This window comes from Felis catus, chromosome B3, assembly GCF_018350175.1.
Source record: "Felis catus isolate Fca126 chromosome B3, F.catus_Fca126_mat1.0, whole genome shotgun sequence".
Classification (NCBI taxonomy): Eukaryota; Metazoa; Chordata; class Mammalia; order Carnivora; family Felidae; genus Felis; species Felis catus.
In genome coordinates this window covers 73,938,805-74,075,998 of record NC_058373.1, presented here as the reverse complement: position 1 = coordinate 74,075,998, position 137,194 = coordinate 73,938,805, and the positions used below count along the sequence as shown (strand labels likewise).

General features: G+C 50.4%; 5 protein-coding genes and 5 long non-coding RNA genes across 49 annotated transcripts; 4 read left to right on the top strand and 6 right to left on the bottom strand.

The window, feature by feature from the left end:
* Positions 1–30,247: 30,247 nt before the first annotated feature.
* Positions 30,248–39,839, bottom strand: DHRS2 (dehydrogenase/reductase 2). 3 transcript variants are annotated; one of them, XM_023255595.2, is made up of 7 exons: positions 39,560–39,839; positions 36,937–37,116; positions 36,591–36,768; positions 35,956–36,057; positions 31,261–31,395; positions 30,953–31,008; positions 30,248–30,706 (listed from the first exon to the last, which is right to left on the bottom strand). In XM_023255595.2, the coding sequence occupies exons 2-7, from the start codon at positions 37,074–37,076 to the stop codon at positions 30,595–30,597; spliced, it is 723 nt and encodes a 240-aa protein (XP_023111363.2). In that variant the 5' UTR covers positions 37,077–37,116; positions 39,560–39,839; the 3' UTR covers positions 30,248–30,594. The 3 variants fall into 3 exon arrangements, with proteins under 3 accessions (XP_023111363.2, XP_044915635.1, XP_044915636.1); XM_045059700.1 differs by lacking the exon at positions 39,560–39,839 and adding an exon at positions 37,329–38,064; XM_045059701.1 differs by lacking the exons at positions 30,248–30,706; positions 30,953–31,008; positions 39,560–39,839 and having other exon boundaries at positions 31,266–33,082; positions 36,937–38,064.
* A 10,173-nt stretch (positions 39,840–50,012) lies between these two features.
* LOC102900058 lies at positions 50,013–67,211 on the bottom strand. 3 transcript variants are annotated; one of them, XR_006599418.1, is made up of 5 exons: positions 66,777–67,211; positions 64,227–64,294; positions 62,203–62,448; positions 61,714–61,879; positions 50,013–50,682 (listed from the first exon to the last, which is right to left on the bottom strand). It is a non-coding gene; the product is annotated as an uncharacterized LOC102900058 (long non-coding RNA). The 3 variants fall into 3 exon arrangements; XR_006599416.1 differs by lacking the exon at positions 64,227–64,294 and having other exon boundaries at positions 66,777–67,208; XR_006599417.1 differs by lacking the exon at positions 66,777–67,211 and having other exon boundaries at positions 64,227–64,364.
* LOC102900091 lies at positions 51,740–66,227 on the top strand. 4 transcript variants are annotated; one of them, XR_006599419.1, is made up of 8 exons: positions 51,740–52,615; positions 57,819–57,871; positions 59,163–59,264; positions 60,146–61,906; positions 62,016–62,221; positions 62,339–62,523; positions 64,217–64,441; positions 66,169–66,227. It is a non-coding gene; the product is annotated as an uncharacterized LOC102900091 (long non-coding RNA). The 4 variants fall into 4 exon arrangements; XR_006599422.1 differs by lacking the exon at positions 66,169–66,227 and having other exon boundaries at positions 62,021–62,221; positions 64,217–64,355; XR_006599420.1 differs by lacking the exon at positions 66,169–66,227 and having other exon boundaries at positions 62,339–62,535; positions 64,217–64,342.
* Positions 67,212–67,429: 218 nt separating the features above from the next.
* On the top strand, positions 67,430–78,828 carry JPH4 (junctophilin 4). 2 transcript variants are annotated; one of them, XM_019833789.3, is made up of 6 exons: positions 67,464–69,566; positions 70,112–70,661; positions 71,440–72,211; positions 75,239–75,357; positions 75,682–76,214; positions 77,149–78,828. In XM_019833789.3, the coding sequence occupies exons 2-6, from the start codon at positions 70,283–70,285 to the stop codon at positions 77,230–77,232; spliced, it is 1,887 nt and encodes a 628-aa protein (XP_019689348.2). In that variant the 5' UTR covers positions 67,464–69,566; positions 70,112–70,282; the 3' UTR covers positions 77,233–78,828. The 2 variants fall into 2 exon arrangements, 1 of the variants encoding a protein (XP_019689348.2); XR_002743010.2 differs by lacking the exon at positions 77,149–78,828 and having other exon boundaries at positions 67,430–69,566; positions 71,440–72,255; positions 75,682–75,823.
* A 147-nt stretch (positions 78,829–78,975) lies between these two features.
* AP1G2 (adaptor related protein complex 1 subunit gamma 2) lies at positions 78,976–87,407 on the top strand. Of its 3 annotated transcripts, XM_045059698.1 has the most exons (22): positions 78,976–79,243; positions 79,600–79,804; positions 80,265–80,389; positions 80,531–80,672; positions 80,794–80,890; positions 81,065–81,141; positions 81,260–81,355; positions 81,751–81,831; positions 82,131–82,229; positions 82,405–82,460; positions 82,632–82,745; positions 82,942–83,082; positions 83,181–83,235; positions 83,319–83,441; positions 84,126–84,215; positions 84,303–84,430; positions 84,688–84,792; positions 85,125–85,245; positions 85,329–85,464; positions 86,541–86,704; positions 86,920–87,018; positions 87,121–87,407. In XM_045059698.1, the coding sequence occupies exons 2-22, from the start codon at positions 79,601–79,603 to the stop codon at positions 87,220–87,222; spliced, it is 2,355 nt and encodes a 784-aa protein (XP_044915633.1). In that variant the 5' UTR covers positions 78,976–79,243; position 79,600; the 3' UTR covers positions 87,223–87,407. The 3 variants fall into 3 exon arrangements, with proteins under 3 accessions (XP_044915633.1, XP_044915634.1, XP_019688395.2); XM_045059699.1 differs by lacking the exons at positions 85,329–85,464; positions 86,920–87,018; positions 87,121–87,407 and having other exon boundaries at positions 86,541–86,675; XM_019832836.3 differs by lacking the exons at positions 78,976–79,243; positions 79,600–79,804; positions 80,265–80,389; positions 81,065–81,141.
* THTPA (thiamine triphosphatase) lies at positions 86,299–90,611 on the bottom strand. Of its 2 annotated transcripts, none has more exons than XM_006932754.5 (3): positions 90,388–90,611; positions 89,349–89,900; positions 86,299–88,251 (listed from the first exon to the last, which is right to left on the bottom strand). In XM_006932754.5, the coding sequence occupies exons 1-3, from the start codon at positions 90,446–90,448 to the stop codon at positions 88,106–88,108; spliced, it is 759 nt and encodes a 252-aa protein (XP_006932816.1). In that variant the 5' UTR covers positions 90,449–90,611; the 3' UTR covers positions 86,299–88,105. The 2 variants fall into 2 exon arrangements, with proteins under 2 accessions (XP_006932816.1, XP_003987538.1); XM_003987489.4 differs by having other exon boundaries at positions 90,300–90,436.
* A 97-nt stretch (positions 90,612–90,708) lies between these two features.
* ZFHX2 (zinc finger homeobox 2) lies at positions 90,709–122,448 on the top strand. Of its 17 annotated transcripts, XM_019832825.3 has the most exons (12): positions 96,357–96,732; positions 99,010–99,101; positions 100,384–101,017; positions 108,638–110,727; positions 110,908–111,425; positions 111,969–112,209; positions 113,480–113,554; positions 113,962–114,032; positions 115,698–115,898; positions 116,263–116,389; positions 116,529–119,999; positions 120,250–122,448. In XM_019832825.3, the coding sequence occupies exons 4-12, from the start codon at positions 108,687–108,689 to the stop codon at positions 121,224–121,226; spliced, it is 7,722 nt and encodes a 2,573-aa protein (XP_019688384.3). In that variant the 5' UTR covers positions 96,357–96,732; positions 99,010–99,101; positions 100,384–101,017; positions 108,638–108,686; the 3' UTR covers positions 121,227–122,448. The 17 variants fall into 17 exon arrangements, with proteins under 17 accessions (XP_019688385.3, XP_044915630.1, XP_044915632.1 ...); XM_045059695.1 differs by lacking the exons at positions 96,357–96,732; positions 99,010–99,101; positions 100,384–101,017 and adding an exon at positions 92,995–93,323 and having other exon boundaries at positions 110,908–111,220; positions 111,362–111,425; XM_045059697.1 differs by lacking the exons at positions 96,357–96,732; positions 99,010–99,101; positions 100,384–101,017 and adding an exon at positions 92,995–93,323 and having other exon boundaries at positions 116,529–117,158; positions 118,041–119,999.
* On the bottom strand, positions 94,951–96,193 carry LOC109500769. The gene is made up of 2 exons (XR_002158502.3): positions 96,114–96,193; positions 94,951–95,264 (listed from the first exon to the last, which is right to left on the bottom strand). It is a non-coding gene; the product is annotated as an uncharacterized LOC109500769 (long non-coding RNA).
* On the bottom strand, positions 102,489–105,144 carry LOC111560860. The gene is made up of 2 exons (XR_002743015.2): positions 105,007–105,144; positions 102,489–104,393 (listed from the first exon to the last, which is right to left on the bottom strand). It is a non-coding gene; the product is annotated as an uncharacterized LOC111560860 (long non-coding RNA).
* Positions 106,341–134,593, bottom strand: LOC102899889. 13 transcript variants are annotated; one of them, XR_006599414.1, is made up of 5 exons: positions 131,389–134,593; positions 128,793–128,955; positions 118,846–119,482; positions 107,092–107,195; positions 106,341–106,648 (listed from the first exon to the last, which is right to left on the bottom strand). It is a non-coding gene; the product is annotated as an uncharacterized LOC102899889 (long non-coding RNA). The 13 variants fall into 13 exon arrangements; XR_006599413.1 differs by lacking the exon at positions 131,389–134,593 and adding an exon at positions 130,405–131,382 and having other exon boundaries at positions 128,793–128,979; XR_006599411.1 differs by lacking the exon at positions 131,389–134,593 and adding an exon at positions 130,405–131,382.
* Between the last annotated feature and the right edge of the window lie 2,601 nt (positions 134,594–137,194).

Here is a 137,194-nt window from a genome sequence, read left to right as displayed (position 1 = left end):
AGATGACTGCCCTCTGAGATTTAAACCAGTGAAAAGAAATCTTTAATGGATGAGAGTAGCTATCTAAAGAATTCACCTTAAGGAACAGATCAAAGTCGGAAGAGACAAGTCAATGCCAAACTTCAATCAAGATGTCTAGAGTGAAGTCACATGAAGGCATAATTGATGAGAGCGATTTGGATTTTAAAATGTTTATATTCTTTGATGTGGTGATTCTACTTTTTGGAATCTATACTAGGGGCATAATACCACATAACTAAAGAGTTTTATCCATAAATATATTCAGCAGAAAATGAATTTTAATAGTAAAAATGAAAATCAATCTAAATATCCAACACTAGTGAAATAGCGAAAAGGAATCCCATACAATGGAAATTGTGAGACATACACACACACACACACACACACACACACACACACACAGAATTTGTGATTGTTTACTAATTTTATACGTACAAAGACAAATTGCATGAGGAAATCCAGTCAGTGTGCTATATAGAGACAGGGTTACCTTCCTGCTACAAATACAAAGAGATACTGAATAGTGTATAACATTATTAGTTGAGGAATAAAACAAAGGAAATAATAAAAGGAAATTTTATTATAAAATAATAAGAAATTCTCAAGTCCCAGAAAAAAATAAGGAACCCAAAGCGAGTGTGGTAAGAAAGATGAAGAAACTAGGGCAGTCAGTGGAGCATAGACCTGGAGATAGACCCTTAGGGTCTACGGCCTGGGGTTTTATTTTTTTTTTTTTTAATTAAAAATTTTTTTTCAACGTTTATTTATTTTTGGGACAGAGAGAGACAGAGCATGAACGGGGGAGGGGCAGAGAGAGAGGGAGACACAGAATCGGAAACAGGCTCCAGGCTCCGAGCCATCAGCCCAGAGCCTGACGCGGGGCTCGAACTCACAGACTGCGAGATCGTGACCTGGCTGTAATCGGACGTTTAACCGACTGCGCCACCCAGGCGCCCCTGGGGTTTTAATATTCACATGGGGATGGAGATGAAGTCTCAGGTCCATGAAAGGTAGGGACCTTGTCTTGGCTGGATTGATTCCCTCTAAAACATAGGCTAGGGGCGCCTGGGTGGCTCAGTCGGTTGAGCGTCCGACTTCGGCTCAAGTCATGATCTCACTGTCCGTGAGTTTGAGCCCCACGTCAGGCTCTGTGCTGACAGCTCAGAGCCTGGAGCCTGCTTCGGATTCTGTGTCTCCCTCTCTCCTGACCCTCCCCCATTCATGCTGTCTCTCTCTGTCTCAAAAATAAATAAACAGGGCGCCTGGGTGGCGCAGTCGGTTAAGCGTCCGACTTCAGCCAGGTCACGATCTCGCGGTCCGTGAGTTCGAGCCCCGCGTCAGGCTCTGGGCTGACGGCTGGGAGCCTGGAGCCTGTTTCCGATGCTGTGTCTCCCCCTCTCTCTGCCCCTCCCCCGTTCATGCTCTGTCTCTCTCTGTCCCAAAAATAAACGTTGAAAAAAAAATTTTTTTTAAATAAAAAATAAATAAACATTAAAAAAAATTTTTTTAAACATAGGCTAAAGCAAAGATGAAACAGCTAGAGCCTTACTTGGTGTTATTAGTCAGGGTTCTGAGAACAACCAGTAGGATGTATATTTATATAGGAAGTGACTTATTTTAAGGAACTGGCTCATGCAGGGTGCCTGAGTGGCTCAGTGAGTTGGGCGTCTGACTCTTGATTTCAGTTCGGGTCATGATTCCAAGCTCTGCATCAGGCTCCATGCTGAGCATGTAGACTGCTTGAGATTCTCTCTCTCTTCCTGTGTCCCTCTCCCCTGCTCACACACTCTCTCTCTAAAATAAACTGACTGGGGCTCCAGGGTGGCTCAGTCAGTTGAGCGACCAACTTCGGCTCAGGTCATGATCTCGCGGTCCATGGGTTCGAGCCCCGTGTCGGGCTCTGTGCTGACAGCTCAGAGCCTGGAGCCTGTTTCCGATTCTGTGTCTCCCTCTCTTTCTGCCCCTTCCCCACTCATACTCTGTCTCTCTCTGTCTCAGAAATAAATAAACATTAAAAAAAATTAAAAAATAAAAAATAAAATAACTAAATACATAAATACGTAAGTAAATAAAAAGGAATTGGCTCATGCAATTGTGGGGCTAACAAGTCCAAAATCTGCAGGGTGGGCCAGCAGGCTGGAGGCCAGGGACATCTTGATATTACATTTGACATTCGAAAGCTATCTGCTATAGAATTTTCTTTTGCTTAGAGGAAGTCATCTTTTTGTCCTCATCAGGCCTATAGTTGTTTAGACAAAACCCACCCACATATGATGTGCTTTACCCAAAGTCCACTCGGTCAAATGTTCATTTCATCCAAAAATCACCCTCACAGAAACATTCAGAAAAATGTGTGACCACATATCTGGGCACCATGGCCCAGACAAATTGACACATAAAATTAACCATTCCACTTGGGAAGTACAAGGAAGGCAGCAAAGATGAGGAAAGGGGAAGTGAAGCAAAAAAGACATGAGGAAGTGTGAAATGGTACGTTGTCATTCTGGCTGACACTTCATGAGAAGCCTCCAAGATCACAGCAGGTTACTCAGCAAGCGTGTCTGGTTGGCAGATGGTTCTGCTCCAAACAGGCTGCAGAGAGAAATGGCACTTTGGAATAGGCCACGGGAGGGAGGAGGACGGGGAATTTATCTGCCAATCTCTCATCTCCTGTGTTCCATTAGTAGACTCAGTCCACAGGAAGTTAACTTCCCAGCACTTCCACGGGTTGCCAAGTGGCCTTTTCTGTAGCAAGAATTAATGTGGCATTTCACCTAAGTCTAGAAGTTGTGGGAGGAGCCAGAAACTCTGGGTTCATGGATGTTTGGCCTAGCTGCATGATGGAGGTCAAGGTGAAGGACTTAGTGTTCCCAGAGAGAGTGATGATCAACCTCTGGTAGTGTCAACAGAGTCATGGAGGCTATTAGTGCTGAGGAAATCTAAGGACGAACATAGATTTGCATCAGATACAACCCACTTCTCCTACCACTCCAATCTACTCATTCTCCATTGTATTGACTCCTATACTATATTATTGTAGGGATTTCATTTCTCATGAGTACAAGATATCCTATTCCTTGCCCTAGAGGGAGGTCTGGGTCTGAATCAGAGTCCCTCAAAGTGGTTCCTAGTTGCAAACTCCTGGAAAAATTCAGAAACAAGAGTACTTGTTATTGTAAGCTGGTCCCTGGTCGTATCTGATTTTCATCATCTCTCTCTTCCACACCCATTCTAAATTTCCCTCCTCCCCTGACAGCATTTAGGCTGGTGCAAGTTGATTGAGACCTTTTGGCCCTTTATTTTCCCTGCCTTTGGTGGGTTGTGGTTTCTGCATTCCCATGATTATTACAGGACATAGAAGTACTAAGAGACACCCAAATAAAGGCTCTGAGTTCTGGAAATTCTCTTTACTATCCCCTTGTGTAGCAATAACCCTAGTTCCTCATGCTAATCAGGATTGATTACCCAACCAGTGCAATAAGTCTTTCCTTTGCTTCCTGGTTCACTGTGGCCAGATAGAAAACTGGCCAGATGATATCTACCACTCCTAATTTGGGGGACCCAGTTCTCTACCAAAGGTCACATTCTAGTCACATGACTTCACACAGCTACACCTTCTGGGTTCTAGTAACTGTTTCATGTCTGCCCCTTTATTGTTGGCAGAATAATGGCTCCCAAGGATGTCCCCATCCTAATTCCCAGAACCTGTGAATATGTTAGGTTGTATGGCAAGGGGAGAATTAAGTTTGAAGATGGAATTAAGGTTGTCAACCACCTGACTTTCAAATAAGGGGAATTATTCTGAATTATCCAGTTTGGCCCTATGTAATCACAAGTGTCCTTTAAATGTGGAGGAAGGACTCATAAGAGTCAGAAGTGGAGAGATGGCATCATTAGAAACACTTGACCAGCCACTGCTGGTTTTGAAGATGGAAGGGGGCTATGAACCAAAGAATACAGATAGCTTCTAGAAGAAGCTGCTACAAAAGGCAAGGAAACTACCCTTCCCTAGAATCTCCAGAAAGAAACATGGCCCTGGAGTTTGATCCAGTGAGACCCATTTTAGACTTCTGACCCTCTAGAACTGTAAGAGAATAAATTTGTGCTGTTTCCAGCTACCAGATTTGTGGTAATTTGTTACAGCACTGATGGGAAATCAATAAACCCCTTCAGACTTACAGGAGACAATCGTTTCCACCATCACAGTACCCAGGGCACTGCACCATCCTACTTGGTTTCTTAAACCCCACCATACCTTTGAAGGGAGTTTAATAAAAGGAGTATTTACAATTACCCAGTTTGAGTTGTTACTCATTTCCTGCTAAGGCTCTAAACTGATACAGAGCCCAAAGCGTCATTTCGGGATGTAAGTGTCCTCAGCCATGGGGAGGGAGAATAGACTTGTCTAAAGAATTCAAGACGCAGCTAATTAAAGTTCTTGCCGAGGTGTCCTAAAGCACCAGTGAAGAGCGCAGCCCTAGGTGACCAATGAATCTAAATGCGGACTCATTCACCTCTCTCCTCCAACTCTCCCCATCTCCCTTCCTGCTGTCCCCAGAACAGTACCTGGACTAGAAACTGGGAGTTCTGGTTTATAATCTGATCTTTGCCATTGAGTGTCTTTGGGCAGAGCAGCTAATTTCTCTTGGTCGTGATTGCTTCTTGTGTTGAAGAGCACTACCCCCTCAGCAAGCTGTTCTGTCTCAGCAAGGCACTATTAGTCTGTAAAATCTAATACTATCCTAAACATTCAAGCCTTCCCTCATGTGATCCACAGGACTTCAGGTTTCTTTGCCAAGGTCCTCTGGGTTGCCTTCAACTCAAACCCCCATAAAGAGCTCAGGAACCCTTACACAGCAGGCTCCTGCCTCCCTCTGATCTAACCTAACCTCCGGCCACATACCACACGCCTCACTCCCCACACCTCAGTCTCAGGGGCCTTCCTTCAATTCCCAAATCCCGCCAAGCCCTTGACTTTGCTCTTCCTTCTGTCTGGAACACTCTTCTCACCAGGGCTGGCTCTTTCTCATCATTTAGATCTCCGTTCCCACATCACCTCCTCAGAGACATTTCCTTGGCCATCCCATGTCATGTTGTCTCCACTTCCTGATACTTCTACGACATTGCCCGGTTGAGAAATAATGGCTGAGGGTTTCCAGAATTAACAGAATACACCAAACATTAAGGAACATAATTAAAGACAATCCTCACCTTGGCTGGAGACATCAGAGTTTTATCACAAAACATCAAAGAAAAAGAATAACTTGAAAGAACTTCAGAAGTATTACTTCAGCAGAAAAGAAAATGAGCCAGAAAGGAAGAATGGGCTGTGAGAAGCAGTAGTGGCCAAGAGTGATAAAACATGTTGGCAAATCTAATCCTTGATTGATGGTAAATCATAACTATTGAGACTAATCCTTGATTGATGGTAAATCATAACTATTGAGACTAAAACCTAACTATTGAGAGGTTAAAAGCATAGGGGTATTAAAATACCAGAGGCCTACAATAAGGAAGTTAGAAAAAATTGCAGAGGGAAAATAAGGTATTCTATGTCTTTAGTTGAGGAGCAGGATCACCCCTTTAATGAACTTTTGACTTATATAGAAAAATAGAATTAAGTATGGGTGTTAAAAAAAAAAGTTTCAGGGTGCCTGGGTGGCTCAGTTGGTTAAGTGTTTGACTTCGGCTCAGGTCATGATCTCACAGCTCATTAGTTTGAGCCCCACATTGGGCTCTGTGCTGACAGCTCAGAGCCTGGAGTCTGCTTCGGATTCTGTGTCTCCCCCTCTCTCTGTCTGCCCCTCCCCTGCTTGTGCTCTGTCTCTCTGTCTCTTAAAAATAAATAAAAACAATTAAAAAAATTTCACCGAGTCCCAAAAATAGATGTAGAAATACCATGTAGTACTTATAACCAACGAAAGAACCAAAGAAACTTCATTAATCCAACAAAAGGCAAGATAGGAGAAAAGAAATGGGGAGGAAAACCTTGGTAAAGGAGAAATATGTCCAAATACATACAACAGGAATTGCAAAAAAAAAAAAAAATGTGCAAACTAAACTTATTTTTTTAAAAAAATGGGGTGCCTCAGGTCGACTTTTTAATCCAAATAAATACTGTTTGAAAAGGCACACCATTTATTCTTTTGGCTTCACTGTGACCTCTCTGGGAATGGCTCCTGTGGAAACTACACCTTGGCCAGCACCTGCAGCAACAGTTAATGGCAGTAAGCCCAATGCTAGTGGAGGTCAGGACAGGAAATGAGAATGACCCACAAAGTGGGTGCATCAGTTCAGATTGCTCTTTCTTCATAGTAACTTGAAAGGTATTGCTGAGAAGGGACAATTGATAATGGTTTGTAAAGAAAGTGAAAAACACTGGTGAAAATCATGGGAGCTTTGTCTGGATACGAACCTCCTCTCGAGTTTTAAGAGCAACTTAGCAAGTTATTTCTCTTCCACAGGACTGTTTCTTCACCTATGGAATAAAAAGAGCAATGCTGTCTCTCCAAGTTTGGGGGCTGGCTAAACTAGATTCCACAGTCTGGACATGGCGAGCCTTTGGTAACTAAGACGAAGACCCGTCATCACACAGTACTGCCCCTCTCCACAGGCAGTACCATCTCAGCCCATGGCCTACTTCTCAGTTCTCATTTTTACCCCCAGGGAAATGAATTTGCACAAACCAAAACTGTAAGAAATTGATATGCAAACACAAATGTAATTTCTTTTTTTTAAGTTAGTGTAAGTGCCAAGCAGACAGTTTCTCTCTAGACTCAAAAAGAAATTTTCTTTGGGGTGCCTGGCTGGCTCAGTCAATAGAGTGTGTGACTCTTGATCTGAGGGATGTAGGTTCAAGCCCCATGTAGGGTATAGAGATTACTTAAGAATAAAATCTTTAAGGGGCGCCTGGGTGGCTCAGTCGGTTAGGTGGCCGACTTCGGCTCAGGTCATGATCTTGCGGTCCGTGAGTTCTAGCCCCACATCAGGCTCTGTGCTGACAGCTCAGAGCCTGGAGCCTGCTTCATATTCTGTGTCTCCCTCTCTCTGACCCTCCCCTGTTCATGCTCTGCCTCTCCCTGTCTCAAAAAGAAATAAACGTTAAAAAAAAATTTTTTTTTAAGAATAAAATCTTTAAAACAAAGAAAAAAAGAAAGTTTCCTTTCTCTTACCCCTTTCTTCTCCTGATGTCGCAGGACCACTGAATTCATAGATTCCTTGAAGGTACTCTGTAGGGAGTATCGTGTGTACTCTGTGCCTTTGCTTTTGGTGCCTTCTCTTCTCATCCACTGAAGACTTCCTGTGTTAGGATTCACTTCTGTGACAGGAAGATAGACACCCTCTTCCCCAACTAGAATGCCACTCCCCTCCTTGCTCTGTCTCATTTCTCACACTGATCACTGCAGATAAGTCTCCTTATCCCAGGGTACTTCAGGGTTGGGAGGGAGCAGTTAGGAATACCCTGATTTGAGGCTAATCTCTGCTAGGATTCAGTCATGTTTGCATGCTGGGCCCCCCAGGGCCTTCTTTTTTTTAAAAAATTTTTTTACATTTATTTACTTATTTTTGAGAGACAGAGAGAGACAGAGCACAAGTGGCGGATGGGCAGAGAGAGAAGGAGACACAGAATCCGAAGCAGGCTCCAGGCTCCGAGCTGTCAGCACAGAACCCAACGCGGGGGCCTGAACTCACAAACTCTGAGATCATGACCTGAGCCGAAGTCAGATGCTCAACCGACTGAGCCCCCCAGGCACAATCCCCACCCCCCCCCACCCCCCGCCAGGGCCTTCTTTTATAAGAGATTCGATGGTAAGGGCACAAGAGAGCACGGGGCACTATGACAGGAGATTAGAAGCACAGAACAGGATCTGCCTGGAAAATGTATCCTCTGGCCCAGACTCACCACAGAGAGTGATGGTGCTGTTTTCACTATGATCTCTGAGAGACACAGACTTTACTTGGTATTGGTATGCAGTGACCAAGTGCCACACTCAAAACCTTGTAGGAATTTCCCCCCGCCATGGAATACGACTCTGTGGGGAATGGATCCATGTGTCACAACTTACACTGACAGCTCTGAGGACACGCAGGATGATGTCAGTAGGCAAGGTGACCAGCCTCCAAGATGGCCCCAGTGGTCCCTGCCTCCTGGTATTCACATTCTTGTCTCCTCCCACGTGCACCATGGTTGATCCATGTGACCAATAGCAGGAGCATGGCATGTCATTTCTGGGGCTAGGTCATAAGAGATATCATGCCTTCTCCCTTGTTCCCTCAGATCTCTTGCTCAGGGGAAAGCTGGCTGCCATATTTTGAACAGTCCTATGGAGAAGACTACTTGGTGAGAAATGGAGGTCTCCAAATAAGCTGAGAGAAACTGAGGTTCAGCCATGTGAGTGAGCCCTCTTAGAAGTGGATCCTCCAGCCTCTGTCAAGCCTTCAGATGACTACTGTCCTGGCCAACATCTTGATTGCAACCTCATGGGAGATCCTGAGCCAGAAACACCCAAATAAACCAGTCCTGGATTCCTGATTCTCAGAAGCTGTTTGAGATAATAAATGTTTGTTGTCTTAAGCCACTGTAGCAATAGATAATAAAATAACGTTCTCTAGCACAATTACGAACAAATGGAGTTTAATGTCATAAACCCTACTGTGTAAATATGGACAAATCTCTAAACACATGTGATGGAAAGTAAAATATTAATTATACTAAGATATATTCAATATCATAGGTGGGGAGGGAACATTGTGGTGGGGGAAGTTATCTTATCCAAGAGATATATTGGGAGGGTTTATATGATTTCTTTGGGGAACGCTGATACTTTCTCACTCCCCCATCTCCAGGGAGAGGACAGGAAGCTACTTTCCAACATAAACCACAAATACTGAGAAGGGGCTCTCAGGGCACACTGAAAGCTTGGTGTGTGTTCTCTGCAGTTGAAGATGGGGGTGGTCCTTGACACCCGCCTAATTCAGGCATGGGGAAGCTCTAGCTGTGGCATGTGGGACAGGACACGGAGCCTACATTTTGTTGGAGAGTTGAGGCCTTTCCGTGCAACAAGTGTTTGCCACTCAGCAGAGGGGAACCCAGGCTGGAGCCACTTTGTACTCTCCTCCAAGAAGACCGTGTGGGGAGTGAATAGTGTCTGTTTGCTGGTGTGCTGTGGACCACAAGAACAGGGCTGGAGCAACCTGGGTGCAGCAGCCAGAGGAACGGAAGCTAGAGGAAGAGGGGGAAGAAGCAAAGGAGAAGGACAAGAAGTCTTACCTTTGGATAAAGGGTGAAATGCTGATTATTATCTTGGTTGGACATTTTGTTAAGTTTTTCTGTTACAAGGGTTTCTGAGCATGTGGGAAGGTGTCTGTCATTAGATTTAATGATAGTTAATGTTTGTGTATCTGCTCCATCTTTTTTTTCCAAAGGTTTTTTGGGGTAAATTGCAGAACATCTGTCATTTCACATTCCTGGGGACTCCACACCGTCTTTTCAGAGAACAGGAACATTTTCTTTTCTTTTTTTTTTTTAATTTTTTTTTAATGTTTATTCATTTTTTGATAGAGACAGAGCATGAGTGGGGGAGGGGCAGAGAGAGAGGGAGACACAGAATCTGAAGCAGGCTCCAGGCTCAGAACTGACAGCACAGAGCCTGACACGGGGCTCAAACTCACAGACTGTGAGATCATGACCTGAGCTGAAATCGGACGCCTAACCAACTGAGTCACAGGCGTCCCCAGGAACATATTCTTGTATGCTCCAGCAACACCGTCGCCCACAGTGGGATTAATGGTGATTTTTTTGGAGTCCCCTGATACCCAAGACATATATGGTTTTCTTAACTGTCTCCAAGATGTCTTCTTTAAAAAATACAGTTGAGGGGCGCCTGGGTGGCTCAGTCGGTTGAGCGTCCGACTTCGGCTCAGGTCATGATCTCACGGTCCGTGAGTTCAAGCCCCGCGTTGGGCTCTGTGCTGACAGCTCAGAGCCTCGAGCCCGTTTCAGATTCTGTGTCTCCCTCTCTCTCTGCCCCTCCCCTGTTCATGCTCTGTCTCTCTCTGTCTCAAAAATAAATAAACATTAAAAAAAATTTTTTTTAATGCAGTTGCGGGGGGGAGGGTGTGCGCCTGGGTGGCTCAGTTGGTTGAGCGTCCAACGTCGGCTCAGGTCATGATCTCATGGTTCCTGGGTTCAAGCCCCATGTCGGGCTCTGTGACAACAGCTCGGAGCCTGGAGCCTGCTTTGGATTCTGTGTCTCCCTCTCTCTCTGTGCCCCTTCCCCACTCGTGCTCTGTCTCTCTTTCTCAAAAATAATATAAAAACATTTTTTAAAATTTAAAAATAAATAAATACAAAATACAGTTGATGGGGGCACCTGGGTGGCTCAGTCAGTTAAGCATCCAACTTCAGCTTAGGTCATGATCTCACGGTTAGTTCAAGCCCTGAGTCGGGCTCTGTGCTGACAGCTCGGACCCTGGAGCCTACTTTGTATTCTGTCTCGGTCTCCCTCTGCCCCTTCCCCACTGGCGCACTCGCACGCTCTCTCTCTTGCTCTCTCTCTCTCAAATATAAACATTTTTTAAAACATTTTAATAAAAATAAAAATACAGTTGATGTGTTTGTGCCTAGGAAGATAAACTGGAAACTTTTAACTTTTAAATTGAGGCTGTTATTTATAACTTAAATTGACACAAGACTGTTCCCGAAGAGTGAGCAGCACTCCATTCAAGAATGGAGAAATTTTATCCCTGTTGAATCATTCTGAAAGAAATGACAGAAACACAGGGGAAATGTAGATTTTCATAATCCACCCCCCCCCCCACAAAAGAGGAATTTATACTTTGTGAAGGTGACAGACACTGCTGGAGAGATGCTCTAATAAGTTTACCCATGTCTTCATAACCCAGATGTTTAAACACCGTACAGGAATGTCATCCGTTGCTGATGCACATGTAAATTTGTACCAACTCAATGCAGGGCATGTGGCAGTGTCTATCAAAATTTTAAAAGCATACACTCTTTGATCCAGCCATCTCTTCCCCAGAAATTTATTCTGTACATATCCTGGCCATGTGAAATGACTAAGTAAAAGGATATGCCTTGCAGCACTGTTTGTAATAGCAGAAGATTGGAAACAATCATAAAAGTCCATCAGTGAGGGATTCGTTTTCTATATATATGAACATATATATGCAGTTTGTATTATTATATATTATATACATATAAATGTTACACATACTATATATGTGATCGAGTATTCCACAGCAGAAGTACTGCAGAATGCTCTAGGCCAGCAGAAGAATGAGGCTATAGGCACAGGCAGACTACTAAGTGGAAAACAATGAAATGTGTAACAAGGTGCTGAGCACGTGTGTGGGTATCATGCCACCGCTTGCTCTCCTCACTCACCCCCTCTCTCCTGTCTGAGAGTGACCTCTGTAAACGACAGCAACAGACTGTCTTGTTCTCTGGCTCATGTTGGGTTCAGCCTTTGCAGTACAGCAGCAGGAGGGCAGACAGAGGGAGGAGAGGAAGAGTGGGTATATGCCCCTGGCCTCCTCCCTGTGACGCCCTGCTGGCTGTGCTGCTCACAGGAGTCACTGTGCTGTCTCCCTCCACCGTTGCTGGCCCTGGGTATTGCACTATCTCTTGTGCTTTTCCTGTGGCTGGCCCACGCTTCTGTAAACAGTCCATTCATTATGTTTGACTCAAATGACTCACTTTATGTGGGCCATCTGTTTTCTGTCAGGACTCTGACTGATACGGTATATTAGCACTGAGGTAAAAATATAATAATAATAATAATAATAATAATAATAATAATAATAATAAGGGCGCCTGGGTGGCTCAGTCGGTTAAGCGTTGGATTTTGGCTCGGATCATGATGTTATGGTTTGTGGGTTCAAGCCCCACATGGAGCTCTGTGCTGACAGCTCAGAGCCTGGAGCCTGCTTTGGATTCTGTCTCCCTCTCTCTGTGTCTCTACCCCGCTCGTGCTCTGTCTCTCAAAAATGAATAAACATTTAAAAAAATTTTAGATCATAATAATAAAAGTGTATGTCTTTTGAGGAGGGGGACACATGCACTTAATGTGTGCTTAGTGTCTCTAGGAAACTGCACAAGAAGCTGCTCACAGTGGTTGCTTCTAGGAAGGAAGCGGTGGCTGGGGGTGGAGAGCAGCAGGAAGGAATATCTAGTTTTACTGTTAGCCTTTTTGTTCCTTTTGAATTATGTACTTTATGCATGTATTGCTTATTCAGAAATCATTTTTTTGAATTTTTATTTTGCCCCCGCCCTTCCTCAAAAATAATTTTTAATTGAATTTTTTAGAAAATAATGAAAAATAAAGACCGCAGAGGGACTCCGTGCCAGAAGGCTTCCCAGACAGCTGTCCCTGCAGCACCCAAATCCCTCCTTCCCCGGGCATGGCCACCTTTCCTGGCAGATACACCAAACTGCCAATTGAACAAAACCATAACTGACAAGCTTCTCCCACTATACACTGCAGACATGAGATGCAATATTTTGAAAGAAATCTGGCACATTAACTCTTAGACCATTTCCTGACACTCACCGGTGGGTAAGGGATTCATGCTAAAGGCCACAACTTCACTACCGCCATCAGCAGGCCACACGTCCCTCCCCCACAGGGAGCGGGATAGAGTCTGCTGTGCTTTTCATCTAGGCCCACTTTTTAATCCCTCTCTGACATCCTTGCCACTGCGGAGTCCAAACCGGCCTCTGCCTGGTTGAGTCTCAGCCACACTCAGCGGAGTCTGGCTAGGAGACCACACAGGGAGGGTCCTGTCTTCCTCCTCCCGCTCCTCAACCATGGCCGACCCATTACTTAGCAATGTCTCTATTTTTGTCGTGCTCATTATACTGCAGTGCTCTTCATTTTCATCTCATTATTGTTGGCGGGGTCATCTGGAGGCTTCGTTGCCCAGGAGACAGTGGGGGAGCTGCGCACTCAGCTGTCTTCCGTAGGCGTGGCTCATCCATCATCTGACAATACACTCTCGGGTCTCTCTCTTCTTGTTGTAGGGTCACCACCAGAGCCCATCGGTTGCTCTGGCTCTTCCTATTCCCAGATGTGTGATCCTTCCCTTCTTAAGCAGAGAAGGAGAAACATATCTATATTTTATAGACAGATACATAATTGACAGAGAAAACAGAGCATCCACACAAATCCCGTGTGTGAATCTTTTGGGGGAGAAAAATGTCTCTGGGCACTGACTGCAGTATTAGAAGCGTGTGGGATAGAAACACTCCTGCCCTAAAGAACACAGGTCACTGGGTTACTTCCCCAGCTAACGTGAGATGGGGGCTGTGGCTAGAAAAGAAGTCCCCAAAGCACATTTGCATAAAGGCCCCCAGTACTTTTGCCCTAGATTCCACTGCAGCAACATGAAACAGGTTAGGGTCTCAAGGAGATAACCACAGGCAAAAGGGGAACAAGGTACTGCTTTTGAGAGGAACTGATGCCCTTTGCCTCTATCCCCAACACTGAGGTTCTGCCCCTCCCTCCACACCCTCTGCTAGGGACAGAGCGCCCCGAGCCCCAAGCCTTCCCACCTGTGCCTTTTTTCATGTGAGGTCTGTCTGCTGGAGCTGTTCCTTCTCATCCTGTGAAATCAGATCTCAGGTGTTACTTCTTTAGTGAACACTTCCTGGACTCCTAGCCTATATCCCTCTGGCATTGTTAGACATGCTTTCCTCTGAAGTCCTATAGCACTTTGTTCCTGGATGGTTATTGTTGGTTGTCCACTGTCCAACTCTCCTGTTGCTTTTGTATCGGCAGATTTTGCTGGGTGCTGATGCACAGCACATAGCTTAGTTGAATGCACTGAACCTGGAGTGATAATTAGAGATGATTATGTGAACCGCCTCACGACTGATGGTTTGCTTTGGGCCAGGCACTGTGCTGAGAACTTGACAGGCACTATCCCCCTTAATCCTCACCATAGCCCAAGAGGTAGGTGCCATTACTCCCCTCCTGCAGAGGAGGAGACTGGAAATGGGTAACTGATTCACTCAAGGCCATGTGCATATTCCTTTCTATAGAGTTGCTTTCACTATACATGCAGTAGCATACTCTACATACTGTCCTACACCTTGCTTTTCTTCCCTTTATTTCCTGGAGATTGTTCCATTATCACTAGTTACAGACCTATAACCATTCTTCTTAACAGATTTAGAGTATTCCATAAATGGATCTACTCTACCTTATTTAATCACCCCCTGTTGGTGGGCATTTAGGTGGTTTCCTGTCTTTTGCTATTATGCATGGGGCTGAAAAGTGTATGCTTCCCACAAATCTCAACATAAGTTATATTACATTCCATGCAAATCCTTGGTCCTTCTGGAATTTTGGTTACAAATGAGGTAGAAATTCAGTAAAAATGTTGGCCACTATACTCTACCATGGCCAAATATCTTACCCGGCACATAGTTGGTGCTTATAAACATTACCAGTGACAGTGGTGATGGTGACGATCAACAGCATTCACTGTGGCACACCATCAGGTGTGTTTATGAGCATGCAGTCTACCGCATTAAGGGTGGCTCCCTGGATGTCTTAACTCTCAGTGTCTAAGTCCTAAAAGTCACGCATCTGAATGACGTTCTGACCTGGGGAGGGGAGAAAGATATCACATGATTACGGTCATGGGATGAACCAAATGGGGATGACCCAGAATGGAGGAGCTTCTGAAGGCAAACTGTGGGTGATGTATGTGAGGCGTTCCCTGTGGGCTGGTTTGGAAGATGTGCCATTAGTGGATGCAGGCTAATTGGGTTGGCCTTGGGCTGAGGGAATGGAGGCATGTTCTAGTGTTAGGCGGGGTAATGTCCGAGGAGGCAAGGCCAGCCGGGGTCAGACCAGAGCTCTGAATGCAGAACCAACCTTTGGTTATATGAGAATATAAAGGGCCTATGGTGTACAGTTGGAAGCTTCTGTCCATGTCTGGTAGAGAGCAGATAGAGGATGCCACAGAGAAAAATGTGAGCTGGGAACCTCGTCAAGTTTAAGGATCATCTGAGGAAGATGCTCTCTTATCCAGATGGGTTGAAGTGTAAGCCCTACTAGCTGGAGATCCCTGGGAGATGAGGAGAAATAGTTCTGGGGTGGGATGGCCAATCCCCAAGTAATCGGTGTGCATAGCAGAAGAGGGCAAAAGCTTCTCCTTAGTGCTGGAGTTGCTGGGAACAAGTAAATCTCTTGCTGGGCAAGGGTGGGGGCATCTACAGGGAAAAACTGAACAGTAAGTCATGTTTCCAAGCTCTGCATAAGGACTTGGGAATAAGACGTCATAATAACAGCTAATATCTACCATAACCACGTCAGGCATTAATTCATTTGATTCCCCTCACAGCCCTGCAAATTTATCCCCATTTTATACAAGAGAAAACTGACTCACAGAGAGGTTAACCCTCCAGAATTGAAGTCACGTAACTTGCATCTATTATCAAAATTTGATCATCCATTTAACCCTAAGGGATGCTTTTACAGATCACCTGCTGTCCCCTAAGATGTGGTCTTCACAAGGATAACCCCCAGCAGGATGATGGCCATGTCTGGGACTTTCCTAAACCCCTCTAGGAATGGGCAGATCTCAGTACCATGCTGCTCCACCCTGGCCCTCCAGAGTGAGGGCTGGACTGCAGTAGAGATATAAGCCGCTTCTCTGAATACCCAACCATGGAATAGTGGGAGTAAGAGCACTGACCTAGGAGTCAGGAAGCTCAGGGCTGAGGCAGACGGAATGCAAAGACAGCTGAGAAGGAAGGAAGGAGATGGGCTCTCCAGAGTAACCAGCTATGGGCTGAACACAGAGGTCACTGGATCCCCCTATGTCGGGCAGGTTCCAGCAGGAGTCAGGCAAACACTGGGGACAAATGGAGAGGGTGTGGCAGGTGTCCGGCCTCATACTACAAACAAACCTCCCCCATTGGAGAAGCTGGGATGTCCCAACATGGGAATGGGGTTTGCTTCATTTCAACTCGACAGCAAGCCCTTTGCTTCCACCAGCTTGGGAGGGGTGGCGTAATTTCTGCAGAAAAGCACTGCTTTTGCTGTGGGTCATCTCCTAAGAATGTACTACTCTGTCCTCCCCAGCCCCTCTCCCCACCCGGGGCTAGACAGATCTGCCCTTCTCTGGCTTTGACATGTCTCCAGGCACGAATCTGCTGGCCTGGCCTGGACAAGCAAAACATGCAGTCAGAAAAAGAATGAAGCTGACTGCCTTTGGCAGCACAAGACCTCAGTGCTGCCAGCCCCGGGCCCATCCACCATGCCCATCCCTCCCTCACTGCTCACTGAGAAGAAGGAGGTCAAAAATCAAGCTGTCCTGGGGTGCCTGGGTGGCTCAGTCAGTTAAGCGTCCAACTTCGGCTCAGGTCGTGATCTCACAGTTGGTGAGTTCAAGCCCCACTTCAGGCTCTATGCTGACAGCTTGGAGCCCGGAGCCTGCTTCATATTCTGTGTCTCCCTCTCTCTCTGCCCCTCCCCCACCCATGCTCGCTCGCTCTCTCTCTCTCTCTCTCTCTCTCTCTCAAAAATAAATAAACATTAAAAAAAATAGAGCTGTCCACCTTTCATCAGCTGCACCTGTGACAATCATAATGTCCCAGGCCCTCTGTCCTTGCTCTGGTCTGCGAGGTGCTTTTGAGCTGTCCTTCCAACCCCCACAGGTTGTCATGGTGTCTGCTGCTCAGACTCCTCACTGGACAGAGCAGCAGACTGTCTCCATGGCAATGAAAAGAATCTGTGGAGGAAGGACGTTGGCCTTGGAAATGAACTCACAAGAACCCTCCTGGGAAATTAGCTCTTCCTGAGAGGTCAGGAGAGATGCCCCTCGTGGAGACAAAGTTCTTTAGCCGTTCCAGCAGCCTTGGGAAGCTCAGGTTTCCAACAGCGATGCCACCATCTCTGTCTACCCTCCAGCCATAGAGGAAGCCCAACCCAGATCCCTGGCTGAACCCATAAAAACTGCTGGTCTGGACAGCACGGTTGGTGTGGAGAATGCCTGACCCGGTTGTGCCGCACAGCCAGCTTCCCTGCCCGCTCTGCTTCTTCTCGAAGTCTCTCTCCCATCTGACAGGACCCTGGGCCCACTCCTCCTTGCTAAGGTGTGAGCAGATACAGATGAAACAGTGCCTCCCCTGCCCCCAGATGCTTGTGTGTTATCATAGGATCTTCCATAATAAGAACAACAGATCTCAACTAGCCCACTGCAGTCCTTGGGAGACATTTCTGCCCTGCATGTGTGCCTTTCGTCCTGCTTTTCACACCACGAATCTCAGCTTTGGCATGGTTCCCACAGGGAGGGCACTAGGGTTCTCTGAAACTCCTAATCCCTTTATTTTTTTTAATTTTTTAAATGTTTTTATTTATTTTTGAGAGGGAGAGAAACAGAGTACAAGCAGAGGAAGGGCAGAGAGAGAGGGAGACACAGAATCCATAGATGAAGGGTCCAGGCTCTGAGCTGTTAACACAGAGCCTGACACAGGGCTCGAACTCGTGAACTGTGAGATCATGACCTGAGCCGAAGTTGGACACTTAACCAACTGAGCCACCCAGGCACCCTGCTCCTAATCCCTTTCTAACCCGACACCTGCACAACTGGAATCAGGCTGGGCTGGGTTAGAAGATATGGCCTTTTCTACCTCAGCCTCCCAGGCAGGAATCTGTCTCCCCTACCTACCTCAGGTACCCAGTGACCCCTTCCCTCTCCCCATCAATCCTTGTTCTCACAGAGGAATCACAAATGCATTCACACTTGAATGTGAGCAATGACAGATAAAAGCGGATTCTCTCAGGGAGGTCAGAAGTTAAATTGTAAGGAATGAGCTCCTAAGTGGACTTTCAGCCACCAGTTCAAAGGACAAGTGCCATAAGAGTAGAGTTTGGACTTTGCTCTTAGAAAAAGAAAGAAGTGATGTGGATCTTCTTTCTTCCAAAGCGTTTCTTTGCACTTGCTGACTCCCTTGGACAATAAAGGGTCTGTTTTGCTTTAACTTCTAGTTCTTAAGCCAAGGAGTGTGATTTCATAAAATTCTGCTACACTGAAGCTAGGCGTGGTGTCACCACAGAGGACTTTATGTTCACTGCCTGATATCACTGCTTCCTCATTAGCAACCCAAGAGCACAGCCTCATAGCCACCACCACACCTACAGAGCAGCCTGCAGGGGGGAAGGCACCCCACCCTTCCTCCCCTCCCCTCCTCTGCTCAGTAATCCTGGGTTCCTTCTGGGACTTCTCACTTCCTGAAAACAAATCAGAAAGGACTTCATCAAGTACACTTCAGTTCAGGTACCAGCTGTGCCACTTATTTCACTACGTGACTGTCTTTACTTGAATCCTTCCAAAAGCAAAGTCTAAGTAAATCCTTTGTGATGTGGTCATGGGGCACAGAAGTGAGGGGGCGGGAAGAGAGACAGGGCAGCCTCTGGGCCATGGGAATGGACTCCATCCACACAGACTCACTGAGAAAGTAGGATGCCTTCCTGTTCCTCCTCCCACAGGGTTCCCCACTGGCCGAGGCTGCCCCTGCCCCTGGCAGTCACCCCCCCCCCAACATACAGGACTCCCTGTGTACTCCCCTGGGCAGAAAAGCAGATGATTCATGGTAGGTGTTGTGGGGCGAGTACTGTCCATCTATGCTGTGGCTGACATCTGAGGTGGACCGAGGGGATGTGGCCACACTTTGGCACGTTACTGAATTTTTCTAGAATCTCAGGTTCTCCACAGGTAAAATGGGGCTAAGATCTGCCCTGCCTCACAGAGTTGTTACTATCTTTAAAAGAGAGAATTCTTGAGAAGCACTTAGCACTGTTCTTGATCCAGAATAAGGCTCAGTAAGTGGCAGCTACTACTCTTCCTGTGACTGGGGACCGTGGGGGTCACCTATGTTGCACTAAGGCCCTGGGGGTCTGTTTCCCACCCCACCCCCTCTCTTTGGCAGGACCCAGATTGGGCAGGACTGGAAGTCATTTGGGAGATGAATCCCGAGGAAGCAGCCTGAGTTCTGGGTCTAGAAAACTCTTAAGAGTTTTTCCTTCCTTTCCCAAAGGGAAGACAAACTTTTTCTGGAGTGCAAGAGGCAGAAAGGGTTGTAGCTCCAGAGTGGCTGGAGAGGAAAATCTCGCTTTTTCTAGAAGGAACCATTTCCTTATATGGTTTGCCTCTGCCATTTCCAGGAATTTAGGATCTAAGAAGGGGTTCCCAGAAGCAGGAAGAGCTAGACACACCAGATTCACCCTCCAGAAGAGGAATTCATTCATTCACAATCCAGTCAACTATTCAGCAAACCTGCATTGAAAAGTTTCTAGGTGCTGAACTTTCTGCTAGAGGCTGGGGCTTCAGAGATACAAGACCATCTCTGAGCAACTGAAGAAGAAAACAGAACACTCGGACAACAATGCCCACGCAGTGCCACAGGAGCGGCTGTCCTTGGAGGATGGGTTCTGACAAAGGCAGCAGTGTGTGTGGAGACCTCAAGCAAGAGAGAGCACAGCCCATGGGGGACTGTGAATCCTTCCACCAGCAAGAGTAAAGCTCCCGAGGGCAAGTGATGGTTTAAAAAACAGAGTGATGGGCTCCTGGGTGGCTCAGTCAGTTAGGCGGCTGACTTTTTTTGCTTTATGTTTATTTATTTTTGAAGGAGAGAGACAGACCATGAGCAGGGGAGGGGCAGAGAGAGAGGCAGACACAGAATCTGAAGCAGGCTCCAGGCTCTGAGCTGTCAGCACAGAGCCCGACGCGGGACTCGAACTCATGGACCATGAGGTCATGACCTGAGCCAAAGTTGGACGCTCAACCGACTGAGCCACCCAGGCACCCCAAGTGTCTGACTCTTGATTTTGGCTCAGGTCATGATCTCACAGTTCGTGAGTTCGAGCCTCGCAGGGGGCTCTCACTGTCAGCGCAGAGCCTGCCTGAGATTCTGTCTCTGCCCCTCTCTCTGCTCCTCCCTCACTTGTGTGCTGTCTCTCCCTCTCTCAAAATAAATAAATAAACTTAAAAAAAAATTTTTTTAAGCAAAACAAAATGAAAAAACAGAGTGACAAAGGAGGCAGAGGTCAGGATCTGAGGAGGTGTTCCCTACACAGAGAAATTTGGCTCTCATCCTGAGGCTGATGGAAAGCTATCTTCACCACAGGACTTACTCCATACCCCTCTGTGTAGCCCCTCATCATTGTAAAAGCTGTAGCTCCTGCATCAACGATGATATCCCCGACTATCTTAGAAGTGAAGGGAGAATGGAAAGCAACCAGCAAACCTCTCTGCCAATAAAGTTTGGGCCTCTGCTTAAAACACGGCCAGCCATGAGCCCTTTCTTCCTCTTCTTCTACTTACTGAAAAATCGTCCACTCAGTATCCTGAGTCACCTTTATAATTCCACTGAGAAAGTTCATAGCACTGCTGTGGAGTCCCAGGTGCAATAAATATTGGGTGGACAGGTGGATGAAAGGAAGGCCAAACAGTGGTAATAACGATAGATGAGATGAGCACTGAAACTGATAAATACACATATGGGCTTGTACGTGCCCAGACTGTCTTTGGGAACAGCGATGGCCTGCGGGGAAGGGAAGCAGATTCTAGAGTTCAAGTGTGGTAAGGGAGACTCACCTTCCACTTCTCACCCTTTTGAAGTACTTCAATTTGTTACCATGTTCATTTAAAATACTTCTTAAAGGTGTGCCTGGGTGGCTTAGTCGGTTAAACGTCCGACTTCGGCTCAGGTCATGATCTCACAGTTCATGGGTTCAAGCCCCGCATCAGGCTCTGTGCTGACAGCTCAGACCCTGGAGCCTGTTTCGGATTCTGTGTCTCCCTCTCTCACGGCCCCTCCCCCACTCGCACTCTGTCTCCCTCTGTCTCAAAAATAAACAAACATTAAAAAATAATAATAATAAATAAGTAAATAAATAAATAAATAAAATACTTCTTAAAAATAAATGCATGTACTGTCAATACCCTCCAGCCAAAGACCACCACCAATACAACCGTAGTCAAATAAAATTGGGTTTATTGACTCTTAGCAAATGAGGGAGAACATACCCTGTGGGGACGTGGAGTGTCTCACTAACAGAATGTTAGAAAGGACTTAATCAGATCAGGCTTATTTCAGGTGATTTTGAGGAGGATTCAAAGAAGCAAGTCTTTGCTCTGGATTGGATACTGGGATAACTCTATGACTAGAATCTTAATCATAAGTATCTTAATTTGTACATAGAAGGAGAGAAGAAAAGAGCAAAGTTATGGGAGCTGTTGACAAAGCAGCAGCTCTCACTCATTATTCAGGATGGAGGATGGATATTCAGATTTTTGTAGTTTGGACAATAATTTGTCTGTGTTCAGGGGCTCCTGGGTAGCTCAAATGGTTAAGCATCTGACTTGATTTTGGCTCAGGTTGTGATCTCACAGTTTGTGAGTTTGAGCCCCATATCAGGCTCTGTGCTGACAGTATGGAGCCTGCTTGGGATTCTCTCTCCCTCTCTCTCTCTCTCTCTGTCCCTTCCCTGCTAACTCTCTCTCACACTCTCTCAAAATAAATAAGTAAACTATAAAAAAAATCTCCCTTAAAAAAATAATTTGTCTGTGTTCATACATGATTACAGAGTGATCTTGGTTTTGTCTTCATTCATCAAGTGAACAGAGTGGGCTTGTCTGGTGGTGGTATCCCCCAGAATTGCTTATGTCTAACTGAACACCCTCACCTAGCTGGGAGGCCAGGCCATCAGCACCAAGGCCTGGCTAATTGTGTCAAGTCAGCTCCAGGCTAGCAGCGGCTGCTCCTCTCTTTCTAGGCACCCTTCAAACTAAAGAGTACAGATATTAATTCAATTAGTTGTTTTTACTATACTGTCTGAGTAGTATAGAAATTGAGCCAATTTTTTTTTTTTTAATATGGACTCAACACTAAGTAAGGATCACTTTAGCAACTTTTTATGAGATACCAGCAAGCTTTAATACAGTATATTCTAAAGCCTGAGCTGGGGCAGGTCCCTGAAATTGGGACCACTGGTGGCTGGCACAGATGGCCAGGCTCTCTGACCCATCAACACCATAGCGAAGTCACGTGGGCAGGGGTTAGTGTCAGCTCCACAGTCTTAGCTTGGGCTGCTATGACAAAATACCATAGATGGGCTGGCTTAACACAGACATTTATTTCTCACAGTTCCGGAGGCTCAGAATCTGAAATCAGGGTGCCTCCCTAGTCAGGATCTAGTGAGAGCACTTTTCATGGTTTCCAATGGCCATTTTCTTGCTCTATCCTCACCTGGTGGAGAGAGAGAGATCTCATAGCCCACCACCACCACCACGTTTTTTTTAATTTGTTGTTAACATTTATTTTAGAGAGAGAGAAAGAAAGAGTGCAAGCACAAGTAGGAGACAGGCAGAGAGAAGGAGACAGGATCCGAAGCAGGCTCCACGCTGTCAGAACAGAGCCCGATGTGGGACTCAAACTCACGAACCGTGAGATCATGACCTGACCCAAAATGAAGAGTGAGCCACTTAACCGACTGAGCCATCCAGGTGCCCCTCATGTCCCTTTTATAAGAGCACTCACTCCATCATGAAGGCTACACTCTCATGACCTCATCTAACCCAAATTACAAAGGCCCCATCTCCTGGGGCACCCAGGTGGCTCAGTCGATGAAGCCTCCAACTCTTGATTTCAGCTCAGGTCACGACCTCATGGTTCTTGAGTTGGAGCCCCGTATTAAGCTCTGTGCTGGTCATGTGGTGCCTCCTTGGGATTCGGTCTCCCTCTCTATCTGCCCCTCCCCTGCTCACTCTCTATCTCTGTCTCAAAATAAATAAAAATAAACTTTAAAAAAAAAAAGGCCCATCTTCAAATACCATCATATTAGGGATTAGGATTTCAATATATGAATTTTAGGGGTAGATAGACTTTCAGTCCACAGCACTCCCTGTTCAAATGCAGAAACTCCTGCCCTGGGAAAGAGAACTTCTTAGGGGATCATCAGTTGGACAGGTAATGGGCAAAGTGAACCAGGCACAGAACTTTCTCATGGCAAGCCCAGACTGAGGATCAGGGAATCTAGTCTCTGGATCAGTTTTCCCACCAGCCCACCACTTGGCCAAGCTCCTTCCCCTCCATGGGCTTCAGTCTCTTCATCTGTAAAATGGCAGGGCGAGGGAAGGGGGAAGTAAACCAGATCATTTGTATGACCTTTTCTGTGATTCTGGGGCACAACTGTTCCAAAGGCAGGTGATGAGCCCATTTCAACTTCTTCTGGTAAAAGCAAGAGACCAGGTGCACTGGAGAGAAGCCAGCATATCTGGCAGGAAAAACATAGCCTCCATGACAAGCGAGTGGGCTTAGATCTCATGGACTCAGAGAGCTACACCTCCCCACACCTGCGTCAGTTCTTTTTTTTTTTTATTTTTATTAAAAAAATTTTTTTTTAACGTTTATTTATTTTTGAGACAGAGAGAGACAGAGCATGAACGGGGGAGGGTCAGAGAGAGGGAGACACAGAATCTGAAACAGGCTCCAGGCTCTGAGCTGTCAGCACAGAGCCCGACGCGGGGCTCAAACTCACGGACCGCGAGATCATGACCTGGGCCGAAGTTGGCCGCTTAACCGACTGAGCCACCCAGGCGCCCCAACCTGTGTCAGTTCTTAACCCCAGCGAATGAAGCAAGACAGGAGGAGCACTGAGCGTCCCCTAAAGGATTGGTATGGAGTTAGCTGACAAACTTCAGGACAGGGAAGAGAAGAAAGGAGGTAGAAGAGAATTCTGGAAATGGCTCCATCTGAGGTGGGCTATTCTGAAGTTGGGGGTTGGGTAATAGCTTCTTTTGCTTGGCATTCCATACTCCATCCTTCTGCCAGTTGAAAGACACTCTCTAGATGTGAGCTAACAGTGCTGTCTGTAAGCTGTTTAGTTGGCCAAGGGGACCACTTGCTTTGGATGAAAGACCGTCATCTTCTTGGTAGAATCTGATGCAAGACATTCAAGACCCAAAATGCCTGGTGTTCGGGTTGGGCTGGCCACTGAGTTATCCATTCATTAAACTCCAAGGCCCCACATCTCATCCCCATACCTGTGGTGTTTCAGGTCACCAAGGACCCATCTTTACCACCAGCATCTTTTGTCAATTGCCTCCAGAAGCTGGGTTGCCAGAAATGGGACAAAGGTGACCCTGGATTCCTTCCCTCCCAGGACCTCACATTCTAAAACCATCCTGATTTTTTACTTAGGGAGAAGTAAAGAGAGTTTTTAAATTGGTATGTAAATTTAATGACATTGAGTGTTACATTTTAAATTTTCATTTTTTAACAAGTAGAACATCCAGTTGTTGAGAGACCGAAGCTCTTTGTGTGTGTGATTAGTTTATTAAGAGTTTCCTCTCTGATCTTCCTTTCCTGCCTTCCTCTCTCTTCAGTCTTCTGGGAACCCTGCGGAATAGTCACGTGCACCACTCAAACCAGTAACTGGAGATTTAAGATCTGGCAGCTTGAAAGCCTCAGTGAAAATTTCTGATGGACGTCCCTTGGGGGAAGTGGATTAATTGTTATTTTGGGAAGAGGAGAGACTGTTTCTCCCTGGGGCTTCACAAGAGCAAAAGGGTTGAGAGTTTTGTTTTGTTTTCAGTGTTTATTTTGGGGGGGGGGGGCAGGCAGAGAGAGAGACGGAAACACAGAATCCGAAGCAGGCTCCAGGCTCTGAGCTGTCAGCACAGAACCTGACACAGGGCTCAAACCCACGAACCTTGAGATCCTGACCTGAGCCAAAGTCAGACGCTTAGCCGAGTGAGCCATCTAGGCACCCTGAGAGTTTTGGTTCTTAAACAAATTTGAGAGCTGGGGTGCTTACATCCTAAAGACCTTGTATCAGACACTTTCGGTGTCCTGACTCAGGCCCTCTTGCTGTCACCTGCATGACTTCTGACATGGCTGGGGTGAGCCATTTCTTGTAGGCCTGACTCACTGCACTTTGGACAGCACCTTCCTCTTTGACTGGAAGTGTGGCCCAGTTAATAATCCCCAGAGGCAGCCCTCAGTGGATAGGAGGTGAGAGCACATGGATAAATGCTCCACCTGCCATCTTTAGGGTGGACATACTCTAAAGTATGTTTGTGAGGGAGTCTATGCTCTTCTTGGGAGATGGAGAGAACGTATGGCATGCAGTGGCATCCTCCCTAGCTGACCCCTTACTTCCCTGCTCACCCCCATGCTTCTGCTCCGGCAAATCTCCTGTCAAAGCTCTTGTCTTAGGCTCTACTTACAAGAGAAACCAAACTAAGACAGATATGCCAGAGAGAATTAGGCTGACAGAGCCTTGGCCATCATTTTGTCATGGAAAGTGGTTGAGAGACAGACTCGGATTCAAATCTCAGCAATGCCTTCCTACAAGATGCACATATCTACACAAACTAACCTCTCTGGAGCGGGTAGCGATTAGGAAATGTCAAAGGTCCCCGTTAAAATGATCAGCATATGGAGTCATTTTACCACTGGGATTCATGAGGACCCTTCCTACATGGAGGAACACATCTTTGGGCCTTCAAGGGCTAAAGGAACAGAAACTGTAAACTTGAGTCCAGCCACTGAGGGTACACACAGCAGCCCAGCCTTGCATAGCAACTTCAGTGCCCCCCTCACCCCTGCTCCCAGGGTCCCAGCCCCACAGGTGAGGAAACCCAAGGGCACTTGTGTCATCTGATTGCTCTTTTCCTCCATTTCCATCCTACTCTCAATCTTTCGTTTATTCTGGTAATGTTTACCCCATTGTTTAATTGGCCAAGGGGACTTTTTGCTTTAGATGGAAAGAGTTCATCTCCTTGGTAAAATCTAATGCAAGACCTTCACTGGTGGAGTCAGCGGTGAACAAGCATAGCCTTGGCATTCACCCATTTTTTGTCCTCACCTCACCCCACAAAACCCAGCCTCCACAAAACTTCCGCTTAGCTCCACTGCTTCGGGCCACTCTGGAACCACCCCTTCTTCTCCAATGCAGCACCAGGACCCTCTGCCCTGGCATTGCCCTTCAAACTGCCCTCCCACCTGTGAGCCAGGCCCACAGGTGAGGCCTGGACAGACACAGCCTGGATGTTCATTGCAGGAGTGAGTGATATACAGTGTGGTGGGACAAGAGACCCACTACAGTGTGGTCTGGAAAATAAATAAGAAAAAACCAGGCCAGGACTACAGCTTTTTATTCCCATGGGGCCACAGCATCCAATCAAGGTTGGGTACCCTCGAGAGTCATAAGACACAGCATCCTCAGATTGGATTGCCATCACTCAGTTTGTCATAATCCTTACCTATGGCCATCCCTGGATACCCTAGAATTCCCCAGTACCCTGATACTTTTTTCCTCCAGATCTTTCCTTAAGAATCAGAGATGAAGGGGTTAACTTGAAATGTATAAATACAGACAAAATGCTCCCAGGTGGAGAGTCAGATATTACAAGTCCCCACTCACCCGGCTCCATTTCCTCCTCTCCCTCCTTCCCCATCCCTCAAGCACACAAGTACTCCAAGCCAGCAGAAACCCTCTGATGAGCCAAGCTTGGCTGCCGTTGTTTTGTTTTTCATTTATTAGCCCAGGTGAAAGTATCTCAGTGCCACCCAAGGGCTGTTGGGAACCCAGTAAATACTGAGGTTATCTATCCCAAGGAAGAACTTATGTTCGGGTGTCTGTGACCTGCTGTCTCCTGGCTGGAAACAGCCTGAGGAGACAGGAGGGGGAGACTCAGTCTGGCCCTGGTCCTTACTCAACCCAGTCCGGAGCCCCCATCCACTTGTGTGGCTGTAAGGCAAGAACAGCATGGGAGCAGAGCAACGGGCCTGTCCTTCTCTCCATCCTTGCACCCTCCCATTCCTGGCGTGCCCTGGGCAACGTGGGCCCAGAGTGGGCTTTTCCAGACACTTCTCAACAGAAGAAGGGCAAGAGCCATAAACTGAGTGCCAACCATCCTTTCACTCCCCAATATGTTCACCTGCTCTCCCTCCCAGCCCCTTCTCCTTGCTGAGGTCAGTCTCACTCTACCAGGGACACACACTCGCTATAACAAACACACAGCCTGTATCACTGGGACACCAAATCCCCTCTCTGAGCACTGCTCCATTGCAAGCAAAGTTCTCTTCTCCCTCGGCCTCAACGCCCTGCCTCCAGCACTGGGTCCAGAACTAGGGCCTTCCTTCCCAGTAACATACCCTCACCTTCTTCCACTGCTTTCATCCTGGGAGGGAGAGGGCTTGGCAGCCCCTGCCCCACCCTCAGGCTGCTCTCTCCCCTTGGGGGTCCCTGTCATCCTCTGCACCACTCTGGGTGTCCTCCCTGCCGGCCTAAAGAGCACTGTCCCTGCTTGCCTGGCCACTTCCCTGTCTTTCTCTAACTCTGCCCCCACAGAGTGTAGAGGGGGTCATGGGGCTGGAGAACCCATAACAAGCTTCTGCCCTCTGCCGTGGCTATTCTAGAGCTGTGGGAACCTCCAGAGTCTCCCCTCTGGGGCCTGGCTTTCTCACCTGTAGAATCCTGTCCTGCTCTGCCTGTCTGCATCTTCCCACTACACCTTGATGCCCAAGCCCCCCACCTTCCCAACCAAGGCCTTTAGCCTGAGCTTTATGCTCTTGCTTTACTGTTGTATTCTGATTCCCCACCTCAGACGCCTCATTCAGAACACTTCTGGTGGCACCTTAGCCCTGCATCTGTGGCCTGGACAAGTGCCAACCCTAGGGAGACCTCACTGTCCCCGTTTCTGCCACAGAATTCCTAAAACCCTTGGAATTTCGTAAGTGATGAGAGTAATAAAGGTGTCTCAATATTCATAACAACCTCCTCGCAACTATACCTCAGTTTATGTTAATGAGGTAACTTTTGGAAAACACCTAAGGATGGGCTGGTTGCCAGGGAAACCAACCATATGATTGGAGGGTTGAAACTTTTAGTCCCACTCCCCTGACCTCTGTGGAGGGGAGAGGGGCTGGAGGTTGAATCAGTTGCCAAGTATGCCTAATGAAGCCTCCATAAAACCCTAAAGGGCAGGGTTCAGAGAGCTTTTGGGTTGGGGAGAGTGGCAATAGACATGGAAGCTCCATACCTTTCCCCATACAGTGCCAGATGGAACTCCCCCATCCGGCTGTTTCTGAGCGATAAGCTTTTATAATAAACTGGTAATCTAGCAAGAAAAATGTTCCTCCGAGTCCTGTGGGCCACTCCAGCAAACTAATCAAACCCAAGGAGGAGGCTGTTGGAATCTCCAAGCTATAGTCAGAGCACAGGTGACAACAGGGACTTGTGATTGGCTAGTGGGGTGAGGGCTGGTCTTGTAGAACTGAACCCTTGACCTATGGGATCTCATCCTATCTCCAGGTAGATGGTGTCAGAATTAAGTTGAATTGTGAGACATGCAGCTGGTGTTAGAGAACTGCTTGGTATGGGAGAAGAGCCCACACATTAGAATTAGGTACAAGGGGGGGTGCTTGGGTGGCTCAGTCAGTTAAGTGGCTGACTTAGGCTCAGGTCACAATCTCGCAGTTCATGAGTTCAAGCCCCATGTCGGGCTCCGTGTTGACAGCTCAGAGCCTGGAACATGCTTCAGATTCTGTGTCTCCCTCTCTCTCTGCTCCTCTCCAACTCATGCTCTGTCTGTCTGTCTGTCTCTCTCTCTCTCTCAAAAAAAAAAAAAAACAACAAACATTAAAAAAAAAAAAGAATTAGGTACAAGGGCACCTGGGTGGCTCGATTGGTTAGGCGTCCGACTCTTGGTTTCAGCTCAGGTCATTATCTCACAGTTTCATGAATTTGAGCCCCAAGTTGGGCTCTGCACTGGCAGCTCAGAACCTGCTTGGGAGTCTCTCTCTTCCTCTCTCTCCCCCTCCCAAACTTACACTGTCTCTGTCTCTCTCAAAAAATAAATAAAATAAACAAACTAAAAAAAAAAAAAAATGAAAAGCACAAAAATTTACACAGATTAAAAAAGAAAAAAAGAATTGGCTACAGAATTGTACCCCTACCCTACTCTTAGTCTTTTTCTTCTGTACCTACTAAGACACTATATAATTTATTTTTTAACATGTTTGTTGCTTATTGTACCCCTCCGCCACAAGAGTGTAAGCTCTGTAGGGAAATGATCCTTGTTTTGTTCACAGTCACCCCCTGAGTTCCTAGAACGGTGCCTGGTAGGGAGTGGTGCTTTGGCACTAAATTCATTGAATGAATGAATGAATGAATGAATACATTCTGCCTTATTTTAAACCCCTGTTTTCCTACCACAATGAAGGAACTTGAGGGAGGTTGGGTCTTTTTTATATTTATGTTCTCCAGGTTGTGTGGTCCAATGTACAAGGTAGGGATAAATAAAGCTTTTAATAGACTCAGTCTCGGGGCGCCTGGGTGGCGCAGTCGGTTAAGCGTCCGACTTCAGCCAGGTCAGGATCTCGCGGTCCGTGAGTTCGAGCCCCGCGTCAGGCTCTGGGCTGATGGCTCAGAGCCTGGAGCCTGTTTCAGATTCTGTGTCTCCCTCTCTCTCTGCCCCTCCCCCGTTCATGCTCTGTCTCTCTCTGTCCCAAAAATAAATAAACGTTGAAAAAAAAATTTTTTAAGAATCAGTCTCAAGACAAAGACCCATGCCCAAGAGGTCCAGAGAGGGGGCAGTGGTGAGGGGCTTCGGTGAGGTGAAGGCTGGTGGGCAGGGTGGAAGCCTTGTCTCAGGCCCTCGCTTAGGCACCCCTTATGGATGGCAAGAGAGGAAGAGAGGCGTTCTCAGTGCCACTGTTCCTCCCCAACTCCGCTGAGCCTTGGACATGTACACAAAGTAGGATGGTGCCCATGAACATGACTCAGGACAATAAAAAGAACCTTTGCCAAGAGGAGACACCTTAAGAAGAACTTCACACTGACTTCTCTCTTTTGTCTGAATTAGAAGTTCTCAACCTGGAATCATATGCAAGATTTGGTGGGACTTTTTTCTTCGGGTCTCAAAGGCCTGTATGGCCCAGAAAACGTTAAGAACCGCTAGCCTGGAGAATCCCGACGGGAGTTCCAGAATTCTCCCACTCCCTCCTGCCACTCCCGCTACTCCCACCAGCCTGCTCAGAGAATGGAGCAGAGCCTGCTGTGAACACTCACTGACCACCACCATGGGTCTGTGAACGCGCTCAGGCAGAAGTCAGGAGACAGGAGAGGCCTGTCCTCAGCCTCATTCCCCTTGGCTCTGCCCTTACCAGGAGTTTCCAGGCTCGAGGATAAATTTGAGTTTATTTGGGGAAAAAAATGTTTAAAGCACAAGAGGCAGAGAGAAGAAGCCAGCATACATCAGGGGCCTGCTGCCAGAGGAGTCTCTGTTCCTTTCCCTTACGGTTCCTCCGAAGTGCCAGCCCCATGAACTCAGTCAGCTCCACAGCCCCACACCAAGAACCCACATGTTGGTCGAATCACAGCAGCTAAATCAACAACAGTCACGCAGATGAGAATACTGGGAGTCCTTCCTCGAGCCTGGCACAAACAAGCCCCCAGCTTTATTGTCTGGCAGAGCTTCAGACCTTCATGAGCCCCAGGCTCCTAGGCCCAGACCCCCTTAGCTCCATCAGAGACGAGAGGAGAAGCCGGCCACCGCGATGTTCTCACCGGTGATGTAGCTGGCATCTGGAGAGCACAGGAAGGACACAAGTCCTGCGCAGTCCTCAGGCTGCCCAATCCTGGACAGAAGGAGGACAGAACACATGTCAATGATCTCAGACTCTGGTTTTGCTGCTCTGGTGGGAGTGGACTCCAAGAGGGGACAGAGTGGACCTGGCAGGGCTACTTGCATCCTCCAGGGCTCTGCAGAAACCAGACTTCAGCTAAAGGAATGACCAGTGCCCAGGGAGGGGTCAGCTAGTGAGATAGACCAGCCCCTCTTCCCCAACTGTACCCAGATTACCGAGGTTCCAAACCCAACTTGCCTCTGAACTTTGTGACCTTCCTTGAAGTTGTTCCAGAAAACCTCATTCTTGTATGCCTGGGCAAAGAGAAAACATGAAAGAGTCAGTGCTAGCTAAAACAAGGAGATGAGCAGGGACCAAGGTGATCCCATAGCAGATTTGCCTTTCTCAGGGGAAAGGGACTGAGTCATGGCTGAATTCAGAGGACAGCAAGGACCTCAGCTGTTAAGGATGCTGATCTGAAGCTCCAGTCACTCCTTCATCACTTAGTCATTGGGGAGGTTTCGCCAAGCCAGGCTGAGAAATGGAGGACATGCCCCAGTCCTCACCACTTTGCTGAAGTCAGTCTTGATTATTCCTGGAACCAGGCAGTTCACCCGGATGCCTTTGGGGGCCAGCTCCAATGACAGTGTCCTGGTGAGGCCCAGCAGGGCCGTCTTACTGATGTTGTAGGGACCCAGCTCCTGGGAAGGGAATCAAGACAGTGATTAGGATATTGGGAAGCAGGGGCACCTGGGCGGCTCAGTCGGTTAAGTGTCCGACTCTTGGCTTCGGCTCAGGTCATGATCTCATGGTTCATGGGTTTGAGCCCCACATCAGGGCCTGTGCTGACAGTGCAGAACCTGCTTGGGATTCTCTCTCTCTTCCCTCCCACACTGTCTCTCTCAAAATGAATAAATAAACTTAAAAAAAAATTTTTTTAAGGATATAGGGAAGCAGAGGAACACATCAGTTGGATTTCTCTCCTACAGATGATCCCACCCTGGCCCAAGCACAGAACTCAGACACACTCTCCCCAGCCTGGTCTGAGAACAGAAGTTGGATCTGAGGGACCCAGCAGCCACATGGGCATCAGCTCAGCCTAGGGCAGCAGGAGTAAAGTGTGGGTCTATCCCAAACGTTGTCCCTGTGGCGTTGTGGGGACCCCTTCCCCTAATCCTACCAGGAGCACATAAGCAACAACTCACCACATGTGGTACATATGCTGAAACGGAGGAGACCAGGATGACCGCCCCCTCCTGAGAGACAGACAGACACAGGGGAGACAGGAAACCAATAACTTACCACGGACTTAGGTGCCACTATTATTTCTAAAAGATAAAAAATTATAATTATAACATTTTAATGATTATAGTCATTGAATAATGTGGTCCTCACAACAGCCATACAGTTCCTGTTATTATCCCCATTTCCCAGCTGAGCAAACAGGCTCAGCAGGGCTTAGCAACAGAGCCAATAAGTGGCAGAGCTGGGAATCCAACCCTATCTCTCTCTGACCCAATGTCTCTACTTTGAACCATTACACTCTTCTGCCTATCCCTGGGGTAGTGAAGAACAGACAGCCAGGTGCTTGGGAAAGGGGGCAGAGTGGCCTTGGTGACAGTGAATGCCTATCAATGGGCGGCCTCTAACAAGTAGATGGGGCTGGAAGAGACAAGAAATGAGAGTCAGGAATTTTTCCTTCTATCCAAGACAGTCCCCAGGCCAGTTCCTGAAGGGTATGTCTGCATGGAGGACATACTGGAGGAGTAGCTACATGCTGAGGGAGGTGGTGGCCCAAGTCCCTAACCTCAGACCCCTGAGACTATGTGTGGAGTGCAGTCAGATATGCAGGACCTAGAACAGGTCCTGCCTAGAACAGCAGGCTCCCTGGAGACTGAGAAGCAGGGAGTGAGGAGGGGCGTGGGATGGACCTCTCCCTGCCGGGAGCAAAGGGGCAGACCCTGTCCCAGACTGTAAGCTGGTGAAAAGGCATTGTCCAGCTGTGAGAGAATCAGAGTAGGTGAGGGTGAAAATGACCTGCCCAAGGCTAAGGAGCTAAAAGCACAGCCCTTTCCCAAACATGGTGATGTCAAGGCCAACGAGAGCATGCCTGAGCCCCTGGACATCACCCTCATCATACAGCCACTAGAATTAGAAGCCATAGCTGTACAAAAGGTGAGGCAGAACAGAGGGAGGGGGATGTGGAGGCCTCAGGGACACCTCTTTTGTCCTCCCCTCCCGGCTATGGCCCCATGTTCTCTAGACTCAGTTCATGCCCTGGCTCCCCACCAGTCCCCACCCCCACCCTGCAACCTACCCCCTCTTCTCCATGTGGGGCAGCAGCTGGCTCAGTATCAGGGCCGGGGCCTTCACATTCACTTCCAGGATCTGAAGTCAGCGCAGAGGCATGGTGGAGGGCAGAGACACATAGTCAGCCCTCAGCCCAGGACCTGTTCTCATAAGACACATGGGGTCCTAGAATTTGTGCGGTAAACCCAGATATGTGCAGATCTGAGATCAGTTCCCCTTCTGATCAGGAGAAGAGGTGCTTCCCACTTGCTAATGGTTTAACAGGCAGGCAGGCTAAGTGACAGGCTTGTGAGCAGAGCCCTGAAAATGTGAATTGTTCAGGACTGGGGTGAAGGAAGGCAACGTTCAGGCCTTTTAAAGAAACTGGACTATGTTCTGGTTGTGCAGACAGAAGCTATAAGCAGAGGCCACTGGAAAAAGACTGAAAGTAGAACAGATGGAGGGAATGTAGGTGCTGGGAGCAAAGGAGATTTCTGGAAGAGCTGTCTTTGTCTGTCTGTGTTTTTACTTGTTTATGTCCTTGTCTTGTCCCAATAGAATTAAAGGCGTACTCACAATGCAACAGCATAAAACACATCAAATAGGTATTATGTGTGAAGAAATGGAGAACAGTAAAAAATAAGTGTAGAAAAATAAGAAAAAGCAAGAGTAATAAGGTTGGTGCCCACAGTTCACAGCATGTGGTAAGGACTGAACATTAGTCTATTATTCGTTCACAAAAATGCAAGCTGTGAGGGCCTACATGCATGCCAGTTTATTGCAAACTTGGCTCCAAGCTTTCCTACGGCCACCACAAAGAGGGAGACACAACAGAGAACTGCCATTCTGGGAGTTGGGTGCCCATGCTGGGCCTGCCTGCAGCTAAAACCTGGATCTGGGCTCAGACTTAAGGGTCCCTGACCCTCTGTCTGGGAACTCTGTCTGGTGGCACTGGGGACAGAGGAAAAGTATGAGAGGAGCCGACAGGGAAAGATGCAGAAACTGGGCTGGGGGCTAGGTCAGAGTACCAGTTGGGACTAACATGGGAGCAGGATCCCTCCTGTGGAGCACCACCTCGAGTGAGGTCAGTGCGTCTATGTCTCTAGGGAGTGAGGCTGCACATCTGCAATGCCTTCCCACGTTTTCATCCCACACCCAACCACCCCATTGGATGTGGGCAGGGGAAATGCTTCAATGGAGAGCTGCTGAGGCCAGTGTGATGACAACTTGCCAGTGTTGGGGATGACCCCCAAGACTGTAAGAAGTGGCTCAGATGTCTAAAGGGGGGACCAGCATGAGATCCCCAATAAGAAGGAATTGAGGGTTAGACTAAGGGTATTCCTGGTCATTCTCTGTTTGAAACAGACCCCCGCCACCCCACCGATGTCTGCCCTAAGCTCCGTGTATGTCAGGCCGGGTGATGGGCTCAGACAAGGCCACTCCTAGACTTGGCAACCAAACATGAGCCAAGGAAAAGTTACAGCTCCTCCCGGGCTGAAGAGGACTGCCCTATTAGAAAATCGGGTAGAGTATCTCTGGGTGCCACGAAGTCCTGAGTAGAGACTGTGGGCCTGAGGAGGATGGGTGCTGGAGAGTCCTCAGGCAGGAGAAGGGTGGAGGAGAGGCGGTGGAATGGGAGATGGGAGATTTCCCAACCAGCTGGAGAAAACGGGAGTCTGCCTGGGGAGGCGCTCAAACCGGCCCAGGGATAAGGTGAACAAGAAGGAACTCCCAGGACACCTGCTGAAAACCGCATGCAGATAGAGCAGCAGGTCAATGTCACACTCGTTTTGTAACCATTTCACCTCTGAGGTGGTGGCAGATGTGACTGGAGATGACTCCTGCCCAGTGGGGCAGACCTTGGAAAACCGGGTAGCGGCAGAGAAAGTAAGGCTGGGCGGTGGGCAAGTGCGCTCGGCTTCAGGAGAGAAGATTTGAAATGGGTTGAGACAAAGAGAGTCATGATCCCATGAACTAAGACACTAAAAGAGGGTATGACTCAGGAGGGTTAGGAGATGGTCAGCCATGCCGTCCCAGCCACCTAATCACAAATGGTCGTTGGGCAGCATCAGGAATCTGAGGAGCCTGGGGAGGCTGCTAGCTGCGGCTGCAGGGAGCTCAGATTTCAGGCCATCTCTGAGGATGGAGGAAAGGGCAAGCCTCCAAGGGCAGATGCACAGGAGAGGTGGCTCGAGAACGATGTCTACAGAGCGCGGATTGCTGGGGAAGGCAGAAGGGAATGCCCTGGCCAGTGCTTGGTAGGGAGGGGGGTGCTAACAAGGTGATTTCATTGCAGTCCGTCTTGTCTGACAGACTCAGGAACCAAAGACAGGAGTGAATGGAACAGAAGTCATAGGATAACAACGCCCAAAATGGACCTCAAGACATTTTGCAAGGCCTCTTCTGGACCCTGTGGCTCAGGTGGCAGGATCATTAGGTGGACGCAGTGGGTTGGAATGTCTGAGCTCATAGGAAGCCAGTGGCCAGGCCCAGGCCTGACAGGTGTAGCAGGTTCATCTGAGGGACAGTAAGGAAGCCTCATCCAGGAAGGGTGAAGAAAGAATCTCAGCGGCAGGTACAGGTCACCAAAAAGGAGCAAAATCACCAAAAGAAAAAAAAAAGGAAAATATATCTGCTGTTGACAAAGAGCAGAGACCTTACTATCCTTGACTCTTACCAAAAGCAGAGACCTACTCCCACAGCTGTAAAGCTAGAGCCTGGAACCGTGCCTGGCACATAGCAAACCCTCAGTAAATATTTGCTAAATGAATAAATGCAAAAAGGATGGGAAGAGAAAAGATGGCAGAAAGAATGTAGGAAGCCACTTTAAAAACACACAAATTGGAAAGGAGCACCGCAGCACACTCCAGGGGACAAGCGGTCAGTGCCTGTTTTTACAGTAACTTTGGGAGGGGAGGCTCAACCGGGGAGCACTTCAGACCCTCTGCCAGCTCCCCCCAGCAGCCTCTCACCTTGTCCCACACTTGCTCACTGGCCCCCAGGGTGCTTCCCACCAGCGGGTTGACACCTGCACTGCACACCAGTAAGTCGAGACCCCCACAGTGCTCCACGACCTGGGGGAAAGAGTGACACGAAGGGCATAAGTGTGGAGATGGCCCGAGGAGGCCTCACCCACCCCGCACTGCTGCCAAGTGCACAGAGCATTGAGACAACACTTGCTAATTAGATACTGTCTCAACCAGGAATGGTCACAAAGCCAGTGTGAGAACCAAACACTGGTGAGGGCAATGCCCTAGGTAGGCCCAAGGACGGGCTCTGCAGAGCTGAGGGTCTCAGGAGAGGAAGGTCTGTCTTCTCCAGGAATCCGTCTATATACCCCGAATGGGGAAGCCCTTTAGATTCCTCCTCAACCACAGTTCTCCAGGTGGGGGTGGGGGTGAGGGTCCTTTCACGAACGAGCCACTTTCCAGAAAGCCAGCGTGAACAATGAGGTTCACCCGCTTAGACCATGAACAATCCTGGTTTCAAGACTGTTGTAGGGCCTCCCAACCCCGATCCGGGTCCCTGCCCCACCCAGGGCTGAGCAGAGTGGGAAAGGCTCTGTGCACTCTCCTCCCTATGTCCTTCCACCCCTGTGGCCCCTCACCGTGGCCACCAGTCGCTCCCGGTCCTTGGCCTTCCCCACGTGGCACACGGTGCCCACCACACTCAGCCCCTCCCCCTGCAGCGCCGCCACTGCCCGGTCTACGTTCTGCTGCTTCCGGCTGCTGACCACCACGTGGGCCCCATCCCGGGCCAGGCGCCTGGCGATAGCAAAGCCGATCCTGTGGCAGAAATGGAGGGAACAAGACAGCCTCAGCCTCCTGCCACCATGGTCGCTCGACCCATGGAAACCAATAAGGCTGTGTCCTAATCTACAACCCTGAGGTCTCTCTGTGGAAGCGAAAATCCTTGTGAGGGGTCAAGACCCATAGGGCAATCAGGGCACTTACCCATCAGTGGACCCCGTGACCACGGCCACCCGATTGGCCAGGATGCCCTTTTGGCCTATCCCACTGCTGGTCATGCGCACAGAGAGTCCAGCACAGGAACGGAACAAGCCTCTGTGGATGCAGGCCACTGTTGGGAGCATGGAGGCCAGTTCCTCTCTCTGCTTCCTGCTGAACTTGGCCCTGGAGGAGAGAATCAACTTCAACTATCACTGATGCCATTAGTGAGCGTGATGGCAATCTACCTCCAGCTCCTTCAGACAGACAAGGCCAGCAGCAGAGAGCCAGAGAGAGTCGAGCTAGTCAGGGTGAATTTCAAACACGTGAGCCTCGGGTCAGGCAAACTCTCTGTGAAAATTCTCTATAAAACAGGCAAATTAGAGTGTGAGACCCACCATTCAGCAGACAGGGTTATCTTCGCATTAATTCCACGACCAAGCACTGAGCACTTGCAACATGCCAGAGAAAGTAGACCAAGGTTCTGAGCGCCTGCATAACGTCCTCACCGGGCTGTGCTGAAGTGAAGCTAATTGCATAGAGGCTGTGAGGAGCCTGAGACAGACAAGGCAGCCCCACACCAGGCTGCAGGGTGCAGACCCATGCCCTCAGGACACCCTCGGGAAGGAAAGGGGTAGGCCTTTCGCAAGTGTGGGTAGGGGTAGGTCTGCACAAGTGTGAAGGCAGGGTGAGGACCTGGCGTGGGAGACTCACATATGCAGACACTGTCTATGAACTGGAAATACAGGAGAGATGCTTGTGTAGGGGATCCTCTTTCGCCAAGACCCCAAATTTCCCAGCTCCACATCAATGTGAGCCCAGAGGCTCCTGCCTCCCCCCAGTGTGAGATTCCCATTTGCCTGCCCAGGAGCCCTGTGGGGTCCCGAATCTAGGAGTGTGATCTGTTTCCTGCGGAGGCGGGAGGGAAGGAATGGTTGCAGAAAAGGGTCACTGAGGATACACAGCGACTCGGGATGTACTTTTCATGTAAGATAGTGCCAGGAAGCTGAAGAGATGCAGTCTCTGGCGGCTTGGACTGCAGGGGCCATCAGACACGCACTTTCAGGAGATTCTGGTGTGGGCTGACCGTCCACAGACCCTCATCTGTTCCAGACCTGCCTTGGCCACTCTAACACCAAGGGACTCCTTGTTACTAAGCAACCCCTGCCATACCTACTGCATCTCCCTTGTTCCTTAGCAACCAACCTTTACATAACCCAGTTCCCTCCAGTTAGGGGTCCTTATCTATAATAACAAATGAATGGGTGCTGCTCAGGAATTAGGGAGAAATTTCAGATTAAATATCAGTCTGTATCAGTGCCATAATGGAGGTAACCAAATGCTCTGCTTTAAGAGAGACAGCCTTGGTTTCAAATTTATGTCTCTTCGGATACCGTATTTCCAAAGACACCCTTTGTGGGTCCTTGACCTCTTCTCCTTTGTGTCCTGGCTGCTGTCATTCTCTTCTCTCTCACATGCTCTCTCTTTTCTGCAAGGTCATACCTACAGCCTTTCCATTCCAGAGGATGAGGGGTTTCAGCTTCTGATTATTCTACTTTTCATAAACAGGACACCAGATTCTAAACACTGTTATGACCCCTGGGGGACTTCTCTACCCCCAGCTGTGAGCACAGATTAACCCCACCAAGTGTCAAGGGAATTGGTCTCCTTGGCTGGGAGGGCAGCAGGAAAAAGAGGGACTCGAATTTTGTCAGGACGGGCCGCCCCCTGCTGGAAGACCAGAGTTATGGCACATCTGAGATGCTGTTCCCATACCAGCAAGTCCGTGGCTGTCCCCTCTGTTCTACAACAGTCCTTACCAAGCCCTGCTCCTTTCTAAACTTGCCACGAGATGGTTTGCAGGAAAGCTTCCCTACTTGTAGGGAAAAGCAGCTGTGGCCTATTGCAGGTAGAGCATGGAGAAACTGATCAGGCCCCATCTGTCTGTCTTGGTTCCCCTTCCCATTCCAGGTCCTTCTTTCCCTGAGACTGAGCAGCTTCCAAGGGTCCAGGCTCCCACTCACTCTGCCCTCATCCCCACTTCTGCTTTCCTCTGGAGCAGTCAGCTGGGCCAGCTAGGCCAGAGTCAACCACAGGTCCCGGGAGCTTAGAGTGGTCTCTGAGCCTGGCACTGCCCACTCTGATGCCCCTTACCATGCTGATCAGTTCAGTTGCCCAGAAGTGGAGGTGGGGAAGCCAAGTGGACACACCCTCAACTTAGTCCCATCTTGGAGATGGATGGCCCTCACCAAAGAGAAAAGGAAAGGGAAAAGCAAAGAAAAGATTAGGGGAGAGCTAGTAGTTAGAAACATTGACAATCAGGAAAGAGAGAGATGAGGGAGATTTCAACAGAAGGTGCATGATTTGGGCAAGTCTGTTCCCCACTCTGGCTCCGTCTGCACCTGGGTAAGATGAGGTGCTGAGTTGGGTGGCCCTAAGGGCTCTGATAGCCCCCAAGAGCCTTATTATGAGAATCAAAGAAGAAATAAAGACAGCTGCAGACAGAGCCAGGGAGAAGGAAGCATCAGCACAAAAAATTAAAAAAGGGTGAAGGTGGGCAGTAGTGGTGACAGGGACCCCAGCCCAGCCAGCCTTACATTGGGCCACATTGTCCCTGCTCTGGTCTTACCTGGCGATGCTCTCGTTGTCGTTCCTGAGTGCAGGTCAGGAGCCCTTCTGCTGTGGAGCCTGCAGCTGACTGAGTGTGAAGATGTGAGGAAACAACAGGCTGAGTTTCAGGCACTGTTACTCCATCTGAAAAACTCAAGGATTCTTGGAATCTACCTTCCTAGAATTATGAAAGGCAGTGATGAGAAAAGTCCTCCCCCACAGCTGGCGAGGAAGCTCCTTGGGAGTGGCTTGAGGGAAAATGCAGGACTTGAATGCCCCTCACGCCATTCACCAGGAAGCCAATCCTATCAGTCCACCTGTCCCCAGACACTCACACAGTAGAAGCAGACAGACCCCAACCTGTGGGGCCTACAGGCTTAGCCGGCTGGGGAGGCAGCACTGGGTACAAAGCCACGAAGATATTAATACAAGCACAGAGAAGAGACTGCAGGCCTCAGCCTCAAAGCCATGAAACAGGCCCTACTGGCCAGATCAGGGGATCAGGCCCCAGGCACTATACAGGACTGATGGCTGTAGAGTTCTAGATGTACTTTTGTATTCAGGTGTCCACCCACCACCCCAGGCTGTCACCTAGGCCCAAATATTTTTAAAAAAAATTTTTTCAACGTTTTTTTATTTATTTTTGGGACAGAGAGAGACAGAGCATGAATGGGGGAGGGGCAGAGAGAGAGGGAGACACAGAATCGGAAACAGGCTCCAGGCTCTGAGCCATCAGCCCAGAGCCTGACGCGGAGCTCGAACTCACGGACCGCGAGATCGTGACCTGGCTGAAGTCGGACGCTTAACCGACTGCGCCACCCAGGCACCCCTAGGCCCAAATATTTGAATGAGCACCTACTTCCTGACAGGCACTGCATTAAGTACTGTGAACACCAAAATAATGAAGGAACAGTCCACCTTGAGAAGCTTACAGTCTAATGGAGAAATTAAACAAATGTAGTGCAGAGTGCTACATGCTAAAATAGAAGTAGGTTGGGAATGCAAACTGGTGTAGCCACTCTGGAAAACAGTATGGAGTTTCCTCAAAAAGTTAAAAATGGAACTACCCTATAACCCAGTAATTGCACTACTAGATATTTACCCAAGGGATACAGGTGTGCTGTTTTGAAGGGGCACATGCACCCCCATGTTTATAGCAGCACTATCAACAATAGTCAAAGTTTGGAAAGAGCCCAACTGTCCATCGGCAGATGAATGGATAAAGATGTGGTATATATATATACAATGGAGTATTACCCAGCAATCAAAAAGAATGAAATCTTGCCATTTGCAACTACATGGCTGGAACTAGAGGGTATTATGCTAAGCAAAATTAGTCAGAAAAAGATAAATATCATACGACTTCACTCACGTGAGGAATTTAAGAAACAAAACAGATGAATATAAGGGAAGGGAAGCAAAAATAATATAAAAACAAGGAGGGGGACAAAACATAAGAGACTTTTTTTTTTAAATGTTTATTTATTTTTGAGAGACAGAGAGAGACAGCATGAGCAGGGGAGGCGTAGAGAGAGAGGGAGACATAGAACATGAAGCAGGCTCCAGGCTCTGAGCTGTCAGCACAGAGCCCAACACGGGGCTTAAACTCACAAGCCGTGAGATCATGACCTGAGCCGAAGACGGATGCTTAACCGACTGAGCCACCCAGGCACTCCAAGACACTCTTAAATACAGAGAACAAACTGAGGGTTGCTGGAGGGGTTGTGGGTAGGGGGGATGGGCTAAATGGGCAAGGGGCATTAAGGAGGGCACTTGCTGGGATGGGCACTGGGTGTTATACATAGGGAATGAGTCACTGGAATCTACTCCTGAAATCATTATTGCACTGTATGCTAACTAACTTGGATGTAATTTAAAAAAAATAAACACAGGGGCCTCTGGCTGGCTCAGTCGGTTAAGCATCCGACTTTAGCTCAGGTCATAATCTCATGGTTTGTGGGTTTGAGCCCCACGTTGGGCTCTGTGCTGACAGCTCAGAGCCTGGAGCCTGCTTCGGATTCTGTGTCTCCCTCTCTTTGCCCCTCCCCTTCTCACACTCTGTCTCTCTCTGTCTCTCAAAAAATAAAACATTAAAAATTTTTAAAATAGACACATCATAACGTTAAATATAGAAGCAACTATGAGATTCCAGCTGTTTTCTATTAAACCAGACATCAAAGATATTTTTTTGATGTACAACAATGCCACTCTTCTCATTAATTTTTCTTATTTTCGTATTTTCATATTTTAGAAAATATGGCCATTTTTCATTTAAAATAATGTTTATGCAGGAATGTAAACTGATACAGCCACCATGGAAAACAGCATGGAAGTTCCTCAAGAAATTAAAAATAGAACTACCACATGATCCAGCACTCCCACATCTGGATAAATATCCAAAGGAAATAAAACCATTATCTTGAAGAGATGCCTATACTTCTGTGTTCATCACAGTATATGATCACTATAGTCAAGGGATGGAAACAACCTAAGTGTCTATCTGTGGATGAATGGGGCAACACACATGATATTTCAGCCTTAAAAATGAAGGAAATATTGTCATTTGCCACAACATGAAGTGAAATAAGCCAGACAGAAAGACAAATGCTAAACGGTAGCACTTATATGTGGAACCTAAAAAAAAAGCCAAACTCAAAGAAACAGAGAGTAAAAAAGTGGTTTCCAGAGGCTGGGGTGGGGGAAATAGAGAGAAGTTGCTAAAAAGGTATTGCTTTCAGTTATAAGATGAGTAAGTTTTGAGGATCTAAGATACAACATGATGACTATAGCTGATAACACTGTATTGTATAATTGAAATCTACTAAAAGAGTAGAACCTAAATATTCTCACACACAAAAAAAGAAAACTATGTGAAGTGATAGGTGTGTTAATTAACTCGATGGGACAAGCCCTCTCATAATGTATACATAACTCTCATAGTGTATACATGTATCAAATCACCATGCTGCACACCTTAAATATCTTACAATTTTATTTGTCAATTATACCTCAGTAAAGCTGGAAAATGTTATTTATGTGACCATACAATGGGTTTATTATTATTATTTTAATGTGTATTTATTTTTATTTTTTTTTTAACATTTATTTATTTTTGAGACAGAGAGAGACAGAGCATGAACGGGGGGAGGGTCAGAGAGAGGGAGACACAGAATCTGAAACAGGCTCCAGGCTCTGAGCTGTCAGCACAGAGCCCGATGCGGGGCTCGAACCCACGGACCGCGAGATCATGACCTGAACTGAAGTCAGCCGCTTAACCGACTGAGCCACCCAGGCGCCCCATAATGTGTATTTATTTTTGAGAGAGACAGAGACAGAGTGTGAGGAGGGGAGGGGCAGAGAGAAAGGGAGACAGAATCCGGAGCAGCCTCCAGGCTCTGAGCAAGCTGTCAGCACAGAGCCTGACACAGGGCTTGAACTCACAAACTGCGAGATCATGACCTGAGCCAAAGTCGGACGCTTAACCAACTGAGCCACCCAGGTGCCCCTTGGTTTATTGTTTTTAATGAATAATACATATTTTTAAATTTCTTAGTTTTAATTTCTATTATAGTAAATATTGACAGATATAACTCACATAAACAAAAGCTCTTCAGAGTCCTCAATAATTTTTAAGACCATAGGGGATCTGGGGTGCCTGGCTGACTCAGTCGGTTGAGCTTCTCACTTGATTTCAGCTCAGGTCATGACCTCCAGATCATGGGATCAAACCTCATGTTGGGCTCAGTGCTGACCTTGGAGCTTGCTTAAGATTCTCTCTCTCTGTGTCTCTCTCTCCCTCTGCCCCCCTCCCCTGCTCTCACCCTTTCTCAAATAAATAAATACATAAATAAATAAATAAATAAATAAATAAATAAATAAATAAAACTTAAAAAAAAAAAAAAGAAAAAGAAAAGAACATGTAGGGACCCTGAGACAGAAAAGTTTGAGAATGCTGCTTACCCTAGTTTATAGAACTATTCCCCTATTGATGGGCATTTTGTTTATTCCCTGATTTTCCTACAAGCAATGCTGTAATAAGCATCTTTGTACATATCTCTTTGTATACAATACAAGAAAATCTTTTTAATCAAGAAAAGCATTCTAAATCAAAGTAATTAGTGGTTATCATAGGTCTTTCTGATTCGTGGGTAAGAGTGAAAGGCCAGGGTAACAGTGCCCTTCGGATGGTGGATGTGGATAAATCAGGAACTCCCTGGGATTGTCACCATCAATAGAAAGCGTGGTCAGAAAGGCTATGCTGGACCCACTCCGACAAGGCTTGCAGAATCAGACACAGTGATGTTGGCACAGGCAAACAGAACACACTGCTGATAAAATGAACATATTCACACTCTTAGCACATCGATTTCTTGCAAATGGAGGTGAAGATGTCATCTAGGACTACTGCGGTGAGTTCGTCAGGTAATATCTGCGAAGTGCCAAGCAGCATGCTTGCAGGCATCCCAGGCATTGATCAGGTGGCAATTCCCTTTCCCCTGCTTTCCCCTTCATTGTGTGGCCTGCCTCAATACTTCGGGACACCTAATGCTGGAGCACAGAGAAGGCCCAGTCCCCAACTCCCTGCAGGGGAATAGCAATGACAGGAAGATGCAGTCTCTTGCCTTACAAAAGATCTGAGAAGGGAATCTGGTGCCATTACCCCAAACTTCCTGAGGCCTATTTGGGGGGGGGGGGGTCTCCGTTTTCACTCAGGTTTTATCCTATTTGCCAGCCTGTACCCGCCTGAAACTTCCTGAAGCCATGCCCCCGCCAGCCTTCCCACCCTGTCTCTCAGATCTGAGAGGTCCACTCTGCCACCTGAGGGGCAGAGGAGTAAGGCCCCTTGACAAGAACTCTCCACAGATCCTGACCACCCAGGTCCTGTACAAGGGAAATTACTCAGAGAACAGGCTCCCCACACATCTACCCGTTCCTACCAACCCCCACAGGCAAGAAGGTCTAACTTCCTCCTCTAGGAGACTCTACCCTAACTGAAGGTCTATCAAAGCCTATTTACCCCAAGACCTTTCCCAGTTGAATACAGGCCAGGCTCCTGGAGATTACAGGTCACTAGGGAAATGACTGAGGACATGTCCTAAATACCAAAGACCTTTAGGAGATTTTATCTCCACCCTCCTTTTTCCTGAGGATATAATCTCCCTGTTAATTCTAGGTATTGACTCAACAAATTGTTACTGAGTCATAAATTATTCTCTAGGAATCAGTGAAGTGTTTCATTTACAATGTAATATATGGAATGTCCTGGGACTCTGCTCACCCTTGGTGCTCCCCACCCCTCCTGGGTTCCCAGCTCCAGGTACATCTAGTAAGTCAGCCTCCTCCAAAATCTCATATATACACAAAAGTTCACTGAAAATGGAGCACAGATTTAAAGGTAAAACATAAAACTATAAAACTTTTAGAAGAAAACATAGAAGAATCTTCCTTAGCCTGTTAATACAGTAAATTACATGGGTTTTATTTTGAATATTGAAAGAACCCTTGCATCCCTGGTTGGTTATGATGTATAATAATTTTTATATATTGCTGAATTCTATTTGGTAATATTTGGTTAAGGGTTTTGTGTGTATATTCAGGGATATTAGGCTGTAGTTTTCTTTTTCCTTTTTTTAATATTGTCTTTTTCTGATTTTAGTATCAAGATCATACTAGCTTCATAAAATAAGTTGGAGAACTTTCCCCTCCTTTTCTATTTCTACAAGACATTATGTCGAACTGGTTGAATTTATATACCATGCTTCAGAGGAACAGGTCCATCTGTCCCTCTCCTTCCCTTCATTCCTTCCTCCCTTCCTCCCTTCCTTCCTTCCTTCCTTCCTTCCTCCCTCCCTCCCTCCCTTCCTTCCTTCCTTCCTTCCTTCCTTCCTTCCTTCCTTCCTTCCTCCCACATAGTTAATGATTATCTTGAGGAGGCAAGCCACTTATCTAATACAAGGCTCAATTCTGCCCTATTTGTTTTTTTTATTTCCATAATACTGGTATTGCTTTTACTATGTGTCAGAAACTATTCTAAGCACTTTGTAAACATTAATTCTTTTCATCCTTATACAACCATTATTTGAAGTAAGTGCTATCTATTGATTATCCCTATTGTACAAATGATAAAATAATTTACATAAGGCCACAGAGCTAATAAATGGCAGGCTCAGGATTTCACCCCAGGTATCTGTTCTTTTAACCACAATACCCTTCTCTATGGGGACATTAGTATTCTTTTCATACTCTAAATAACAGACAGCTTAAGTGATTTGCCCAACTGAATGCAGCCAAAGTAGAACTCTTGATTCCCATCCACCCTAAAATCTGTCTTGCCACATCTTCCTATCCCAGGAAGGTGTTCCAATCAAAACTTTGAGAATTGCCTTTGAGTTTTCTCTTCACCTTAAGTCCCACATTTAATACATCAGCAACTCCTGTTGATTTCGCCCCCAAAACATGTGTCAAATCCTCTCTGTTCTCTATCATCCATACTACCATTGCAGGAGCAGCTAAAATTATCTTTTTAAAAAGAACTCTCTTCTGTTTAAAACTCTCCAATGTCTTCCCACTGCACTTAGAACCAAAACTTAAATTTGTTCCCATCTTGCAAAGCCCTGAAGAATCTGGTTCCCAAGTATCTCTGAGACCATCTCTTCTGCTCTCCCCTTGGTCCGCATGCTCTGGCCCACAGGCTTTTTTTCTACCCCAGACCTGACAGCTCAGGCCTGCCTTCATAGCTTCTGCATTTGCTATTTCCTGAAAACTCTCACCACCTACATTTCATGGTCCCTAAATGTCACCTCCTTGTAGAGACTTTCCCTGATCATCCGGCACAAGGTAGACCCTCAGAAGCACTTCTCCTACCATTCTCTTTTCTTTCTTTCTTTCTTTCTTTCTTTCTTTCTTTCTTTCTTTCTTTCTTTCTTTCTTTTCTTCCTTTCTTTTTTTAGTTTTTCTAAATGTGTATTTATTTTTAAGAGAGAGAGAGAGAAAGACAGAGTGCGAGCAGGGGAAGGGGCAGAGAGAGAATCTGAAGCAGGCTCCAGGCTCTGAGCTGTCATAACAGAGCCTGATGTTGGGTTCAAACTCATGAACCATGAGATCATGACCTGAAGTCGGATACTTAACTGACTGAGACACCCAGGCTCTCCACTTTTCTTTTCCTTTCTTTTCTTCTTTCCTTTTCTTTTCTTTTCTTTTCTTTTTTCTTTTTTTAGGTATAATTAACATCCAGTGTTATATTAGTTTCAGGTGTACAATATAATACTCAATAATTCTATACATTACTCAATGTTCCTGGTGATAATTGATTGTTCTCTTAATCTCCTTCACCTATTCCACCCTCCACCCACCTTCCCTCTGGCACTCACCGGTTTGTCCTCTGTATTTAAGTCTGCTTTTTTGTTTGTCTCTTTTTTTCCTTTGGTTGTTCATTTGTTTGGTTTCTTCAATTCCACATAAATGAAATCATATGGTATTTGTCTTTCTCTGACTGACTTGTTTCACTTCGTATTAATACTCTCTAGCTCCAGCCACATCATTGCAAATGGCAAGATTTCATTCTTTTTATGGCTGAGTAATATCCTATTGTGTATATATACCACATCTTCTTTATCCATTCATCTGTTGGTGGACACTTGGGCTCCTTCCATATCTTGGCTACTGTAAATAATGCTGCCATAAAATAAGGGTGTATATATCTTTTTGAATTAGGGTTTTCGTTTTCTTTGGGGAAATACCCAGTAGTGGAATTACTAGATCATATGGTATTTCTATTTTTAATTTTTTAAGAAACCTCAGACGGTTTTCCACAGTGGCTGCACCAATTTTCTTTCCCACCAACAGCACATGAGGATTCCTTTTCTCCACGTCCTTGCAAATCTTTTATTTTCTTCATAGCACTCATCACTGCCTAATATTTCTTCTTCTTTATTACCTCCCCTACTAGGACACAAGCTCTGCAAAACTCATAATAATAAGTAATGCTTATGTAGCAATTATTTTTGCACCAGGCACTGTTGTAAGCTCTTTACACATGTACATTCACTTAATCCTCACCGTAACCCTGAATAGCTGCACTATGAACATTTTCATGTTTCAGAGGATGAATCTCAGGTACAGAGAGGCAAGGTAACTTGCCCAGAGGTTACACAGCTTGTAAGCAGTGAAGCTAGGATACAAGCCCAAGTAATCTGGCTGTGAAGTGTGTGCTTTTAACCCTCCTGCTTTATGACCGTCAAGAGAGTGGGACCCTTATTTGTATTGTCCTCTGCCATGTCTATAGCAGCTTTAACAGAGCCTGGCAGAGAAAAAGCACCAATTAATCTCCCTAGGATACACAAATGAATGCTGCAAGACAAGCCTGCTTTTGAGCCAGAGTGGTCTAGACTCCAAACCCTCGTTTCCAGAGTATAGGAACTGGAGAATTACTAGGTTCCAACCAGAAATTCATTAAATTTAACGTCTCTGGGGCGCCTGGGTGGCCCAGTCGGTTAAGCGTCCGACTTCAGCCAGGTCACGATCTCGCGGTCCGTGAGTTCGAGCCCCGCGTCGGGCTCTGGGCTGATGGCTCGGAGCCTGGAGCCTGTTTCCGATTCTGTGTCTCCCTCTCTCTCTGACCCTCCCCCGTTCATGCTCTGTCTCTCTCTGTCCCAAAAATAAATTAAAAACGTTGAAAAAAAATTTAAAAAAAAAAAAAAGAAAAGAAATTTGCCGTCTCCCCTAAAGATGTTTACAATCTCCTGGGAAATGCATATGCAAATAACAAAGAAGCAAAGTAGCAAAATATAAGTACCACAAGTGAGGGACACTCAAAGTGCCATGAGGTTCTGCTCAGGGGTTGATAACTTTTCACTGAAGTTCAGGGAACTGTTAGAAAGAAAACCTCAGGTCCCAAATGGCACCACTTGGGCCGAGTCCCCAAACCAGGGCTTAATACCTGACCTAACTGGAGTTTTAACCTCTTCCAGGAATGTAGTCTTACCAGATCAGTCAGGGATTTTCTGATCAGTATCAGTGAATCTGCCTCGTGGGCTCTCTCCTTCTCTGCCCCCTACCAAATTGAGGTAATCTGCATGATAAGACCCCCTGCTGGTCCCCCTATGGGGAGGCTATCAGGCCTGAAACAATTCTTTTATTTTGCTAGCAACATTCTTGCCCCACCCTGCTTCCTATAAAAACCTTCCATTTTGTACTTGTCCTCAGAGCCCCCTCTACGTGCTAGGTGGGATGCTGTCCATTTGTGAATCATTTAATAAAGCTAATAAGGTCTTCAAATTCACTCAGCTGAATTTTATATTTTATTTTATTTATTTTTAATGTTTATTTTTGAGCAAGAGAGAGCGGGTAGGGGGGGTGCAGAGAGAGAAAGACAGAATCCGAAGCAGGCTCTAGGCTCTGAGCTGCCAGCACAGAGCCTGATGAGGGGCTAGAACTCACAAGTCATGAGATCATGACCTGAGCCTAAGTCGGACACTCAACCGACTGAGCCACCCAGGCACCCCTGAATTTTGTATTTTAACAGATTGGCGGCAGCATTGAGATCTAATGCAAACTTGTGACAGCATTTGAGGACGATGAGAAACACAGGGGTGGTGCCCCAGGAAACATTTTGAGTTCAGTCTTTCTCCCCATGAGGCCCTTGGTAAGTCCTCTGGGTTTCAAATCCTCTTGTTGTGTTTGGGCTACCGATCTCATTCGCTTTCCAGCCCAGGATTAACGGATCAGTGTAGACTGACAGGAGCCTCTAACAGAGTGTCATTCCTTAACCCTTGGTTCAGTCCATAATTCCACGTTGGAACCCTGTCCTAGTTCCAGCCCAGAGTTACCGTTTACTAGGGTTTGCTGCATTAGCCCTTTCCCCATTTCCTGTCTGTAGTCTTCATAATGGAGTCAGCTGGGTTAGTCTACGTTCACAATTGCATGGTCTTCTCTTGGACAGTCTGAATGACATGTTTTGGTGAATGAGATGAGTTAAGATTTGTTTGCACATGTTTGCTTCTCTTGTGTAAATAAAAGCCACCGCTAGTGGGGATCTCAGAGGCCAAAAGCTGCAAAATTTGGTGGGCTCAGGTTGGGCATGTAAGAGCTATTAGAACACTTGTCACCTAACTCAGACTCCCATGTTAGGATAAGCTGATTAAACGGGTTAGATTGACACTAGGTCATCTGCCAATCTCAAGAAAGTTTCCATGTAATGAGGCACACTATAAACACCCCACAAATCCCAACGCCCCTCCATGGCCAGCTCCTATCTGGCACACCTGCTTATTTTGTGTCTAAGGACCAGCATTTTAGAATCTGTGGATGTCTAGCAAGATGGAAATTTTTACTAAAAATAACATGGAATTATAATGGCCTTTATGGGGAACGTTTCAATTCCATCATTTAAGACATGCACTTGAAAGCAAGGGTTCCCAAATTAAACAGAATGGAATACCCATTTAAATTGGCAAGCACACTCCTCCAAAGACTTCAAAATTCCAAAGCAGTTTTATTGAAAGATTCATTGCAAAAGGCTAAAGAAAAAGTAAAGATATAAAAGGCACATAAGGGAAAAGACTGCTCCCCTCTTCCTTCCTTCAAGTATTCATTGTCTGATTTGTTTTTCCACTCTGAAAAGACTACACAACCATAAACAAAAATCTGCCAAGTTCATGGCTTTACAGACACCCCCATATCTACCTTCAAGGGAGGCCTCATTTGAACCCCTTCTAGTGTTGTCCAAACTGAAGGATTTCCTGGTAAACTGCTATATTATTCCTTTAAACAGCCAAGGGGAAATGCTGGTAGATACCAGATCTTGCAGAGGGGATCCTGGAAAAACTGGCAAAGGCCAGCCAAAGGTAAAAATGCTTACCAGAATCAATTCTTCTGAGTTTCTGTCTGGAGCACCCAGTCTAGAGAGGAAAATAAAATGTCACATCCCTCCCTTTGCAAATCCAGACCCATTGTTTATTCTTTCTCTCCCAACAATAGTTATTGCCTTCTTGTTTGCATAACTGGACTTGGCTTTCTGCTGGCTTGGAATTTGCAGATTGTTGGTTCTTTCTTTTGGCTATCCTTGGAAATGACTCCGAGTTTTGAGAAGTTAATATCCTTTGCACCGTCTTTTTGGATCCAAGCAGGGTTATTCAATATTGCCTGAAATATTTAAAATTAAAATTAGGTACCCAGAGGGAAAGAAGCAAATTGAAGATAATGTCTTTGGATATTATAGCATTTAAATTACAACCCGATTCTTTGAGTATGTGAGAGCAACAAATCTTTGACAAAACAAAAATCAGCTCTAGGAGGCAATTCAAAATTCACCTACTTCTTTACAAATCCCAAAACTTACCTTGTTGAATGCAAAAGACTTGGAAATCATTGGCCTTAGCAAACCAAAGTCATTCTTGAAGAACTTCTATTCTTTCTCTATTCATTATCACGTCTTTGAAATGTAAACACAAGGGCGCCTGGGTGGCTCAGTCAGTTGAGCGTCCGACTTTGGCTCAGGTCATGATCTCACAGTTCGTGAGTTTTAGCCCCGTGTCAGGCTCTGTGCTGGCAGCTCGGAGCCTGGAGCCTACTTCAGATTCTGTGTCTCCCTCTCTCTCTGCCCCTAACCCACTCGCATTGTTAACCCACTCATATTCTGTCTCTGTCTCTCTCAAAAATAAATAAACATTTTAAAAAAAGGTTTTAAAAAAAAAGGATATGTAAACACAGCCCACAATCACCTGAGACCGAAGGAGAAAAGAGGGAAAAGCCCTTTTTAAAACACAAACTTCTAAAAGGGCTGTGGTCTCCAAATGCTAGCACAGCCTCCTTAAGATTCATTGTCCAAAGACACATACAAATCTTCAAAAATCTTATCCACAAATATTAGTAACTATAAGGTCTTTATATCTGTCTATGTGTTTGTCTATATACATATGTTGTACATGTGAGGTCTTGTTCTACCTCTGGATGGCATTACTAAAATTAATTTCTAAAGAGCTCTAGTTGGTTTGAAAGTAAGCGCTTGTAAGACTTGAAGGTTCTAAAATTCTCAGAAAGGGGCACCTGGGTGGCTCAGTTAGTTGAGAATCCGACTTCGATTCAGGTCATGATCTCGTGGTTCATGAGTTCAAGCCCCACGCCAGGCTCTGTGCTGATGGTTCAGAGCCTGGAGCCTGCTTCGGATTCTGTGTGTCCTTCTCTCTCTGCTCCTCCCCCACCTGTGCTCTGTCTCTCAAAATTAAATGAATGTTAAAAAAAAATTTTAAACATAAAATAAAATAAAATTCTCAAAAAGATAGAAACTAATCCAAATGTCTTTCAAGTTCACTTTGAAAGGAGGGGCCTACGCCAGCCGACTCCATCTTGTTCTGTGTCCTTCACCTAGACCACGCCTCCTCCCCTTGAGTAACCTCCCACTCACCCGTTCAAACTTCCTGATCAAAACAAGCCAGCGACCTGCATAACAGGACTCCGACTCTTCCCCAGCCAATCAGCTGAGGCCACAGCCATTACCTCACCAACTGCCCCTAGACCCCTATAAAACCTTTGTGCTTTTGAAACTTGTTCTCTTTCTCTGGTATCTCACCACTGCGTCGGTGCAGGTAGGGGATTGAGCTCGAGCTAGCTCGAATAAAGACTCTTTTGCTTTTGCATCGGACTTGGCTCCCTAGTGGTCTTTGGGGATCACGAATTCTGGGCATAACAACGCGATCTAGGGTAATCTTCAGTAAATTAAAGTTTAAACTCATTGGTTTAATTAAAATAGGCATGTCTTTAGAGTTAACATCAAATATAAAACTTCTTTTCCACTTGAGTTTACTAGCCAAATAAGTTCATGTTATCTCTGATAAGATCTGCCAAAAAAATAGCTTGGGATAATGACTGGTTTTGTCTAATGTTTAATAAAGCTTTTGTGTGTAATCTAAACAATTCTCCCTTTTTTTCAATGTTTATTTTTGAGAGCGAGAGAGTGCAAGCAGGGCAGGGGCAGAAAGAGGGGGACAGCAGCGATCCCGATGTGTGGCTTGAACTCGTGAACTGCAAGATCATGACCTGAGCTGAAGTCGGATGTTCAATCAACTGAGCCACCCAGGTGCCCTAAACAATTCTTTTTTTTTTTTTTTATGTTTATTTATTTTGAGAGAGAGAGGCATGTGTGTGCATGTAGGGGAGAGGCAGAAAAAGAGAGAGAGAGAGAGAGAGAGAGAGAGAGAGAGAGAATCCCAAGCAGGCTCCACAGTTGTCAGAGCAGACCCCGGCTGGGAGTGTGGGGGGCCCAATACCACAACCATGAGATCATGACCTGAGCCAAAGTCAATCATCAGACGCTTAGCTGACTGAGCCACCCAGGCACCACAATAACATAAACAATTCTTAAAAACAAGTGAATTAAATAGATGTAAGCAACATAAAAGTTTATCAATGAACTTTTCAGCAATATTTATGTCTACTTAAATAGTTTCCCAAATCTTTTTAGTAACCTAAAATCTTTGCTAACCTAAAACTTAAAAGTTAAGTGGTGAGTTCATTTAACATCATTGAATATCCGCATCTCAGGACCATTTCCCAAGAAGATAAAATAATAAATCATTAATTGATGTAGGAGCATGAGGCAAGTTGAGGGCAAAATACAGGCTGGCACCCCATCCCCCCACCCCCAGGTGGAATCCGTGTGATATTCCTCTGACACTCCTAGCTACCCAAGAACAAAGGAAAGGGGTTTAAGTGCTTGCCATGGTGATGTGGGAAACTAAGGCAAATGAAAAATTAAATTCCCTTACTGCCTATAGTCCATTGACAAGTCCTTGAGACCAACAGAGCTCCCTCTAGCAGCTCAGCTGCCTCAAAGATGACCCTTTGGGGGCGCCTGGGTGGCGCAGTCGGTTAAGCGTCCGACTTCAGCCGGGTCACGATCTCGCAGTCCGTGAGTTCGAGCCCCACGTCAGGCTCTGGGCTGATGGCTCGGAGCCTGGAGCCTGTTTCAGATTCTGTGTCTTCCTCTCTCTCTGCCCCTCCCCCGTTCATGCTCTGTCTCTCTCTGTCCCAAAAATAAAAAAAAAAAAAAAAAACGTTGAAAAAAAAATTAAAAAAAAAAAAAAGATGACCCTTTGCTAGGGGCAAAAGAGAATCTTGGCTTAATACTGTTCCAACCTTGAGAATCCTGTAAATCTACTTCCTTTATCTCAACTGCCCCAGGATATATGCTGGCAATCAAGCTCCAAGTTTATGCCCCATGCCCCCCATATGTATCTGAGGGGTCTCATGACTGGGGTTTTATTAAATGGTGATAAATGGTGTTTCCCTAGCAACAGCTAGCCCCTCAAGGTCCAGGAAACCTTGCTTCCAAAATACCTTAGAGATTTACTTAATCCCTGACCCCCTCCCAACCTGAGGGTATATGGAGTTACCCTTCACGACCCCAGTGCAGCTCTTCCTGCCCATGGGTCCTGTCTCCATGGTTTAGTAAAATCACCATTTTTGCACCAAAGATGTCTTCAAGAATTCTTTCTTGACCATCAGCTCTGGACCCCATGAAACCACCCACCCCCCCGCCATCACACCAAAACTTCATCATAATTACTGAACATGGGCTATCTACTTTTGACTTCTTATTACAGGGAAACTAAAAGATATTGGGATGTGTTAGTGCTATATTAGGAATTTTTTAAAAGACAAATGCTTCTAAAAATTATGAAAGGTATTTATACATTTGCAAATTTAAAGAATGCTGGTATTGGTGAGGGAGCATAAGGCGGGCTGAGGACAAAGTACAAGCTAGCACACCACTCTCCCCCCAGGTAGAATATGTATGGTATTCCTCAGGCACTCCTGGCTGCCCAAAACGAAAGGAAAGAAAACAAATGGTTAAACTGACAGAGTCTCCATCAGTCTACAAATGTCTTGGTAAATTACAAGAAAAAGGCAATCTTATCAATAGCCTAATCTCCAGAAACCTATAGACTCAGTTTCCTGGAACCCCAACATCACCCTCCCCTCCATAGTGATGTGGGGAACAGAGGCAAGAAGGAAATGGCAGATAAAATTAAATTTCCTTATAACCTGCAGCCCATTGACAAATACTTGAGGCAGGCAGAGTAAAACATTTCTCCAGGAACTCCCTACTGTCTTAATGTTAATGCTTTGCTAGAGGGAAAAACAACCTTAGCTTGACAATAGCTAGGCCTCCAATAATCTGTGAGTCTTTAGCATAGGAAAGTTTCTTTGGAAACTTCCTCTTGTCTTTGCCTCCCCCAGCCCCATAGTATATAATGAGCCACTCTCCACAACCCCAGGGCAACTCTTGTTCCCCTCCCACTCCCCCCATCCCCACTTCAATAAAATCTTTGCACCAAAGACATCAATAATTTTTTCTTGGTCAATAGCTCCAAACCCCATCATCACCCCAAAACCTCATCAGTATAACAGTTCACAATTACTTACTTCTTTAGTGGTTGTTGTTGTTATTTGTTTGTTTTAAGTAGGCTCCATGCCCAGCGTGCACAACCCTGAGATCAAGAGTCTCATGTTCTACCGACTGAGCCAGCCAGGTGTACCACTTACTTACTAGTTTTCACTTAGAAATTAAGGTTTCTAAGGGTTAAGAATTCTAATTAAGGTATGTAATAAAAGCTACTAAAAGTAAGATAAGCATCTCTACTTCCTGAGAAAATAAAATATCTTTTCATTAAGACAAGGTATGACAGATGCACTTTTTTTTTTTTTTTTAAGTAGCCTCCATGCCCTACATGGGGCTTGAACTCACAATCCTGAGATTAAGAGTCACATGCTCTATCAACTGAGCCAGCCAGCCACTCCCCAGAGATGCACTTTTGTTGAGGGAAAAAAGAGTAATTTTATCCTCAAGTAGGGATACGTTAAAAAGAAAAGCACAGGGGCACCTGGGTGGTTCAGTTGGTTAAGCGTCCAACTTCAACTCAGGTCATGATCTCATGGTTACTGAGTTCCAGCCCCACGTTGGACAGTGTGAAGCCTGCTTGGGATTCTCTGTCTCCCTCTCTCTCTCTCTGCCCCTCCCCTGCTTGCACTCTCTCTTCCTCTCTCTCTCTCAAAAATAAACATTAAAAAACAAAACAAAACACAGGACCCAAACGGCATCAATCAGGTTAAGGCCCCAAGTCAGTAAGCCAAGACTTAAAGCCTAACCTAACTGCACTTTTATCCCTCCAGGAATGTAATGTTTAACCAGTCAACAAAGAATTTCCTGGCCAATACTAGAAAATTTCCTGATGGCTCCCTTCCCCTCCCTTTAGGAGGGCAACATTGCCTAAACAATGCACTCCTTGCTAATAAGTTCCTTTCTTCTTTTTTTTCTTATGCCTTTGAAAACACTTCTTTTGTTTAGCTCAGTGGAGCTCTCCTCTACTTGCTAGATGAGATGCTGCCTGATTCATGAATCCTTCAATAAGCCAATTCGATCTTCAAATTTACTCAGTTGAATTTTGTTTCTTAACAGAAGAATCCATGAAGAAAATGGCGTTTGTACTGACTTTTGAACAATCTGGACAGGCAGAGATAAGAAGGAGGGGGTAACTGAGATGATTCGTGGTCCCCTAATATCTGTTCCATCAGTAATCATGCCCCCAAAATTTTAGCTGGGCAACTGGACACCCAGAATAAAGGTTACATTTCCCAGCCTCCCTTTCAGCCAGGCATGGCCACATGACCAAATTCTGGATAAAAGGATATAGCAGAAGTGAGGTATTCAATTTCTAGGAAGTATTCTTCAAAGCAGGGGGCATGCTCTTCCCTTCTTTCTCTCCCTCCTGCTGGCTAGAATGTGAACTTAATAATGAGCTGGAGCAGCTACCTTTGACCTAAGAGGAAGCTACACATTGAGAATGCTGCACTATAGGGTTGAATCAGTCCGGGTCCATGAAAATCATAAAGACCATATGAGACCTACCGTGGTCTTGTTTAAGCTGCTGTTGTGTTTATGTCTTAGGGTGGGCTGCCTGAAACAGATCCTGACACCAGGCTTCACTTGCAAGTGAACTATTAAATGTTCCCAGGAGGAACAAGTAAGGGAGTGTGGGAAGCAAGACAGGAAAGGGGAAAATAAGGGTGTGCTTTCAAGCAAAGTGCCAGCCTCAGGCTGATCCTGAAAGGGAGCTCCGGAGCACAAATTACACCTCAGAGTTTGTCTTAATTTGAGACAAGGGACTGGGCATTTGTCCTTCCTCACTAGTTCAAGCTAAAGGTTGCTCCCAGGCCCTCTGCATATGCAGAAGCTGTGGGAAATGATAAACAGGTCCAAGGGGATCCAGTACAATCTCAACAGGCCCCTTACACTGGGTTTTCGGTCACTCATAGCTGAACTAATTTTCATGGGTACCAAATCCATTCCCACAGAGGGGAGAGTGTAAAGGGCACAGAAACTGGGGTGGGGGGGGAAAGGTGTATATCAAAGTATAGGAAAGGAAAAAATAGAAAACAAAGTTGGGAAACCAAACTGTAGTCATTTGGACTATATGGAAATCTGTAAATGCCTGGCCAACCCATATGAAAGGAAGCTGGGAGGACCTTTGAACATGATGATTCAAAAGACGAATTGGTGACTACGAGGGGGTGAACTAGACTGAAACTCACGTGGAGTAGTGTCCGTAATTAGGCCATATTTGTAGCCTAGGCAAAAGGTAATGGTGGCTCAACCCCAGATGATGGTTCTGGGAAGGGAAAGAGGAGGAAAATGATCACAAATCTTATAAAGACTCAGTCTTGGGGCACCTGGCTGGCTCTGTCGGTAGAGCATGTGACTCTGGATCTTGGGGTCCTGAGTTCAAGCCCCATGTTGGGTATAGAGCTTACTTAAAAATTTTTTTTAAATAAAAATGTAAAAAAAGATTCTCACAGGTCATAGAGAAATAGGTGGCAGCCAGACTTGGCTTAGGAGCTGTAGCTTGCCCTGCTCTGGCTCCCAATTTAGGCGTTAACAGCCACTGAAGGGCACCTCCTTAGAGACACCAGCACGGTCACCAAGTGCATGCCACCAAAGACCCACACAGGAGTCACAGCGCCTCCTTGTTCTGTGGTTTGGGAGGCTGCTCCTCTGGGCCCAGGGGTTCTGGTGACACCACCTCTTCTCTCTGTTCCTCCAGCCCGGGGTAATAGTGCTTCCTGTAGTCACCACATCTGGTCACCACAGTGCCTCCCTTTGCCCTTCCAGCCCTCCAACACTGGACTAGCCATTCCCTGCACACACAGCCTATATGGAGTGCCTTGTGTGGGCTCATTTTCCTGGATGGGTCCAGACTGACACGGAAATCCTTCTGTTTTAGGGGTGGGAAGAGGAAAAGAAAGCTGGAAAGGAGCCAGAGAGGCAAGAGGCAAAGTAAGTGTGCCTCGAAACTGAAGGGAGGAGGCGCCTGAGTGGCTCAGGTGGTGATCTCACGGTTGGTGTGTTCGGGGCTCTGAACTGACAGTGTGGAGCCCACTTCAGATTCTCTGTCTCCCTCTTTCTGATACTCCCCCTCTCATGTGCACTCTCTTTCTCTCAAAAATAAATACACATTAAAAAAGAATGAAAGGGAAAAAATGTTTGGGAATGGTGAGCAGGAGTCACTGACCCTGAGAGAGGAGGAAGCATGAGAAGAGGCTGATGATTAGAGGAGCAGGAAGAATGGCCAGACCTTCCAGAAGCAGCCCCTGGGGATGGCGGGGGTAGGAACAAGCTAGAGAAAGACTCGGCCTCCTCTTGGGAGACTGTGAAGGGCAGGCCGCTTGAGGGAAGTGTCTGATGTGGTGCCACAAAATCCGTGTGGGTGTTTGCCTTACTGGGCATTGGGCAATGGCCCCTTGTCCGGTAACACCCTTATGGATAGGCAAACACAAGCAGATTGCCAATGGCCACCTCTCAGCCCCTGCAGAGGACTAACCATAGTATGGCAGCCAGGAACACCCTGCAAGAGGGGTGTTTTCAAAGTCTTCATGACTTATTAATTCAGCAAATGTTTATTCAGCACCTCTTATGTGCCAAGTGCTACTCTAGGTGCTAAGGATATAGTAGTGAGTTATTTGTTTTTAATGTTTATCTTATTTTTGAGAGAAAGACAGAGCGAGCGAGTGAGCGAGCGAGCAGGTGTGGGGGAGGGGCAGGGGGTGGAGGGCGGGGGGAGGGGAGAGAGAATCCCAAGCAGGCTCTGCACTGTCAGTGCAGAGCCAGATGCAGAGCTGGAACTGACAAACCACAAGATCATGACCTGACTGGAAACCAAGAGTCAGATGCTCAAACGACTAAGCCACCCAGGCACCCACAACAGTGAGTTTTTAAAAACTTATTCCTCTGGGCACCTGGCTGGCTCAGTCAGTAGAATGTACAACTCTTGATCTCTGGGTTGTAAGTTTGAGCACCACACTGGGTGCAAAGATTACTTAAAAATAAAATCTTTTTAAAAATTAAATTAGGGGTGGCTTGGTCGGTTAAGCGTCCGACTCTTGATTTCGGCTCAGGTCATGCTCTCATGGTTTGTGGGCCCAAGCCCTCTGTCAGGCTCCATGCTGACAGTGTGGAGCCTGCTTGAGATTCTTTCTCTTTTCCTCTCTCTCAAAATAAACAAATAAATAAATAAACTTTTAAAAAATAAAAAAAATAAAAACTAAACTAAAAAGTCTATTCCTTCAAGGAGGAGCTTACATTCCTGTGGAGGGAGACAGGTAATCAAGAAAGAAACACAAAAGGGCAGATGCTGACAAGTGCTCTGGAAAACAAAACAAAACAAAACAAGGTGAGGAGGCTGGGGAATGTGGGATGGGGTGTTTCATATCAGGCCGGGTCAGGCAAAAGATGATAAAGCAGTAAGTGAGCAAAGGCCTGAAGGAAGTGGGAGAGTACAGAATGTTCTGGACCGCAGGAAACACTAAGGCAGAGTCAGGTGCGTGGTATCATTCACGAAACAGCAAGGAAGCCAGTGTAGCTAGAGTGGATGGACTGAAGGGGAGGATAAGAATGGGGTTTGAGCAGAGAAGTGATATATCTGATATTCACTGTAAAAGGTTGACAGTGACTAGTGTGTGGAAAAGACACTATAGGGGGTTGAGATGATCCCTCCATTCTTAGAACAATATTACTATAGATAGGAATAAAAGTCAAACCCCACAAATACAGGCTGGTGCTCAACTGGCTGGGTACCAAGAATAATAGAAGAAAAGCTATAGGTCAGAATTGTCTACACCCCAACCATGAGACAGTAGTGTGGTAAACCAGGCAATCCTGCAGTATGTGACATCTGACCCATGAAGACTAGGACACTGACTGTGCCACGTTTGGCCTACACAGGGCCCCCTAGCACACAGTTGCCTTATGCTTGCAATGCTTCCCACCTGTCCCACGGCCCAGGCTGCACACAGGCCTGTTCTCTCCATAAGTGTTTTCTCCCACTGTTTTCCCTTCTCTTCTGGCTGTGCCTCTAATGCTGTCATTCATTCAGCAACTACCGTGTGTAAAACTTAATGAAGAACGCCACAGGAGAGTCTCTGATAAGGACTTGGAGCTTGAATCTTTTATTAATTGCGCCTAGAGAGCTCTGTCTGCTGTTGGCACAAATCTCTCTTGTTAGCCCCTTCTGGTTTGCCCTCTAACTGAGGGCTTTTTCTCCACCTCTCACAGATGCACTCTTGGAATGTCTGCCCTGCCAGACAAAGGACTTCTCTACAGCCCAAAATCACTGGCTTCAGTTTGGGTCAGGACTGGCAACCTAGTCTCAGTCTCAGGTGAAGAAAAACAGGGCCAGGGTTGGCAGAATGGTGCAAGGAGTCGAGGGCTCTTTAACTTCTCCCCGTCCCACCTCCAAACGGGGCCTTTTTTCCTGGCAAGCTCAGGTCCTACATGGTCAGAGCAGGGCCAGGGTCACAGCCAATCACTATCTCCTTCCCTCTTAGGTAACAGAGAAGAGAGGCCCAGTCTAGCCTTGGGTCCAATGAGAATGAAACCTTGAAGTGGCTTATTTGGACCAGAGACTGGAGCTAGTTTCTACCCTGCCAAGAGGCAGGGAAAGGTTCCTTCTCCAGAGCTTGGAGATGCCAGCCTTGCGGATTCCCAAAGGTCTGTGGCTCTGTGTCCAGCCTCCTGCTCCAGAGCCCCAGGCAGAGTCCTGGAGACTAGACACAACCAGCCAAAGGCTCTGGGAGACCACAGGGGCTGGGGACGAAGCTCCTGGCCCAGAAGCTGTGGCAGAGAGCTGTGTATTAGCTGCATGGCCTCTAAGTGGCAGGAGCGAGAGGCCAGGAAGGAAGGGGAGGTCCGGAGCAAGGACTGCTGGACCAGGCTTGTGGCAACCACTCTGCCACGCTCTTCCCCGGGCCGTGCAGCTTAACTCTCTTCACACTCGTGAGGCAGGACTATGTCCAACTTAATAGATAATAAATCTGAGTCTCAGAGAGGTCACACAACTTTCCCCAAAACACACGATCTACAGACTCCAGAGCCTGTTCAGACACCGAGGCTGCTGGGAAGAGGCCCCTGCAGCCTTGTCAAGGGCCCCAGCTACCTGTGTGGAGCCTGTGGTCAAGCTCACGCCTAACATCCAAGTCGTGTCTATCATGAGGAGTTACTGGACAGTTGAATGTCAAGTGACTTCACCCCTTACCCTCACTCCACCCCCGTCTCCTACAGGGACCCCCACCCTTCTGCCCTTCTCACCCTAAGCTGGCCACATCCCAAACCCATCGGATAATGGGTTTTACTAATACAAATGCATTCCAAAGGGAGGGGGGTCCAGCCCAGTCGTAGCTACCACAGCTGCTAGAGGTTTGTCCCAACCTTTAGTGCTTTGGGCTTCTTTGTCTGCCTCCCACCAACATTCCCTCTCCTTTCTGCAGCAGATTCCCACGCCATTGGAGCCTAGCATAAGGAACAGTCCCCAGCTCGTCACAGCTTTGCTGCGCCCCCACACCTCATCTCCCCTCTCCCTGACTGCCTCCTCCTCACCAGCGTGGGGATTTGGCTGGAGTAGCTTGAGCTTTGAATTTTAGAACAAATCCAGAGAACCCAGTAGCCCAGGGGGACCTGGGAAGGGGCTAACAACACCGGAGGTCATGTGACTGCCTTTGCCTTCTTATTGCTCCTCAGGCTTTGCTTAGCACTGAATTGGGGCCCCTGCCCTCCAGAGCCAAGGGGTAGGGGGTGGAGGGCAGCACAACCACAAATAATACCACATAAGAAACTCTAGAGCTGACCTAGGCATACAGCCCCATGTTTTGCTTGGCGAGCGATCCACACCACAGAACAGGGACATGCTGGCTGCTTAGTCCGCACTGAAGGGTGAACTCGCCTTCAACTTCTCCGTGCCTCACATGATGATCGGCCTGCACCATCCCGACCTATTCCAGGGTGGCTGGAAAGCTATGAATCAAACAACAGATGGGACAGGTAAATGTGCTCGTGTAAACAGATTCATTAGGGAGGTATGTGGGGGGGGGGGGGGGGCGGGGTGACCTCCTGGTGTGAAAGCCCTTGTTCTCTTCCACCTAACACTCAGTGCAGGGGCACCTCCTGGTCTCTATGGTTACCAAGAGCAGCCTTGCCACGGAGAACCTGGAGTGTAAACAGCAGGAACCGGTCTGGTCTGCGGCTGCCATGTCTGGAAGGAGGCCTCACACAAGGGCAAGGGAGGAAAGGGTGGGGCCCCTGCAGGCTCCCCAGGCCAGAAGGAGGAACTTCTTTACCTGAAAACAAATTTCCCAGGTGTGGAAATCTCCCCGCACTTATTCTTGGCACACAGCATTTTGAACAGTCGTTCCCAGTTTACTTCGAAGATGTCACTTTTAAAATATTTTTTCAATTTCTCTATTTTCATCATAGAGAAAGAGTCAACTAGATGTGAATGTGCCTTTCACATGTGCTCGTTCCCCATTTAATAAGGAAGTTCTGTGAGAAGAAGCAGTTGCAGCCTCGAGAGGTGAAATTCTGCCCTGGAAAATAAGACGGGTGAACTGCTAAGTCCAGAATGAAGACCAGACACCAGGAAGCCTGAAGCCAAATGTCCTGTATGCACATAAGTATGATCATTGTAGTTTAAATGGTTGCCTCCTGGGGCGCCTGGGTGGCGCAGTCGGTTAAGCGTCCGACTTCAGCCAGGTCACGATCTCGCGGTCTGTGAGTTCGAGCCCCGCGTCAGGCTCTGGGCTGATGGCTCGGAGCCTGGAGCCTGTTTCCGATTCTGTGTCTCTCTCTCTCTGCCCCTCCCCTGTTCATGCTCTGTCTCTCTCTGTCCCAAAAATAAATTTTAAAAAAGTTGAAAAAAAAATTAAAAAAAAAAAAAAATGGTTGCCTCCTTCCCTTCCCATGGCTGCCAAACAGGGATGTGGGTAATAATCACAATTTGCTGTATCTTCAGGTTATCTTTACATACAAATTGAAACCATTATTATGAAATAAAATGGAGTACTAACGTGGGATTTAGGAATGCTCATGAATTTTCCTTCATATCTGATGTGCTGGATAACTCTGGCCTTGACTCTCAGCCTCTCCAAGACCCCAGCTGCACCCATGGGGCCAGCCAGCACCGGTCTGAGAATCCCAGGGGGCCCTAACCCCACCTTGCAGACGCACAGGTGCAGGGGCTGTGAGAGCCAGCAGTGCTGAGGTAAGACTCAGAGCAGTGCCCTGGCAGATAGTAACCTGACTGGTTTATCTCCCCCTTGGACATCTTGTCCCTGTTGCCACCCATGGCTCAGAGGTACAGATTCCAAGATCCACTGGCCACCACTGGCCTGGGATCAGCCTTCCTTCCCCTGATCCTCTGCTCACCATGCCAGTCATTTAACACACATAAACACAGTGTGAGGCAGGGTACGTCGGTGTGTACCCAAATCTAGTGCAGCCCCGTTGACTGCTCAGATGGTTAGAGTGTTCACCTCCCTTCTCCCACCCCACCCCACCCTAGGAAAAATTCAGCTCCCCCCTCCCCATTTTGAAAGAGAGGGGTGGGCAGATGGGGAGAGAGAGAGAGAGAGAGATCAAGAATCTCAAGCAGGCTTCATGCTCAATGTGGGTCCTGATGTGGGGCTCAATCCCACGACCCTGGGATCATGACCTGAGCCAAAATCAAGAGTCGAATGCTTGGGGCACCTCGGTGGCTCAGTTGGTTAAGCATTTGACTCTTGATTTCAGCTTAGGTCATGATCTTGCAGTTCATTAGTTTGAGCCCCACATTGCTCTCCGCACTGACAGTGCAAAGCCTACTTAGGATTCTCTCTCTCTCTGCCCCTCTCCGGCTCTCACTCTCTTGCTCTCTCTTTCAAAAAAAAAAAAAAAAAAGAGTTTGACGCTCAATTGACTGAGCCACCCAGGCTCCCCCAGACTCTTATCTCTCAGCTCCACTGCATAATACAGAAGGTTCAACCCCTTAGCATAACCTCCAAGACCACCCCTGTTTTCAACACTAACCTGCTCCCTTCACAGCACCTACAGGAAGCAAATGGGCTTAGGAGGCATGTGGGGGTACCAGAAAATGCTAGACTTAGAGGGGCATGGATCCCCCTGTCAGAATCTCACAAAACAAATATTGTCCTCTCCCCAAGGGAGGGTTGGGGAATGGATATTCATGCCCCACTTGCCCATTTTATTTGAGTCCCTTAGTCTATGGCCTTCCGGTTAAAAAGCCCTGCTCCTGGTGAACTTGGTCTCACAGTGTGTAGAGAGAGAAACAGAATTCTCAAACATCCTTTCTCTTTTTAGCAAGCCAAACCTTGGAGCAGCCAGAGGCAGGAGCGATCAGGCAGGGGACAGCCATCCAGAACATTCTGGAATCACCATCTGAGGAGCAGAGGGGAGCTGTGTGTGCAGCCAGCCGTGGTCAGACAGAGGAAATGCAGGGTCTGGCTGCTGGCCATTCTTACCCTCGCTCCCACCATCAGGATCTCTGGCCCCATCCTGACCCCTGGTGGCTGCCCATGGGATGAGGTGAGCATTCTTCCCAAGCTCCTCCCTGCCCTGGTCCCAGCATAGCAGGAAAAATGAATCCCCCACCCCACCGGTCCTGGCTAGGGTCCCCAGGAAGTACAAGTGTGTTTCCTAGGGGTTTTTCAGGAGGGTTTACTCCACTGTGGTCACCAGGTGCCTTCTCAATGTAAGTCCAGAGACCAATTAAACAAACGTATATAAAGAAAGCCCTTTCATCTGCCAAGTTGGCAAAAGGTGTGTCAAAAAAGAGGTGTGTGTCTGTATGAATGTGTGTGTGTGTGTTATAACCAAAAGTTAATGCAGGCCAGGGTGCAATAAGACCAGCACTCTCATGCACAATTCGTGAGAGTACAAATTTGTATAACCCTTCTGCAAGTGATCCGAGCAAAATAAATCCAAAATCTTACTAAGCATTCTATCCTCTGACCCAGTAATTCTGTTAGGAATCCAGCTTCAAAACAATCAATACTCAAATAACATGAAACCCAAAATTTGAAATAAATGGGAGAGGAAAAAACAAGATAAGCCAAGCGTGATCATCACTGAGGCTGGATGATGATTACATGACAGTTCTTTATTCTGTTTTGTTTTGTTTTGTTTTTGTCTGCTTTGCTATATGCTGTGAATTTGCCATGATATTTTTAGAAGAAAGCATCAGAGATGCAAAGATTTGTATAAAAGATGTTAATTTTTAATAGCAAAAACTGTGCAAATGGCAAAAAAAAAAAAAAGTGCTATGCTGGGATGGTTAAACAAATTATGCTGCATCCAAATAGTGGGATATTATGCAGCCATTAAAAATGCAAGAGTGTTTCCACGATGTGGAAAAATGCTTATGTGATGCAAAGCAAATAAGTAGGAATCAAAATTGCATATGTAGTATTTAACTGAGTATGTTAAATGAAAAGTGCATAGGGGTGCCTGGGTGGCTCAGTTGGTTGAGTGTCTGACTCTTGGTTTTGGCTCAGGTCATGATCCCAAAATTGTGACATCAAGGCATGTGGCAGGGTGGAGAATGCTTAAGATTCTCTCTGCCTCTGCTTCTGCCCCTCCCCACTCACGCTGGCTCTCTCTCTAAAAAAATAAAAATAAAAAATAAAAAGTGCATAGAAGGAAACTATATGAAAATACACTAACATGTTTGTTATACAGTGAGACTAGGGATGATTTCTATTCTTGATATTGTCCCTTATTTTCTTAATTCTACAATAAGCATGTCTTTTATAAATAGGTCCCCAAATTGCCTTTGTGGAAGTATACCAACTTGGGGGTCTGAGATACATTCAGCTCCAAGGACTGCCATGTATTAGCCGTGCAACATTGAGAAATTCACATCTGGGTCCCAGATTTCTCACTTATAAAACTGGCATAACACCAACCTATTTTTCAAGCACCATTTACTGGGTCTTCACTATGTCCTAGGCAGTATGCTTGGGGGGGTTTCTGCATATACAATCACACACACCATTCATACATGGTCATTTCAATCCTTACAATAAGTTCTGGAGTAGATTAGGGCACTGCCGTCTTAAGAACTACACGAACTGTGGCTCAGGAAAATTAGGGAATGTGCTCAGTTTTACCCATCTAATAAACAGTACAGGTGGGATTCAGACATAGATCTGACCATCTTTGAAAGCCCTGTTCTCAGACCCTTCAGCCTGGTCTGCTTATGGTTACAGTTCTTTTTGCTTTCTTTCTTTTTTATATATATTTATTTTTGACAGAGAGACAGAGCATGAGCATGGGAGGGGCAGAGAAAGAGGGAGACATAGAATCTGAAGCAAGCTCCAGGCTTTGAGCCATCAGCACAGAGCCCAACTCGGGGCTCGAATTCACGGACCACAAGATCATGACCTGAACCGAAGTCGGATGCCCAACCAACTGAGCCACCCAGGCGCCCCTACAGTTATATTTCCACTGGACTGAATGCAGGTAAAGTGCCACACACAGTGCCCGGCTCCAAGCACAGAGCTGCTCTACTGGTTGGTTCCCTTTTCTATGACCTCAGCATAATGGTACATTGTGGCAAAACAAACCAGTGCACCCTCCAAAAAAAAGCATCTCTGATTTAAAAGAAAGGATTATAGGATCTGCAGGGACAAACCAGACTGGGGCTGGAAGACTGCCTCACTCAGGGAGATATGGGGGCTGGGACAGTGTGCCAAGTTCCAGGGTAGTTCTGCCAGTGACTTCTTCAGGGCTTCACCAGCTCTACACATTGCTTTGCAGCCTGGAATTCCGTCCAGAGTCACTTCACCGAGCAGGCATCAATTCCTACCTTCCACTTACCCCTCCCACCCTTTCTCCCTAAAGAACAGGGCACAGGTCTCACCAGTCCTGTAGATTTCTTATTCTTCCCTTTTCTTGGAGAACAGGAAAATCTTAGGGGCTGAGTAGGAAGAGGCCCTGTGTGGAGAAGGAAGTCCTGAATATCTGAGGGTGAGGAATGCGAGGGTGGTTGGCCTGCTCCAGAATCCTTTCTGGATTCATCCTTTAAGATACCTCTTTCCCTAGGGAGCCAGCCTAACTTAGTTTCCATCTCTACTTCTACCCCTCAAAACTGTTATAGCACTAACTACACTAGAGTTACTTGTTAGTTTACTAGTGAGTTGGTTAGTTTTTTGCTAGTAAGCTCCATGAGGACGATACTCCATCTCTAGCACCTAGCAATGTGCCTGGTACACAGTAAACTATGTAAATGTCTGCTAAATGGCAAAATGGAGGGAGGAAAGAAGGAAGGAAGGAAGGAAGGAAGGAAGGAAGGAAGGAAGGAAGGAAGGAAGAGGGAGGGAGGGAGGGAGGGAGGGAGGGAGGGAGGGAGGAAGGAAGGAAGGGAGGGAGGGAGGGAGGGAGGGAGGGAGGAAGGGAGGAAGGGAGGAAGGAAGGAAGGAAGGAAGGAAGGAAGGGAGGAAGGAAAGAAGAGAGGGAGGCAGGAAGGGAGGAAGGAAGGGAGGGAGGGAGGAAGGGAGGAAGGAAGGAAAGAAGAGAGGGAGGCAGGGAGGGAGGGAGGAAAGTCCTCTCTACCAAGTAGACTTGGTAGTCTTGGCCCAAGTAGACTCACAGCTGCCCTGTTCTGTGCAAAGCACTTAGAAGATGCGATCCCTGCCCTGGAGACTTAAAATATACACATTTCTCCAACTTTGTATCCATCTTTGGGAAAATACATTGCAAGGGTAATTCCTGTTTATTCCAAACCTCATGTTCTTTATTTTACTAAAGTACTCAAAACGGAGCTCCTGAGTCTGAGGGAGGTTCCCAAGTACATGGAATCCTGGGAAGAATTATAGGGCTCAGAGGTCTGAAGTCTAGCGTTCTAATCCTAGCTCTGCCACCTCAGCTGTGTAACCTCCAGTGAATGACTTTCCCCTCTGGGCCTCAGTTCTCTTTGTAAAATGGATGGGCCTGACTTTGTATGAAAATAAAAGCAGTTGGGTATATCTGACTATTTACCCCGTTGTGTGTAATTGGACAGTATCTTCCCTCCTAAATGCTTAGGTGCAGGATAGATGCATCAGTAAGCTGAGGGGCAGGAAGACAGCATGTGCCTATTTCAGTCTGTAAAAAGGAAGGCCCAGGATGTGCTGCCCCTCTAGTGAGTGGTTGGAGTGATGGTCGACCAAAGGGGGGCTTACCACAATAAGGGCCCACCCAAACATGTCTATGTGTCTTAGCCCCTAGGTTTACAAAAGGCTCCAAAGCCCCAGAGTCTTCATGGCACTACCAAGGACGAACCCTTGTTCACCATTCAAAAACAATACACCCCTCATACTACCCTTCCCCCTTCGGAGAGACAACCCAGGGAGAAATAGTCAGCAGAGGTGGAAGATGGTGAGATCTGGAAAAGCACTGGTGAAGCCAGGCTTCCTGCAGGGCCCCATCTCAGGCTTCCCCAGAAAGTGCAAGCAGGGGAGCTTTCTGGCCCCCTGCAGCAGTTACTTCTGGAGGACAGTGGGTTTGGTGGACACAGGCATCCATGCCCAAAGGCTTCCTGGCTTCAGTCCAAGCGGCTGGCAGGTTCATCCTTCTCCCTAGAGCCCCACGAACACCACTTCCGGCCCTCCTGTCTCTGCTTGGGCTCTAGCTGCCTGGATTTCTATGCCCATGCCAGGCCTTCCCTGTGCAGAGCTTTCTCGCTCTCCCTTACAACCCTTATTCACTCGCACTCTCCCTATCTATTTCTTTCTCCCTCCTCCTCCTCCCCTGCTTCTCTCCTCCTTGCCAACCCTCAGCAGTCCCAGAATGGGTCCCCCCTCCCTCCCCCACAGCATCTCCCCCTCCTTAGCTCTCACCCCTGCACCTTTCTTTGTATTCCTCTCGCCCTCTCCCGGCCTCGCCTGTATCTCTCCTCCCCCGCCTGCCTTCAGCCTCCCCCAGCCTCCCCATCTTCAGCTCAGTCTCCTCCCTCTCGCTGTGCTCCCCTCCCCCTCTCCCCCAACCCTCGGTCTCACCCCACTCCCCGCCGGCATCCCTGGGTTTCTTTCCACCCTAGGGGGGGTCTCTGTGCCCCTCATTCTCCTCTCTACCTGCCTCTACTTTCACCTCAGATTTAGCCGGCACCCATCCTTTCCTGCCTGGGTCCCACACACACACTGCTAACATCGCCACTGTGTCTTCTTCCTCTCCTTCTCTCCCCACCCTCTCCTCTTCTCTCTTCTCCCTGCCCCTTTAAATCTGCCTGGCCCAGCCTCCCCCGTGATGCTGGGATGGAGCAAACATTGATTTGTGCTGGGATGGAATCGGAATTTTGATTTTTTTTTTTCCTTTCCCAACCATAAGAAGGGAAAAAAATAATAAAAAAACACCTCCTTTTGATAGCCCCCTCTCCTTTTCCATCCAGTTCCCAGCTCCTCTTCCCTATCTCCATCCAAGGCAAAATTTTTCCCCTCCACTATTCTCATCCCCCCCCCACCCCTGCCACTACCTCGCCCCCCACCCCCATCGCCTGCTCCTCCAGCTGGGGAGAGAGGGGACTCTCTCTTGCGGCTCCCCCACCTTCGCTCTCTGGGTAGGAGCAGTCTCTCCGGAAGGGGAGGGGGCTTTGACTTGCCGGGACGAGGTGGGAGTGGAGGTATCCTGCCATGGATGCTGTGCCTGGGAGGCAGCCTGAGCCCCAGCCCACATGGTGAGTAACCTGCCCCCTCCCTTCCGCCTGTCTGCCCATCCCCACCCTCGTCTTTTCCCTGCGGAGCCTCCTCCATCCCCATCTTTCCCCCCACCAAACCCACTGCCCACCTTGGTCCGATCTTCCCCCCCCCCCCCTACATTTTCATCCTCCACCCCTTGCCTGGGAAGCCAGAGAATCGGGGCAGAAGGGTCCTGACAGCAGCCAGAGGAGCGGACGGCCTACGACTCTGCCCAACCCCCTCTCAGGACCCCCCCCCCCCCCGCCCGCCCCAGCAACTGCCATCCACACCCGACACTTTGGGGTTCCAGGCTGGAGAAACGGGACTCCTGCTTGGGGTTGGGGCCCCAAGTCCTGGGAGGGGCTCTCAATAGGAGGGAGGGGTGGGGGAGCCCCCATGCCCCCAAAGCTTAAGAGCTGCTGGAAGATGCTGCCGAAGGGTGGGGGGTTGGGGGGCGGTGCTGATGCCCCAGAGCCTCTGGGCCAGGGAGCGGCGGGCAAAGAGGAGGGGCCTCGCTCGCCACTTCCCCCCTCTTTCTCCGCAGCCACTCAGGATGAGGGTCCGGCCCTGCCAGCCCGCGCTGGGGCCCCCCCGCCCGGCCCCGGTCTAACTGCCCCCGCCCCCAGGCCTCGCCCCGCTCGCAGGCCCCCAGCCGGCTCTCCAGCCCCAGGATGCGCTGAGCCGCCGGGGGGCTGAGGCCGCGCCAACTACATGCATGTCCCCCGGGGGCAAGTTCGACTTTGACGACGGGGGCTGCTACGTGGGGGGCTGGGAGGCGGGGCGGGCACATGGCTACGGCGTGTGCACGGGGCCCGGCGCCCAGGGCGAGTACAGCGGCTGCTGGGCGCACGGCTTCGAGTCACTGGGCGTCTTCACGGGGCCCGGCGGACACAGCTACCAGGGCCACTGGCAGCAGGGCAAGCGCGAAGGGCTGGGCGTGGAGCGCAAGAGCCGCTGGACGTACCGCGGCGAGTGGCTGGGCGGGCTGAAGGGGCGCAGCGGCGTGTGGGAGAGCGTGTCGGGCCTGCGCTACGCCGGGCTCTGGAAGGACGGCTTCCAGGACGGCTACGGCACCGAGACCTACTCCGACGGAGGTGCGGGGCCCGGCCCACTACTGTCTGTCTGCTCGTCCGCGTGCGCCTTCCCGTCGGCCTGTCCCGCGTACGCCTTCCCCACCATCTGCACCCGTGCCCCGCTGTCCTCCTGTATGCCTTCCCCATTCATATGCGCTCCGTGCTCCCATCTTGTTGCCCTCTCCTCCCATCGCACACGTCTCTCTCATTTGTCTGGCCCCTGCCTGCTTCTCCCTCTACCCAGTCTGCAGTCTGCCTGCCCTCACCTCTTCCCTGTCTGCCTGTCCCTCACACCGCCCCCCCCATCTACCTGACTCTCACACCCTCCCATCTGCTTGCCCCTTCCACCCCTGCTGCCTGTCCCACACCTCCCCTCTCCACCTGCCTGTCCATAACACCTCTGCTCCGCCTGTCCCCTCACATTTCCTCAGTCAGCTTGCTCCTCATAGTCCTGTCTGCCTGTCACATGACTATCTTAAACACCCCGTCAGCCTGTCCCTCACACCCTCTGGACTATCTGTCCTTCATACACCCCAGCCTGCCCGTCCCTACCCCTTTCCCTTGTCTACCTGCACGCCCCAAATCCACAGATCTCCTACTACCTGTCGGTCTTCACCGTGTTCTCCCACACCTTCTGACCCAACCTGGCCTGTCCCAGCTCCTAGTGCTTTTCCCCGACCTCCACGCTAGCTGTCCCCACCACTCCCTCCCTACACTTGGGCCTTCGGGGGCGCTTGGGGCCTAAGGTGCAGGAAGCAGCGGGTCCTGACCCTTTCTCCCCGTCCTACCCCGCCCACAGGCACCTACCAGGGCCAGTGGCAGGCCGGGAAGCGCCACGGCTACGGGGTGCGCCAGAGTGTGCCCTACCATCAGGCGGCGCTGCTGCGCTCGCCCCGCCGCACCTCCCTGGACTCCGGCCACAGCGACCCCCCGACACCGCCCCCACCCCTGCCCCTGCCGGGCGACGAGGGAGGCAGCCCGGCCTCAGGCTCCCGGGGCGGCTTCGTGCTGGCCGGGCCGGGGGACGCTGAAGGCGCGTCCACCCGCAAGCGCACTCCCGCGGCCGGCGGGTTCTTCCGCCGCTCGCTGCTGCTCAGCGGGCTCCGGGCTGGCGGGCGCCGCAGCTCCTTGGGCAGCAAGCGGGGCTCCCTGCGCAGCGAGGTGAGCAGTGAGGTGGGCAGCACAGGACCCCCGGGCTCCGAAGCCAGCGGGCCCCCGGCCCCAGCTCCGCCCGCCCTCATCGAGGGCTCTGCCACTGAGGTGTATGCGGGCGAATGGCGCGCCGACCGGCGCAGCGGCTATGGTGTGAGCCAGCGCTCCAACGGGCTGCGCTACGAGGGCGAGTGGCTGGGCAACCGGCGGCACGGCTACGGACGAACCACCCGCCCGGACGGCTCCCGCGAGGAGGGCAAGTACAAGCGCAACCGGCTGGTGCACGGGGGGCGCGTGCGCAGCCTCCTGCCTCTGGCCCTTCGGCGGGGCAAAGTCAAGGAGAAGGTGGACAGGGCTGTCGAAGGCGCCCGTCGAGCCGTGAGCGCTGCCCGCCAGCGTCAGGAGATCGCTGCTGCCAGGTGGGCATCCGCTGCAGAGGCCAAAGCTGGGCTAAGTGGAGAAGGTACCCTGGGGACAGTTGGGTGGGGGATGGGTAGTTAGTGCCTAAAGGAGGGCCATGACCAAAGGCCTAGGGCTTGGTGGGGAAGAACAGGCCTAGGGCCAAGCAGTTGTAGCCCTGGGTACCGGGAGTGTTTATATCTGAGGCTACAGGTGGATGTGGGTGTAACTGTGGGTGGCTGGGTATTTGAGGGAAGCCGTGTTAGACTATAAGTGTGCCTTAGTGTCTTTTGTGGGGATGTGTGTCATTGTTGTGTGTGGGAGTAGCAATGAGCGCTGGCTTATACAGGCTCAGAAACCTCTTGGAAGTCAGACATGTCCCTAGTCTTCCTCTTGAAGCTGGGGGCAGCAGCCTGGGGCAGAGAGTCGGAGTGTGCATTCCTAGCCACCTCCTAGCGTGCCCACCAGACTGATAGAATTCCAGCCTTGGGCCTTGAGGAGATCTAGTTTGTACAGCTGATCTATCCACATGAAAAGATAGTTCCTGTTAGCTTTGCCTCCTCTGCCTTCCTTTACCCAACTGATAAAGGTTTGAGGGGAGGAGGCTTGCCTGTAAATGAAATTTTCTTTCTGTAATAATTCAGATTACATTTCCATGCATATAGAGGACCTTATTATCTAAAGCAGCACTGTGCAGTAGGAATATAATGTAAGCCAAATATATAATTTTAAATCTTCTAGTAGCCATGTGAAAAGATAAAAAGAAACAGGTAAATTGAATTTAAATAGTACTTTTTTTTTTTTTAAGTAAGTCTTAGGCCCAACACGGGGCTTGAACCCAAATGACCCTGAGATCAAGAATCGCACATTCTGCGGAGTGAGCCAGCCAGGTGCCCCCTAAATAGTACATTTTTATTTAAACCAGTATAGCCAAATTTTGATGATTTCAACATATAATCAACATAAAATTACTAATGAGGGATTTTACATTACTTTTTTTTACTAAGCCTTTGAAATCTAGTATATATATTTTATATGTATAGCACATAATTTCAAATCAGACTAGCTACATTTTAAATGCTGGATTCGATAGCACAGATCTAAAGAAAGCCAAAAACCCATTTGTAATGCGATTCACAGGCCCCTAATTTATATAATTCATACATGTAAATTTTCATATGTTGGATTTTCTTTAAAGGGGAGTGTACAGTTGAAGGATCTTGTTTAAATTTGAGACTGTTTCAGAGGGTCAGAGGCCAAGATATGTCCAAATATGCTTCAGTGAGTTTGTATAATGGGTGATCAAGTTATGTGTAGGAACGTGTCATTTCCAAAGTAGATGCCTGAGCCACAGATGTCTATCTGTAGATACATCTCAGTGTCTGGGTGGTTAGAGTCCAGAGCCTTAAGCCAGGGAAGGGGGAGGGCAGGGCACCAGGGAGCACTTTAGCCTAGATGAGGAACAGGCATGGGCAGGAAAAACTGATCCCAGGAGCTGAGAGATCAGTCAGTGGGAGGAGGCTGGTTATTCTCCCCAGCAACAGGCCTGGCAAACCTGATTGGTTGCCAGCTACCATGGAAACAGCAGAGCCTCAGCAGCAGGTGCCTCTGCCAGGTAGCCTGATGACTGATTCTGCTGCCTAGGACTTGCTCATCGACACCCTCCAAACTCAGAAACAGGCTCAAGTTGTCAGTGTTGCAGTTTTTTGGCCGCCGATAGAATTCCATGCAACCCAAGACTGTGATCATCATCCCCTGCCCTAAACCCTGAGACCAGATTACTTTCAGGAAGGGACTAGCCATATAGAGTCTAACAGTGCAAAGGCAGAAGAACATGGTTATCTGAGGTCCCTCCAAACAGGCTCTAAAAGTCCTTAACCCAGCAGATTTGAGGGGAGGAGGCTGACCATATCTCCTGAGGTACGTCAAGAGGGGATAGACTTAAGACTACAAGGAACACCACCACACTTCTCCCTACCCCCATACCCAGTCTGCCTTCCTAAGCCAGATGAAACAAGCCTGGGGCCAGAGGGGTCTTGATCCATTTAAGCCCAAGTATATCTGATTACCTTTATCTCTGTTCCTTTGTGCCCCACCTTCAGTCAGGATTACAGAACTAATTTAATGATCACAGGGCATCTGTGATTAACAGCAGAAGTTGAAAGGGAAGGTAAATTGAGGAAGCATCTGACATCAGAGGGAGAACTGGGCAACAACCATGGGGAAAGGACTGATAATGCTTCATGGTGGCCTGTACCCACAGAGCAGGGCACAATGGGAGAGACATGTGAAAGGGAAGGAAACTAAGAGCTTCCTCAGAAGATGTAAACACCATAGTGAGAAAGCATGTATGGTAGCTGGGAGAAGAAGTAGGAAAAACAGAAAGGGGAGACCCATGCTTATCCCAGTTCCAGAACTCAGAAAGGAGGTGATGGTGCAGGGAGACAGAGGCAATGACCAAGAGGCAAGAACAGTGTGATAACAGAAGAGGCTGAAGAAAAGCAACCTGTGAAATTCTCATGTTAGGAAGTCTGCAATGAAGAGGCAGGGTTAGTAGCAGTAAGGGGAAAGGAGGCAAAGGCTCCTAGCACAGGGAGCAGATGGCCCCGAACAAGGGGCAATGCAGGGAAAGCTGCTGGGAAGTACCAAGCAGGTGCAACTACAGAGAGATGTGCTAAGAGCATGAGGTCTCCTCTGTCCTTGGGAAGGGAGCAGGATGGGGCTGGGATAACAGAGTTGAGGGCAGCCAGGAAGGGCCTGGCCCCTGTTGCTGGAAGAAGGAAGGTGTTACTACAGGACATGATGGTGGCAGGTATGAAAGGAGCAAGAAAGTGTGATGAGAGCAGTCACAGCCCAGGTCTAGGAGAGGAAACCAGAAGCCAGCTGCCCTGCCAGGCCAGGGAAGGGAGCAGCCAGCAGTGTGTGAGCAAGAGTGAGGACTCCAGAGGTGAGCTCAAATCCAGAGGACATGATGTGGCAGGGACATGGGCCAGGGGGCTGGAGCATCGGAGCAGGTCTGCTAAGTCCCTGCCCCTGGAACCCGACAGGGCGGCAGATGCCCTTCTAAAGGCAGTGGCAGCCAGCAGCGTCGCTGAGAAGGCTGTGGAGGCAGCTCGAATGGCCAAACTGATAGCCCAGGACCTGCAACCCATGTTAGAGGCCCCAGGTGAGGCGTGGGCAGCCTGGGGAGCTGGAGGGGCTCAGGTGTGGGGAAAGGGAAGGAAGTCCCTACAGAGGACTGGGGATGAAAAAGCCAAGGTATGAGGGTCCAAGGGGATGAAGAGGGGGGCCAGACCCAGTTGTTTGGAGAGTGCAACCGGGAACTTATGAAATTTAGTAATAAGGACTAGGGGCTTGGGGTCTGGCTATGAGAGGCTGTAAGCCTGGGGATGCAAAGTCCTGGGAGGTGCCCAGAGAGAGGGATAAAGCTATAGCTCTTGCTTCCCAAGGCCAGTTAGGCCCCTCTGATTCTCAGCTATCCCTGCTGCAGGCCGCAGACCCCGGCAAGACTCAGAAGGTTCCGACACAGAACCCTTGGATGAGGACAGCCCTGGGGTATACGAGAATGGACTGACCCCCTCAGAGGGCTCCCCTGAACTGCCCAGCAGTCCTGCCTCCTCCCGCCAACCCTGGCGACCCCCTGCCCGCCGGAGCCCACTGCCTCCTGGAGGGGACCGGGGTCCCTTCTCCAGCCCCAAAGCTTGGCCTGAGGAGTGGGGGGGGCCAGGTGAGCAGGCAGAGGAACTAGCTGGCTATGAGGCCGAGGATGAGGCTGGGATGCAGGGGCCAGGGCCCAGAGACGGTTCCCCACTCCTCGGAGGCTGCAGTGACAGCTCTGGAAGTCTTCGAGAGGAGGAAGGGGAAGACGAAGAGCCCTTGCCCCAGCTGAGAACCCCAGGGCGCTTGGAGCCTGAGCCCATGGCCACGCCAGTCCTGAGGGGCCCATTCTCAAGGGGTCCTGAAGCCGGGTGCCTGATGGAAGAGTTTGAGGAGCCTGCTGCAACGGAGAGGCCCGTCCAGCCGGTGAGATGCCCTCCATCCCCGCTTTGTGGCCCCTTTTCTCCTCAAAGCCTTGCCTCTCATCCTTTCCAGACATCTCTCTGATCCCTTTAGGGGCTCCGATTTGGACTCAGATTCCTTTCTGCCTGCCCAGTCTTGGACCATATCCCACCTTAAAAAAAAAAAAAAAGGGGGGGGGGGAACTTGTGAACTGCAAGCAACCTTAGAAACCTTCATCTCCAGCTCCCTCGTTTGACAGATGGGGAAACTGAGGCCCAGAGCACTTAAAGTAATTTGCCGAAGGTTACCAATAAGTAATGGTAGAGCCAAAACATCTTTCCCTGTTCTCCTTCCATATCATTTCCAGCTCCTCGTTTCCTACTCCACCCCCACCCCCACCTCCACAGTTTCTCTCTTTGGTGCCCAGAAATAAAAAAGGAAAAGCTTGTTCCCTCCCTACCCTGAGTCTCCCTCCCTCTCCTGGGAAGAAGGGAAATGGGAAAGGAGGCAGAAAACTGGGAGGGGTGGAGTTTCCCCAGAACCCTCTACTCTGATTGGATGTCAGGCCTCTCCTGTTTCCTAGCAACTACATCCTCACCCCTTCATCCCTCTCTGCTTTACTGCAGTACTGGCTGCTGCTGCCAGCGTCTGCTACTAAGGCCAGGCACCTTCTGCCTGGGCCACGTGACATGCTGCTAGTGGGAGGGGAGTGGAGGGAGGAGGGAGGAAGGGCTGTTCCCGACTTGAGGGAGCCTGAGAGAAGGCGGGGCCCTGCCTGGGAGAAGAGAGGTGTTTCTGCAATCTAAAACAAAGGTTGGACACGCCCCTGCTCTGACCTCTGAGGAGAGGTGCCTGGGACCCTTCAGCTTTGTCACTTGCCAGGGCAGGAAGTTGGGACCTGTTGCTGGACACGGTCCTTAGGGACTGAGACTGCATTTCCTTCCCCTTATCTCTCTAGGGAGCTGCCAACCCCCTGGTGGTGGGAGCCGTGGCCCTCCTGGACCTCAGCCTGGCGTTCCTGTTCTCCCAGCTCCTCACCTGAGGCTCCTGCCCAGCCTAGTTCTGGCTTTGGTTGCTGCCTCTTCACTTCTTTGACCTGCCTTTTTCTCTTTTCCTCCTCCTGGTTGTTTTTTTCTCCTCTCTTTCTTTCTCTTCTCCCTTCCCATTCTTTTCTGTTCCCCCTTTGTTTTTGTCTTTTGCTTTTTCTTTCCAGCTGTCCTTTCAGATTCTCTCATTTATTCTGGATCTGTCTCTGTCTTCCTCACTCTCCTCCCCACCCTGCCCCACCTCTCTCTCTAGATTGTTTACATATGAAGGGCTTTTCTCGCTCAGAGTTGCTCTCTTCTCTGAGACACACAAATCTAAGTCAGACCATTGCCCCATGTCCTCCCCGCCTTTTCTTTAGACCTGAACTTCGGTGAGGGTGGGGGTTTGGTATCCTGAGGGGTCTCCTGGAAGCTGAGTGGGAAGGAAGAAGAAAATGGAGAAGGGATGACTGTATACTGGGCAAGGCACTGGCTGAGCTGCTGTGGCTCCCTGACCCAAGGGGCCTGGTGTCCCTCTGAGGCCTAGTGGAAGAGCTGGAGGAGGTATGGCCTCCATCTCTGATCTTGGAGGATCCGATCTCACCTCCAAGCACTGAACTAGGTTCTTGCCTAACTCCATCCTTCCCTGAAGGAGATAGGGGAGATGAAAAGTAGAATGACTCCCTAGGATCTCCCTCTTCCTTTCCTCAACAGCCAGCCTCTCGTCCAACCCCCCTAGGGTGGCATGCCTTGTCAAGAGCAATGTGTAAAGGAAAGAAAATGTCTAACACAGTCACGTCTACCCACTGACCTCTCCCACCCTCTTCTCTCCCCCCCCCTAAAATTTATTTGGTTGGTCTGGACTCACTTGTGGCCTTTGATTAGACTTCTAAGGGGCCTGAAGAAGACATTTCTATTGCTGAGGGTTAGAGGCACTTGAGCTAGGACCCCACTCCCCAACTCTGGCAGTTGTGGTGTGCGGGTTGCAGGGAGGAATTTTGGGGAACACAACCAGACTAGATAAGAGGAACTCACAGAGCAGCAGAAGCTGTGACAAGTTTAGTAGTCTAAATGGGTTATATCCCTTCCCCCCATCACATCAGGATCTTGTGAAATGGGAAAACAACAGAAAGAGGGATCAAAGGAAGCCAATCTCTCACACACTTTCCAGGCAGGGCAGAGGTGGCAGTCAAACCAGGGTGAGAGGTGGGTGGAGAGCCCTGTTTGAGATTGTGGCTGATCCCTGTTAATAGCTTTCCCCTGGGGGCAGGAAGCCCTAGGAAGAGGGGGACCCCTCTGTAGGGTCCCCAGGGGATCTTTCCTCCCTCCCCTGCATGAGGCAGACGCAAGCTGCCTGCCAACCCCCTCCCTCAAGGAATGGCCTTGCCTGGGAATGCCCACCATACATACCCTCTTCTTTTTTTCTAGTCAAACTCTGTTTACTCCTTGGCCTGCCTCCCTCCCTCCCCTCTGAACCTTTACTTCTGATTTCTATTTCATGGAATTTGGGATTGAAGTTAAACTACAACAGTGCCGCCAACACCAAGTCTTGCAGGAAAAAAATACAAAGAAATTTAACAAAAAATATATTAATAAAAAAGTTCAAAAAAGGGGGGGGACTGTCATCTCCTTTGGGGTGCGATGGCTTCAAATCCAAGCTCTCTGAGGCTCTCTGGGTGATGAGAATGTACAAAGAGCCCTCTTGGGGAACCCCAGGCCTACCAGGCAGTCTTGCTGCCAGAAGAGCTCCTTCCCCCCCACTCCAAAGCCTGAGGCCTGAGGTCAGAGTACTCTATACTCTAGACGGCTCAGTGGGGCTGCCCGGGAGGGGCGGGGTCCCGTGACGAGGGCGGGAAGAGGGAAGGACCAGTCGAAGGACCAACCCCTGTCGGGCCCTGTACCCGGAAGCGCTGGGGGGAAAGGAGCGGAGTTGAGACCAGGCAGGTGAGGCTGTCTTTAGGGCTGGCGCCCTGGTGTGACGCTGAGGCCGCCTGAGGTGTGACCCTGGGGAAGAATACCACGAAAGAGGTAGCTCGAGGCCCTGAAAGGAAATGAATGGCCGAGCTAGGGATGGGAAACCAGGTGGGGCTGGAGGCTGGGTTGGGGGGGTGGGGGTGGGAAATAGGCGGGGCTCTGGCGCATGCTCAGTACGAACGGGAGCCGAGGTGGGGCGGGCACGCATGCGTGGTGTGGAATCTCCTCCCGCAGTGTGGAAGGGGTGGGATGTGGAGACCCACGTGGGCAAAGGTAAATATGGGCTCGGTTTTAGGGTAGCTTCGGGGCCCGGTCCCTCAGGATGGCACAGGGCAAGCCTGGACTAGAAGGCCAGGTATTCGGCCCGAGGGGTTTAAAGCCCTCTCCATTTCCGGGCTCTGCCCCTTCAGGATGGTGGTACCTTCACTGAAGCTTCAAGATCTAATCGAGGAGATACGTGGGGCCAAGACCCAGGCACAGGAGCGGGAGGTGATCCAAAAGGAGTGCGCCCACATCCGCGCCTCCTTCCGCGATGGGGACCCTCTGCACAGGCACCGCCAGCTGGCCAAACTGCTCTACGTCCACATGTTGGGCTACCCCGCCCACTTTGGACAGGTATTGGGCAGGCCCTCCTCCCTTCTGAGTTTGATGAGGAAGACTAATAGAGCAGGGTCTTGGACACCCTCACCTAGTTGTGCCCTGGTTGTGGGGTTTTTTGTTTTTTTGTTTTGTTTTTTTTTTTAATTCTACAAAGATTCTGAGCCTTCCCTCACAGCATGCACTGCTGACCCCCGTCCTTATTACAACCCCTATGGGTCATAAGCTGGACTGAACACTTCATTCTCTGGTCAGCCCCATTCAAGTCACCTCCTTTCTTCTCCCATCCTCCTTGACTCCTGGTTCCTCGAAACTACCCACGAACTCTGAATTTCCTAAGCCTTTCCTCTTGTTGAAGGGAGGGTGATGGGAAATGGTGCTACCATAAGTTAATCTGGTGGTAAAGAAGATAGAAAAGGGATGTTAGTGCCTCCCAGTTTCACCCCTGCCCCTTCCTGTTCTGCCTCCTTCCCTGTAGATGGAGTGCCTGAAACTGATTGCCTCCCCCAGATTCACAGACAAGAGGGTGGGCTACCTGGGGGCCATGCTTCTACTGGATGAGAGGCAGGATGCCCACCTGCTCATTACCAACAGCATCAAGAAGTGAGAGGGTTCTGGGAACCACTTGGAATCAGGGAGATGGGAAGAGTGGGGAACTGGGAAATCCCAGGGGGCTGCCTAATGTAGGTACTGGGCAGGGTAGATTTCTCAGAGCTTGACTGACCACCCTCCCCAACTCTGCAGTGACCTGAGCCAGGGGATTCAGGCAGTACAAGGCCTGGCCCTGTGCACTCTGAGCACTATGGGCTCTGCTGAAATGTGCCGGGACCTGGCCACTGAGGTGGAGAAACTGCTCCTGCAGCCTAGCTCCTATGTGCGCAAGAAGGTGAGATGGCAGGACTGCAGGCCCTTGCCCCACCAGAAACTGTCCTGTTGGCCATGTGTTAAAGGTGGGAGGTCCATCCTGGCAGACCCCTGCCCTCTTCTGAGCCCCCTGATCTCTGCAGGCTGTTCTGACCGCAGTGCACATGATCCGGAAGGTCCCTGAGCTCTCCAACATCTTCCTCCCACCCTGTGCCCAACTGCTTCATGAACGCCACCATGGTAAGGCCACAGGGCTCCCTGTCCCCTGCCTTACCTCTGGCTATGGACAGAAGTGAAAAATGGGACAGGAACACCAGCCCATAGGAGAAGGGGTAGCATGTGCACACAAACACACACGCGCAGTAGGCTCTCCTGTGCCCCTGGCCCACCATTCACTCCCTACCCCCACACCAGGCATCCTGCTGGGCACCATCACGCTGATCACGGAGCTCTGTGAACGAAGCCCTGCAGCCCTCAAGCATTTTCGAAAGGTGGGCTGGTGAAAGGGGCAGGCCCTGGTCCAGGAAAAGAGGGGCAATGGGGTTGGAATGGGGCTGAAGGTTGAAAGGCTGAGGAAGAATGCCCAGTAAGGCTGTGCCCTCCCTCCAGGTGGTGCCCCAGCTGGTGAAGATCCTCCGGACTCTGGTGACAACGGGATATTCCACAGAACACAGTATATCTGGAGTCAGCGACCCCTTCCTGCAGGTGGGCTGATTCTTTCCTGCTGTATCCCTGGAACAGAGAACTTAGCAGTAAGCCCATGGCTATCGGTCACCTCCCAGAGAACCCTTTGGGTCAGTCAGTGTCTTAGGAAGATGGCAGACACAGGATTGCACAGGTCATCCCGAGACCAGTGCTGGAATGGGGATACCTAAAGGTCAGAAAATCCAGTTTGGTAACAATGACAACAAAAAAGCCTGTCTCCAAATCCCTGAGCCTCACACACGTCTGATCTCCCAGGACCCAAGGGACGCAGGGGCAGGGAAGCTCTAGGAAACCAGCCAGACCCCTCATGATACTTTCTTCAGTGTTGGATTTTTCTCAGCCCGACTTCTCACCCTCTGAACCCCTCCACCTTTCAACCTTTAACCCAACTTCAGGTCCGGATACTTCGTCTCCTTCGGATTCTGGGCCGGAACCACGAAGAGAGCAGTGAGACCATGAATGACTTGCTGGCTCAGGTTGGGGCTGGAGTGGGGCACCGGTTAGGTGTGTTGCTCTGAGATCCCACCAGCCCCAGGCATCCCTCACGTGACCACCCATTCTGTGGTGGCCGTATAGTCACATCTCCATTTCCCTCTAGACTGGGATCTCCATGAGGACAGGGACACAGTCTGTCTCAGTGTGGTTGTCCCTGACACATCGTGGGGGCTCAGGGAACTTCGTTAGATGATGGAGGGATGACACGGTGGATACCCTCCAGAGACCTGAGGAGAGGACAGAGCCCCTTCTAGTTGCACCTTCTCTCCCACCCACTCAGGTGGCCACTAACACAGATACCAGCCGAAATGCGGGCAGTGCAGTCCTGTTTGAGACAGTGCTGACCATCATGGACATCCGCTCTGCACCTGGCCTTCGGGTATCCTCCCATATGCCTCTCCCACTGGGGCCCCACTCACCAGCCCCAGCCAGGCAGATGGGTCCTATTCACCGGTTTCTCCTCCCCACCCATCATCCTGTGCCACGAAGTTCCCCACTCCTTAACAAGGACAGTTGCTCCTTCCCTGACTGTCCTCAACCTTTGCCTCCCATAGGTTCTAGCTGTCAACATTCTTGGCCGCTTCCTGCTCAACAATGACAAGAACATTAGGTGATAGTCCCAGGTGTCTGGCTGGGCTGTGCCACTGAGCACCTGGCCCTCGCCCCTGCTTCTTCCAGGGCCTCCTGATTCACCTACTTCTTATTCCAATACTCAGGGCAGGATGGGGCAGGGAGGGGGCTGATGGCCATGGTGTGATAGGGCCTCTCCCACTCTGGCCAGGTATGTAGCCCTGACGTCATTGCTGCGTATGGTGCAGTCTGATCACAGCGCTGTGCAGCGGCACCGGCCCACTGTGGTTGAATGTCTGCGGGAACCTGATGCCTCCCTCAGCCGGTGAGTGGGACAGACGAAAGAGAAGACGGGGCAGAGGGCCCAGCACCTGGTAGCCAAGACCTGGATGGGATCAGACAGCTGAAGTAGGGGGATTAAGGAGACAGGTGCCGCTCCAGTGCCTGGAGAAGGGAGGGCCTGAGATATGTCTTGGGGTGACCTGACTACTCCATATAGACAGACCTCTTTCTCTTGATAGGCGGGCCCTGGAACTGAGCCTGGCTCTGGTGAATAGCTCCAACGTGCGAGCTATGACACAAGAGCTGCAGAGCTTTCTGGAATCCTGCCCCCCAGATCTACGGGCCGACTGTGCCTCAGGCATCCTGCTGGCAGCAGAGAGGTGAGGTGACAGGTGCCCAGTAGGCAAAGACCAGGAGGCAAAGATGGTAGAATCTGGGGAGGGTCAGCACCAGGGCTGAAGAGCCATGTGTCCCCTAGGTTTGCCCCAACCAAGCGGTGGCACATAGATACCATCCTGCGCGTGCTGACAACGGTGAGGCAGGGACTGGACTAAGAGAGCTGGGAGGGAGTGGGCAGGGCTCACCACCCTGACTTGGCCCCATTCACCTCTTCCAGGCAGGCATCTATGTACGGGATGATGCAGTGGCCAACCTGACCCAGCTGATTGGGGGGGCCCAGGAGCTACATGCCTATTCTGTGCGCCGCCTGTACAGCGCCCTGGCAGAGGACATCTCCCAAGTACTGTTCCCACCACACAGACCCAGGGCCGCCCAACCCTCTTAGCCCTTCCTGGGCCACCTACTCCCTCCACCGGAGTCCTGTTTCTCCCTGGAAGTCACAGCTACCTACTTCGCAGAGACACTCAAGGACACAGCCCTATTTTTAGTTAGAGCACCTAGACTTTTGAACTGGCTCTGGTATCTACTGGCTGTGTAACTACAGATGACTTATTTAAGTCTCCTTATGCTCAGTGTACTCAGCTGTCTACCTCCCAGAGCAGTCTTGAGTGTCAAATGAGATAGAGTTCTTTCTTCATGTATCAGGCTTTATTATCTTGAATTCCGAGTGGATTAACAGAAGCCATCCACTATCTGTAGTCATTTCTCCATATTATCCAAATAGAATGGGCAGAAACCATGGTACCCCTTCGAGGGAAGGACCCTCTTGCTTCCCTCTCGCTGAGCCCCTTTTGATGAAGCCATGTAGTTCTCATGCGTGGCCACCAGAGGGCAGAAGTTGTCCAAGAGCCAGGACAGAGCCAGCGGGGAAACAAACTTACATAACTGTTCCAGGGCAAGACTTTTCCCTTTCCCCACCCCTCCAAACCCCATTACCTCTGTGCTGCATAAAGGGAGGTCACAGGTGTTGGAAGCTGAGGAGGGGACCCAGAACCTGGCCTACCATGTTTCTTATCCCATGCAGCAACCACTGGTGCAAGTGGCAGCCTGGTGCATTGGAGAATATGGGGACCTCCTGCTGGAAGGGAGCTGTGAGGAAACAGAGCCCCTTCAGGTAAGACCTCCATTGGGAGTACACCAAGGAGGGACTCAGCAGGAGAGGCAAGATGCCCCAGGGCTACTACCTTTGTTCCTGCTGAAGGTGGAGGAAGAGGAGGTGTTGGCACTGCTGGAAAAGGTGCTGCAGTCCCACATGTCCCAGCCAGCCACCCGAGGATATGCCCTGACAGCCCTCATGAAGCTCAGCACCCGGCTCCGTGGAGACAGCAAGTAAGAAAGGGTCCCAGCCCCTCCAGAGACCTTCTTCTTGGTGTCTCCAGGGACAGATGTCCCTTCACTGTGCCCACCGGCTTCTGAGTTTCTCTCCATACACACATCCCAGTCCCCCCAATCCTTAGGTTCTTCTTTTTGAGCCACGTATTGTGGGCATCCCCCTGCTCCGTGGGGCCTTTCCCTTCCCTGCCATATCCTGGAGTTGAAGGGCGGGGCGGGTTGCATCCCCACTCACACACCACCCTGTGGCCCAGCCGCATCCGCCAGGTGGTGTCCATCTACGGGAGCTGCCTGGACGTGGAGCTGCAGCAGCGGGCTGTGGAGTACAACACGCTCTTCCAGAAGTATGACCACATGAGGTGCGATTGGCGTAGGACCCACACCCCTGCCCCCTCCTCACCTGTCCTCTCCCCAGTGCCCCTCTCTGGGCACAAGGGTCTCATCCTCACCTGCGTCCTTACTCCTTCACAGTCAGAGCCTCCCGCCTGTAGTTCACTGAAGCTAAGTTGGCTTCCAGCCCTCCTTGCTCATCTGAAAACTGGCAACCGTGTGCCCTCTTAGGAAATCAGAAAGGCACTCTGACCCACCATGTGCCCAGGGTTCTGCATGGTCTCACCCTTCCCTCCCCCATGCTTGTTATGAAAAGCCCAGGGTCCACTCAGAGGGACACACCTGTATTCCATTCTCTCAGGGCCGCCATCCTGGAAAAGATGCCTCTTGTGGAGAGAGGCGGGTCTCAGGTTGATGGGGAAGCAAAGGAAAGCAAAGAAGCCCAGCTTTCGGAAACAGCCCTTGTGTCCACAGAGCCCCAGGTGAGGAGGCCGGAAGCCGCAGGGGGATGAGGACTTGGTCGGGCTTCCACACCCAGCCCTGCTCCTTCTGCCCTTTCCCCTAGGCCTCCAAGCTCTTGGATCTGTTAGATCTCCTGGATGGCACTTCTGGGGATGCCCAGCCCCCACCCCCTCTGGATCCCTCCCCAGGAGGCGCTTTAGTACACCTCCTCGACCTTCCCGGTGCACCTCCACCCCCACGTAAGCCTCAGCAAAGGGGAGATGGGAGGGACACCTGGGTGGCTCAGTCAGTTAAGCGTCCGACTCTTTTTTTAAAGTGTTTATGTATTTATTTTGAGAGAGAGACAGAGACAGAATCCCCAAGCAGTCTCTGCACTGTCAGCACAGAGCCCGATGCGGGGCTCACGTAGGGTTCCATCCCATGAACCGTGAGATCATGACCCGAGTGGAAATCAAGAGTTGGTTGCTTAACTGATTGAGCCACCCGGTGCCCCAAGTGTCCAACTCCTGATTTCGGCTCAGGTCATGATCTCGAGGTTCACAGGATGGAGTCCCATGTCAGGCTCTGACAGTGGAGCCTGCTTGGGATTCTCTCTCTCTCTACCCCTCCTGCACATGCACGCACACACGCTCTCTCTCAAAATAAATACATAAACTTTAAAAAAAGAAAGCAGGGGGAGATGGGAGACGACTTAAGAAAAGGAGGGGTGGAAATGTGCTGGTTCTCCTTCTTTGCCAAAATCACATCCCCTCTTGATAGGTAAGTGCTCATTAGCTTGTGCCTGTTCCCTCTCAGATACCCCTCAATGCCTTCCCTTTGTTCCAGACTTCTTACCCTCACCTGTGGGGCCCGGCTTCCTCCCAGCGCACCTCATCTTCTTTCCCCGCTACCCCCTCCACTGGCCCGTCAGCATCTCAGACCCTCTCATCTGAAGCCCTTGGCAGTTTGTGTTCCTTTTACATGAATGTTCTTGCCCAGCACACCAAACGACTGGCTCATTCTCATTTCTCAGGCCTCAGCTACAATGTCAGATGCCTTCCCCCACCACTCCTATTTAAGTTAGTTCTCCCCAGTTATTCTGACATCGTTTATTTTCTTCACAGTACAAATTGGTCTGTGATTATCTTGGTTGTTTTCTTGTTTATTGTTTTTTTCTGCCCACTGGACTATGAGTTTCATCTTCTTGTCTACTTTGTCACTAGCATCTCAAGCACTGCCCTGCACCCCGTGGGTGTTCACTTCATTTCTGTTGAATGAATGAATGAGCTTGTTATCTTCGCCCATACACTGAGCTGCTTCTCTCTCCATATTCCAGCTTCCATCCCAAATCTCAGAGTGTTTGAGCGGGAAGGACTACAGCTGAATCTGTCTTTTGTTCGACCCTCTGGAACTCCTGCTTTGCTCTTAATCATGGTCACTGCTACCAACACCTCAGGAGCTGATGTCACCCACTTCATCTGCCAGGCTGCTGTGCCCAAGGTTTGTGGAAGACCAGGATTTGAGGTGGCCTGGGCACTTGAGGAGAAAAGGCTAAGTAGAGGGGGTGGGTGGGAGGAAGAACGAGAAGGAAATGACAATGCAGGGACAAGCACTTGGGAAGTTATGGGAAGAGGGTTTGAGACTCTCGGGTGTGGAGGGGTTGCCTGAGCCCAGCTAGCTGCCTTACTGTGCTCTGCCCAATCTCCTGTGTTCAGAGTTTCCAGCTGCAGCTACAGGCCCCCAGTGGGGACACACTTCCAGCTCAGGGTGGCCTTCCAGTGACCCAGCTCCTCAGAATCCTCAATCCTAACAAGGTGAGCTCAAGAGCACCTACCCACAACCCTTTCCTGTTGATAAGGCCCGGGGACAGGACAAATCACAGGTGCTAACCTTGGTCTCCACTCTCATACTCCTAGGCCCCCTTGAGGCTAAAGCTGCGCCTCACCTACAACCACTTTGGCCAGTCGGTGCAGGAGATCTTTGAGGTGAACAACTTGCCTGTGGAGACATGGCAGTAACTCAGCCTCCACTCACGGTCTGAAATCCTCCTGTGTCCTGAACCCCCCCAGGGTCCCAGCCACTTGGAGCCTGGTGATTGGCTACCAGCAGGTGGTGCTCTGGGCCTGTGCTTGCCTCTGCAAGAACTGTGGGGGCCTGCCTTCCCAATAATGGAAGACCAATAAATCCTGAGGGGCAAAAGCCATATTTGGGTATATTTGAGATAGAAAGTGTTTATGAATCATAGAAGGGAAGAGTTTTCTTATCCAAAAACTAAAGTATGTATCTTCCTTTGAGCCTTAGGAACCTGTTTGAACAATTGAGGACTTTTCTTTCTACCTCTTCCAGGATGGGGAGCAAATTTGCCCCTAAACCTCCATAGGAGACACTCTACCATCTGGGCCAGAGTAGGGTGCAGGAGCGAAAAGTAAAACCAGAACTTCTAGATTTCTGACAGATTCTCACCCACTTCCCCAACCTGCTGCTATTTCCCACACCCCAAGGCAGGGAAATCCCTCCCCTCATCTCTAACTCAGCTGTAAGGCGGTTTAGGAGCCGCTGGCAGAATCAATGGCATCGACCAAGGGAGGGGGGTGGCAAGGGATTTTCCTGTGCTTAACTACTGATCACAGCTAAGTGGAAATCCTATAAACACGAGCGGAAATCAATGGAGGCTGCTTAGCGGCCAGGGGAGAGGGGCGGCCCACAGATTGCATCTGACGGATGAGGGAAAGGAGGCAGCCAGGGAGGGCTCAAGGAAGGATAGCTGAGGGTAAGGTGAAAGAACAGGAAGGGCTGGAGAGAGGGGAGTCAGTGTAAGAAGGAGGCCAGGGGAAGAGGCATAGTGAGCCCAGGAGGGAACCCTGTTAGACTCAGACTCTTCCCTGTTGAGGAAGTGACACCCTAGCCCAAGTTGCCTTCAGGATCTTTAGTCCCCTGTGGCTTCTCTCTGAGTCTGTGTACTTGTAGCAGGCGCTGATAGTCCTGAGGCTTGAAACGCTGTAGGTATACCATCAGCTTGGCAGGTGCTGTCTCCTGTACGGGCACACCTACAGGCAAAAGGGGAAGGAGGAGAGAACCAGACAGAGCTTCAAATGCATTGACTCTGCTCCCTGTCCAGATAGCCAGACCCCAGAGTTCTTTCCAAGGCAGCACTGGGATTCTGAATGCCACCCGACCAGCTTCTATAACCCACCAGCCCTCACCCTGACTGGCCTGTGGAAGTGGGGCCTACAAGGACCACTTCAGGTAGGAGTGGGGCTGGGAAGCCAAGCGTGAGCCTCTCCTCCAGCAAGGAGAAATGGTGAGGAGGCGTTCAGGTGCCATGAAGACAAGAGGGTGCCTCAATATCCACTCATTTCAGTTATTGCTCCATCCCTCAATTGAGATTAAAGCCCGTCTAGGCAGGCCAAAGCTCATTGGGTTGGTAATGAAGCACATGCAGAGGTACACACAGAGAACCCAAGGGATATAGAAGAAATGACAGAAGTAGCTATAGCTGTGGGGTGGGACTCACATAGAATTCTAGCATCTAGAATGGTGGTATGGAACCATAATAAGTCAGTATCTTATTGTTAGTGCCTGGCAGCATGCTGGGCATATAGTGGTGAACTCAGCGTATGTTTGTTGAGATAGCGAGAACAGCATTCCACAGCTTTAAGGCTTCATGGGATGCACAAACTCATACTTCTGTGGATGAACTGTCTACAGAAAAAGAAATCAGCCAACACTTGTCTTGCTGCCTGTCACATAAATACACTGTTCTTGCCTTTTAGTCAAAGTCAACAGGACAAATTAAATGAGGGCTCCTCATTTAATGTAAAAATAAGAGGACGGGATTTGGGGGAGAGAAGGATGGGTGGATGGATTAAAGCAGAGAACTGATGCAAACTTGGAGTGGCTGGAGGTGTGTGAACTAAATGAGGCAAGGACTGAGAGAGATTAGAGACCTGGAAGGACTTGACTCAGGTTAGGCAGCTACTATAAAAGCAAACTGGGTCTTCCAAAAAACTGCTCAAACAATCCCCAGTACAGAAATAACCCCAAGACCCTCCCCACGAACCCTCCCCATGAACCCATTCAGGGGGTACACCCAGAAGACAGATAATGAAGGCAAAGAATGCACACAAGGGCCTGTCTCCCTCACCAAGCATGCTGCTGAGACTGTGGATCTTCTCCAGGGCAACTGGGACTTCAGCCTCCTCGTGCACCAGGGCCTCTACCTCACCCACGGTGTAGCCAAAGTCCGCTGTATCCAGGTCCACCTTGAGCAGAGGCTCCTCTTCATCAGTTCCAGAGAGCACCAACTTCCAGGCACTACGCTTCGTCACAAAACTAGCTACTTCCTGCAGCCCCAGTGGGCCCAGCACAGCTGCCACACCTCCTGCCCCCAGGACCTCAGTCCCCAGCACCTCACAGAGCTGGGCCACAACTGCAGGCTCAACTGTGAGTTCCACATACTCCTGGTGGGGTCCTGAGACACCTGCGGTTCCAGGACATTTGAGCTCCCATCCACTACCCTCTCGCTGCCGCAGCCAGTAGTCAGCCCGCATGAGGCTCAGCTCAGGCGTGTCATAGTATCTGTCCCAGAAGGTGACCTGGTGCTCTAAGGTGCCTCCCAACTCCTGCAGCCGCTTCTCTGTGCCAGGCCCAGGAATGAACCTTCGCTCCACCTCAATCAAGGCGTGGGCCATGATACCTGCAATCAGTCAATAACAATTTGCTGAGCTCCCAAGGATGCTTGGCCTTGCAGGGGGACAATTCAGTAACCAGCCCCTCCCCCACCCCGGGGAAGAACTTAGGAGGGACACACTGTCACAGGGCTCTCTGTTGGGGCTACAGCCCTTTCTCCCTGCCTAGTGGTGGATGGTCCCCTCTGTCTCTGATGTTCTAAAGCCCTGCAACAGTGACAGATCTCCAGGTAATCCCTTACACCGTTCATGATGTCAATTCAAAGGGCTTCCTAGAGAACTGTAATGGGTGTCCTCCTTTCAGTACTTGTCTTCTATACCTTGCTACCCCGGGTGGCCGGTGGCTCACTTCCCGGAACAACCCCGCCCTTCGCCACAGCACCGGGTAGCGGAGCCCCGGGTCTCACCTCAAAGCCCGAGGGCCTCCCTCCCCGGGGACCTGGAGATGGAGAGGGGACCCCACACCACGCCAGCGAGGAATGCCGGGAGCAGTACCTGGCCTCGGACCTCGGCCCGGCTCTCTGTGCACCGGGCCGGTCCCAGCACGAGCGGCCATATTAGGCGTGATGTGGCAGTGCGGAGGACAGGCCGGGGCCTGAGAGGCTAGGTACGTGATAGGGGTGCCGCGACCTCGGCGGTGGGCTGGGAGCGCAGAGGTTCTCCCCGCGCTCTGCTCCTCGTGTCCGACCCCTCCCGGCTCCCGTGGGTGGGCCCGGGTCTGAGGCCTCAGGCTGAGCCCGGCACCCTGGGGGGTCCAGGTGCATGATGGGAGGTGTAGTTCCAAAGGGAGATTTTGCTTTCTCGCCTCATTCGTCGCTATGGTGACAGGAAAGCTGTGATTAGTGCCCCAACACTGTCTAAAGTTGAGAAGGGGCGGTATGGACAGTCGGATGGAAGGAGCTGAGCCCAAGTCCTGTCTCCCTCCCCCTCACTCCCTAGGCAGATGGGCCTGAAATCCAGGTAACTCACTCAGACGCTGCTGTCCCAACAGATATTTTAGTGACTATTATGGCGGCCCACAAGTACAGGCCAGTGGCAATGGGTTGAAAAAGGGGATAACTCAGGCCAGTTTAACTACTCTGGAGGTTTAGAGGGGATAATACATCCTAGAATGAAAGTTTAGGGTAAGGGTGGAAAACGTTCTGTCAGAGGAGGAACTGGTATTTTGGATAGGAACTAAAGACACTGTGGGATTTCAACAGTTAGAGACATGGATGGAGACAGGAACAGCAAGAGCAAAGACCAAGAAGCTGGAGAGCACCTGGCCAGTGTGTAAGGCGAAGGACATGAGGCTAGAAATACAGTTGAAGAGTAGGTTGGAAATGGCCTCGAGTGCCAGCCAGACTGAGGAATTTGTCACTGAGTTGCCAGTGGCCCCTGAGCAGGCTTGGTCTGGAGTGGGAGAAACATACTCATGTTCGCTTAAAATACAGGAAGACATTGGGGTGACCCTTTGACTGCTTTGGGAGACAAAATAGAGAAGACTCCTTCTCCTTACTCCCTCTGAGGACTGTGATAACCTGGAGATGTCACTGTGTGTCTGATACTCTGGGTCAGGTAGCTTGCTGAGGAACAGTGGCTCTTGTCAACTCCTACGATGGGTGAGAAGTGCCAGTTTCTCAACATTGGACATCTTCCCAGTATCTTTTTGGAAACAAATGACCTGTGGGAAGTACTATGGGGAAGGCACTGATTCACAGACATGACATCTTGAACTTGGGATGTGTTGGATGCATCCCTCCTCCACCCCATAACAGGCACCAATAGTCGGGGAGGGGAGGGCCTCCAGCCCCTAGCTCCAATCATTGGCCTACTTTTCATGCATCCTTTGCTTTGCAGTTTTCTTCCCTGGGGAAAAAGACCTCTTCCCCTGAATTATAAGGTCCTCTTCCCTGGGTTACAATGTCCAGTCCAGTTGGGCAGAGGCAGCAGTTTAACTGAAAGACCAGACTCAGGAACCAGACAGACCTGAGGTTGACTCCCAGCTTGGATTTCCAGGTGTTTTGTCTTGGGCAAGCTACTCCACCTCCCTAAACGTCTCATTTCTCCATGGTAAAATGTGAACTGCCACAGTTATGTGTGAGGATCCAATGATAAACTGTCACAACCTAGAGATTCAAAATGTTACTTTCTTTCTACTTCCTTTTTTCCTGTGAACTCAAGGGTTCTTTTTCTTTTCCCTTCTCTCCTTTCTTTCCTTCCTTCCTGTTCTTTTTATTTTTTTATTTTTAAGAGGAGTAGGTTATAGCAGCAAACGTGAGCTCTAGAGTCAGACTATTGAGGTTTGAATCCTGGAGCCGTCACTTAATGGCCATGTGACCTTGGGCCACCTAATTAATTTGTTTGGTCTTGGAAACTGTTTCTGTGCACTCAATAAACCTTAGCAGTTATTATTATTACAATATAAAAGAGCTTATAAACTGAAGATGAGGACCAGGAGCCAGAACCTCCCCTTCCCCCATCCAACTCTCTGTGGAGACAAGCTCTCAGAGACTTAAGAGTAACTGCTGTGGAAGAGAAGTTTCTAATACCCAACTGGAAAGGAGGGGGACTAATAAGGCAGGAAGAAGGGAGTGGAAAAAAAAAAGAGAGAGATAGGCCTGGGGTGGCTTTGGGAGGCTGGTAAAAGCCGGGGCTTGCTCTAGAGCTGATTTAAAACAAAACAACAACAAAACACATGTATGGTTTCTGTAGGCAGGATAAAAAAAAAAAGAGAAAAACACCAGAAAGAGTTTAAAGGCTCCGGCCCCCTTTGCAAGCACTGGCTTGGACCTGGCGCCACAATCTTGCAAAGTGGCCCCGCCCGCTGGCTGGCCTGCCCTGGGGTATCAGGTCCAGCGCAGGCACTCAGCGCTCGCTGGCCGCTGGGTGGGAGCGGGGACAGATGGACTACAACTACCGGCATTCACTGCGGCGGGCGGGCCGCTGCACCTGCTCAGTGGGGCCGCCCCGGGCGCCTGGGTATTGATTATTCCATTGTGTGGGACGCCTCGGCTCCAGCCAGTGAATGAGGCGGAGGAGTGAGGGCGAGGAGGAGGAGGAGGAGGAGGAGGAGGAGGGCGAGGAGGAGGAGGAGGAGGGCGAGGAGGAGGAGGAGGAGGGCGAGGAGGAGGAGGAGGCAGGGAGCGAGCGAGTGCCCAGGGTGAATCAATGGAAACCCCCTCACGAAGCCGGGAAAACACTTCAGCCGCAGCCAAATAGCATTGATTATTTTCCTTCACTTCCCTCACCGCCGTGAATTTATTTATTTATTTTTTTCCATCTCCGTCCCCGACGCCCCGGAGTGAGCGCTGGAGGGAGGGAGGAGGAGGGGAAAAAAAAAAGGAATCAACACATCGGAGAAGTCCCTTCCAAGAGCCGCCCCCTCCCCTCCCCGCCTCGCGCTGCTCGGCGGCCGCGGTTCGACTCCCGTCCCTGCTTCCAGCTGAGGTGTAAGTGCATCGATTTCCGATGCTGCTGGGTTGGTTTTTTTCTCCTCTCCCTCTCTCTCTTCTTCCTTTCCTTGCTCTTTGGAAGCTGAAGACGGAGGGGAGAGGAGGCTCTGAGACTCTGAGACTCTGAGACTGCCGCTGGAGGGCACGGAGAGGGACGGGAAGGGGCTGGGGGAGGGGACACGGACGGACGGACAGACAGACCGAGAGCCTGAGGAGGAGGGGCACGGGTAGGGGGGGAGGGGGCGTGCGAGCGAGGATGGTGGTGGGTGGGTGATAGAGATGCAGGGGTGGAGGGAGAGACGGCGAAGGGAAAGGCATCGAGGCTGGTCCAGGAGCCAGCCGGACAGACGGAGGGTAACGAGAGCCTAGACGGACCGCGCCGAGGTGTGCGGGTAGCGGGGGTCCCGGAGGGAAGGGGAGGCCGGGTGAGTGAGGGCTCGGAACTGTCAGCCCAGAGGGGCCTGGGTCTCGGCCGCCCCCCGCCGGCTGCGGGATCGGGAACCGCGGCAGGCGGGCGGGCTGATGGATGGGCTAGCGTGCTAGGGGTGGGGGTGGGGGTGGGGGTGGGTGGGAGGGGATATGGATACTCTTAATCTTCGATCTTCGTTTTTGCCTGAAGTTGAGCTGGGGTTTTTGTTTGTTTGTTTGCCTTTTTTTTTGGAAAGGTGCGAGTAGGTGAGGGGAGGCCACTGCTCCATTCAAGGTGAAGTGTGTCTCTCCTGGCCCCCCAACTCTCCATGCGCTCTTGTCTGCCCCCCTCTCAGAGTAACCCTATCATTTTTGAGCGCTGGACCACGCGTGGTCTCGATGTGCCTGTAGCCCCGCTGATCTCTGTCCATGTGTCCCTGCCTCTTGATTTTGTCATTTTTTCACCTCATTCATTCTCCCCACCCATCCATCCCTGGGTCTGTGTGTCACTGTCTCCGCATGTGACTCTTCCTATCCGAGTGATCCTCTTGCTGTGTGTCCCTGTCACTGTCATGCCTTGGCTCCCTGACTTGTCTGTCTAGGACCATCTAGGACTCCATGCTCTCTCTTTTGGGGTCCTTATGATATCTCTGGCCTTCTCAGGCTACTTTTTTTCATGCTTGTGGTTGTGGTAGTCACTGGTCAGGGGCCTGCAAAGAGTCTGAGGGATGGAGCAGATGTATCTCTCCCAAGGACTCAGGTACCCTTTCAGCACAGCCAGGACCGACTCCTCTTCCACCTTCACCCGGGAAGCTTTGGAACTTCTAGCATTGTTGACTGTCTCCTTTGCCATGTACCTGTCTCACCCACCAGGACCTTTGGTCTCCTGTGTGTCATCCGCCTCTCCAGGAGCTTCCCACCGCAAACCTCTTCCTTGCTGACTTGATTTCCTCCCTTCCCTCACTTGGCCATTGTATATTTTTTCATTTCCCCATTTTGTTTCACCCCTTTTTTTGCATTCCTATCTCCCGTGGTCTCCCTTGCCTATTCTTTACCTTTGTTCCCATAACCTGCCCTCTGCCTACCTTTTCTCCTTGATCACCCTAATTCCCTCTTATCCCTTATCCTCTCACTGAGCATTTTAACCTCAGCAGCAAAAGGTACCAGAGAGGAAGGGGCTGGGAGAGGTAGGGAGTATGGTTTGTGAAGGCACATAAACAGGCCAAGAAATCAATTTAATGGGCTTCCAGGGGCATATAACCCCTTCATCAGTCAGGGCCATTATGTCCATTAACTGTCAACTTTGATTTTGTAAGGGGACATTCTCTAGGACTCTGAACTCCACCCTGCTTGGTTGCCTCTCATCCTTCAGGTCATTCTAGATATCAGTGGCTTTTTCTTCACTTTCTAGTTCATCTTCTTCCTGGCCCCCCTGTTATTATCATATTTGGATTCAGCACGATCCTTTATGTGGCCGTTTTCATTCATATGACAGAAGCTATCTTGTGCAAGAGGCCAGGTTCATTCAGCCTAAAGAATGGGAAAGGTGGATAAAGAGTCTGGGGAGTTTACCTTGTGTTAAGCCCATCATTGTTTTCCAGCCCTTGGAGCTTGGAAGGGTAAAAGGAGGAGGTAGATAGGGGCAGAAGATGGAAGATTTCCGAGGTGAACCGTGTTCCAGAAAGGAAGGAGAGGCCGGGTGCAATAAATGTATGGGGTAGAGAAATGCATGACGTGAGGGATGTGCAAAAGGAAGGGAAGAAAATCCATGCGGAATGGGGGCAGGGAAGGAACCGAGGGGCGATTGGGAGAATGAAATAAAACATGACTTGATAGCGATACAGAAGATGGAGAGAAATGATAGAGTATTCCTCAAGAGGAGGTCAACAGAAAAGGCAATATGCAATGAATACAATTGTAAAGTGGGGGAAGGGAGGAACTGAAGAATAATATGAGGTGGAAAAAGAGTATGGTACAAAGAAGGTAAATGGAAGGCAAGCGGAGGAGTGCTGAAGCAGATCAGAGCTGCACAGAGCTTGGTAGGGGGAAAAAAGGAGAGGATGAGGTATCAAAGGAAACAAATGCCTCTGGTGTGAGGGGGACACAGCGTGACCAGTGCAAAGAGAGCGCCGCAGGAGGGGTGATTTGGAAAAAGGCATAGCAGAAATACCACTGGGTGAAGCCCCACGAGAGAGATGCCAAAGGAGAGGCAGAGAGCCCTCAGAGATACTGGCGAAGAGAGACAGAAAGAGAAGCTTCTGAGCATTCATTCCATTGGGCACATCCCTCACTACCCCACCAGAGGCCTTTGCATTTCATTCCCAAGCCAGGGGGACCCAAGCAAAGAGATGAAAAAAGTAGAAATCCCATTTACTTTACCTGACAGGAACTTGAATCTTTCTAGCCCCCTGAGAACCAAAGATCTCAAGCCTCTGATGTCATAAATTGCTGGTGTTGCCTTGGCAACCTGACAGGGTTCCTCCCTCCATGATGTCAGAGCAGCTGGTGTTACCTTGAAACACATAGAGGAAGAACTTGCTGCTTTGCTGGAGCTGTACACGTATGGGGCCGGGGCCTGAGTCTGATCTGTAGGATTCCTGGGTCTTAGCTCAGAGTGAGATCTTGTATTTGATTGCCCAAGGTTCACTAGATCCTGCAGGAGCAAGAGAAGGGAACTTGGGAGACAGGGGGCATTGAAGACTGGGTGGTAGGACTGAAAGACAGGCAAAAAATGAAGAAAACTGGAAATGGCAGTTACAGAACATGAGACGGGCGTTATGAGCAGGGAGGAGAGTTATTGAAAATGTAAGATGAACCTAGCTCTGGGTTTAGGAGTGGAGACTGAAGCTGTAAATGCAAAGAGAAGAGATCAGAGCTGTGTGAATGTAACCTGATGCAGGTATAAAGAGGAGGGTTCTGAAATGGCAGCGGGCACAGTGGAATTTGGCTGGGGCTGCTTTAAGTTGGAGAGATGAAGCTGTTGGGTGAGAGACCCAGGGTGAGTCATGATGGTCTTATGAGCAGGGGCCTTGTCCATCTACTTTCCGACTGTTTTCCCAGCACCTCGCCCAGCGTCTGTCACATAGAAGATGCTTCATATCTGTTGATCGAATGTTGAATAATAGGGAAAAGCTAAGGGAAAAGAGTTTCCCACCTCCCTCTTATCCCAACCTTCAGGCCTAAGTCTGCATAAGTGGGCAAGTCGGGAAAGTAGAAACTGAAGGAAAGGTCTGGAGGGGAGTTTTCTGATCAACACTGAGATCTCAGGTAGAGAGAGGAGAGACTAGGTCAGGGGCACACCCCCGGAGTCAGCTCAGGGCAGCCACACTTGGAGGGTTGACTCCAGGGTCTGATCCGGGGAATCTTTGTAGAGATAATAGGAAGAAAACATGAATGAACAATCTTAGGAGCCCAAGAGGAAGATGTGGAGGAGGGTGGAGAAAGGAGGTGGTTTCCAGAAAAGGTTGGGAGCTGTTTCCAAAGACAGAGTGGGTGGATTTGAATTGGAAGTGGCATCCCGGGCCGACTGCATTCCCAATCATGAAACCACAACTGAACCCATCATACCCCTGCCCTTCCCGCCATGTGACAAAGAGTTCATAAAGCAACACCAGGGCCATCCTAAACACCTTATCCCAATCCAGGCAACTCCAAGGAAGTCAGCATTGGCCAAGTAGGCCAACAAGCAGGAGGCACAGACCTGGATGTAAGAACCCGGTGAGGGATGGCCTTGATGCCTGATTGCTCACTGTTGAAAGAGTCCAGAGGTATCTGGAAGGTGGGGAGGGAGGCAAGTGATGCAGAGCTCACCACAACTCTGAATGAAATCTGCAGAGAGGTCTCAATACACAGAAGGTTTAGAGAAAGATGCACTAGTCAGGGATTATAACCTGTCCCGTTTCTGTGGTGAAGAGTCAGAAGGACTCTGAATGGATTGGGACTCTAGGAAAGAAGACCTGGAAGGGAGCAAGCAACCTGGGAGCCCTGGGGGAGAGAATCTGGCTATAATAAGAAAGGCCAGGGTGACTGGAGAGTTCTGGGGAGGGGGGCACCCCGAAGGGAGGGCAGTGGCAGCTGGATGCACTGTCAGCCGCCACCATGGACTTGGGCAGCTCATATTTTGCAGCAGGCGACAGGCTGTTGACACGGCGGTCCTTTACCTCACCGTTAGAAACTCATTTCATTGATTTTTCCATCTTTCTTCTCTGGCTTCTCAGTCATCCCACCACTCACTTTCCCAGAGCCCCTTGCCTCTCTGGGGAATGCCCCAGGGGACTGCCTGCCCACCCCTCCTCCACCCCAGGTTCATGTGACAGGGGTTAAAGATTTAGAGGGCCTTCCAGCACCCCCACTCCCCCCCCACCCCCACCACCGAGGTAATCCCATTGGTTCTCAGTAGCCCCCTCTTGTAGGAACTAGTCCAGAGACCAGGGCTTCTGTTAGGTCGTTCAGGATGCCCAGTTAAGAGGCGACAGGGCTAAGATCCACCTGTTCTGTCACCAAGCTATACCACTGAAGTGCAGGCTGCATGTCCCTGGAAGGAGACATCTTTTTCTAATTCCGCCTGACACAGCTTGGTATCCCTTAAAATTTTTCTTTCAAAGTCAAGTGAGAGAACAGGAGCGGCCTCTGTGTTTGGACAGGAATAAGGGATTACATTAAAGCTAAGCTTCTAGCCTTGGAGTCACATCAGGGCCATCCACTGGAACGGTGCTTGCACAGGCGCCTGTGCAATTAGGAGGACATAGTAGCAAGAGCTCCCTTCTCAGAGAAGGTAAATGTATGCAGTGTCTAGTTCAGTGTAGTGTGTTGACCTGCAGGCAGTGGGGCAGGATGGGTGTGGGTCAGAAATTTTTACTTCATGTGTGGACATTTCCCTAGTGCCTCCTCCAGTCACAGCCAGCTACCCTCAGCCTCTCCCTCTGGGGCTGGGATCGGACAAAAGGTTAAGAGTCAATTGCCAGTCATTTGGCTTCTCAGTGAAGGAAGGCAGAGGGTGGGACAGAAGTGTTAGATGGGGTTTCCCTGAGGAACGAATGGGATACATGCCCTTTCTATCCTCAAAATTTTCAGTCCTTGTTTTGCCAGTGACCACCCCCCCCCCCCCCCCCTCAGTCTTATGGCTCTGTCCTCCTTTTTCTCTCTGGTCTCTGGGAGGTTGTTTCTCTGGGGCCCAGTGTGCCTTGGGTGTGGGGTGTCTGAATCCAGATTCTGCTACCTCCTCTGACTCATGAGCCTGTCCGCCCCCCTGGCAACTGTCTTCCTTTCTGTCCAGCCACTTCCAGGTCCTGGACCACTGGCCTACTTGGGCCGGAATGCCTTCTTCCATCTTGTTTCTCCCGGCTACCCGATTTTCAAAACCCAGAGGTAAATCCTGGTGCTTCCGGGAGAGGAGTGCACTTGAGGTTAGGAAGAGAGACCGGGGCAGGCCAAGAAAGGAGTGTGGGACGGATAAGGGCAGGGAGGAGTGGGAGAAGTGGGGGCAGGCTGAGTATGACCGAGGAAGGGAGTCCGAGGTAAAAACCATGTGACTTGGAGCCGACGTGAAGGCCACAATTTAAATGAAAAAGAAAGGAGGGCGGTAGACTGCGCGGCCGGGTAAAGAAATGGGAAGAGCAAAACCGGGAGCCTGACCCCCTGCCGGGAAACGAAGGCTGTGGGGAGGAGGAGGGAGGGAGGGAGAGTGGCTGGGGAGAGGCTTCAGGCGGAAAAGGCAGCTCTGGCTCAGCCTCTGTGGCAGTCCTGAGTTCAAGCCGTGCTGGCTTTGACCCTTGTGGGAGGAACTGAAGTGGCAAATTAACGACGATAATGAAGTCACTGCTCCTTGTTTGTCTTTGCTGGTTTCCCCTTGAGATTTGTCCTCTGGCCAGACGGGGCAACGTGGGGGAGGGGAGGGCCATCGGCGGGGAAGGGCGGGGGAGGGGCGCGGAGGAGAGGACCGGGAAGTGGAGACGCGGGGGCCGAGCGGACCCGGGCGAGGAGGCGGAACTCAGGCAGGGAGGAGGCCGAGGGAAGGGGACGCGCCAAGAGTAGGGGAGAGGAGAGAGCGGCGGCAAGACGGGAGGGAAAAGAACAATGGAGAACAGGGCAGGGAAGCCTGGAAGGAGGAGCAGAAGACCGGGCGGGAGAAGGAGAGCTGGCACCGGGAAATGGCGAGCCGGAGGGAAAGAACGTGGCCGGGGCTGCGGGAGCTGCAGCTGGCGGGGCCAGTGGGCGGGGCCTCATCTCCATCTCTAATGGCTGTGAAATGAGGTTAGCTCCATTAGAGGCGGCGAGAGTGTAACGGGATCACACTCATTAGGGCTGGGCCATCCCAGTAATTACCACCACCCCAAACACGCCCGCGCCAGCCGGGCCGCCGAGCACAAACAGGCACGCGGCAACACACCCGCACCGGGCAGCCCCGCCGCCCGCGGCCCAGCGAGCAGCCCCGGGCCCACGCGGGCAAGAACTAGGGCCTGGGGAGACCCAGCCCCAGCTGGAGGTCTGACAGCTAGCGCCTTCACGAACCCCGAAGATGTGCCGGGACAGACACCTACGCCCTCAGCCACGCACGCAATCAGAAAGCAGTGAACACACACGTAAACCCCAACTCAGGAAATAAGGCACGTGAGTGAATAATTATCGTTTCTATTTATTGATCCTAAAGTGCTGGCCTGGATAATGATCATCTCAACGGACACAACTCCATGAGGAACTATTCCCCATTCTGTATACGAAGAAACAGTTTTTAAGCAACCCACCTGAGGTCATTTACATAATGCAGACAACTAAAATTTGATTCCAGGTCTGTCTGACCCTAAAGGCCAAGTTCTACAAGAATGCTCTGCTGCTTGTCTTGAAGCTCATATGTTATTATGGATGCGTATGTGTAGACCTCCAGCTTTAAGAGACATTATCACAAATTAATACGCATATCCCCTACCTTTTGATTTCTATCTCCAGCCACCCCCCAAACACAAACACACAAAAGGAATGGCCAGAGCCCCTCATTGACTGCAATGTGAATAGCACCCCCTGGAGTTGCACAAAGCAGTGGTCCTGTTCTGGCTCATCTTTTACTAAGAAACTGAGAGCAGCCATCTAACACCTTCAAGCTCAAAGAGGAGCCTGACAGCTTATATGCTCAAGGGGACACACATAGGACAGAGTAACACACAAAAACCTCAAAGACCTTATTCAAAATGCACAGCAGCCAGAGTTCAGAAGCTAACAAATTAACCCAAGAGCCGAGTGCTGGGGTCAGGCTACGGGAGTCCAGTCTAGACTCCACATCTTTCCAGGTGTGAGACCTTGAAAATTCCTTTCCCCATCAATGTCTGTTTCCATGTTTGTAAAATGGGAATGAATGGCTGTATCTATTTCATCAGATTCTGGTGGAGAATTAGGGGATGCAATTTCCAGGGCTTGGCACAGTGCTGGCACATGGTAAACATTTAAGGATACTATTATTATTAGTTGTCTTGTTGTAACACTATTTAAATGGAGCCATTACTATGACAAGGTTCACGTAGACTCCGAGAATCAGAAGGTTTTATTTATATTACAATGGTATTCTTTCTATTAATTCTAAAGAATTGTGTGTAATTCCTTTCAAGTGGTCCTCTATGCCAGGAGCAGATAGGTTCCTGAATCTGAACTCAAGAACACTACTCCCTGCCCTCATATAAAAGGGTTCAGAGCTGGCTTTGTGGAGTTGTCTGAGCCTGAGTCTCCCAGGGGCACCTACAAGATCACACAGCTCCACACGGCTGTCCTAATCCTTGTGGTGTCATTAAAGGAGATGCATGGGCAAGAGGGTCCACTCCTCTCCAGCACGTCCACCCCTCCAGCAGCAGACACCCTGCAGCCCACTCAACAAAGTCATGCAAATGTGGATGGATGTTCCACTAGCTGGTTGTGGTTTTAGTCCACGGCTTCCCTTTGACCCGTCTGCTCCCAGCCTATCCCCATCTTCCTCCTCTCTGCCTCTGCTTTCTCCTCACATCTCACCTAGTTCCATTATGCCCACCCGAAGCATCTTGCAAGGTGTAAGACACAGTTCCCGGGCTCCATCCCTCTCACTGGGGACAGGCCACCTGCCCAATCTGATGCCAAAGCCGGGAGGCCTCCATGAGATTCAATAATCACACTTGTGGATCAAGATTTGGCCCCATCCCCCAACTTCCCTGCCCCTCCCTTTCCCTCCCTCCTTCTTCCCTCTTCCTCTCTACCTTAGCTGTCTCTTTCTTTACCCTCTATGACACACCTTCTCCTGCCTAAGTGCTTCATTCCCTGCCAACTCTCATTTTCTGTCTTTTGGACAAACATATTTCACAAAGTAAACACTCCCAAATATTTGGGGTGGGGGGAGATGGAGAGGTCTAGGAGAGGTAGGTAGCATTGAAATGGAGGAATAGGTACTGCTGAAACTAATATTACAATATGTTATTTACTAGAATTTATTTTTTTTTAATTTTTTGTTTATTTTTTTATTTTTGAGAGAGACAGAGCATGAGTGGGGGAAGAGCAGAGAGAGAGAGAGAGAGAGAGAGAGAGAGAGAGAGAGAGAGACAGAATCCGAAGCAGGCTCCAGGCTCTGAGCTGTCAGCACAGAGCCTGACATGGGGCTTGAACCCACAAACTGTGGGATCATGACCTGAGCTGATAGGACGCCCAACCGATGGAGCCACCCAGGCGCCTCTGTTATTTACTAGAATTTAAATAAAAACTTGAAATATGAAAAAAAAAAGAATGGAGGAATAGGAGTACCTCTTGTTTCCTTTTGAATAGGAAGGGAAGATTTAGACATAGACAATGATAGTGTTTTTCGGTTTTTTGGGGGGGGGGAGTGTGAGGGGGAAAATGATAGTTTATTTGTTTATTTTGAGAGAGCGAGAGAGAGCAGGGGAGGGGGCAGAGAGAGAATCCCAAGCAGGCATCACACTGTCAGCAAGGAACCCACAAACTCAAGAGTTGGACATTTAATCGACTGAACCATCCAGGCGCCCTGAGAAAATGATAGTTTTAAATGAAGGGAGTGGCCATATAGTTTTGATCCAGGTATTAACCGCTTTTGCACCCAGTGCAACTGTGAGCCTGGGCAAGGCTTCCATTCTCTGCTCTCGGATGATGGGGTGTCTCGAGGCCTGGCAATCGAGAGGGCCAAGTGAGAAATGAACTCTGCTGCTGGGCAGACTTAGCTTTAAATCCTGGCCACTGAAGACTCTCCCCTCCGTTTTTGAAAAGGGCAGAAATTAGAGGATGAGTCCTGGTCAAGAAGGAGCGAAGCAGAAGGAAAGTTGTCACCCACCTGGGAACACCTCACTCTGCTCTGTGGGAGGAGCTAGCCAAGAGAGAAGGAAAAGAACCAGCCTGACTGATCACCCAGAAGGCCAGGAAGGAAGGGATCATTCTTCCCATTTTCCCAGGTTGCAAGTAACTTACCAAGGTTGCATAGCTGGTGAGTGGGGGAAGCAGCCCAGCACTGAACCTGGGGCTGCATGAATCCATAGCCCATGTTCTTACACTGCTTTAAAAATCAAGCTCATCAAGTTAGAGTTTATTGTCTATACCAAACAATCCCTGTTAGGCAGGGCACTCTATATTTCCTTTTTCTTTTCCCCACTTCTCCAAGGCTTCTGCCTCTTAAAAGCAACAGGTTGAGACAAAAAGGGGCAAGAGGCAAAATGAGTGTGGAAGAGGGCAGTGCCCTAGGCAAGAATTTCAGAGAGAGGAAGAAGAAGAGGAAAGGTCCTAAAAATGGACTCTTCAGTAAGGGAGAGGGGATAGATCCAACAGTTGGAAAAGTGAAAGGCAAAACTGTTCGGAAGGCTCTGATGTGGAAATCATTGTATGCAAATTTTAAGCAAATGTGCTGGTGGCATCTGGTAGACTTTCTGGGAAGGTCTTTGCCATGTCCTTGCGTCTGGAGAAAAGAAGGGAGTGGGATTTTGCTTTAAGTGGGATTCTGGTTTAAGGAGGGGAGCGGGGAAGAGAAAGGCAGTCTGTTCCCCCGGCCTGGCATGTTTTCTCCTTGGTGATGTTCCTTCCATAACCACTAGGGAGCAGTAGTGTTTCTTCTCCTCTCGGTGGCCTGCTTGGGGCGGAAGGGGGCGCCATCCAAGGGTAGCCCTGGTCTTGCCGGGCTCCAGACGGGAGCTCCCGTCGCTGGCTTTGCCTCCATTTGCTGCACCCGTGCCCAAGTTCCTCCTCGGGGAGGGATAGAGTCTCTCTGTCCTCCGGCCGCGTTTCTTCGGTCCTTCCTTTGCTCTTGCTCATTTGGCTCTTGTGCCTCACTGTGTTCTCCCTGCCTTGTGCGGTCTCAGAGCCCACCTTTTCAGACGTCCGTAACTTCATATCCAAGCCTTTCAGTCCATCTCTTAACATCTTTCTCTCTCTCGGTAGCTTTCTGGGTCTACTGTCCGTCTTGGAGCCTCCCAGCTCCCCGGCTTCTTCCTGTTTTAAGCACGGTGGATCTGCCCCCCGAATAGGGAGCATTTATCAAGAAGGAGGAATTCTTGTCCAGCTATTTACTGGGTGCATTTCTGCACACCTCCCATGGAACAATGTTTGCAGTTCAGTGATTATGTTTGGGGGGCAACTCCTCCCTAGCTGAGCTTTGAAAGTAGCACTTCCAGCCTTCCCTTCTCATCCTGAGCAATAACCATGGACCCGGCTCTGGAAAGAGGAAGAGGGCAGTAGTAAAACAAAACAAAACAAAACACACACACACACACACACACACACACACACACACACACACACACACACTCTTCTATTCCTCCATAGCTTTCTCTCCATCTTCCCCTTACTCCTCTCCTCCCCCTGTGAGGGAAGGAAACATTAGGGATGGAAATGGAATGAAGGGGCAGCAGGGGAGCTCTGGAGACTGAGCCATTTTGGAGCTGGAAGATTCATCTCAGGGGATGACTACACCCTCAGAACTCTCCACCCTCCCTTGGCTCCAGGCCTGCCTCCTCCCATCCCCCTCGGTGGCAGCAGCCTTGTAATTTAAAGCTCTCTCTGTCGCCTCTAATGTGATCCTCTCGTTTTATTGACTCTCTCTGCCGTCTGTGGCGCCCCTTCACATCAATCTCCGCTCTAATCACACCGCCGCCACTGCCTGCTGTCTCCCCTAACCCCTCTCCTCCTGGGCCCCAGCCCTTGCAGCCACCTCTCCTTTGACTGTCCCCCCACGTCCACCCTACACCTGGACCGCCCTCTTCCTCCCTCCCTTCCCCAGAGGCGGGAGTGCCAGGGCCCTTGAGGGTGGCCTTCTCCCCTTCCCCACCTCTGAGATGTGCCCCAAGGGAGAGGAGACGCCCTTAAGGAAAGCCCGGAACTACAGGAGGAATGGCAGTGGTCTGAGGGTGAACAGGACTCTTGGCCTGGAGGTGGTAGGTGGAGGGTGACTTGGTCTGTCATCCGGCTCTGCATCATCTCCAGAAAGAGCTGAAAACTGAGTTCAAGGTAGGAAGGGCAAAGAGAGGGACACAGAGATTCAGAGAGGGAAGGAGGAAAAGATTGAGGAGGAGGGAAATGGAAGGAGGAAAGAAAAGGTGAAAAAAAAAATCATTGCTGCAGTTAAAGGTTTGTAATAAATAGAGGGTGATGGGAGAAGCGTGGAGAAGAAAAGGGGGGGAGCTGGGGGGGTGCACTGAGGCAGAGATAAATTTGCAATTGAAATTCTTTCCTGTAGAGGAGGAGGAGGGAGGTGGGGAAGAGATTTGCAATTTTAAACAGCTGCCGACCTACCCTTGGCGGTCTGGGTCTCACCCACGAGCTAGCCCAGAGCTAAACTCCTTTGGTTTCTAACTAAGAATCAGCTGGGTCTTTTTCCAGTCCTGGGAAGTAGAAGCTTTGGAGAGAGGATGTGGGGCTTAGGTCGTTCTAGCACCTCCTCTGAAGTTAGATCTGGAGTTGTGAATCAGGAGCCAGGAGGAAGCAGCTGATCGATGTGATGTAGGCGCGGTGGCCCAGCGGGGATGAAGCACCACCCGGGTCAGGCCTCGGTGGCAGGGCCCGGGAGAAGCCCGGCTTGCCCAGCCTCACTTCTTCCCACCAGGTGGGGCAGCAAAAGGGTGGTGGGCCCCCACTGTGAGGGGTAACAGTGGACTGTCAGACCCTCGTGATCCAGCGCTTTTACCCCCTACCCCCAAGGATTCCGTAGGAGAGACACCTTTCTCCCAGTTTCGGGCTTCTGCTTTCTGGTTATCTAGGATAACCCCTCCATCTAATACCTTTACTTCCCTCCCGGTTCTCCAGCTACCTCCCCCCACCCCCCAGCCCTCCACCCCTTGCCCAGGTGCTGATTTGCATTTTCATTAGCATGCTGATCCAGCCCCACGCGGAGCTACTTAATGGCTCTGACTTCACGCCTGGCTAGCCCCCTAGGAGGAAGGGGGGAAGTGGGAAAGGGGGCCTGCAGGCTGGGTGGGGCCAGGCCGAAGACCCATTCCTAATCAAAGAATCTGAAGGTGAGCGTTAGCGGTGGCCCAAGGAAGGAAGGAGAGACCACATCCCTTCTGGAAGCATGGGCTTGAACGCTAGAGATTGGCTGGTAATTAAGACCTGGAGTGGATGCAAACCACTTGGGACATTGGGAAAAGTATGGGATGGTGAAGCATGGGGAACTGGTGAGTTTGGTGGGGACGGGAAGCAGGGTGGGGGGGGGTTGCGGAGGGGGAGGAAGGTGTGGTAATCAAGGTAAAAAGGCTGGGAACCGTGTGGGAGGCCTGGCGTTTCCAGTAGCTGGAGGGAGCCCCGGAATTCTGACTGCTAGACCTCTGGAGGCTCATTTGGCCTTTCCTGGGTCTGAGGGACGATCCAGGTAGATGGAGGGCCCAGGTCTCTGTGCCCCGCCAGTCCTCTGGTTTCCCCTCCTTGGAGTTGTGTGACAGCAGCTCACTCAACCTGTTTCTTGGCTGCCTCATCTGCAAAATAAGATTAAATGAAATAATTGATGAAAGCATTTAGCACAGTGCCAGGACCATGGCATATGTACCTTAATAGCTTTTAGTAATATTACTGTTATTATTTTTTTAAATCTCTTTGTGGGGGAGGAAGCTAATCACATAGAATCGGTTGTCTTCCAACTGGCCAGGGAAGCCTCCGCCTATTTCACATGCTTGTGACCAGAGATGGCTCTGGAGGGCATCTGTGAGAGCAGCACCGGGCCTGCAGGCCAGCAGAAATTCACTGTGGCCTCTCTGGCTCGAGGACCTTGACTTAGGGAAACTACCCCTTCAGTGAGTGGAAAATCTGAGGGTCTTTCCTAGAGTTCATTCATTCAGCACACATGTGCTGACTGTGTGGCGGGTATTTTTCTTGGTGCTAATGATAGAGAAAGTAGGGTTCCTACTCTGATGGAACTTACCGTCTAGAAGGGAGAAGTAAGTAAACCAGGAAATATCAGGTGGTGAGAAATCTCTGAAGAAAGTAACCCCCCGGAGCATGTTAGCTTCCATAGGAAGGGAAAGCCTGTTGGAAGAGGTGATATTTAAGCAGACACCTGAATGAGAATTTGCCACCATGCAGAGGTCTGGGGAAGAGTCTTCCTGGCTGACGGAGTAAGCTGTTTAGCTTAGGCAAGGCCCTAAGGTGGGAATGGACTTCGTGTGTTTGAAGAAAAGGCGGCCAGTGGGCTGGAGGCAGCCAGCCAGGCAGGGTGGAGAGTATTAAGATGTGTCAGAAGTAGGCCGGCATCAGATCAGATAGATCGTTTTGTAGATCAGAATCCTTTTGGATCTTATTCATTGTACAGTGAGAAATCACGGATGGGTTCTTAAGGATATAGTACAATTGACATTTTTTTTTTTTTTTGGTTTATTTATTTATGAGAGAGCGAGGGGAGGGATAGAGAATCCCAAGCAGGCTCCGCAATGTCAGCACAGAGCCTGATGTGGGGCTTGATCTCACAAACCACGAAATCATGATCTGAGCTGAAATCAAGAGTCAGACACCTAAACAACTAAGTCACCCAGGCACCCTACAGTTTACCTCTTTTTTAAAGAATTTTTTTTAATGTTTATTTACTTTTGAGAGAGACAGAGAGAGAGCATGAGAGGCAGAGAGGCAGAGAGAGAAGGAGACACAGAGCCCAAAGCAGGCTCCAGGCTCTGAGCTGTCAGCACAGAGCTCGATGCGGGGCTCAAACTCACAGACCGTGAGATCATGACCTGAGTCACGGACGCTTAAGCGACTGAGCCACCCAGGCGCCCCACAATTTACCTTTTAAAAGATGTTTAAGATACCTGAAATTTGCTTTAAAACAATACAGGAAAAGGGAAAGTGGGTAAAGATATGGATGAACCAAGATCGGCCATGTGTTGGTGGCTGTTGAAACTGAGTCATGAGTACAAAGGGGTACCTTATGTTATTTGGTCTACTTTTATATAGGTCTGGCATTTTTCATAATTGAGAATTAAATGAAAGGTCATTCTGGCGGCTGGATGGAAGGAGACTGGGCTGTAGGGGCAGCAGTGGAAACGGAAGCCGCCGTGGAGCTCGGCACACTGGTTCAGGAAAGACCATGGCTGGGGCGACACTGATGCTACTGGAGACGATGCTAGCGGAGGGATGGGACGCCTGTCTGTCTGAGAGGTTGCTGTCCCGTTGTATGTGGGGAGCCGGCAAGAGGAAGCTTCTAGGTTTTTAGCCTAGCAACCAGATAAATGGTGGTCCCAAGTTTTGAGATAGGGAAGATGGGAAGAACGAGTTTGGGGGGAGAAATAGAGAGTTCTGATTTTGGACATGTTATGTTTGAAGTGTGTTAGCACTAAGGTGAAGCTTCAGGTTGGCAGGTGGGTAGCTGAGTCTGGTGCTCAGGGAAGAGAATGGGGCTGGAGTACCTGGAGAGTCAAGGGCCTGTCTGGGTGTCTCCTGCCACCTCACAGCCCCGCTCTCTCCATGTTTCCCCCCAGGGTACTTGCCGTCACGCTGAAATGAACCCCCGGCGCTCCTCCGTCTGCCATGGCCACCCTTAACTCATCCTCTACCACTGGCACCACCCCCACCCCTGGACACAATGCCCCGTCTCCGCCTCCGGACACCTCCCCCCCTGGCACCCCCGCTGATCCTGTCACCAAAGATCCCCCTGCTGCCCCCTCCACCTCTGAGAGCATGAGGCCCTCAGAGCCAGGGGGACAGGCCCTGGAGTCGGGCTGTGGCCTCGTCCCACCAAAGGAGACTGGGGAGCCCCGAGAAGAGGCTGGCTGTGGTGGCTTCTCACCAAAGGACCTAGGAGTGCAAGAGGACAAGGAGCAGGAGGAGGAAGGAGGAGGGCTCCCTCCCATGGACCTAAGCAACCATTTATTCTTCACAGCTGGTGGTGAGGCCTACCTAGTAGCCAAGCTGTCCCTGTCAGGTGGCAGTGAACTCCTGTTACCAAAGGGCTTCCCCTGGGGCGAGGTGGGAATCAAGGAGGAGCCCAGCTTGCCCCTCCTTGCCCACCTACCCTCTGCACACCTCACTGCCCTTCACATCCAACATGGCTTTGACCCAATCCAAGGCTTTAGCTCTTCTGACCAAATTCTGTCCCATGATACCTCAGCGCCATCTCCGGCCACCTGTGAGGGAAGGGATGGAGCCTTCTGGAGCTACCAGCTGGCTCCAAACCCACCCGGAGATCCCAAAGATGGCCCTATGGGGAGCAGGGGAGGAGACCACAGGGCACTCTTCTGGCTCTGCCTCCTGTGCCGCCTGGGTTTCAGCAGGGCCCAGGCCTTTATGGGTCACACACAGTCTCATGGGGTGAAGCTAACCCCTGCTCAACATCTGGGCCTGCCCAGTAATGCAGCTGTGCTTCAGGTGGGAGATGAGGGCCGCATGGCCCTCCTAAGCTTTCTGGAACCAAAACCACCTGCTCGCCCCCCTTTAGAAATGCCCCTTGATAATAGCAGCATGGTGAACACAGAGGCCAATGTAGCCCAGACTGAGGATGGTCCCCCTGAGGCAGAAGCTCCTGTCCTGCCTGCGGAAGAAGTCAGGGCACTTAGCCCACCCTCCCCCGCAACAACTCCCGCCACCTGGGACCCCAGCCCAACCCAAGCCAAAGAATCGCCAATGGCAGCTGGCGAGGCAGGGCCAGATTGGTTCCCGGAGGGGCAAGAAGAGGAGGGAGGGCTCTGCCCCCCACTGAACCAAAGCTCACCTGCCTCTAAGGAGGGGGGCACTCTCTCTGCCCCAGTCGGCTCCCCCGAAGACCCCAGCGACCCACCCCAGCCCTACCGCCTAGCTGAAGACTACACCCCAGGCCCTGCGGCCTTCCAGGGCCTCAGCCTGTCCAGCCACATGTCTCTGTTACACTCTCGCAACTCTTGCAAGACACTCAAGTGTCCCAAGTGCAACTGGCACTACAAGTACCAGCAGACCCTGGACGTGCACATGCGGGAAAAGCACCCGGAGAGCAATAGCCACTGCAGCTACTGCAGCGCCGGGGGCGCCCACCCCCGCCTCGCCCGTGGAGAGAGCTACAACTGTGGCTACAAGCCCTACCGCTGCGATGTCTGCAACTACTCCACCACCACCAAGGGCAACCTCAGCATCCACATGCAGTCTGACAAGCACCTGGCCAACCTGCAGGGCTTCCAGGCAGGCCCCGGTGGGCAGGGCAGCCCCCCGGAGGCGCCACTCCCATCCTCTGCCGGGGACAAGGAGCCCAAGACCAAATCATCCTGGCAGTGCAAGGTGTGCAGCTACGAGACCAACATCTCCCGCAACCTGCGCATCCACATGACCTCTGAGAAGCACATGCAGAATGTCCTCATGCTGCACCAGGGGCTGCCGCTGGGCCTGCCGCCTGGACTGGTAGGGCCGGGGCCCCCTCCCCCGGCAGGAGCTGCACCTGCCACCCCCCCTGAGCTCTTCCAGTACTTTGGACCGCAGGCCCTGGGGCAGCCTCAGGCTCCCTTGCCTGGCCCCGGGCTGAGGCCAGACAAGCCCCTGGAAGCCCAGCTGCTTCTCAACGGCTTCCACCACCTTGGAGCGCCTGCTCGCAAGTTCCCCCCACCAGGTAAGCAGCCTGGGGTCTGCACCTGTTTCCCCTTCTCCCTTCCCCAGGGCCAGACTCGAGCCTCTGCTCCCTCCTAAGGGTCAGCCCCCCACTGGGTAACCCCAGCTCCCTCGGCGCTATCCCCATTTACCCAACTGCCCCATTCCTTCCTTGGGCCTCTAACCTGCTTCTGTCCCCCAGCCCCTGGCAGCCTCTCCCCGGACACCCACCTGCCTCCAAGCCAGCTCCTGGGCTCCTTGTCTGACAGCCTGCCCACCTCACCACCCCCAGATGACAGCCCGTCCCTGAAGGTATTCCGCTGCCTAGTGTGCCAGGCCTTTAGCACAGACAACCTGGAGCTGCTGCTCTACCACTGCAGCGTGGGCCGAAGCCTCCCGGAGGCTGAATGGAAGGAGGTGGCCGGTGACACCCACCGCTGCAAGCTCTGCTGCTATGGCACTCAGCTCAAGGCCAACTTTCAACTCCACCTCAAGACTGACAAACATGCTCAAAAGTACCAGCTGGCAGCCCACCTGAGGGAGGGGGGTGGGGCCGTGGGTACCCCCTCCCCAGTGCCCCTGGGAGATGGGGCTCCTTATGGCTCCGTTCCCCCCTTGCACCTGCGCTGCAACATCTGTGACTTTGAGTCCAACAGCAAGGAGAAGATGCAGCTGCACGCCCGGGGCGCAGCCCATGAAGAAAATAGCCAGATCTATAAGGTGAGAGTGGGGCAGGGAGCCTCTGGGACTTGAGGGGAGCAGCACAGAGCCTCTGGGGGGAGAGAAGAGAAGGGCATGGGGACGGATCAAAGAGATGCTGAGTGGGAGAGCGATGGGAAGACCCAGGACTGGATACAGTGGCAAGTATGTACTGGGATAATCAACTTTTTGGAGATAGTCGTGGAGGGGAGGCCAAAGGATGGTGGACTCTGATAAAATGAATCCAGTACTTTATTCGGCTTTTCTGATGTTTGGGACTGGAGGGGAGTGTCTGCTCCGGCCGTCTTGTCATCCGTTCAAGAGGTTGGAACCAGATTCCATTCACCTACTAGGGTGGAGTCCAGGATTGGTAGGAGGAAGAGAAGGAGACGGGAGAAAAGGCAGTAATATTCAGATGGCCACAGGAGGGAAAGGGGAGGGGGCTGAAGAGGGTGGAAGGGATGGGTAGGGAGGGGCTGCTGCTGGTCAGGCTCCCTTGGGGGAGGTGAGATCTCAAGGTGTCTGTCCCTTCTGGGCCTGAGCATCCTCTTTCTGTGCTTCCAGTTTTTGCTGGAGATGGAGGGGGCCGCGGCAGGGGCTGAGCTGGGGCTGTTCCGCTGCCTGCTGTGTGCATGGGAGACCCCCTCCCGCCTGGCTGTGCTGCAGCACCTACGTGCACCGGCCCACCGCGACGCCCAGGCCCAGCGGCGTCTGCAGCTGCTGCAGAGTGGCCCCGCAGCCGAGGAAGGGCTCTCGGCTCTTCAGAGCATCCTGAGCTTCAGCCATGGGCAGCTCCGGACTCCCGGTGAGGAAGAGGGGACGGGGCAGGGCGGGCAGCAGGTGTGGGAGCTGGGCGTGGTGAGGTGATACCAGTGAGGAGAAACGGGTCTGTGGGCAGTCAAGAGCAAGTGGGAAGGGGCCAGCTGTGAAGGGGAGATAAAACCGGACTTGGGGAAGAGTGAGGCTGCCCAGTGAAGCAAGGAGCAAGAGGCTGCTGGAGGGAGGAGGCAGTGAAGGGCAAGGGCTTTGCTGGGTGGAAAGCAGCGAACAGGAAAGCAGATGAGGAGGAATCACCCGCTGATTCTGAATCGTGAACAGCGTCCCAGCAACACTGGGTGTGGGGAGCGGCAGGAGCTGGTCAGGAAGGAGAGAACTAGAAAAGCGGAATGGAATCCACTTCGTGCTGGGTCAGGGTATGTCAGAAGAAGATGGGAGCTGTGGGCCTGGCCCGAAGGTTGCAGGGATAGGAAGCCCTTGACAAGTTCCCCAGCCTCTTCCTGTCTCCTAGGAGGTCTTCAGCCCGAAGGCTGGGCTTAGGGTCCCCCTTAGGCAGCTGAGGTTGTACCAGCAGAGACCAGGAACAGCCCGCCAGGCGTCATTGATCCAGAGGGTGCAGGAGAAGAGCCTGGAAGGGGCTGTCAGAGGTGGGCATGGGCATCGGGGCTTTGTAGGGGCTGGCGGTGGGCGAGGGTGAGGGTACGGGCAGCAGGAACCAGGAACAGGCAGCATTGACTGGTGCTAATTGAATTGCCAATATGCTGGCTGGAGTTAAGTGCCGGAGGGGCCCAGATCAATAGCTAATGATCCTGGCGCAGGGCTGAATGGAGTTAAGGAACTTTAACACTTTAATTAGGCTGCCACCGAAAATAAATTCCTACACATCTGTCAATTCTTACTTGAGTGGTAATCTCCTCTCCCAGCTAGACCTGCCGCCTCCTGCTTGCCGCACCTGCCTCCACTCAACTTCACTTTCCTTCTTCAGTGCCCCTCCCTTTAGCTCTCTGGGCTCCCTGTTTCTGGGACCAGTAGGCAGGGAGCCCAGTTGGCCTGTCTCTGCTGTCTATGGCCAGACTTGTTTCCTCATCTTTAAATGATGGGGGCTGGGTACTTAATCTCTTAGGCTCTCCCAGCTCCAACCGTGTCACTTCTTCTTCATCCGTTTCTTTTTGGCACCTTTTTGACTCATCCATCCATTTTCTCCTTCTCCTGGCTGCGTGTCCTGCTTCCTCTGCCCTATGTCCTCCCTTTCCTGATGCTTCACTCTTTTAAGTTGGCTCTCCCCTCATCCCACACAGGGAAGCCTCCTGTCACCCCCTTAGCTGAGCTGCCCACCCCTGAAAAAGACGCTCAGAACAAGACAGAGCAATTGGGTGAGTTGCTCATCTGGTCCATTTTCCCTCTATCCCTGCCCCTTGTCCCCCACCCTCCGCCCCGTCCTCATACATTCTGAGGTGTACATGGGATTCTGCAGTAATCCAGCTGCCCAGCGAGGCCTCCTAGGTGCATGGAGCCAAACTGATACAAGAAAGGGCTCATCAGAGGGAAAGGAGGGGGAGCCACAAAAGGCTTAAATCTGGCCGTCCCGCTAACCTGGGATCAGCCCTGCTGGGCCTCCTTTCCCTGTGCTGTGTACAGCTTTGTGTTTTCCTGCCCTTTCCCCCCAGCCCAGCCCCCTACCCTGGAGGCTCTTTGCTACAAGTCAGGTAATGTTAAGGGCTGGGGGTCTGGAAAGAAAGAGGGAAGGCTATCAGAGTCTCTTAATCTCTTCTCCTTTCAGCTTCTGAAGAGGTCGAGAACAAGTCTGGCTCTCGAGGAGACAGTGCCAACCAGACCACGGTCAGAACTGGGGTAATTGGGAATAGCTGGGGTGGGGGGGTGGGGTAGGGCCTGGTTTGACTGAAATTTGTTCATATTCTAAAGCCTGAAATTCTTATCAGTAGAGCTTTACAGCCAGATTTCAGACTAATGGCAGACCTAGTTTTGTCATGTTTGTGACTTGTCTCAAAACACATTAAGAGATGCCACCTAGGGCCAGTTATATGTTTAGCACCATACAGGGAGCAGAGCTGGCCCCAGGGGTGGAGCACAGAGGGAGAAGGCAAGAAGGGAGGGCAGGACTTGAGGGAAAAGTGAAGACAGAAGCTGTCCCAAGGTAGGAAAAGCTGGAAGCAGGTGGAGGAAGGAGGGGAGGAGGGAAGACAAAAGTGAAGAAATGAAAAGAGAAAGCCCAAACCAAAAGGCTAGCCTGCTGCCCAGCTCTCTATTCCTGTCAGGAGCAGAAAGACAACTAGAGACGGATGGTCATCTCCTGCAGAAGGCCCCAAGCTTGCATGGAACCATCTGGGCACCTCCTTCCTGAGGGTAGAGGCCCCAGCCCAGATGACTGACCCAGATAGCAAACCCTGAAGCTCTCCAAGTTTCCCAGCCTTGGGCCTCTGCCTGGCCTAGGCAGGACCTGTGTGTTTTAGCTTTGTGGCCTGAGAGTGTGGATTCTGAGGGGACTCCCAGACTGGGTCCCTGAGGCTTCATGCTGCCCCTCCCTCACAGCTCTCCAAATGGGACCTCAACAGGCAGGATTACTACATTCCCACAGACTGAAGCAGTGCTGGCCAGATCCTCCTCACTCCTGTTTTCTCCTGCAGACTGATTCCAGATGTCTGTTCCCAGGGCCAAGTGCATTAAAACGAGCATCTGGATGCCCTTCCTTTATGGCCATCCTGTCCCAGTATGCAGGCCTGGACCAGTGGCACAGGGGGAACTGAGCCAGGGAGCCAGGGAGATGAAGATAGGCTGGAGGTCAGGCAGTCAGGTGACGAAGGTGGAGACAGGGCCTTCCCTTGGCCCCACCCCTCTAGAGGTGTGGGCGAGAATGTGCCTGCAGAGCAGGACAGAATTTTCCTGGGCCGCTGGGGGAGCTGTGGCGTTTGTTTACATTAAGAAGGGGAAAAGGAAAAGAAAGTGGGAGCTGCTGAGCCGCTGGGAGATGAGCCGGCTTCTGAGCAGACAGGTAGGGAGGGCCCCTCTTCAGGAGACACTCAGGTTAGGGACCTTGGGGAGGCAGAGTGGGCAGGGATAAAGGAGCCTCTGGGTCCAGATGTGCCAGAGGGCAGGGGCGCCATCTCACGGGGAAGGCACGGGCAGGGTGTGGGTGGGTAAGAAAACTAAATCCCGGGCAGATAGGTACAGGGTCATACTGTAGCTGGAGTACTAAGCAAGGCAGCAGAGAGAGGCAAAGACCAAGGAAAGACAGGCCAGGATGGAGGGAGAGGGCCGGACAAAGAAGGCAGGCAAGGGGAAAGTCTAGCCTAGGCCTTTGTCCCAGTGGAAGGGAAATGAGGGAGGAGCCAGCTTCTTGCTTCTGGCTGGATCCGTGGTGATGCCTTGATGCCTCTGAATGCGGCTCACTCCTAAATTGGGAGTGGGGGATCATGCTGTGTCCAAGAACACAAAGGGCTGGGTGATGGTGGGCCCCATCCTTCTCTGACACCTCCTCCCCAACCCATGTGCCCCCAGGTATTCTGCTGTCCATACTGCAGCTTCCTGAGCCCTGAGCCCGAACAGGTGAGGGCTCACACCCTCTCCCAGCATGCAGTGCAGCCCAAGTACAGGTGTCCGCTGTGCCAGGAGCAGCTGGTGGGCCGACCTGCCTTGCACTTCCACCTTAGCCACCTTCACAACGTGGTGCCTGAGTGCGTTGAGAAGCTGCTGCTTGTGGTGAGTACTGGCTGGGTGAGGACCCATTCAGGAGGCCCTGTTTGGGCCAGGAGGGGAAGAAGAGGCAGGGGCGTCCAGGCAAGTATGGGTTTAGCGGGGACAATGTTGGTGAGGAAGCCAAGCATTTCCTTCATTTCCATTAGGTCCTGATAAGAGCTGTTCAACGGGAGGCATGGGCTTTGGTGCAGGAGAGGCAGCAGCCCAGGCCCTCCCCTCTGGGGAAAAGCCAAAGTTCTGGGAGTGTTTCCAGGAGGAGACTGGAGCCCTGGACAGGAGCTGGGCACAAGCCCAGGTGCAGAGCAGGGCGTGAGGAGTAGCAGGGTGGGTCAGCACAGGGGAGTCACTGGGCTTTCTTCCATTGCAGGCAACAACTGTAGAGATGACCTTTACGACCAAAGTGCTGCCTGGGCCCACTCTATGCCCACTGGGGGATGCCCCAGAGCCCCCTGCTCCGGGGCCAGAGCCTGAACCCAGCAGAGAACAAGGAGCAGGTAAGAAAGGGGACGTGAGCTTCATGGACCAAGAGGGTCTGAAGACAACTGAGGCAGGGATCAGTTGTCCTTGATATGGGGTGGGTGGGGTCTGACTTCAGACAGTTACCTTCTCATGGCACCCTTCTCTTTCCTTCAGAAGGCCCTCAGCTGACCCCAGAAGCCAGTCCTGATCCTCTTCCTGAGCCTCCCCTGCCCTTAGCTGAGGCCCCAGACAAGCACCCAGGAAGCCCTGATCAACCCCCTTCTCCAGCCCCATCGCCAGCCTCTCGGCCTGATGTCCTGGCGGAAGAATTGGCCCCTCCACCCACCATGGCTGAGGAGGAAGAGGGGCGTGTGGGGGAGCCCCGCCCTGCAGAGCCAGCTCCATCTGACTCTCGCCACCCTCTGACCTATCGGAAGACCACCAACTTTGCCCTGGACAAGTTTCTTGACCCTGCCCGGCCCTATAAGTGCACTGTGTGTAAGGAGTCCTTCACACAGAAGAATATCCTTCTGGTCCATTACAACTCTGTCTCCCACCTGCACAAGATGAAGAAGGCTGCCATTGACCCGTCCGGCCCTGCCCGAGGAGAGGCAGGTGCTGCGCCTCCCACTGCTGCTGCCACAGACAAGCCCTTTAAGTGCACTGTCTGCCGAGTCTCCTACAACCAGAGCTCCACCCTAGAGATCCATATGCGCTCAGTTCTGCACCAGACTCGCTCTCGGGGGACCAAGACTGACGCCAAGGCCGAGGGGCCAGAGCGTGGCCAAGAAGAGCCCAAGGAGGGTGAGACTGAGGGGGAGACTGGCACAGAGAAGAAGGGCCCTGACCCTGGTGGCTTCGTATCTGGGTTGCCCTTCCTGTCGCCTCCCCCACCCCCCTTGGACCTACACCGATTCCCAGCACCCCTCTTCACCCCACCAGTCTTGCCCCCCTTCCCTCTGGTGCCGGAATCACTGCTTAAGCTCCAGCAGCAACAGCTGCTCCTGCCCTTCTACCTCCATGACCTCAAGGTGGGGCCCAAGCTGGCATTGGCTGGGCCCACACCCCTGCTGTCTCTGCCAGCTGCCACTCCTCCTCCCCCGCCCTCTAAGGCTGAGCTGGCTGAGCGGGAGTGGGAGCGGCCCCCCATGGCGGAAGAGGGGAATGAGGCGGGGCCCGCCTCACCCCCCAACTCCACGCCCAATGAAGCAGCCCGCACTGCAGCCAAAGCCCTTCTAGAAAACTTTGGCTTTGAGCTGGTGATCCAGTACAACGAGGGGAAGCAGGCTGTGCCCCCTCCCCCGACCCCACCCCCACCAGAGGCCCTGGGGGGTGGAGACAAGCTGGCCTGTGGGACCTGTGGGAAACTCTTCTCCAATATGCTTATCCTCAAGACACATGAGGAGCATGTCCACCGCCGATTTCTGCCCTTTGAGGCCCTGAGCCGTTATGCTGCTCAGTTTCGAAAGAGCTATGATAGCCTATACCCACCCTCTGCAGAGCCCCCCAAACCTCCTGATGGGTCCCTGGATTCACCAGCTCCCCAACTGGGCCCTCCCTTCCTGGTCCCAGAGTCTGAGGCGGGGGGGGCCCATCCCTCTGAGGAGCGAAGCCGGGCAGGAGGACGCTGGCCACCAGAGGAGGAAGAAAGCTCCAGAGGGAATCTGCCTCCCCTACTGCCTGCAGGCCGCAGGTTCTCCAGAACCAAGTTCACAGAGTTCCAGACCCAAGCCCTGCAGTCTTTCTTCGAGACCAGTGCCTACCCCAAGGACGGAGAAGTGGAGCGGCTTGCAAGTCTCTTGGGCCTGGCTACCCGTGTGGTGGTAGTGTGGTTCCAGAATGCCCGCCAGAAAGCACGCAAAAATGCCATCGAGGGGGGGCCTGTGCCAACCGGAGGGGGCAGTGGGGGAGCCTCTGGCTGCAGGCGCTGCCATGCCACCTTCTCTTGTGTTTTTGAGTTGGTGCGGCACCTCAAGAAATGCTATGATGACCAGCCCCCTGAAGAGGAGGAGGAAGAGGCAGAGAGGGGGGAAGAAGAAGAAGAGGTAGAGGAGGAGGATGCAGAGGAGGAACAGAGCCTGGAACCCCCCGCACGGCCCGGGGGCCCGTCACCTGAACCTGCAGACAGGGAAGAGCTGAGCCAAGCAGAGGCAACAAACCCAGGAGGCAAAGAGCCTGAAGGGAGGGCCCCTCCCTCGCCTTCCCCAGTCCACGCTTGTGACCAGTGCACCATGTCTTTCCCCAGCCAAGACCTCCTGACCAGTCACCGCCGGCTACACTTCATGCCATCCCTGCAGCCCGGTGCTGCACCCCACCTCCTAGATCTGCCATTGCTGGTGTTTGGGGAGCGAAGCCCCCTGGTGGCAGGTGCTCCACAGGCCCCAGGGCCACTGCTGAAACGGAAGCATGAGGAGGGCAGCCTGTCCCCAACGGGCAGTGAGGCAGGGGGTGGAGGGGAGGGCGAGCCCCCCAGGGACAAGCGCCTACGTACCACCATCCTGCCCGAGCAGCTGGAGATCCTGTACCGTTGGTACATGCAAGACTCCAACCCAACGCGCAAGATGCTCGACTGCATCTCCGAGGAGGTGGGACTCAAAAAGCGGGTGGTGCAGGTCTGGTTCCAGAACACCAGGGCCCGGGAGAGGAAAGGCCAGTTTCGAAGCACCCCTGGGGGGGTGCCCAATCCAGCCGTCAAGCCCCCCATCACTCCTGCCCCTGCAGCCTTCCCCAAGTTCAACCTCTTGTTGGGCAAGGTAGATGATGGATCTGGGAGGGAAGCCCCAAAGCGGGAAGCACCTGCTTTTCCCTACCCACCAGTTACTCCTGCTGCCGGTCCCCTGGCTTTCCTACCACCTGGGAAGGAGGCCACCACCCCAACACCAGAGCCACCTCTACCTCTCCCACCTCCCCCTCCACCCAGTGAGGAAGAGGCTACAGAGGAACCTTCTAAAGCTTCACCAGAGAGCGAGGCTTGCAGTCCATCTGCAGGGGATCTCAGCGATTCGTCTGCTTCCAGTCTGGCCGAACCAGAGTCTCCTGGGGCTGGGGGAAGCAGTGGAGGAACAGGAAGTGGGGTCGGGGTTCCAGATGGAATGGGGCAGCGGCGCTACAGGACCCAGATGAGCAGCCTGCAGTTGAAGATCATGAAAGCCTGTTATGAAGCCTACCGTACCCCAACCATGCAGGAGTGCGAGGTGCTGGGGGAGGAGATTGGGCTGCCCAAGAGAGTCATCCAGGTCTGGTTCCAGAATGCTCGTGCCAAGGAAAAGAAGGCCAAACTGCAGGGGGCGGCAGTTGGTGGGGCTGGGGGCAACGGTGAGGGCCCCTTGGGAGCCCAGCGCACCGACTGCCCCTACTGTGACGTCAAGTATGATTTCTATGTCTCCTGTCGAGGCCATCTCTTTTCCCGCCAGCACCTGGCCAAGCTCAAAGAGGCAGTCCGAGCCCAGCTGAAGAGTGAAAGCAAGTGCTACGAGTTGGCCCCAGCACCTGAGGCACCCCCGGCTCCCAAGGCCCCACCGGCCACCACACCTGCCTCTGTGCCCCTTGGAGCTGGCCCGGCCCTGCCTCGCCTGGCCCCGGTCCTCTTGTCTGGTCCAGCTCTGGCCCAACCCCCGCTGGGCAGCCTAGCTCCTTTCAATTCAGGTGAGTGGGCAGTTGGGAGGGGTTGGACTTCAGAAAGCATCTCTAATGACATGCCCCTCTTTTTTCTCCTGGACTCTTCCACCTCCACTCTCCTGTTGCCTCCTTAGTTTCAAGCTCTTGGGGGAGAGAAGGGAGGGAAGGGAGCAAGGCAGCTAGGTGGTGGGAATGGGCGAGGGTGTGGCTAGAGGTGGCAGGATGGACACCAGGCCAGTAGGTGGCTAACCCTTCATCCCTCCTTTCGTCTTCCTAGGCCCGGCAGCCTCCTCGGGCCTCCTGGGCCTCGCCACTTCAGTCCTGCCTGCTACCACAGTGGTCCAGACTGCTGGCCCAGGCTGCCCCTTACCTCAGAGACCTGTGCCCGAACAAACTAACTCCACAGCAGGCACCACTGACCCTGCCCCAGGACCCCCTACTGAGCCCTCCGGGGACAAGGTCTCTGGTGAGCGCAAGCCAGTTGCAGCGCCCACCAACTCCTCCACTGACACCCTCAAGAACCTCAAAGCACTGAAGGCTACAGTCCCAGCCCTGTTGGGGGGCCAATTTCTGCCCTTCCCATTGCCCCCCGCAGGGGGGGCAACACCACCAGCTGTCTTTGGCCCCCAGTTACAGGGGGCCTACTTCCAACAGCTCTATGGGATGAAGAAGGGGCTATTTCCCATGAACCCCGTGATACCTCAGACCCTCATCGGACTGCTCCCCAACGCCCTCCTCCAGCCACCACCCCAGCCCCCTGAGCCCACAGCCACAGCGCCTCCAAAGCCGCCTGAACTGCCTGCTCCAGGGGAGGGGGAGGCAGGGGAGGCGGATGAGTTGCTGTCAGGCAGTACCGGCATCTCCACCGTGGATGTGACCCACCGCTATCTGTGCCGCCAGTGCAAGATGGCATTTGATGGGGAGGCCCCGGCCACGGCTCATCAGAGATCCTTCTGCTTCTTTGGGCGGGGCTCGGGGGGTTCTGTGCCCCCCCCGCTGCGGGTGCCCATCTGCACCTACCATTGCCTGGCATGTGAGGTGCTGCTGAGTGGGCATGAAGCCCTGGCCTCCCACCTGCGCTCCTCGGCCCACAGGCGCAAGGCGGCCCCACCCCCAGGGGGCCCACCCATCACCGTCACCAACGCCGCCACTGCCGCCACGGCTGCCGTGGCTTTTGCCAAAGAGGAAGCAAGATTACCTCACACGGACTCCAACCCAAAAACTACTACTACCTCTACACTTCTAGCTTTATAAACAGATAAACCAAGATGGGGGGAGAGGGGAAGGCCTCAGGGCTCCCTCCCTTACTCCAAGGGGTGTTCGGTGGGAGCTCAAATCCCTCACCCCGACCCTCAACTCCGCCCACCTCACGGGAATATTTAAATTCCCACCCTCAGTGGGCTTCACACACCCCACCTCCAGCAGAGTCCTGCCTCCTCCCCTGCCCCCAGACACACACTGATCCTCTGCGGCTCACTGCCCCATCTTCACAGACACCCACTTTGTCCTCCTGATGGTCCACTCATCTCTGCCCTGCCCACCACACACAAGATCTATCCTTGAGTCCATCTTCCTACAACCTTTTCCCCACTGAATTCCCAGTCACCCCCCCCCCGCCACAAAACAGTCAACCCCCGCGAACACACAAGTACATGTTATCCCATGCTGTTCTACTGACTGAGAAAACACCAAAAAAAAAAAAAAAAAAAGAAGAAAATAAAAAAGAAAACCCAAGGCAAAGAAGGGGTAAGGAAAACAAGCATTGCTACTCCCCCTTCTCCTTACCCCCTTGTCTAGAGTCTAGAGCGTCACACAGCTCACAAACTTTCCAAATACCCAGTTGGCTCCCAAGGTTGGAGCCTGGGACGGGCAGGGAGCCCACAAAACTCGAACCAAACTGGAGGCTGGCAGGGGGAGAAGTGCTTGCAGCTCACTCTCCCCACACCCCTCCCTCCTAACCCTCTCCTCGCCTGACAGGGGAGCCCCTGCGGCCTGGACTCTAGGGGAAGCCGCCGCCAGGAACCCCTCTGCCAACCCCCACCCTGCACCCTGGGAACTGCAGTAGCATATTCTCAAAGGCTTTAAACACAGAGATCCTCTCAGCAGCCGTGGGCCTGCCCCTTGTCCCATCCCTGCCACATGGGGGTCCAGCCTCCGGGACCGGCGCTGCCCACCAACGGCAAATCCAAAGTTCTTTTATTTAAAAAAAAAAAACAAAACAAAACTGAAACACAGACACGACCAAAAAAAAAAAAAAAAAACACAAAACAAAAAACAACGAGAGAGAGCACGCGCGCACATGTGCACGGGAGAGAGATGGAGACAGAGGAATGAACTAAAGTAAAACGCAAACTTGGAAAATACAGAAAAAAAAAAAAAAACTGAAAAGTCTCCCATCAAACAAGTGTTTTTTTCCTGTTTGTGTTACCTTCCCCTCCATGTTGAGGGTTTCTTTAAACCACTGGTCTTTGGAAGATCTAATGGCTTTAAGTCCTTGTGTGGGTTTGGTGATCCTCAAGATGGAAAGCCATGCAGCCTGGCCTTGGCCATGCCCAGCCTCAGGTGGGGGCTGGTAATGGGGAGACGGGCTCAGACACGGGGGAGACCTACCCTTGCCCCCGAACTGAGTATTTATCAGGACAGGTAACATCCCCTCATTCCTAGCTGCTAGTTAGAAAAGTCAGTACCACCAGATGTATCCCAGAGGTCCAAGGAAGAAAGGGGTGGACAGGGCAGTTGGGTAAGCCTCTCTTTTGTGCAGCTAACCACCACTTCCTTTTGCTTCTTTCACAAAACCCTTCTATCTCCCTTCCCATTACTGGTCACTTCTTGGACTCCTTGCCTTTGTGGGGTCCCTTGCTCTCCATATGTGTTCTTCCCTCATCCTCTGCCCTTGCCTTTTTTCCCACCAGCAAGCAGCAGCTGCTGGAGGTGCCACCAAAGGAGTCAGGCTGTCCGGGAGGCCCACACGGCTCTGGAGCTCATGACAGATGAGGGGGTGGGTGGGCAAGGAGGTGACTGAAGCACAAGGTGAAGAATGTCTGATAGGGTGCTGTCACCAAGGGGACCGACGAAAGAGGAATGAGCTAGAAGAGAGTCCCCCACCTCTAACCTCATTGTTCCTGCCAGGATCAGGTGGTAACTGGCCACCCCAAAGCCCAGCTAAATTGGCACAGGGTAGAGAAGCAGGTGCTTTATTTCAACAAAGAAAAGCTTGCAAAAGCTCCTAGTCCTCCAGGTAATTTCTGCTACTCCCCTTGCCCCAGACTTCCCCTCTCAAGGGAGTCTCTTTGCAAACTTTCTCCCTTCAGGCTTCTTCCGCTACCATCATCCATTTAATATGCAGACACACAAATTCAGTCAGCCCTAGGATTTTGACTTCCTGGCCCGTCACTCCACCCTGTGAACTGGTTAATACCAAAGCGGTGGCTTATGTGCCCAGAAGATGGGAGGGGAGAGTGGGGGAGGGAAAAGTCAGCTGAGTCCCTAGTGCCCACAGGTTCTGCGAATCGCACTTGTGGTCCATTTCTAAAATTAAAAGCTCCTACTCTAGCAAACTGGGGTGGGGCAGAGCCAGTCATTCTGATGATGTCAGGTATAAATGCAGGCCCTACTGTGGCCTCAGTCTTGCTGCCAACCTTCCCACCTCTCAGCATCTCTTTTACACCCCGCCCTCCCTCCTTCCCTATCCTTTACCTTCTCCTGTTGAGATTCTGTGTATAAAACTACTTTCTTAGCAACATGTGTGAGGAAAGAACCTTTTTCACTCTGTGCTTTCAGGGAATATGACTTGTGTATAAAAGTTGAAAACCAAAAAAAAAAAAAAAAAAAAAAAACATTTTAAAGAAAACCATGGCAAACACCTGGTATGGGATGATTAGGGGTGTGGTGTCATGCATTTTACGAGCTCACAACCAGGACAGGTTGGCTTCAGTTCGAACTGTGTATATTTTTAGTGGGAGTTAAGAGAGCCAGATATCCCTCCTCCTCCTCTTGCCCTCAAACATGTTCCCTTACACCTGGATACCCTGGTCTGGAGACACCATGTACATGCATAGCAGTAGACAGCAACTGACTCTAAGCAACTGTCCTAACCAGGAACCCTGCAGTTGGAGACAAAAGAGCAGGGCTGACTGTGGAGTTAGGTTTCCCATTCCATGTTCCCAGTGCCCGGAAGCATTCCTCCCTAACCCCATTCTCAGACCAGAAGTCCACAGGAGCAGTGCTCCTGCTTCAGAAATGCGCAGTGGGCCACTCTGGTAGACAGAAGTCAGTAGGCCCTATGCAGAATGCTAGAGGTGAGCACCAGGTCGTGCTGCTTCTCCTGGGGAGCAGTAGACCCAACTCAAGCACCTGGCACATCAACAGCTATATTGTAGTATAGGCTCCACCCCAACAACCCTAAAGTGAGCTTCAATCCATGGCTCCTATGATTGGTCTAACACGGCCTGGGGCAAAGGTCTAGGGTCTGACACATGGGTCCTAAAGCATCCAAATTCTGGTCTACCCTACTTACCGCTAGGATCAGTACCAGGAGACAGGAGGTGGAAATGAGCTTGGCTGTTTTTGCTCTAAACCAGAATCATTATGGGATGGCTTTAAGGTACCTCATTCTCAACTAGGAACAGAACTCCAAGTCTTCTGCAAGAATATGGCAAAATCTGAAGCTGCAGCAGCCAAATGGGGTAGAATGTGCAATAGGACCACTAAAAGAAACCCGTTCTTTCTCCAGCTCTCTAGCCCCTGGAGTGTACTTACAGAAGCATGCACAAGAACCAAGAAAGCCAAGTATTCCAGCCATGGTAGCACCCATCTACTTAATTCCTTCTATTTGTTCCTTAGTCACTTTCAGGGCTTAACAATCAGATCACCAATCCCCCAAACCTCCACCAACCTGTTTTAAGACGCATTTTTCCATCCAATAGAAATATATATAGGAACTTGCACCTGAAATACAGAACTCTGTCTGTATAACTGCACCAGTGGAACAAGCACACACACTGTCAGCAACTGCAGCAGAACCATGGAGAGAGCTACAGGGATACATACATGCCCTAAGGAAGGGCCCCATGGGCACAAAGGCACAAAGGACATGCCTTCAGACCTATCACCTACACTTCACATAAGTAGAACCACCCTCCAGGACATACTCATTTTCTTCACATAAAAACAGTGGGTTTGAAAAGCTTATGAACAGTCAGGGGGAAATGTAACCAGTATCAGAAAGGGTGACCAAGTGTTATAATCCATGGGGAAAGGACTTTCAATTTCTCTGCACTGTGACACTAGGGAGGGGAGAGGTAGAAGAGAAATCAGGAGGAAACTTTAGGGAAAACTCATGAAACACAGGAATAAACTGGTTTGGGACCCTGTGTTATAGGAAGGGTAGGCACTGAGGAACCTTTCTCTCTAGGCTGTGGTGCAAAGCTCAAACCACCATCTGGGAGCAACTAGTGAGAAACTTGTGAGCCGTGAGGATGTCATTTAGGACTAAGGAAGAAATGCCCCAAATACCAAGGAAACCTTTGCTACAACAAGAAGGGCTACAGACCCAGTCTGCAGGATTATAGCTTATATACATTGTGAAAAGGGCAGATGAAGGAAAAGCGAGATAGAGGACATCCATAGAAGACCTAGACCGTAACTCGTCAAGTTTGGGGAGCGATGGGAAGTGATTCCCAGGCAAGACTATACAGGAAGAACATAAAATTGGGTGAGGTCCCACCCACTCTGTCATTCTCCATCATACAGAGGTCTCAGACAACCTTCCACACAAAGGGGTAAGTGGCATTATTCCATCAGTAGTCTGAACCTGGTGTTTCCTGCAGCTCTCCAGCCAGAGAATTGTCTGGCTAGAAACTCATGGGGAAGCAGGCTGGACCTGCTTATGTGGACCAGAAGGAAGGTAATGGGGAAAGGTGCCCTGGGATTGACTTTTTTTTTTTTCTTTTTTTTTTTTTTAAAGTAACCTCTACATCCAACATGAAGCTCTAACTCATGGCCCCAAGTTCGAGAGTCAGATGTGGAGTGCCTGGCTGGCTCAGTCAGTTAACCTCTGACTCTGGATCTTGGCTCACGTCATGATCTCACTGTTTGTGAGTTTGAGCCCCATGTCGGGCTTTACACTGATGGCACGAAGCCTGCTGGGGATTCTGTCTCTCCCTCTCTCTCTTCCTCCCCCAGCTTATGTTCTCTCTCCCTCTCCCTCTCAAAATAAATAAACTTAAAAAAAAAAAAAAAGAGTCAGATGCTCCACCAACTGAGCCACACAGGCGCCCTCCTGGGGTTAACTCTTAATCCTATCCAAGCAAACTCGCACTTTTACACAAACAATGGCTAAAACACTGAAATGGGTAATCTGTAGGAGCTCAGCATGCCCCACATCCACAGTCCTTCCCTGATACTCAACCTTGTACCATGTCTTTTCACCTGGACTTGAAGAATGACCCACATTGTGCTCATTCCCACCGAGTGCTCAAACAACAGTATTGTCTGCATCTTGCTAAGTATCCACAGTCGGCTAGGCCCTGTACTCTGCTGACCCCTCCTTCCACTACCCAGGACCCAGATCTGTCTCCAAGAAGAAGAGTAATTAGGATTCATCCTGTACCAAGCATAGAATCCACACAAATCTTGCTGGACCACAGAGAGCCATCTTCTGGCCATGCTCCTAACCTGGTGGTTCTCAATGGTAAAGTTTCAGAAACAAAGGGCGGCCTACCATCAGAATTTGAAAGTGTTCCCTAAGGGATTCTTTTGTGATAACTACTGCCAGGGAGAAGCACCGTTCTGACAAGCTAAACCTGCGTGATTTGACCTCACAATCCATCCTATTCCTCCTGCTGCTCCTACCCAAAACACATTTACACACACCCCACATGCATGGCAGCATAAAGACAGGCCTGTGGTTGGGGAGGAAGAAGAAAGATGCAAAAAGCCTAGAGAAATCCAACCTAGAGTAACTGTTCTACAAGGTGACTGCTGTCTCTTAAAACAGTTTCTCAAAGTTCTGTTCACCCGCATCGTGGTCACCTGTGCTGGCTTAAAATGCACATTCCTGAAACACATTTCAGATTTGTTTAAGAACCCCTGATTTGGGCTGCTCAGCCCATATACGTCTGTGACCTGCCTGGAACTTTCCAGCACCCAGGGCCCTATCCTGCTACACCAGGGGCTCCCACCAGGCACCTAGCATCACCTCGGAATTGTTTGCTTCATTACCCTGCCATCACCCCCACCTCCAACATCTGGGAAATCTGTGTCTTCTGCCAACAGGCTGTTCTTGAACAGGAGACAAGAAACATCATCCACTCACCCATTCGGCTGAGTGTCTCCCTGCTTTTTCCTCTGCTGTGGAAACCACCTCCCTTCTTCTGAAGCTCGCATCCACTTCCAGAGATGCTGAAACCAGAACTCCCCCCAACCCTAAGCAGCTCAGTAACATAGTAATGGTTTGATTTCCTTCTGGGCAGGTCTCCTCCATCGGACCCACCCAGCCTCCCCCAACATTACCCAGAGCCAAATCTTCTACTTGAAGATCTTCCTAGTTACTAATCCACAGCCTCTGGCTACTCAGAAAGCAAGGAAAGCCCAACCTATTGGAATTTCTTCCAGATTGAGGCCCAAGGTGCAGTTTTATGGCACTGCCAAAGGCACTGCCTCTGAAGGCATAGGGCTGGTCTGTGTCACCACAGATGCTGGGGACTCTCCTTCTAGGAGCCTTCCTCTCTATGAGGGTTCATTGCTGATCTGTGGATTCCCTTTCAGGGGTGAATTTCAAAGACATGGACATTTATCCAATTCTACCTAACTGCGGTGCCATTGAGAAATTCCTAAATCTCCGCAAACACTCTTTCTGGAAGGACAAGTCCCAGGTGCCTTTGTTTTCCTTATACTTATCTACCTCTTTAGGCCTAGAGCACCTCTTCATTTTCCTGGGACTGTTACTGAATATGGGCCTTTTAATGAGGGAGGAAGAACTGGTTCATCTCAACCACAGCTCAGCCAATCACAAGATATAGGGCAGACAAAATATATACAGGCATAAACCACCCCACAACCAACAGCAAGGCCTGAGGGTTCCTCCTTCCTACTTCTAATCTCTTCTGGCACCAGCTTTGTGACAACATAGCTGGCTGTCCCCTCTACAGCTTTCATTTGCCCTGCTAGCATTTTCTCTGTCTTCACTGCCCAGAGAGGCGTACAGGCCACTGGCCTGGAGCCTTGGATTTGGTTTCTTGCCTATGCCCTTGTCCCTCTGTTCTCCAGGTTCCCTTGAAATAGCTACTCAAACACTGACTGTGGTAGCAGTTAAATCCCTTTCTTGGAGGCAGTTAGGTAGGAGGGAGGTGGGTGTCTACTTGAGGTTGGCTGGCAAGTACCGATGCAGCAAGCTGTTGAGGGTGCCATCTCATGCCACTCCCCAGCAGAGCTCCGCCTGATGCCCGGAGTGCCCATGTGCGCTGCCCCCTCTCCCTCTGCCGCCAAGTGGCGGTCGTGAGCATTGTTTGGCGGCTTTGGGTTTGCCGCAGTGCCAGGATCTGAGACACTGTTCACGTGCTAGTGCAGCACTACCAAGCGTGGCGGCATCTAGTTGGTTGGGTGCCAAGCAGTAGGACCCAGATGGTGATAGAGAGATGAAAGAGGGGTGGAGTGGAGGGAGGGGGAGGAGAGGAAGGCACCAGGGAGAAAATCAGATACCTCACTTGTTAGAGTGGAAAGTCCAAACGAGATCCACAGAAAGGTGCCCTTCCCATTCTAGATCCCAGCTCAGCAAGCAAGCCACCCCCCTGCTCCCACCATGCTCGCACGGTGACATACACAGACCAGGCAAGAGGATTTGGCCATCTTCAGCAGGAAACTGGCTGGGGGCCAGACAGGACTGCCAGCGCTCTCTGTCCTTCTTCCTTGGGGTCTTGGCAATGGCACGCTTCCTCCTCTGTGTCCTCAAGCCTCTCTCCGTCTGTCGCTCCGCTCCCCATGCCTAAGAGGGAACAGGAAGGAGGTCCTGGCAGAAAACAAGTCTGTTCTCCCAAACAACTCTCTCTCTCTCTCTCTCTCTCTCTCTCTCTCTCTCTCTCTCTCTCTCTCTCACACACACACACACACACACACACACACACACACACACACACACACACACCCCATCTCACCTCCCTTCTCATTCCTGGCACACAGCAATCTTCTCAACCAGATTGGCAAGAGGCACTTCTACCCTCCTCCATTCCACACAATGCCAGAGCCTCTGCCAGGCTCCATGGGCAGTGCCAGCACCCATTGCTTCACGCCCACATCCCCGTGCTTTTCACAAAGGCCAGCCCTGAGGAGCTCCCCCAGGGAGCAGTGGCACGATCCCTTCTCCTGCTCTTAGACACTTTCTTGGCACTTCCCTGGCTACTGTTTCCACCACTTCACTTTCCCAGACTAGAAGAAGGCTAACTACCTCATAGTCCAACTGTTTCTCAGAGCTGAGCTCCAGAGAGACAGAAACATCATTAACACATCTCTGCGCCTCCTCTCTGCCTCCTGGGGCCCCTGTTCCCACTGCCCCAGCTTGGGGCACCAGCCTGACGGGTGTGATGCCAATGGCTCCCAGGTACCGAGTCTCCCTCTCAGACCACCAGGACTCCTGCGGCTGTCCCCCTCCCCATTCGCTTCCTCCCATCTCCGCGGGCACAAGGGTGGCAGCTGCAGTGCCAATGCGTGTAAGCAGGCAGCATGAAGCAACTCATGCACCCTCTTCTGCCCTCCCAGGCCTCAACCCTCTCCCCTCCTTCCACTCCATCCCCCTGTCCTTCTGGTTGGACACTAGATTGGCAACCGCAGTGCCAACCCCCACCCATGCCCAGGAGGCTCACATACAGCACGCGTTTATGCGTACATGTACATGCGCACACACACACACACATACACACGGCCCCATGAGTGCCAGGCAGCGGTGGCAGACACACAGCAATGCACAGTGACGGGTATACCCGAGGAGGCAGCCAGATTCGGCACCTGATCCAGCACCCGTTTGGGATTGGGTGGGTAGGCGGGCGGGCAGGCGGGCGGAGGGGTGATGGAGGCAGGCGATGGCCCTAGGTTGGCAGCCGATAGAGCTGGGAGAATGGAGGGAACAGATGCTCTTTGCCCAGCCTCTCTCCCTCTCTCTCGGAGATCAGTGCCAAGCTGGGGGGATGGGGTGAGGGGAGGATGGGGGAAGGGTGGCATTTGGAAAGCTGGCAGGGGGGGGAGCTGGGTCCGCCCAGGCTGGGCAGTGCCGGCACTGGCTGCCGCCTCTCCACTCTGCCATCTGTCTCGCTTCTCTCCCCACCCCCTTTCTCTTTCTCTCTCCCTCCTTCATCCACAGCAAACCGAAAAGAAGAAAACAGGGTCCTCGTTCCACCCACCCCCAACCTCTGCCAGACCCCCTTTCCTCCCCACAACTCACCACACCATACCACCACCAAGCCATCTGTGCTCTCTCCTCCTGGCTCAGCCACCTTCTTTCACTCGCCTTCGCCCTCATACCAAAACGGGTGCAATGTTTTAAAAATATATATACATGTATATTTTAAAAAGCAACTTAAAAAAATTTTTTTTCTTTGGGAATGTCCTGTCCTTCTGAGTCTGGGTCCTCGGTGCCAATATTTATGGCAAGCAGAGGGAGGGGACCCTGTCCTCAGCTGGTGCCCATGAATCCCATGCCAGGGAGGAGGGGTGGCTGGGGTGGGGTGGGGGTGGGGTGGGGTATCGGGAGAGCTCTCTTCTCTCTGCGCCTGTGGTGGTTTCTTTTTTTTTTCTCCTCTTCCACTTCCGGAGCAGATTCAAATAGATCTAGAGCCTTCCCCACCCCCAGTTCCCAGGGCCCCTGTGCCCTTCTCTCCCTGCTTTTGATTTTATTCCTCGATCACCCTTTCCTTTTTTTGGTGTGCGTGCGTGTGTGTGTGTGTGTGTGTGTATGTGTGTGTGTACGTACGTGTGCGTGCGAGTGTTTGCATCCATGGCGGTGGGCACTGTGCCAGCCACCACACAGCCATCTGCGATGCCTTCTGCAGCCTCCGCTTTCTCCTTGCCACCTCCAGCCCCCAGCTCCCCAGCACCCCAGCTCTCCACCCCCCGTCATTAATTAGCTACTGAATTAATTAAATCGTGAATGCTAATTAACATTCCTACAGGGCACGCTGCCAGGCTGGGAGGGCAGCGGGGGTGTGAAGAGGGGATTGGGAGATTGGGATGGGGGAAGAGGAAGGAGAGCCAGTCTGCTTAGAAGAGCAGGGGGGAAATGAAAAGAACCCAAGAAGGATGAAGGAGAAACAGGGCAGAGTGATGAGACATGAACATGGAAAATGGGGTGTAAAAACGGAGTCCAGAGGAGAGCAACCCACCTTTCCTGCCCAAATGAGACAGAGCCAATTCTTCTCACCAAGCTTACCTTTCCATCCCAGGACGTATATATTCCTAAGGTGAGGGACTCCGGCAGCTTTCTTCCTGTCTCTTATAGAAAATTAACCCCAAACCAGAGAATCAACAGCTACTACCTGTCAATCCAGCCACAGTGATCCTCAGACCAAGCCACCAAGAGGAAGCTCTGGGCTCAGAGGAGCCCATGTTGACTTGTCTGTCTCTACCTCTCAGATATTGAGGTAAAGGGGGCAATCTGTGAGCATCTGCTGCAGGGAGGCATGGGGGACTGACATGGGGAATTGTGAGGGGTGTCAATTCAATGGGAATTCAATAGCAATTAGCAAAAATCATTGGCACTGCCTGCAAGGCTGCGCTAGGGAGACTGTGACAAAAGACTGCCTTTGGGATTCCAGAGGAGGAAGAGTGGAAACACTCCTTCCCATCTTGAAGGTCAAGAATTTGGGGAAAAAGGGAGTAAGGACCATCTAACTTGGAGTTGTTGCTGTTTTTAAGGGTTGCTCCTTAGAAAAGTGGATCCCACGATCAAATTTGTTTGGGAAATTCTGTTTATTCCCCCTTTAAGAGATTCAAAATGCATACTGGTTCGTTGATGCTCTGAGAAGTCCTGAGAAAAAAGAAAATGTTAAATGTGTTTAACCCAGATACTCAAATTCATTGGGCCATGGAACCCTCATTTTATATTTTCTAATTTAATTAATTCTATTCACACAGAAGCAGTGCTCCACTTTGGGGAAAGCTCTATCAAGTAATTAGGCGTGGCTCTGGCCTGGAAGCTGGCAGACAGACTAGCTGGTCCCAGGTCAGCTGAATCCCAACAGTCCACAAAGAAAGGAAGAGCACCTAGGCTCTGGTCTTCTGAATGTGATACACCAGCTCATGATGGAGAAGCCATAACAATCTTTAGCACCATAGACTTACACTTTCAGAGCTGGAAAGAGACCTTAGCAACCATTCCTTAATTTTACAACAGAAGCAACTGAGACTCAGAAAGGTGAAGTGATTTGCTTAAGATCACACAGCCACTAGATGACAGCACTGACATTAGGACCAGAATTTCCTGACCTTTAGAATAGGAGAGGACTTAAAACTCTAGGACCAGCCCGACATAGGATTTATCAGTTACATATGCTCTTAAAGAGCTTCACCCAGACTCCTTCTCTCTGTTGACTAAGGCCCAGGCCTAGTCTTTTTCCCCTGTTGCCCGCTCTCTTCCACCCCCACCTTTGGAACCCTGCAGCATTTCCCTGCCTCTGGAGAGTCTAACCTATCTTTCTGTGGAAGTGGGGATGGGGGCAGGAGTTTGTGTTTTACAAAAGCTCCCAAGTGCTCCTGATACCCTGGATTCAGAACTTGTCTTCTAGAGTGCCCTGTCCCTGCTCCCCCCTGCCCCCATATACTATTGCTTTCAACCCAAAGGTTCTACTCTCTCATGACCTTAACCTTATTCTGGTCAAGAAACCCCAAATGCCTCCTGGGACATTTCCTACTGTATTCTTAGCAACGTTCCCTTTGCCTCTCCTTCTCACTTTGGCATATGGAGTCCCTGAGGTCACTTAACTTCTCCATCAGAGTCTTTGAGAGGGCAGGCTGTCTTCAAGTTGCAGGGATACATGACTCACTAGTGAGGAGACCCTGGAGCCGGCTTCAGAGACCTTCCAGGACCCACAGCCTCCTTGAGCTTCTGAACATCTACCCTCCTGCTACAGTGTGAGCTCCTCTTTTCTTGCAAGGCCCTTCAGGAACTGGAAACAATGGAGAAAGGTGGAGTCCAGCTTATTTCAAATGTCGAAGAACATTACTGAATTGCTTTTGCTTTCTGGGTCCTATATGTGAAATCCATCCCACTTCACACCCACCCCGGCCCCAACAACTTCACAAGACTGATGACTCTCTTCACAAGATACTCACCACCCCCATTTTAAAGAGAGAATAGCTGTGAAATACAAGTTTGATTTGCCAAAAAAGATTTACATCCAAATATCTGAGAATGGGGCACCTGGGTGGCACATGCACATACTCTCTCTCTCTCTCTCAAAATAAATGAATAAACATTAAAAAAAAAAAAATATCCAGGAATGATAAGGTCCTTCCTTTGGAGCTCTAAAAGTCTATGAACACGCCCGCTAACCCCATCTCCTCCTTTCTTCCCAGGTTTCTGACAGGATAACCCTTTGGCCCTGGGCTGACAGAGCCACTTGAGTGTGACCCACTGTCCACCTGCTAGCTACACCTCCAGCTGAGGGACCATCTAATAAAGGGAGGACAAAGTAGAGTCAATTACCCAACTAGACAGCCAGAGGTAAACTTAGATGTTCTCCTAGGACACATTTTTAAAGAAAGCATTTTGGGGCTGCTTTTATTGGGTGCCATCTTTGTTAAATTACCCCCTCTCAGTGGTCAGTGACAGAGGCCAAAGTCTAGCTTTCCAGGGTCAAGGATTTCAACCCGGTTCACTTTCCCTTCTGGAGCCTGTTTTACCTCTTTAACACCCAGGCACCAAGCCACTGTCAGTAGCAGAAGCTCTCCAGAGCTGCGATATAAATGATGATTATTCTATTATCAAATAGCATTGCCAAGCCCGGCCAGCTCCCTACAATGGTAGTGGCAGAGGCGAGCTACAAAATTCAATATTGATAAACTGTATATTGTCTTCTAGAACCATCACTCTGCTTGACAACTACTCTCTTAAGCTTTCCACCATTAGTGGCAAAGAAGAGGGAGATATGGTTAGTGATGGCCCTGGGGGGAAGGGAAACTAGGCAGAGGGAAAAACAAAGGGGCCCAGAAATTTTGGGGTAGATGAAGTCCTCAGAGCCCACCCCTTCTACAGCCCCCAACATGAACCAGACTACTTTGACTCCTCAGGCTCTGTCCTGACTTGTTCTTCTGGAGGGTTAGTCTTAAACAAAGCTGTCTAGAAAAGTCTAACAATGGCGAACAGGAAAGGGGCCTATACTCTAGTCCCATCTCTGCCAGGCTTTCAATGGCACTTAACTTCCCAGTATTTGCATTAAAGAGAAGGGAATGTACCTAAACTTCAGTCCAGCATTAACCTTCTCTAATTCAACTGTTTAGCACATCTTCTAAGAGAGCAAGCACATTTCTGGGACACCTAGGTGGCTCAGTCGGTTAAGCGGCCACTTTGGCTCAGGTCATGATTTTGCAGTCCATTAGTTCATGTCCTGCGTCAGGCTCTGTGCTGACAGCTCAGAGCCTGGGGCCTGCTTTGGATTCTGTGTATCCCCCTCTCTCTGCCCCTCCCGGACTCATGCTCTGTCTTGCTCTGTCTCTCAAAAATAAATAAATGTTAAAAAAAAAAAAATTTAAAAGAGCACATTTCTTTTAGGGCCTGACACCCAAATGGAAACAGGGTCATAGGACTAAGTTTTCTAGGAAAACGGTTTAAGACCTTGAGCCCTAGACTTAAGGCTGTACCAGATCTGCTCTCCACACCAGGGCCTTTGTACTGTCTGTTCTCTGTGCTGGTGTGCATTTCCCTACACAGGTGCTCTTTGCCCAGGAGGCCTACCTGATCACCCTATTTAGTACAGACACTTCCCCCACCCAGCCCCTTGACCCTGCTCTACTCTTTATTTTCTTCTCTTGCGTCTATTACCTTCTAACATATAATTGACTTTATTATGTATATTGTTTATTTTCTATTTCTTACTTCTGGCATGTAAACTCCACAAGGGTCAGGATATTTGCTTTATTCGTGAATGTATCCCAAGCACCAATAACAGCGCCTGATGCATAGAAGGTGCTCAATAAATATTTGTTGAAAAAATGAAGCTAAGATTAGAATGGTGTATGTTTTGATCAGACCTATCTGACTAACCTCACATTTGGGGATGGGAGCAGGGAGAGATGGGTTGCCATTTCAGTGCTCTCTACCTTCTAAGCAGGATGGCTGGTGGATGCCCCCATATCCTCCTCCATTCTCATCATAGCCTTAAAGAACATGCCACTCAGGAAAACCTGATATTTAAGTGAGATGTTTACTGCTGAACCCAAGCACCTTCCCGATTTGCACTCAGTCAGGTCACCTCTGGTCCATACTTCAGGACCCCATTCCAGGCCATCCCAGACTAAAAGTCCAACTTCTAACACCATGATACTCCAACTTGGGTAAACATAAGAATCACCTGATAAGCTTGTAACACTTACTGCTAGACTACCTTCCAGAAACTGATTCAATAAAACAGGGAAGCATTTTTAACAACTTTCCCCAAACCTCAAGATGACTATCATGATAGGTGTTATTTGGGCCACACTGTGAGGAACTTCGGTGCAGACAGAGAGCGAGGGAACTTATTAAGTGAGCCTTAATGCTGTCTCTGCTCTGATTCTACCTAACTCCAGGATATGGCTCTGCCTAGGATTAGGACCAAAAGAAATGGATCTGTAAGGCTTGCCAATTTCTTTCCATAGAGCTACAAAAATTTAAAACAGCACTTAGAGAAATATGGAAAAAACCGAGGAAGTAGAGGATGGCAGCAGCATGGAGCTAAGGTGAAGCCATGTCCCAGAATGTCCTAACTCTGAACCTTCTATTTTTGATAGCTTCTTCAGAAATTAGGTGCTAAGTTTAAATATCTCCTCTTAGCAAGTAAACAGGTGAAAATGAGCATGTCTAGAATGATGGAAGTATCTCCCTCTGTCTATTTTATGTGGGGAAATCTAGCACGAACCAGGCGAGTGGCCGGGGACTCAACTCAGCTGGAGTGCTTCCAAGTGCCGGACTATTGCCCAAGACAGGCTCTCATGTTCAGAACTGAAGAGGACTCAATGTTCCGCCACCAAGGGCATTACTTCTTAGGGCAACTCTGTCCAGGAACAGTGACTGTCAAGCAGATGTTCCCAAAGGGGTGACATCATCACCATCAATCAAACCTCAGCACAGAGGTTCTTGGATCCTCAAGATAGAACTTGGGACAATGGAAACAAGTCAGCAGCAAGAAGGGATAGCATGGTTGTCCCATGGTCCTAGGAACAAGATGAGGGCTCTGGGATGCTATGTGTAAAAGCATCTAGGTGGAGGAGGCAAAATGGGATGGGGAATACCCATTAGGTCTTCTTTCACCTCTGTTCTTTCTCTTTCTTCTTTGGATCTTCCACTCTTTGGAAACTTGCTGGAGGCAAGCATTATTCCTGCCCATTCCATAGACAGGGAAGACTGAGTTATTCAGTCATAATTTAATCCCACCACTAAGGACTGAAAAGGAGCTGAGTCAGAACTGAGCCAGCTGCTGGAGTCCTTTCCAATCAGGCAGCCTGGGCTCCAGAGCCCATTCTCCTAACTGCTTTGCTCACCTACTGATTCTGGACTAGAAATGGGGTGGGAGTTGCCCTAAATGACAGATTCAAGACTAGGTCTAAGTCTCTTGAATCTCAGGACAGTGCTGGGACTCGGAATCAAGAGCAGAAAAGTCACTGGGGTTACACATACCCTCAGAGAAACTTTAAGTCTCCCTAGCTAAGTTCAGTCCCTGATATCCTATTCTAGAAGTTTTGAGTCTGGGATACTTCTAGTCCAGTGGGTCTCACATTTGCTATTTCACTATCATTTAGCTAATGAACACAAGGAACTATGAGCAGACTGCTGTTACACAGCATAAAGGAGAAGGCAAAGATATGCAGAAGGCAGAGGAGAAAGCTCCTTCACGTACATATACCACATCTGCAGATGCAAATGTTACCCTGAAGGCTATTGACAGCAATGGAAGGATTTAAGCAGGAGATGAGGGTAAGATATGTGCTTCAGAGAGATTACTGTGGAGGGTCACTGGAGACCAGATTCGAATGGGGACGAA

Coding starts and splice junctions, on each gene's coding strand:
- JPH4 (XM_019833789.3), top strand. CDS start 70,283: ATGTCCCCCGGGGGCAAGTTCGACTTTGACGACGGGGGCTGCTACGTG. Junction 70,662..71,439: donor CGAGACCTACTCCGACGGAG/GTGCGGGGCCCG, acceptor CCCCGCCCACAG/GCACCTACCAGGGCCAGTGG. Junction 76,215..77,148: donor CGGAGAGGCCCGTCCAGCCG/GTGAGATGCCCT, acceptor TTATCTCTCTAG/GGAGCTGCCAACCCCCTGGT.
- AP1G2 (XM_045059698.1), top strand. CDS start 79,601: ATGGTGGTACCTTCACTGAAGCTTCAAGATCTAATCGAGGAGATACGT. Junction 80,891..81,064: donor GCTTCATGAACGCCACCATG/GTAAGGCCACAG, acceptor CCCCCACACCAG/GCATCCTGCTGGGCACCATC. Junction 82,461..82,631: donor AACAATGACAAGAACATTAG/GTGATAGTCCCA, acceptor CACTCTGGCCAG/GTATGTAGCCCTGACGTCAT.
- THTPA (XM_006932754.5), bottom strand. CDS start 90,448: ATGGCCGCTCGTGCTGGGACCGGCCCGGTGCACAGAGAGCCGGGCCGA. Junction 89,901..90,387: donor GGGCCGAGGTCCGAGGCCAG/GTACTGCTCCCG, acceptor GACTGATTGCAG/GTATCATGGCCCACGCCTTG. Junction 88,252..89,348: donor CAGTCTCAGCAGCATGCTTG/GTGAGGGAGACA, acceptor TTTTGCCTGTAG/GTGTGCCCGTACAGGAGACA.
- DHRS2 (XM_023255595.2), bottom strand. CDS start 37,076: ATGCTCCCAACAGTGGCCTGCATCCACAGAGGCTTGTTCCGTTCCTGT. Junction 36,058..36,590: donor GGGAGCGACTGGTGGCCACG/GTGAGGGGCCAC, acceptor TCTTTCCCCCAG/GTCGTGGAGCACTGTGGGGG. Junction 31,009..31,260: donor AGACTGACTTCAGCAAAGTG/GTGAGGACTGGG, acceptor CTCTTTGCCCAG/GCATACAAGAATGAGGTTTT.
- ZFHX2 (XM_019832826.3), top strand. CDS start 108,687: ATGGCCACCCTTAACTCATCCTCTACCACTGGCACCACCCCCACCCCT. Junction 112,210..113,479: donor TGGGCAGCTCCGGACTCCCG/GTGAGGAAGAGG, acceptor CATCCCACACAG/GGAAGCCTCCTGTCACCCCC. Junction 120,000..120,249: donor CCTAGCTCCTTTCAATTCAG/GTGAGTGGGCAG, acceptor TCGTCTTCCTAG/GCCCGGCAGCCTCCTCGGGC.